The sequence below is a fragment of the Ranitomeya imitator genome, chromosome 2, assembly GCF_032444005.1.
Source record: "Ranitomeya imitator isolate aRanImi1 chromosome 2, aRanImi1.pri, whole genome shotgun sequence".
NCBI classification, from domain to species: Eukaryota; Metazoa; Chordata; class Amphibia; order Anura; family Dendrobatidae; genus Ranitomeya; species Ranitomeya imitator.
In genome coordinates, this window is record NC_091283.1 from 646,840,421 (window position 1) to 646,984,599 (window position 144,179).

Genomic DNA, 144,179 nt, shown 5'->3' on the forward strand with positions numbered 1-144,179 from the left:
ACGGATGACAACAGTGGTGGATGATCGCCGCATACTTAATTTGGTGAAGAAGAACCCGTTCACAACATCAACTGAAGTCCAGAACACTCTCAGTGAAGTAGGTGTATCTGTCTCTAAGTCAACAGTAAAGAGAAGACTCCATGACAGTAAATACAAAGGGTTCACATCTAGATGCAAACCATTCATCAATACCAAAAATAGACAGGCCAGAGTTAAATTTGCAGAAAAACACCTCAAGAAGCCAGCTCAGTTCTGGAAAAGTATTCTATGGACAGATGAGACAAAGATCAACCTGTACCAGAATGATGGGAAGAAAAAAGTTTGGAGAAGAAAGGGAACGGCACATGATTCAAGGCACACCACATCCTCTGTAAAACATGGTGGAGGCAACGTGATGGCATGGGCATGCATGGCTTTCAATGGCACTGGGTCACTTGTGTTTATTGATGACATAAGAGCAGACAAGAGTAGCCGGATGAATTCTGAAGTGTACCGGGATATACTTTCAGCCCAGATTCAGCCAAATGCTGCAAAGTTGATTGGACGGCGCTTCATAGTACAGATGGACAATGACCCCAAGCATACATCCAAAGCTACCCAGGAGTTCATGAGTGCCAAAAAGTGGAACATTCTGCAATGGCCAAGTCAATCTCCAGATCTAAACCCAATTGAGCATGCATTTCACTTGCTCAAATCCAGACTTAAGACGGAAAGACCCACAAACAAGCAAGACCTGAAGGCTGCGGCTGTAAAGGCCTGGCAAAGCATTAAGAAGGAGGAAACCCAGCGTTTGGTGATGTCCATTGTTTCCAGACTTAAGGCAGTGATTGCCTCCAAAGGATTTTCAACAAAATATTGAAAATAAAAATATTTTGTTTGGGTTATGTTTATTTGTCCAATTACTTTTGACCTCCTAAAATGTGGAGTGTTTGTAAAGAAATGTGTACAATTCCTACATTTTCTATCAGATATTTTTGTTCAACCCTTCAAATTAAATGTTACAATCTGCACTTGAATTCTGTTGTAGAGGTTTCATTTCAAATCCAATGTGGTGGCATGCAGAGCCCAACTCGCGAAAATTGTGTCACTGTCCAAATATTTCTGGCCCTAACTGTAGTCTCCTAACAAGTCTATACATTTAGTCCATCTGTTTTCTAAACTTAGAATTCCCTTAGAAAAAATTCTTGATCTTGACCCTCAAAAAAATCCCCAACAGCAGTTATCACGTCGCTATTGTCATCAAATTTCTTGTCCCGGAGGTGTTCCTTGAGCCGAGGAAAGAGAAAGAAGTCACTGGGGGCTAGATCTGGCCAATAGGGGGGGGTGTGCCACCCGTTCAAAGCCCGCTTCTTGAATGGTAGCCATGGCAACTGCAGCTTTGTGAGCCGGCGCGTTATCTTGGTGAAACAGCACTCCAGCCCGCAGTTTGCCGCGCCTTTTCTCCTTGATAGCCTCCCACAATCTTCTTATTTGTTCTGCGTAGTAGGAGCCCGTAATAGTGGCTCCCTTCTCCAAATAGTCCACCATAATAATTCCTTCAGCGTCCCAAAAAACGGACGCCATAACCTTCCCTGCTGAGCTTGACACTTTGAATTTCTTCGTCTCGTTTCCACGTCATCGATTGTTGTTTAGTTTTGGGATCAAAGTGGTGGATCCAGGTCTTGTCCATGGTCAAAAAACGTGACAAAAAATTTTCCATGTCTGCTTGGAACTTTTCGAGATTTGCTATTGAAATGTCAACTCATTTCTTCTTTTGCTTGTCGGTTAACATTTTTGGCACCCAACGCGCGGAGACCTTTCTCATATGCAATTCTTTTGCAAGGATTCGTTGAATACTGCCATATGAGATCCCTGTGACCTCAGCTACATGCCTGATAGTCACTCTTCGATCTGCCAATACAACTTCTTCAACTTTTTTCACATTTTCTTCATTGAGGGATGTGGATGGGCGTCCTTCACGATGTTCATCTTCCGTCGATGTTCTTCCCAGCTTAAATTCCTTGGCCCAGAATGCAACTGTGGAATATGGAGAAGAGTCCCCCAATGTTTCCACCAAGTCGCTGTGTATGTCTTTGGTAGTCATTTTTTTCAAGCAGAGGTATTTGATGACAGCTCTGAGCTCTTTTTTTCCATTTTGATGTTCACTCCTCGGCAGTTCATATTCAAATGAATGTAGCTCCCGGGAATCGTGGTCTATTTAAGTGATTTTTTTTTCCTGGACTAGTGGGTACCTAAGAGAGAAGAAAACATTTTATTCTAATTTCTGTGTGCAATAGAAATAACCGATTATCATTACTTTTGGATCGCCCCTCGTACTTTCTTCGGAAGCTCAGGTCATTCAATGTGTGCAGTAAAATGCTGGAAATGTTCTATCAGTCCGTTGTGGCAAGCACCATTTTTTCTGCTATCATATGCTAGGGCAGTAGTGTGTGGGCATCTGACGCTAATAAGCTCAACAAACTTATGAAGAAGGCAAGCGCGGTTGTTGGCCTCCATCTCGACTCTTTTGAGGAGGTATTGGAGGATAGGATTCAGCAGAAGTGTAGGGCTATAACGATCAATAATACACACCCACTATACGAGCTGTTCTTGAAGCAGAAGAGCACATTCAGCAGCTGCCTAATCCTACTAAGGTGCAAGAAGAAATTCAGAAAATCGTTTGTACCTACTGCTATGGGGGATGTATAATAATTTCCCAAGGGTGGTAGACAACAATGACTGATTGCAGGTGTACTAATGTCTATTAAAGGGACACTGTCACCTGAATTTGGAGGGAACAATCTTCAGCCATGGAGGCGGGGTTTGGGGGTTTTTGATTCACCCTTTCCTTGCATGCTGGCTGCAATATTGGATTGAAGTTCATCTTGCCTTGCGCAGGCGTGTACTATGGAGGACAGAGAATGAACTTCAATCCAATATTGCAGCCAGCGGGTAAGGAAAGGGTGAATCAAACACCCGAAAACCCCGCCTCCATGGCTGAAGATTGTTCCCTCCAAATTCAGGTGACAGTGTCCCTTTAAGCCTACTTTCACACATCAGGTTTTTTTGTTTCAGGCAGAATCCGGGTAATGTTCCAAAAAACGGATCCGTTGTGATAGAGAGAGAAAAAACATCAGTTACTTATTCAAATCTGTAAAATTGGGCTGTTTGCCCACTTTTATGCCAGTTCTGAAGCCCAGAACCTATTTGGGCCAGGCTGAAGAGACCTGGTTTTGATGTGGGGCTCCCTGTTCAATCTGTATACACTGTGATATCAGTGGCCCAAAGGCATTTAACCCCTTAAAAAATCAGTTACTTATTTAAATATGTGAAAATGGGCTGTTTGACCACTTTGATGCTTATTCTGGTGCCCAGAACCCATTTTGGCCAGGCTGCAGGGACCTTGGTTTGATATGAGGCATAACTGTGTATTCGAAGTGTGAGATCAGTGGCCTAAAGTCACTTACCCCCTTAAAGACATCAGTTATTTATTCAGATCTGTGGAAATCAGCTGTTTGCCCACTTTGATGCCAGTTCTGATGCCCAGAACCTATTTGGGCCAGGCTGGAGAGACCTGGGTTTCATGTGGGGCTCCCTGTTCCATATGTCTGCAGTGTGATATCAGTGGCCCAAAGTCATTTAACCCCGTAAAAACATCAGTTACTTATTCAAATCTGTCCACTTTGATGCCAATTCCAATGCCAGGGCCAGGCTAGAGAGACCTGGGTTTGATGCGGGCATCACTACCTCTGTATTCTTAGTGTGAGGTCAGTGGCCCAAAGTCATTTAACCCCTTTAAAACACCAGTTATTCAAATGGCCAAGATCGACTGTCCACTTTGATGCCAGCTCTGATGCCCAAAACCTATTTGGGCCAGGCTGAAGAGACCTGGTTTTGATTTGGGGCTCCCTGTTCTATATGTTTGCACTGTCATATCAGTGGCCCAAAGTCATTTAACCCCTTAAAAACATCAGTTACTTATTCAAATCTGAGAAAGTGGGCTGTTTGCCCACTTTGATGCCAGTTCTGATGCCCAGAACCCATTTGGCCCAGGCTGGAGAGACCTGGTTTTGATGTGGGGCTCCGTGTTCTATATGTCTGCACTGTGAAATCATTGGACCAGAGTCATTCTTCAATGCTCTTTGGTGCCCACGTTGATGCCCATTTTTGTGTCAGTTTTTTTTTTTTATAGTTGTTTTTAAGTGTATTCACATCAGGGCACATCGTTGCATTGTTTTATTATTGTGATGCTTATTTTTTGTTGTTAAACCTATAAAATACAGAAAAGAATAAATTGCTGAATAAGAAACTGAACCAATGAGAAACCAACTTCAGCCTCGTCCATGGTGCAGCCCCTCAGTCCTCTCCTCTCAGAGCTCCATGGTGCAGCCCCTCAGTCCTCTCCTGTCAGAGCTCCATGGTGCAGCCCCTCAGTCCTCTCAGAGCTCCATGGTGCAGCCCCTCAGTCCTCTCCTGTCAGAGCTCCATGGTGCAACCCCTCAGTCCTCCCCTGTCAGAGCTCCATGGTGCAGCCCCTCAGTTCTCTCCTGTCAGAGCTCCATAGTGCAGCCCCTCAGTCCTCCCCTGTCAGAGCTCCATAGTGCAGCCCCTCAGTCCTCTCCTGTCAGAGCTCCATAGTGCAGCCCCTCAGTCCTCTCCTGTCAGAGCTCCATGATGCAGCCCCTCAGTCCTCCCCTGTCAGAGCTCCATGGTGCAGCCCCTCAGTCCTCTCCTGTCAGAGCTCCATGGTGCAGCCCCTCAGTCCTCTCCTGTCAGAGCTTCATGGTGCAGCCCCTCAATCCTCTCCTGTCAGAGCTCCATGATGCAGCCCCTCAGTCCTCCCCTGTCAGAGCTCCATGGTGCAGCCCCTCAGTCCTCTCCTGTCAGAGCTCCATGGTGCAGCTCCTCAGTCCTCTCCTGTCAGAGCTCCATGGTGCAGCCCCTCAGTCCTCTCCTGTCAGAGCTCCACGGTGCAGCCCCTCAGTCCTCTCCTGTCAGAGCTCCATAGTGCAGCCCCTCAGTCCTCTCCGAGCTCCATAGTGCAGCCCCTCAGTCCTCTCCGAGCTCCATGGTGCAGCCCCTCAGTCCTCTCCTGTCAGAGCTCCATGGTGCAGCTCCTCAGTCCTCTCCTGTCAGAGCTCCATGGTGCAGCCCCTCAGTCCTCTCCTCTCAGAGCTCCATGGTGCAGCCCCTCAGTCCTCTCCTGTCAGAGCTCCATGGTGCAGCCCCTCAGTCCTCTCCTGTCAGAGCTCCATAGTGCAGCCCCTCAGTCCTCTCCGAGCTCCATGGGGCAGCCCCTCAGTCCTCTCCTCTCAGAGCTCCATGGTGCAGCCCCTCAGTCCTCTCCTGTCAGAGCTCCATGGTGCAGCTCCTCAGTCCTCTCCTGTCAGAGCTCCATCCATGGTGCAGCCCCTCAGTCCTCTCCTGTCAGAGCTCCATAGTGCAGCCCCTCAGTCCTCTCCGAGCTCCATGGGGCAGCCCCTCAGTCCTCTCCTCTCAGAGCTCCATAGTGATGTGCAGCCCCTCATCTCCCGTGTCTCTTCCACAGCAGCCTCAGCACAGAGCAACTTCCTGCTATCAGGACTTCACTGGATGAAGGAGGCCCCACCCCTTCCGGTGACAACATTACCTCAAGAAACCAACTCCATTCTATTCTAGTCGGTACCTTCGCTCAGGGGTAAGGAGCGCGGCTGTGGCGGACTGGCAGGCTTTATTACCCTTTTCTTGCTCGGCCTTAAAGGAGAACGCCACCTTTTGTACCCCGTATGTGATTTCTCTGCAGGCTGCTGTGGGCGCAGGATGTTCTTGTCAGTGCTGCCTGTCACCAGTACGTCCATAGCTAGAAATGGCCGGTGTAGGCACAGCGCCTGCCCTAGCTGCCCGGCTCCTGTGTATACAGCTGCGGGGCCTGTGGAGAGCGTGTAGTGGGTGCGCAGGGCATGGCCGCCTGTGTTCTGCTGCCGGACTGTCCTGTGCTTGCAGTTGGGAATGGAGCTACGTCAGGAGACGTGTACTGGGCTCCCAGTATAGGCCTCTTTCACATTTTCGTCAGTGCGGGGCTGTCGCAAACCATGGGCCCCACGTACCGACAGACGTTGTGCACATTGTGGGCAGCGGATGCAGTTTTCAGACACATCCGCTGCCCATTGTGAGTGACGGGGAGGAGGGGGCGGAGTCCCGGCCGCGCATACGCGGTCGGAAATGGTGGTTTCGATGGACAAAAAAAGTTACATTGAACGGTTTTTCGTAACGACGGGCCGCCAAATACCGACACATCCAGTGCACGACGTATGGAACGGGTGTCCATACGTCACGATGCGTCGGTAATACAAGTCTATGTGGAAGAAACGCATCCTGCGGGTGACTTTGCAGGATGCGTTTTTTCACAGAACGACGCATTGCGACGTTCACATTCCGACAGAAGTGTGAGAGAGGCCCATAGAATACTATGGGTAACTTATATCTGGGACTGGCCTTACCTAACACTTGCATCTCCTTATGGTGACTGTGGAGATACCACGCTGGTAGTACCGGTGGCTCGTAGCCAGCTAAGTAGTGTCCCCCTTTTTTTTCCCATCCAACCACACATGATGTTTATTTGACACAACAGGATCCTTGCTATTTTGATCAAGATCTTTAATGCGTCTCTATATATTGACTTTTTTCCTTTTTCATCACTTTACCATACCCCTTTGTACTGTACTCATTTTATTGTTGTCCTATTAACCCCTTCATGACCTTGGGATTTTCTGTTTTTCCGTGTTAATTTTTCGCTCTCCTCCTTCCCAGAGCCATAGCTTTTTTATTTTTCCGTCAATATGGCCATGTGAGGGCTTATTTTTTGCGGGACAAGTTGCACTTTTGAACAACATTATTGGTTTTACCATGTCGTGTACTAGAAAATTGGAAAAAAAATTCCAAGTGCGGTGAAATTGCAAAAAAAAAGTGCAATCCCATGCGTGTTTTTTGTTTGGCTTTTTTGCTAGATTCACTAAATGCTAAAACTGACCTGTCATTATGACTCTACAGACCATTACGAGTTCATAGACACCAAACATGTCTAGGTTATTTTTTTAAAGGGAACCTGTCACCCCGTTTTTTGAGATTGAGCTATAAATACTGTTAAATAGGGCCTGCGCTGTGTGTTCCTATAGTGTATGTAGTGTACCCCGATTCCCCACCTATGCTGAGATATAACTTACCAAAGTCGCCGTTTTCGCCTGTCAATCAGGCTGGTCAGGTCGGGAGGGCGTGGTGACATCGCTGGTTCTTCCTCAGCTTTACGTTGGTGGCGTAGTGGCGTAATGGTGAACAAGCAGCGCGCGATCTGCGCTGTAATCCCTTGCATCGGTGGGGGCGGCCATCTTCCTGGGGCCGCGCGTGCGCAGATCGAGTGCTCTGCTGCACGGGGCTTCAGGAAAATGGCCGCGGGATGCCGCGCGTGCGCATTAGAGATCGCGGCGGCCATTTTCCCAAAGCCGAGTTTGCATCTCGGCTTTGGGAAAATGGCCGCCGCGATCTCTAATGCGCACGCGCGGCATGCCGCGGCCATTTTCCTGAAGCCCCGTGCAGCAGAGCACTCGATCTGCGCACGCGCGGCCCCAGGAAGATGGCCGCCCCCACCGATGCAAGGGATTACAGCGCAGATCGCGCGCTGCTTGTTCACCATTACGCCACTACGCCACCAACGTAAAGCTGAGGAAGAACCAGCGATGTCACCACGCCCTCCCGACCTGACCAGCCTGATTGACAGGCGAAAACGGCGACTTTGGTAAGTTATATCTCAGCATAGGTGGGGAATCAGGGTACACTACATACACTATAGGAACACACAGCGCAGGCCCTATTTAACAGTATTTATAGCTCAATCTCAAAAAACGGGGTGACAGGTTCCCTTTAAGTGGTGAAAAAAATTAAAAACTTTTCTATAAAAAAAAAAAAAAAAATTGCGCAATTTTCCGATACTCGTATCGTCTCCAAATTTTCATGATCTGGGGTCGGGTGAGGGCTTTTTTTTTTTGCGTGCCAAGATGACATTTTTAGTGATACCATTTTGGTGCAGATACGTTCTTTTGATCGCCCGATATTGCATTTTAATGCAATGTCGCGGCGACCAAAAACATTTTTTCTCACTACGCCGTTTAGCGATGAGGTTAATCCTTTTTTTCTTATTGATAGACCAGGCAATTCTGAACGCGGCAATACCAAATATTTATATATTTGATTTTATTTTTATTGTTTTATTTTGAATGGGGCGATTTAAACTTTTATATATTTTTATTTTATTTTATTTATTTCATATTTTTTTTAAACTTCTTTTTTTTTTTTTTTTTTTTTTTTTACTTTTGACAAGCTTCAATAGCTTCAGGGAAGCTAGAAGCTAGCATAGCCTGATCGGCTCTGCTACATAGCAGCGATCATCAGATCGCTCCTATGTAGCTTAATTACAGGCTTGCTATGAGCGCCGACCATAGGGTGGCGCTCACAGCAAGCCAGCATCAGGAACCATAGAGGTCTCAAGCAGACCTCTGGTTACTATGCCGATGCATCGCTGACCCCCCGATCATGTGAAGGGGTCAGCGATGCCCTCATTTCTGGCCGCGCAGCCGAAAGCGGTAGTTAAATGCCACTGTCAGCGTTTGACAGCGGCATTTAACTAGTTAATAACGGCGGATGAATCGCGATTCCACTCGCTGCTATTGCGCGCACATTTCAGCTGTTCAAAACAGCTGACATGTCGCGGCTTTGATGTGGGCTCACCGCCAGAGCCCACATCAAAGCGAGGGATCTGATCTCAGACGTACTATCCCGTCCGAGATCAGAAAGGGGTTATCCAGGCTCTTATGAATGACAGCCTATCCATAGCTGATCAGCGGGGGTACAGAAAAGCAGACCTCAGAAAATATATTGATAAAGGGAATGTATCATCAGAAAATTACCATTCCATGAATTTACAGGAGTTTTCTGCAGACTCATTATCAGCAGAGGCAAGATTATAATAGGTTGCTAACAACTGTAATCATATATCATAACAGGATCCACCATTCACAATCAGTGATATCATACATGACTCTGTTCCCCCTCACTTCAAAAGGACCTTTGCACATGCTAGTTAGATGCTTCTATACTAATGAGCCAGACTATTGTTGCTAATATACATGTGCATTTCCTTAAGGCCGGTTTCACACGTCAGTGGCTCAGGTACGTGAGGTGACAGTTTCCTCACATACCAGAGACACTGACTCACGTAGACACATTGAAATCAATGTGTCTCTCCACATGTCAGCGTGTTTTCACGGACCGTGTTTCCGTGTGCAAAACACGGAGACATGTCAGTGTTCGTGGGAGCGCACGGATTACACGGACCCATTAAAGTCAATGGGTCTGTGTAAAACACGTACCGCACCCGGACGTTGTCCGTGTGCCGTGCAGGAGACAGCGCTACAGTAAGCGCTGTCACCCCCCACATGGTGCTGAAGCCGCCATTCATATCTTCTCTGCAGCAGCGTTTGCTGTAGAGAAGATATGAAAAATCCTTTTTCTTTTTTTGTTTTTCGTGTTTAAAATAAAGATCCCTGTCCCCACCCCCCTCCCACCCCCTGTGCGCCCGCCCGCTGTGCAGGAGACAGCGCTACAGTAAGCGCTGTCACCCCCCACATGGTGCTGAAGCCGCCATTCATATCTTCTCTGCAGCAGCGTTTGCTGTAGAGAAGATATGAAAAATCCTTTTTTTTTTTTTTGTTTCTCGTGTTTAAAATAAAGATTCCTGTCCCCACCCCCCTCCCACCCCCTGTGCGCCCGCCCGCTGTTATTAAAATACTCACCCGGCTCCCTAGCAGTGTGGGGCCGCCCATTACAGAAATGAATATGCGGCTCCACCCCTATCAGCAAACGCTGCTGCAGAGAAGATATGAATCGCGGCTTCAGCACGAGATGCAGGGGACAGCGCTTATCTCTAGCGCTGTCTCCTGCACGGTGCGTGTGGTACCCAGTGGGCACACGTGTGCCACAGAAACAGGCCACAGGGGGACACGGATAACTCCGGTACCGTTTTTTCCAGTACCGGAATTATCTGGACGTGTGGGACTGCCCTAAAGGACAGGGAGAGTCTAAAATAGCTCCAGCGGGAAAAGTACAAAATTTCTCATTTTTAATACAAATTATGATATTGAGAAAAAATTACCATTTAAAAAAAAAATACATTTATCACAAAAACATGATTTAACCCCTTTCTGCCAGCTGACGGAATAGTACGTCAGCTGGCAGATCCCCTACTTTGAGGTGGGCTCCGGCGGTGAGCCCACCTCAAAGCCGCGACATGTCAGCTGTTTTGTACAGCTGACATGTGCGCGCAATGAGCGCGAGCGGAATCGCGATCCGCCCGCGCTCATTAACTAGTTAAATGCCGCCGTCAAGCGCTGACAGCGGCATTTAACTAGCGCTCCCAGCCGGGAGTGCTCGCACCGCTGACCCCGTCACATGATCGGGGGTCAGCGGTGCATTGCCATAACAACCAGAGGTCTCCTTGAGACCTCTATGGTTGTTGATGGCTGATTGCTTTGAGCGCCACCCTGTGGTCGGCGTTCAAAGTACACCTGCATTTCTGCTACATAGAGGTGATATGTACTTCACCTCTATGTAGCAGGGGAGATCGAGTTGTGCATGCTTCTAGCCTCCTATGAAGGCTATTGAAGCATGCCAAAATAAAAAAAAAAAGTGTTTAAAAATATTAAAAAAATATATAAAAGTTCAAATCACCCCCCTTTCGCCCCAATCAAAATAAAACAATTAAAAAAAAATCAAACATGCACATATTTGGTATCGCCGCGTTCAGAATCACCCGATCTATCAATAAAAACAAAGGATTAACCTGACCGCTAAATGGCGTAGCGAGAAAAAAAAAAATCAAAACGCCAAAATTATGTTTTTTTGGTCGCCGTGACATTGCATTAAAATACAATATCGGGCGATCAATAGAACGTATCTACACCAAAATGGTATCACTAAAAACGCCAGCACGGCACGCAAAAAATAAGCCCTCACCTGACCCCAGGTCACAAAAATTGGAGACGCTACGGTATCGTAAAATCGCTCAATTTTTTTTTTCTTTTAGCAAACTTTGGAATTTTTTTCACCACTTAGATAAAAATAACCTAGACATGTTTGGTGTCTATGAACTTGTAATGACCTGGAGAATCATAATGTCAGGTCAGTTTTAGCATTTGGTGAACCTAGCAAAAAAGCCAAACAAAAAACAAGTGTGAGATTGCACTTTTTTTGCAATTTCATCACACTTGGAATTTTTTTTCCGTTTTCTGTTACATGGCATGGTAAAACCAATGGTATCGTGCAAAAGTACATCTCGTCCCGCAAAAAATAAGCCCTCACATGGCCATATTGACGGAAAAATAAAAAAGTTATGGCTCTGGGAAGGAGGGGAGCGAAAAACAAAAATGAATAAACGGAAAAAGCTCCGGGGGTGAAGGGGTTAAGCAATAGGTCATTTTCTGATGCCACATTCCCTTTAGCACACTAAGGATACACTATCACTTTTAAAAGTCTGGATATCCTCTTTAATGTTTTTTAGTCTGACTTTTCTCTTACATGTCCTGCCAATAGCTGTTTGTAATGCTTTAACCCCTTAAAGTCTGCTGATACGCTTTTTAACGGCAGCAGTTAAAGGTACTTATTCCTCAACGCCGTTTTTTTTAACAGCGCTGAGAAATAAGTATATGGCAACCACTAGCGTTGGAAAATCTCCGTGGTCTAAGATACGAGGGCTAGCTGAGACTCCGGAGAACATGATTTGGGTCGGTTTTTATCATCCCCAGCCACGTGATCGCTGTGGCTGGCACATGCACAGTGCGCACACCAGCATCTGCCGGTCGGCAACAATTGGAGATTTTTCCTATTTGGTTCATTTTTATCACTGTGATAGATTCTATCACAGTGATCAAAATAACAAAAAATTGTACATCAATCCCCTTTATCACCCCCTTAGTTAGGTAACAATAATAAGTTTAAAAAATTGTAATTTTTCCATTTTTTGCAGCTAGGGTTACGGTTGTGTTGGGGTTACGGTTGTGTTGGGGTTAGTGTCAACACATGAAGATGGAAACTCCCTTGACTTGGTCTTCTCCCGGCTTTGCTCAGTGGATGATTTCACAAACTCCCCTCTCCCACTCTCTGATCACAACCTTCTTTCATTCTCTATCAAGAACTGCCATCCCGCTCAGATCACCCCCACTTTCCACACTTATAGAAACATACAGGCCATTAACACCCAGAAACTTATGAAGAACTTGCAGTCCTCATTGGCCCCAATCTTCTCCATCTCATGTCCTGATTCTGCTCTGAAGCATTACAATGAAACCCTGCAAAGTGCTCTGGATGAAGCTGCTCCTCCTATACATAAAACAACTCGGCACAGACGGCAACAACCGTGGCACACGCTGCAAACACGTTTCCTGCAGCGGTGCTCCAGGTGCGCAGAACGTCTGTGGAGAAAATCTAATCTACCCGAAGATTTCATCCATTATAAGTTCATGCTAAAGACATACAATTCTGCCCTTCACCTCTCCAAACAAACCTACTTCAACACCCTCATCACCTCCCTGTCCAATAACCCTAAACGTCTCTTTGACACGTTCCAGTCCCTACTCAACCCAAGAGAGCAGGCCCCAACCACGGATCTCCGTGCTGACGATCTGGCCAATTACTTCAAAGAAAAAATTGACCACATTCGACAGGAAATCATCTCCCAATCTCTTCATACCATGCACTGTCCTCCCTCCCCCACTGCATCTAGTTCACTCTCTGACTTTGAAGCAGTTACAGAAGAAGAAGTAAGCAGGCTCCTTGCATCTTCTCGCCCGACCACTTGCACCAGTGACCCCATTCCGTCACATCTCCTCCAGTCCCTTTCCCCGGCTGTCACCTCTCACCTAACAATAATATTCAACCTTTCCCTCACTTCTGGTATTTTTCCCTCCTCATTTAAGCATGCCATCATACATCCACTACTTAAAAAACCATCCCTCGATCAAAACTGTGCCGCTAATTATAGACCTGTCTCTAATCTTCCCTTCATCTCTAAACTCCTCGAACGCCTGGTCCACTCCCGTCTTACCCGCCATCTCTCAGATAACTCTCTTCTCGACCCTCTTCAATCTGGCTTCCGCTCTTTACACTCTACTGATACTGCCCTCACTAAAGTCTCTAATGACCTACTAACAGCTAAATCTAATGGTCACTACTCCATGCTAATTCTCTTGGATCTCTCTGCAGCATTCGATACTGTGGATCATCAGCTCCTCCTCACTATGCTCCGCTCCATCGGCCTCAAGGACACCGTTCTCTCCTGGTTCTCCTCCTATCTCTCTGACCGATCCTTCACTGTATGTTTTGCTGGTTCCTCCTCCTCTCACCTTCCCCTTACTGTTGGGGTTCCTCAAGGATCAGTCCTAGGCCCCCTCCTCTTCTCGTTGTATACTGCCCCTATTGGACAAACAATCAGTAGATTTGGTTTCCAGTACCATCTCTATGCTGACGACACCCAATTATACACCTCTTCTCCTGTTGTCACGCCGACCTTTTTAGAAAACACCAGTGATTGTCTTACTGCTGTCTCTAACATCATGTCCTCCCTCTATCTGAAACTAAACCTGTCAAAAACTGAACTCCTCGTGTTATCTCCCTCTACTAACCTACCTTTGCCTGACATTGCCATCTCCGTGTGCGGTTCCACCATTACTCCAAAGCAACATGCCCGCTGCCTTGGGGTCATCCTTGATTCTGACCTTTCATTCACCCCCCACATTCGATCACTGGCTCGCTCTTCTTACCTGCATCTCAAAAACATTTCTAGAATTCGCCCTTTTCTTACTTTCGACTCTGCAAAAACTCTTACTGTTTCACTTATTCATTCTCATCTGGACTATTGCAACTCTCTACTAATCGGCCTCCCTCTTACCAAACTTTCCCCACTCCAATCTGTCCTGAATGCTGCTGCCAGGATCATATTCCTCACCAACCGTTACACCGATGCCTCTACCTTGTGCCAGTCATTACACTGGCTACCCATCCACTCCAGAATCCAGTACAAAACTACTACCCTCATCCACAAAGCACTCCATGGCTCTGCACCACCCTACATCTCCTCTCTGGTCTCAGTCTACCACCCTTCCCGTGCCCTCCGCTCCGCTAATGACCTCAGGTTAGCATCCTCAATTATCAGAACCTCCCACTCCCGTCTCCAAGACTTTACACGTGCTGCGCCGATTCTTTGGAATGCACTACCTAGGTTAATACGATTAATCCCCAATCCCCACAGTTTTAAGCGTACCCTAAAAACTCACTTGTTCAGACTGGCCTACCGCCTCAATGTATTAACCTAACGATCCCTGTGTGGCCTATTTTTGTATATATGTATATGTATATATATATATATATATATATATATATATATATATATATATATATATATATATATATATATATATATATATATATATATATATATAAAAACAGGTTCCTCGCATCATGTTCTAATTCACTTTATGCAGTTAATAGCCCTCTGTGTCTGTACTGCTACATACTTAGGCAGTTAACTTGTTCATGCAGCTTTACATGAACACCCGAGCCTTACAGTATGGCCGGTCCGAATAACTAAAGCAATTGTTACCATCCACCTCTCGTGTCTCCCCTTTTCCTCATAGTCTGTAAGCTTGCGAGCAGGGCCCTCATTCCTCCTGGTATCTGTTTTGAACTGTATTTCTGTTATGCTGTAATGTCTATTGTCTGTACAAGTCCCCTCTATAATTTGTAAAGCGCTGCGGAATATGTTGGCGCTATATAAATAAAAATTATTATTATTATTATTATTAGTGTTATGGTTAGGGTTGGGATTAGGGTTAGGGCTGTGTTAGGGTTGGAGTTAGAATTGGGGGGTTTCCACTGTTTAGGTACATTAGGGGGTCTCCAAATGTGACATGGTGCCTGCCATCGATTCCGGCCAATTTTGCATTCAAAAAATCGTACGGCGCTCCTTCTTTTCTGAGCTCTGCCATTTGCCCAAACAGTGGCTTTCCTCATTGTACGGGGCATCAGCATACTCTGGAGAAATAGCACAACAAATTTTGTGGTCCATTTTCTCCTGATACCCTTGTGAAAATAAAAAAATTTAGGTCTAAAGTAAATTTTTTGTGAAAAAAATTTAAATATTATTTTTGTCTTTCCACATTGCTTTAGATCTCGTGAAGCACCTGAAGGGTTAATAAACTTCTTAAATGTGGTTTTGCACACCATGAGGGGTGCAGTTTTTAGAATGGTGTCAATTTGGGTATTTTCTGACATATTGACCCCCCAAAGTCGCTTTAAGTGTGATGTCCATAAAAAAAAAAATGGTTTTGTAAATTTTGTTGGAAAAATGAGAAATCGCTGGTCAACTTTTAACCCTTATAACTTCCTAAGAAAAAAAATTATGTTTCCTAAATTGTGCTGATGTAAAGTAGACATGTGGGAAATGTTAACTATTTTGTGTGATATGACGCTCTGATTTAAGGGCACAAAAAGTAAAAGTTTGAAAATTGTAAAATTTTCAAAATTTTTGTCAAATTTTCATTAGTAAACGCAAGTCATATTGAATTTTACCACTTAGGCTACATTCACTCTAGCGTTTGGCAGGGTTGCGGATGGCAGCTTTCTTCCTCCGTGAAGCCCTGCCCACTGCTGCACCTCTTTCTTCAGCTCCGCCTATGTCTGCATGCATCCTGCATACCCTATCTTTAACATTGGGTAGGCAGGCCATGCGGATGCCTCCGCATGCATCGTTTTTTAAGCTGCGCCAACCGCAACAAAATGCAACCCGTTGTGTTTGATGCATGTCAGCACAGCATCAAGATGACGCTTGCGGAGGCATCTGCATACATCTGCATGGCCTGCGTTCTCTATGTTAAAGATAGGGTACGCAGGACGCATGCAGATGTAGGCAGAGCTGAAGGAAGAGGCGCGGCAGTGAGCGGGGCTTCACGGAGGAAGAAAGCTGCCATCCGCTGCCCTGCCGAATGCTACAGTGAAACCAGCCTTACATGAAGTACAATATGTCACAAAAAAACAGAATCACAATCAGTGGAATCCATTGAAGCGTTCCAGAGTTACAGTGGGTACCGAAAGCCTTCAGACCCCTTAAGGGTATGTGCACACGTTGCGGATTTGGCTGCAGATTTTTCTGCGCAGAAAACGCAAGGCAAAATGGTTGCGGAATTGATGCAGATTTCTTGTGGGTTACATGCGGATTTGTTTATGCGGATTGTCTTGCGTTTTTTTTTGATGTACGGATTTGCCTTACTCAATATATAGTCAATGGATGCAGAAACGCTGCGTTTTCACACAAAGAATTGACATGCTGCGGAAAATAAACTGCTGCGTTTTGGCGCAGAATTTTCCTTGGCATGTGCACAGCGGTTTTTGTTTTCCATGGGTTTACATGGTACTGTATACCGCCAAATCCACAACATGTGCACATACCCTTACATTTTTCACTCTTTGTTTCATTGCAGCCATTTGGTAAATTCAATAAAGTTAATTTTTTTTCTCATTAATGTACAGTGGGGAAAAAAAGTATTTAGTCAGCCACCAATTGTGCAAGTTTTCCCACTTAAAAAGATGAGAGAGGCCTGTAATTGATATCATAGGTGGACCACAGAGAGTCAAAATGTGAAAACAAATCCAAAAAACCACCTTGTCTAGTAATTTGGCAAGATTTATTTTGCAAAATATGGTGGAAATTAAGTATTTGGTCATTAACAAAAGTTCATCTCAATCTTTTGTTATATATCCTTTGTGGCAATGACAGGTCAAACGTTTTCTTTAAGTCTTCACGAGGTTGGCACACATTGTTGGTGGTATGTTGGCCCATTCCTCCATGCAGATCTTCTCTAAAGTAGTGATGTTTTGGGCCTGTCGCTAGGCAATACGGACTTTCAAATCTCTCCAAAGGTTTTCTGTGGGGTTGAGATCGGAAGACTGGCTATGCCACTCCATGACCTTCATATGCGTCTTAGGAAGCTACTCCTTCATTGCTCTGGCGGTGTACTTGGGATCATTATCATGCCGAAAGGCCCATCCACGTTTCATCTTCAATGACCTTGCTGATGGCAGGAGATTTGCACTCAAAATCTCACGATACATGTCCCCATTCATTTTTTTTCATGTACACGGATCAGTCGTCCTGGTTCCTTTGCAGAGAAATAGCCCCAAAGCATGAAATTGCCTCCCCCATGCTTCACAATAGGTATGGTGTTCTTTGGATGCAACTCAGCATTCTGTCTCCTCCAAACACGACGAGTTTTGTTTCTACCAAACAGTTCTACCATATGACATTTTCCCAATACTCTTCTGGATAATCCAAATGCTCTGTAGCAAACTTCAGATGGGCCCGGACATGTACTATCTTAAGGTACCTTCACACATAACGATATTGTTAACGATATCGTTGCTATTTGTGACGTAGCAACGATATCGTTAATGAAATCGCTATGTGTGACAGCGACCAACGATCAGGCCCCTGCTGGGAGATCGTTGGTCGCTGAATAAAGTCCAGAACTTTATTTCGTCGCTGGACTCCTGCTGACATCGCTGGATCGGCGTGTGTGACACCGATCCAGCGATGTCTTCACTGGTAACCAGGGTAAACATCGGGTAACTAAGCGCAGGGCCGCGCTTAGTAACCCGATGTTTACCCTGGTTACCATGCTAAAAGTAAAAAAAAACAAACACTACATACTTACCTACCGCTGTCTGTCCTCCAGCGCTGTGCTCTGCTCTCCTCCTGTACTGTCTGTGAGCCGGAAAGCAGAGCGGTGACGTCACCGCTCTGCTTTCCGGCTCACAGACAGTACAGGAGGAGAGCAGAGAAGCAGAGAGCGCAGCGCTGGAGGACAGACGGCTGTAGGTAAGTATGTAGTGTTTGTTTTTTTTTACTTTTAGCATGGTAACCAGGGTAAACATCGGGTTACTAAGCGCGGCCCTGCGCTTAGTTACCCGATGTTTACCCTGGTTACCGGCATCGTTGGTCGCTGGGGAGCGGTCTGTGTGACAGCTCTCCAGCGACCAAACAGCGACGCTGCAGCGATCCGGATCGTTGTCGGTATCGCTGCAGCGTCGCTTAATGTGAAGGGGCCTTTAAACAGGGGGACACGTCTAGCACTGTAGGATCTGAGTCCCTGGCAGCGTAGTGTGTTACTGATGTAGCCTTTGTTACTGTGGTTTTAGCTCTATGCAGGTCATTCACTAGGTCTCACCTGTGTCGTTCTTGGATTTTTGCTCACCATTCTTGTGATCATTTTGACCCCACGGTGTGAGATCTTGCGTGGAGCCCCAGATCGAGGGAGATTATCAGTGGTCTTGTTTGTCTTCCATTTTCTTATAATTGCTCCCACAGTTGATTTCATCCCACCAAGCTGCTTGCCTATTGCAGATTCAGTCTTCCCAGCCTGTTGCAGGGCTACAATTTTGTTTCTGGTGTCCTTTGACAGCTCTTTTGTCTTCATAGTGGAGTTTAGAGTGTGACTGTTTGAGGTTGTGGACAGGTGTCTTTTATACTGATAACAAGTTCAAACAGGTGCCATTACTACAGCTAATGAGCGGAGGACAGAGGAGCCTCTTAATGAAGTTACAGGTCTGTGAGAGCCAGAAATCTTGCATGTTTTTAGGTGACCAAATACTTATTTTCCACCATAATTTGCAAAATAAATCTTGCAAATCAGATAAGGTGATTTTCTGGATTTGTTTTCTCATTTTGACTCTTAGTTGTGGTTTACTTATGATGTCAATTACAGGCCTTTCTCATCTTTTTAAGTGGGACATCTTGCACAATTGGTGGCTGACTAAATACTTTTTTTCCCCCACTGTACACTCTGCACCCCATCTTGACTGAAAAAAAGAGAAATGTAGTAATTCTTGCAGATTTATTAACCCCTTTCTGTCATTGGACGTACTATTCCGTCCATGTGGGGTGGGCCCTAATTCCCAAGGACGGAATAGTACGTCCAGTGCGATAGGCCGCACTCACGGGGCCAGCGCGGCCGATCGCGGCCGGGTGTCAGCTGACTATCGCAGCCCCCGGCACATTAACCCCCCGGCACACCGCAATCAAACATGATCGCGGTATTCCGGCGGTATAGGGAAGCATCGCGCAGGGATGGGGCTCCCTGCGGACTTCCCTGAGACCCCCGGAGCAACGCGATGTAATCGTAAGGGTCTCTTACCTCCTCCTCCCTGCAGCAGGCCCGAATCCAAGATGGCCGCGGCATCCGGGTCCTGCAGGGAGGTGGCTTCACTGCGCCTGTTCAGAGCAGGAGTCGGGAATCCTCCAGGAGTGCATGTCAGATCGCTGATCTGACACAGTGCACAGCAAAGTGTCAGATAAGCGATCTTACACTATAACATGATGCCCCCCCCTGGGGCAATGTTGTAGTGTAAAAAAAATATATATATATATACATTTCTTTATCTAAATAAAAAAAACAATAAAAGTACACATATTTAGTATCGCCGCGTCCGTAACGACCCCACCTATAAAACTATATCACTAGTTAACCCCTTCAGTGAACACCGTAAAAAAAAAAAGGAAAAAAACAACGCTTTATTCTCATACCGCTAAACAAAAAGTGGAATAACACGCGATCAAAAAGACTGATATAAATAACCATGGTACCGCTGAAAACGTCATCGTGTCCCGCAAAACACGAGCCGCCATACAGCATCATCAGCGAAAAAATAAAAAAGTTATAGTCCTCAGAATAAAGCAATGCAAAAATAATTATTTTTTCTATAAAATAGTTTTTATCGTATAAAAGCGCCAAAACATAAAAAAAATGATATAAATGAGGTATCGCTGTAATCGTACTAACCCGAAGAATAAAACTGCTTTATCAATTTTACCAAACGCGGAACGGTATAAACGTCTCCCCCAAAAGAAATTCATGAATAGCTGGTTTTTGGTCATTCTGCTACTCAAAAATCGGAATAAAAAGCGATCAAAAAATGTCACGTGCCTGAAAATGTTACCAATAAAAACGTCAACTCGTCCCGCAAAAAACAAGACCTCACATGACTCTGTGGACCCAAATCTGGAAAAATTATAGCTCTCAAAATGTGGTAACGCAAAAAATATTTTTTGCAATAAAAAGAGTCTTTCAGTGTGTGACGGCTGCCAATCATAAAAATCCGCTAAAAACCCCGCTATAAATGTAAATCAAACCCCCCTTCATCACCCCCTTAGTTAGGGAAAAATTAAAACATTAAAAAAAAGTATTTATTTCTATTTTCCCATTAGGGTTAGGGTTGGGGCTACGTTTAAGGCTACAGTTAGGGTTGGGGCTAAACTTAGGGTTGGGGCTAAAGTTAGGGTTAGGGTTTGGATTACATTTGCGGTTGGGATTAGGGTTAGGGGTGTGTCTGGTTTAGGGGTGTGGTTAGGGTTACCGTCGCGATTAGGGTTAGGGGTGTTTTTGGATTAGGGTTTCAGTTATAATTGGGGGGTTTCCACTGTTTAGGCACATCAGGGGCTCTCCAAACGCGACATGGCGTCCGATCTCAATTCCAGCCAATTCTGCGTTGAAAAAGTAAAACGGTGCTCCTTCCCTTCCGAGCCCTCCCGTGCGCCCAAACAGGGGTTTACCCCAACATATGGGGTATCAGCGTACTCAGGACAAATAGGACAACACCTTTTGGGGTCCAATTTCTCCTGTTACCCTTGGGAAAATACAAAACTGGGGGCTAAAAAATAATGTTGTGGGAAATTTTTTTTTTTTTCACGGCTCTGCGTTATAAACTGTAGTGAAACACTTGGGGGTTCAAAGTTCTCACCACACATCTAGATAAGTTCCTTGGGGGGTCTAGTTTCCAATATGGGGTCACTTGTGGGGGGTTTCTACTGTTTAGGTACATTAGGGGCTCTGCAAATGCAATGTGACGCCTGCAGACCAATCCATCTAAGTCTGCATTCCAAATGGCGCTCCTTCCCTTCCGAGCCCTCCCATGCGCTCAAACGGTGGTTCCCCCCCACATATGGGGTATCAGCATACTCACGACAAATTCGACAACAACTTTTAGGGTCCAATTTCAACTGTTACCCTTGGAAAAATACAAAAACTGTGGGCTAAAAAATAATTTCTGTGGAAAAAAAAAAAAAGATTTTTTTATTTGCACGGCTCTGCATTATAAACTTCTGTGAAGCACTTGGTGGGTCAAAGTGCTCACCACACATCTAGATAAGTTCATTAGGGGGTCTACTTTCCAAAATGGTGTCACTTGTGGAGGGTTTCAATGTTTAGGCACATCAGTGGCTCTTGAAACGCAACATGGCGTCCCATCTCAATTCCTGTCAGTTTTGCATTGAAAAATCAAACGGCGCTCCTTCCCTTCCGAGCTCTCCCATGCACCCAAACAGTGGATTACCCCCACAAATGGGGTATGAGCGTACTCAGGACAAATTGTACAACAACTTTTGGGGTCCAATTTCTTCTCTTACCCTTGGGAAAATAAAAAATTGGCGGCGAAAAGATCATTTTTGTGAAAAAATATGATTTTTTATTTTTACGGCTCTGCATTATACACTTCTGTGAAGCACTTGGTGGGTCAAAGTGCTCACCACACATCCAGATAAGTTCCTTAGGGGGTCTACTTTCCAAAATGGTGTCACTTGTGGGGGGTTTCAATGTTTAGGCACATCAGTGGCTCTCCAAACGCAACATGGCGTCCCATCTCAATTCCTGTCAATTTTGCATTGAAAAGTCAAATGGCGCTCCTTCGCTTCCGAGCTCTGTCATGCGCCCAAACAGTGGTTTACCCCCACATATGGGGTATCAGTGTACTCAGGACAAATTGTACAACAACTTTTGTGGTCCATTTTCTCCTGTTACCTTGGTAAAATAAAACAAATTGGAGCTGAAGTAATTTTTTTGTGAAAAAGGTTAAATGTTCATTTTTATTTAAACATTCCAAAAATTCCTGTGAAACACCTAAAGGGTTAATAAACTTCTTGAATGTGGTTTTGAGCACCTTGAGGGGTGCAGTTTTTAGAATGGTGTCACACTTGGGTATTTTCTATCATATAGACCCCTCAAAATGACTTCAAATGAGATGTGGTCCCTAAAAAAAATGGTGTTGTAAAAATGAGAAATTGCTGGTCAACTTTTAACCCTTATAACTCCCTAACAAAAAACAATTTTGGTTCCAAAATTGTGCTGATGTAAAGTAGACATGTGGGAAATGTTACTTATTAAGTATTTTGTGTGACATATCTCTGTGATATAATTGCATAAAAATTCTAAGTTGGAAAATTGCGAAATTTTCACCAAATTTCCATTTTTTTCCACAAATAAACACAGGTAATATAAAAGAAATTTTACCAATATCATGAAGTACAATATGTCACGAGAAAACAGTGTCAGAATCATCAGGATCCGTTGAAGCGTTCCAGAGTTATAACCCCATAAAGGGACAGTGGTCAGAATTGTAAAAATTGGCCCGGTCATTAATGTGCAAACCACCCTTGGGGGTAAAGGGGTTAAAAAAGAAAAACTGAACTATCATATGGTCATAAGTAAGAGCAAAGTACGGCAGTGCGCAGGCGCCGGGAAACGTCAGAGGCCCAGCCCCTGCGCACTGCAGTACTTTGCTCTGCCCTCAACATGGCAGACAAAGTACGCCTGCGCCGGAACCGCAGCGTGAAGACAAGAAGAGGACGTCATCCTAAGAAGATGGGAGGTCCCGGACCGCGAAGCCCATCGGACCAGAACCGGACCGGGACCGCCACTGGGTGAGTATAATCTAACCTTTTTCTCATCTTTCAGGATACATCGGGGGCTTATCTACAGCATTACAGAATGCTGTAGATAAGCCCCTGATGCCAGTGGCCGCAGCTCATCTTCGATTTTTCGGGTGACAGATTCCCTTTAATTAAACACAGCTGGTCTCCAATGAAGGAGTAGAACCACCTCATGGAGGATCACAAGGAAATGGACAGCATGCGACTTAAATATAAGTGTCTGAGCAAAGGATCTGAATACTTATGACCATGTGATATTTCGGTTTTTATTTTTTATTAAATTTGCAAAAATTACTACATTTCTGGTTTTTTTTTTCAGTCAAGATGGGGTGCAGAGTGTACATTAATGCAAAAAAAAATCACTTTTTTTAATTTACCAAATGGCTGCAATGAAGCAAAGAGTTAAAAATTTAAAGGGGTCTGAATATTTTCCATACCCCTAACCGCATAATGTGACAGTGGTCAGAATTGTAAAAATTGGCCTGGTCATTAAGGTCAAAATTGGCTTGGTCACTAAGGTCACAAAGTCCACATCCCAATAAGAACAAGGAAAACTATTCTGTGGACAGGTGTGCCCTAACTTTTGACCATTACTGCATGCCCAAAACCAGAGTCATAAAGGAGGGTCTGTTTCTATGTCTGAGTAATAGTACTCTATGTGAGTGCAGTCATTAGCCCACTATGTAACGTATCACATCTCTTCATGTTTCAGGCTTCATTCTGTAGACGCTGCTCATCTGATGGAAAGGCGATAAGTGGACATTAAGTAGACGATTGGTGTGCCATTATAGAGATGGACAGGAGTCACATGACTGGGGAGATCTTAAGTCTCACACTGAAGATCATCTATCTACTGACTGGAGAGGTGAGATGGTCACTTGACATCTGTTACTAATAATAGGTCTTTTACCAATGAAATAACGCCTGTTAGTTCTGTGGGATGCCATATGGCGCCGTTACATCTGATAACGCTTCAATTTAAGCACCACTTTGGCATTTCTTTAACTTCACCGCTGGAGTGGTATCACTATGGTAAGTTCTCTGTCCCTAGTAAAACACCTGCTGTCTTCTGCTCCTCCCGACGCTGCTACAGTCCTGCTCTGCCATCTTGTGACCACAGCTCCTGAGTGATTGGAAGTCAGAGGTAACGGTCACAAGCTCTCAATGTAAGTCTATGGTAGTCTCGCTCTGGCCTCATTCTTCTCATAGGCTTACATTTAGAAGTGACTTCCAGATCTGGTCACACCCTGCTGAAGACCGTCAGGAGACGTGTCAAGAGCCGCAGAAGACGGCAACTCGTAAGTATTTTACTATGGGCAGGGAACTTACATTAATGATTCAAGAAAACTTTTATTGAAACAACAGACATTACAGCTTTAATAACAGCAAACAGTTACAGATGCATAATGAGCCATATCAACCTAGACATTGCCACCATGTATAACCACAGACCATGAGGATAATTCCCAACACCCTTTATACCCCACCATCCCACTGTTTCCTTGGTATACCTTGTATATAAAACAGTTCAAATAATACAATCTGAATCTACATACCGAAAAACTAATATTAATATCCCTATATGTAGTTAATATTTTTTTAACCCAGTAGTAATAATTAAGAGATCACATCTGATGCCAGCTCCATGGACACAACTGCAGGTCATCTGATCCAATCTCCCCATTTTTTTCCGAATTTACTGGTCGCTCCTTTTTAGTATATACCCTTTTCTCCATTAGGATTGTATTATTTAAGTAATGAACTTCATCTATTGAGGGAGGACCACTTACCAACCAGTGTTTTGCAATATTTTTGCTGGCCTGGTAAAATACTTTGGCTACAGCCAAGTGTACTGGTGAGGAACCTCCAATGTCCCCCATAAGATCCAGTACACATACCATAGGGCTGAGGGGAACTTGAATGCTAAAGACCTCTAAAATTAGTCTGCTGACTTTCTCCCACAGCACCCCCGCCCACCTTCCCAATTGAGAACATGAACAGAACATGTGGATCAAATCAGCTCCCTCTTCCACACAAAGGTGACAATGCACTAGAAAGGTGTACCTGTTAGCCACACATACGAGAGATGCCTTAATGTGGCTACCAGGAACACATGAATTGGCCAATTTATGTGCTAAACGCTCTAATTTTTTCATATTTCTAGTGCAGTAATGCAGTTCAATTTTCACGTTTGCATGTTTCAGCGCCGCAGTGTGCGGCCTTATTTTTTTGACAGTCATTAGATCAGTCATGTGGTTGAGGGGGTCACATGATCTGGGCTTAAATGGCTGAAGGAAAGAGCTTTCAGTGTTCAGTGTGTGGGCCTGGAGAAGTAGCATTCCAGGAAAGTGTTGCATGGACTTGTCAAGCTGAACAGTGTGTGTTCTGTCAGCTGTGAGCGGGAAGAACCCCGCTCACAGAAGGATTGTATTTGTTCTGCCACCATTTTGTTTTGTTTTCTTGTTTTGCCCAGAGGGATGTATTTTCTTTTCTACACCTTGGTTTATGCTGCCTACGATAAACCAAAGAAATTTTTTAAAGCTGCAGTGTACCCGTGTCTACCTTCCTATACAGGCAAGTGTGCCGCTGTACCACAGGCTATATGGCCCTCGTCTCTGACTCTCTCCCCCCTTATTTTGACTTCAGCCATAGTGTGACCCAGGAGTCTTGGTAACAGAGAGTTATACATCAAAAAGATAATACTCTTCGTAGTTTTACCCCACACCACATAGTCTAGTATCCCATTGTCTTAAATGGAGATATCCGAAATGTTTTCCTGTGCTCTTACTGCATTGTTAGTATTTGAAGAGTGCAGAATCGCTCAAGTTGAATTCCTGTTTTAAATTATCAAAAAAGCAAAAGTGTCCATCTACATACAAATTAGTACACCCAACGCAATCCATGTTGTTTCCAACTCCACAAACCCTTCCAAATGTTGTGTTCCCTGAAGCAAGGGTTATTCCAAATTGGAGTATGTTTCGAATAATAGCCCATTCCCACTAACTTCTTCCAGGCCTCCACCGTGTTTTATGCTTCCAAAGTAGGGTAGGGAAACCTCCTGAGGTGTCCTTAAATTTGTGAGACTCTTCAATGTTCCAATAAATTTGCACCCCGTCACCCCATCCTCAAGTATTTCAGTACTACTCTCCCCGCCTCTTGAGTCCCAACTAAGGCCCAAATAATCAATTGTTTGCTAAATGTCTCATTTTGAAATACAGTTAGAAATTAATATGTGCATATGCACTTTATGTATTGCGTTCTGACGATAAGCAGCCCTGCTTCTCCTTTTTTTTATTTTGACATTGGTTTGTGGCTGACCACCACTGTTGCCGGTCACGCTGGGTTACGCACGCCATTCTTTCTGGGTTCATTGTGATTGATCTCGGCTGCTGTACACCCATACAGCAGCCCTGCCCTGCCCTAGGCTCTGCTTGATTGTGCACCTGTGTCTGGGCCTGTCTCACCCTTTATCTGTGGTGCTGGTTGGGGAGTGTGGAGGTCAAACTTGAAATATCTATGTCCGGACCTGGTTAACCTTTATCTGCGCTTGCCCTTTCTGGCACCATGGGAGTGATTCAGAAACGCTTCAGGTTTGCAGTTTGAATTTAATGTGGTCTTGCTTTTAATACATTTAGGAGGCCGTAATGGCACAGCGAATATAAAAAAGGCAGAGTAGGACTGCCCCATTATGAGAATGCCTTGGCGTGGCGGGATGGCTCAAAAAATTGATCAACTGTTTGCTAAGGCTACTTTCACACGTGCGTTTTTTTAAATCCGTCACAATCCGTCGTTTTTTGAGAATGCAGGATCCTGCAAAAAAATTTGCAGAATCCTGCATTTTCCCATAGACTTGTATTAGCGACGGATTGTGACAGATGGCCATCCGTCGCGTCCGTCGTGCACTGGATCCGTCGTGAAATAGCGGTCCGTCGTGCAAAGAAAACGTTCATAGGAACGTTTTTTCTGCACGTCGTAAAATCGGTCAGCGGCGCATCCTGCGCTGTTCGTAGTGGGCTATAATGTAAGCCTATCCGTCGCTGACTGTCACACACTGGAATCCAGTGACGGATCCAGTTTTTCAACTCTGAGCATGCTCGGAAGGATTTTCATTTCCGGAAAATGTCCCCGGACACTTAATTCCCAGAATTTGTGTATGACGCATCCGTCATTACACTGGATCTGTCGCACACGTTTTTCCCGATTTTCGTAACGTCCGTCGATACGTCATTTTGCTGCACCACGACGGACAGCAAAAAAACGCAAGTGTGAAAGTAGCCTTACTGTCTCATTTTGAAATACAGTTAGAAATTAATATGTGCATGTGCACTTTATGTATTGCGTTCTGACCATAAGGAGCGCTGGCTTCTCCCCTTTTTTATTCCAACTAAGGCCCACCCTGTAAAATATTGGAATTGGGATGCTAAAAAGAATCCCCAGGTAAAAGGGAGTGCTAAGCCTCCTTGATCTTTTGATAGCTGGAGCTGTTCAAGTTTTTTTCTTGAATCCCCCCTTTCCAGACCAAGTCTCTGAAGACGTTTTGCATTTTCCTAAACCAAGACTTGGATATCCAGACCGGGGAGTTGTGAAGGGCATAAATGATGAGACACACATTTTGATGAGATTAGGTCTGTCCAGGGCCGATATGGAAGTTTCCCCCATGCGCTAACTCTATTTCTTGATTTGATCACCAGGGGGTTCAAATAAGAGATACAATCATTAGTCTCTTTTGTAATATATACCCAGGTATTTACATTTCTTCACTATTGCTATATTTGAAGCTCTATACAACTGCATCCTATCTCTCGTATTCAGAGGAAGTAATACAGAGTTTGACCAGTTTATAGTTAGTCTCGAGAAAAACCAAATCTTCCTATTATTTACATTACATTGGGATGGGAAATGCTAGAGTTATTGATAAAGAATAACAAGTCATCTGCTTATGGGTCAATCCTTTCTTATTGCCATATTTATAGCCTCTAGCCCAGGGTGCAAGCCAAAGGTTCTATTGCAAGGGCAAAAAGTAATGGAGACATCGAACATCCCTGTCTCGTTCCCCTATAAAGATCACAGCTACCAGATATGTCCCCATTAGATATCATGCTAGCGGACAGAGCTTTATGTAACAGCATAACCCACTTATTAAACTTGAGGCCAAAGTCCACCTCTTTTTGCACAGCCCAAATGTATCCCCACGCCATGCTGTTAAAGGCCTTGTTGGCATCTAGAGAAAGGACAGCCTTATGTCTGGTGTCTGTTCCTGCTGCTTGTAAGTTAAGGAACAGTCTACGTAAATTAATGGCACATACAGTAATCAATAAGCATGTAATATAAATGGCCGAGAGCATATTTAGTACTCAAGACAGCTCTCCCAATATTAATGACAATATAAAACTACAGGAGTGTCACTCCTAATACAAAATATAGTATACTAGCGAAAAAGGGAGCATGGACACCAAACATTATAAAAAATATATGTAAAGATTTTATTGATTTACAAATATCAAAAAAGTACCATACAAACAATTACATATATGACAGAATATACATAAAAAAAATTCCAACATGTGGAGAGGAGGAAAACCAGCCAGTACACTAGAAGGTAGGACACACATCCATAATGTGACCTGGGTAAGTATCAGAAGTCTAAAAAATAACCCATACTCCTACAATGAGGAATCATCTCTAAAGGACCAACGCCCCATATTAGATTATAAACCAATATGTCCTTTATTCAACGTATCTTAGAGGCAGTGCAAACTTACCCATGGTAGGTCAGGACTCGTGTGTGGCCTTCCCATATCACTCCCCCTTTGAGAAAGCGATTACGCGAAACGCGCATCAGGGGTTGTGGGAAGGCCACACACGAGTCCTGACCTACCATGGGTAAGTTTGCACTGCCTCTAAGATATGTTGAATAAAGGATATATTGGTTTATAGTAGGAGTATGGGTTATTTTTTGGACTTCTGATACTTACAAGTATCACAAAGTATTACAGTTTGTAAACTTTTTTTGTAGTCAGACAAGAGTCTTTCAGTTCTTGTTTGAGGGATTTCATCCATTCCGCCTTAAAAAATTCTTCCAGTTCTGTGAGATTCCTGGGTTATCTTGCATGCTTTCCTATTTTGGGGTCTAGCCACAGATTTTCAATGATGGTCAGATCAGGGGACTGTGAGGGCCATTGTAAAACCTTCAGCTTGCGCCTTTTGAGGTTCTCTAGTGCGGAATTTGGCGTGTGTTTATAATTATTATCCATTTGCAGAAGCCATCTTTTCAGATTTTTTACAGATGGTGTTATGTTTGCATCAATAATTTGTTGAAATTTCTTTGATCCATTCATCCCTCTACCCATTTTAATACAGGAAAGATATATATATTGGTACGGTGTTAGCCAGTGGATAGAAAAATATTTAGAATTGAGAGTGTTGTGAATTCTGTGGCAGAGCTCCCTCCTGTGGTCACAAGTGGTACTTCGGCTGATTCTCTCTGTGAGCTTCTGTTGGTGGAGGGAAGTGGTACTGCAGCTTCTGAGTTTCCTCCCTCAGGTGATCTGGTGAGGTCGTTAGGTGCTTCTCTACTTAACTCCACCTAATGCTTTGATCCTGGCTTCCTGTCAATGTTCCAGTGTTGGACTTGCTTTTCCCTGGATCATTCCTGTGGCCTGCTGCTCTGCATAGCTAAGTTCTTCTTTGCTATTTGTTTGCTATTTTTTCTGTCCAGCTTGTCTAATTTGTTGCTGGAAGCTCTGGGACGCAAAGGGTGTACCTCCGTGCCGTTAGTTCGGTACGGAGGGTCTTTTTGCCCCCTTTGCGTGGTTTTCTTTAGGGTTTTGTGTAGACCGCAAAGTTACCTTTTCTATCCTCGATCTGTTAAGAAAGTCGGGCCTCACTTTGCTGAATCTATTTCATCTCTACGTTTGTCTTTTCATCTTAACTCACAGTCATTATATGTGGGGGGCTGCCTTTTCCTTTGGGGTATTTCTCTGAGGCAAGGTAGGCTTATTTTCTATCTTCAGGCTAGTTAGTTTCTCAGGCTGTGCCGAGTTGCCTAGGCAGAGTTAGGCTGTTACGAACGCTGCGCATACTTACCCGGCTTCTCCCATCCCTCGGCGCACTCGCGATCCTGTCCAGCGCCGCTCTGCTTCCTCCTTCGCCGGCTCACGGCGTCCGGTCCCTCTGCGCATGCGCGGTCGCGTCTCCTCCATCGCAGAGCCTTCTGGGAGGTCGCGACCCGGTGGCTCCGCCCCAACATGGCGGCGCCCATCGGGCATTTCTTCCCGGCGTCTCCCTAGGTAAGACGCCTTTGCTTTGTAGGTGCACTGTCTGCCGTCAGTGTCCCTATGCCCTAGGCTCCCCTGTACCAGTGTCTTCTCTCAGCCCAGTCTTTACTTTGTCTGTGTCCTGCCAGCCCGTGTTCCTGCTGTGTCTTGCCTGTCCGTGTTCCTGCTGTGTCCTGCCTGTCCGTGTTCCTGCTGTATCCAGCCAGTCCGTGTTCCTGTTGTATCCTGCCAGTCCGTGTTCCTGCTGTATCCTGCCAGTCCGTGTTCCTGCTGTATCCCGCCAGTCCGTGTTCCTCCAGTATCCTGCCGGTTCGTGTTCCTGCTGTATCCTGCTAGTCCGTGTTCCTGCTGTGTTCTGCCAGCCCGTGTTCCTGCTGTGTCCTGCCTGTCCGTGTTCCTGCTGAGTCCTTCCGGATCGTGTTCCTGCTGTGTTCTGCCGTTCCGTTTTCCAGTCATTTTCAGTTAAGTCTTGTTTTCCTATTATTCCCTGCCATCCTTATAGCCTGTGGTTTCCTTCTTTATCTTGGGTCGCCCCTTTGGCTCTAGCTGTTGTGTCTCCATTCCCCTGAGGTCCTGCTCCTAACACTCCCTGTATAGGGGGTGATTCCATCTGGTCCGCTCGACCCCGGGGGCTCTAGAGTCACGACCCAGAGGGTCCACTCCCGGATTTCTGCCCGAGTACTTACAGTAAGCAAAGGCCATGGACCCCGCTGGGGCCTCTGCTGCGCAGAAAGAGCTACTCTTTTTGCGAGAGAATCAGTCCCGCATGATGTCTTTTATGAAAGCTATGGATTCTCGTTTGTCCACGCTCCAGTCCTCCGATCCTGGCAACGCCGCTCTACTCGTTGGCTTACAGCAAGAGTTAGCTCAGCAGCGTGACACCCAGGCCCATATACTTAGTTATATGTCTTCTATTGACGATCGGCTGCTTTCCATCCAGACAGCCGCTTCTACGTCTGCTCCTGCGTCCCACCCTCCACCCCGCTTGGCTAAACCGCCTCGGTACAATGGGGATCCTAAGTCCTGCCGAGGATTTCTAAACCAATGCCGTCTTCACTTTGAGCTTCTGCCCCAGCATTACCCGACGGATCGGTCCAAAGTTGCGTTTTTGATTTCCCATCTGGAGGGTGACGCCTTGGCATGGGTTAATCCACTCTGGGAGCGAGACGATCCCCTAGTCTCCCGGTTGTCTGAATTTTTGGAGACTTTCCGTCTTGTCTTTGACGAACCTGGACGTCTGGCCTCTACAACTGAAGCTCTATTTTCTCCATCAGGGATCGTTATCCGTAGGCCAGTACGCTATTCAGTTCCGCACACTCTCCTCTGACTTGGGCTGGAACAATGAGGCGTTGGTGGGTGCTTTTTTGGCGGGGTCTCTCTGGGCGCATAAAAGATGAGTTAGCCGGTCGGGACACCCCTACTGTTTTGGAGGAATTAATTTCCTTAGCTACCCGTATTGACCTTCGGTTCCAAGAACGCGTCCGCGAGCGGAGGTCTCTTCGTCCTTCTTCTGCCACCCGTAAGCCACTCAGTCCTCAGCCTAGAACCTCCTCTCAGGCGTCCGCACCGGAACCTATGCAAGTGGACCGTCTTAAGATGTCCGAACAACGTCGTAAAGAGAGGCGCACTCAGGGGTTATGCTTTTACTGCGGGAGTGCTGCTCATTTATTACGCTTTTGCCCTGAACGTCCGGAAAACTCCTCCGCCTAGGTCAGGTAAGAGAGGCCTCCCTAGGTGTGTGTGATCCCTCTCAACCCCTTACTTTGTCCGTTCTTTTGCATATTGCGGGCAAAGGCATTTCTCTGGATGCGTATGTGGATTCGGGCGCAGCAGGGAATTTTATTAGGTTGGAGGAGGTTTTGAAATTCTCCGTTCCAGTCAAAACCTTAGAGGCTCCTGTGATTCTTGCATCTGTGGATGGTAAACCGTTACACGAGACCATTACTCAAGTAACACTTGAGGTGGAACTTCAGGTTGGGGCTCTGCACAAGGAGAGAATTGCATTTTATGTTTTAGCGGGTCTGTCTCATCCTATGCTCTTAGGTCTTCCTTGGTTACAGAACCACAAGCCCATTTTAGATTGGCGCAATGGTAATATCTTGCGCTGGGGTGAGCTTTGTCGGGAACGTTGTCTGCTGCCGGTGCGTCCTGTGGGATCTTCCTCTAATTCTTCTCCTTCCTCTTCTTTTCCCGCCTTACCCTGTGTCTACAGCGCCTATTCTGATGTCTTCAACAAGAAGGAGGCTGAGGGACTTCCGCCGCACCGGCTCTGATTGTCCCATAGATCTCGTGCCTGGAACTAACCCGCCCAGGGGCAGGATCTATCCTCTCTCTCCTGCTGAGACTCAAGCTATGTCTGAGTACATTCAAGAAAATCTTGCCAAAGGATTCATTCGCAAGTCTTCTTCTCCGGCCGGAGCAGGGTTTTTTTTCGTGAAGAAGAAAGACGGTTCTCTCCGTCCCTGCATTGATTATCGAGGCCTAAACAACATCACGGTGAAGAACAAATATCCTCTGCCACTCATTCCGGAAATCTTCGACCGTCTTCGGGGTGCGCAAATTTTTACCAAATTAGATCTACGTGGCGCATATAATTTGGTTCGTATTCGTGCAGGCGATGAGTGGAACACTGCCTTCAATACTCGTGACGGTCACTACGAGTACTTGGTTATGCCGTTTGGTCTCTGCAACGCTAACGCGGTTTTCCAGGAATTTGTGAACGATGTATTTCGGGATCTTCTCTACTCCTCGGTCGTGGTTTACCTTGACGACATTCTCATCTTTTCTCCGGATCTCTCCACTCACAGGCGAGATGTCCGTCGTGTTCTGCAAAGGCTAATAGAGAATCATCTGTTCGCTAAGATTGAGAAGTGCGTCTTTGAACAATCTTCTCTTCCCTTCCTAGGATATATTGTCTCAAGATCTGGCTTAGAGATGGATCCAGAGAAGGTTTCTGCTGTCCTGAATTGGCCTCGTCCTCTTGGAACAAAAGCAATCCAACGTTTTCTTGGCTTTGCCAACTACTATAGACAATTTATTCCTCATTTTTCTTCCATGACCAAGCCTATCTCTGCTCTAGTTCGCAAGGGAGTCAACTCCAGTTTTTGGACCCCTGAGGCTGAAGAGTCCTTTCTGTCTCTTAAACAAAGCTTCGCTACGGCCCCTGTGCTTCATCGTCCTGATGCTAATAGACCGTTTGTCCTTGAGGTCGACGCATCCTCTATTGGAGCTGGTGCTGTACTTTTGCAAAGATCCTCGTCCGGACGTTTGGTGACCTGTGGTTTTTTTTCTAAAACCTTTTCCGCTCCTGAGCGTAACTACTCTATTGGAGATAAAGAACTTTTGGCTATCAAGCTAGCCTTGGAGGAATGGCGTTATCTCCTTGAGGGGGCTCTTCATCCATTCATCATTTACACAGACCACAAGAATATGGCCTATATTCAGTCTGCCCAAAGACTAAATCCACGACAAGCCAGATGGTCTTTATTCTTCGGACGATTTGAATTTGAACTTCATTTCCGACCCGGAAATAAGAATGTCAAAGCAGATGCTCTTTCAATATCCTTTCAGCCTCTGGACCTAGAGGATTCTCCGGCTCACATCATTGATCCTGTGAAGATCGTCACTCTTGCTCCTCTAAGAGTGATTTCAACTCCTCCTGGCAAGACTCTTGTGGCTAACCAAGACAAGGATAGAGTTTTACGTTGGGGTCACTCCTCCAAAATCGTAGGAGTCAAGAAGACACTTTCTCTTATCTCTCGGCATTACTGGTGGCCATCTCTCCGACAAGACGTCACCAAATTCATCGCTTCTTGTCCTTCTTGTGCAAAAAATAAAGTCCCTAGGCAGCTTCCTTCCGGTCTCCTGCATCCTCTGCCTGTGCCTTCCGTTCCTTGGAGTCATATAGCTATGGACTTCATCACTGATCTACCTTGTTCCTCGAATTGCTCTGTCATCTTGGTTGTTGTAGATCGGTTCTCCAAGATGGCTCATTTCATCGCATTGCCTGGTCTGCCTTCCGCTCCTGAGTTGGCAAAGATCTGTTTACACCAAGTCTTCCGTCTTCATGGTTTTCCTCATCATATCGTCTCAGACCGTGGAGTACAATTTACCTCACGTTTTTGGAGAGCTCTCTGCAGTCTATTAAAGGTTAACTTGGACTTTTCTTCCGCTTATCACCCTCAGTCCAACGGACAAGTGGAGCGAGTTAATCAAGTCCTGACTACATATCTGCGACATTTCTCCAATGCACACCACGATGACTGGGTCTCTCTTCTTCCCTGGGCCGAATTCTCATATAACAATCTTCCCAGCGAGTCTTCCTCCAAAACTCCCTTTTTTGTAGTCTATGGTCAACATCCGAACATTCCTCTTCCTGTTTCTCTTTCCTCGGGGGTACCGGCAGCGGATTTCTTGTCCCGGGAATTCTCTACGATTTGGAGTGAGACCAAAGTGGCTCTTGAGAGAGCTAGCCTTAATATGAAAAAGTTTGCTGACAAAAGGCGTTTGGATGCTCTGCCATATTCTCCGGGTGATAAAGTTTGGCTTTCCTCTCGCTATATCAAGCTTAAAATTCCCTCTTGCAAACTGGGTCCCCGCTATATTGGTCCTTTTCCTATCTTGAGTCGCATTAATGATGTTTCTTATAAATTGAAGTTGCCTGCCTCTTTGCGCATTCCCAATGCCTTCCATGTGTCTCTGCTCAAGCCTGCAGTCTTTAATCGTTTTCACTCCGCTACCTCTTCCTCTCCTCAGCTCTGTACTTCTGATGGAATCTTTAATGTTAAAGACATTCTTGCCAAAAAGGTAGTTAGGGGTAAAACTTATTTTTTGATTGATTGGGAGGGATTTGGCCCTGAGGAGAGGTCCTGGGAGCCCCGAGAGAATATCAATGCTCCTCTTATCATGAAAAGATTCCTTTCTAGCCTTAAAAAGAGGGGGACTAAGGAGGGGGGTACTGTTACGAACGCTGCGCATACTTACCCGGCTTCTCCCATCCCTCGGCGCACTCGCGATCCTGTCCAGCGCCGCTCTGCTTCCTCCCTCGCCGGCTCACGGCGTCCGGTCCCTCTGCGCATGCGCGGTCGCGTCTCCTCCATCGCAGAGCCTTCTGGGAGGTCGCGACCCAGTGGCTCCGCCCCAACATGGCGGCACCCATCGGGTATTTCTTCCCGGCGTCTCCCTAGGTAAGACGCCTTTGCTTTGTAGGTGCACTGTCTGCCGTCAGTGTCCCTATGCCCTAGGCTCCCCTGTACCAGTGTCTTCTCTCAGCCCAGTCTTTACTTTGTCTCAGTGTCCTGCCAGCCCGTGTTCCTGCTGTGTCTTGCCTGTCCGTGTTCCTGCTGTATCCAGCCAGTCCGTGTTCCTGTTGTATCCTACCAGTCCGTGTTCCTGCTGTATCCTGCCAGTCCGTGTTCCTGTTGTATCCTGCCAGTCCGTGTTCCTGCTGTATCCCGCCAGTCCGTGTTCCTCCAGTATCCTGCCGGTTCGTGTTCCTGCTGTATCCTGCTAGTCCGTGTTCCTGCTGTGTTCTGCCAGCCCGTGTTCCTGCTGTGTCCTGCCTGTCCGTGTTCCTGCTGAGTCCTTCCGGATCGTGTTCCTGCTGTGTTCTGCCGTTCCGTTTTCCAGTCATTTTCAGTTAAGTCTTGTTTTCCTATTATTCCCTGCCATCCTTATAGCCTGTGGTTTCCTTCTTTATCTTGGGTCGCCCCTTTGGCTCTAGCTGTTGTGTCTCCATTCCCCTGAGGTCCTGCTCCTAACACTCCCTGTATAGGGGGTGATTCCATCTGGTCCGCTCGACCCCGGGGGCTCTAGAGTCACGACCCAGAGGGTCCACTCCCGGATTTCTGCCCGAGTACTTACATAGGCGCAATCCACGGCTGCCTCTAGTGTTGTTTGGAGAGGATTAGGGATTGCGGTCTGCAGAGTTCCCACGTCTCAGAGCTCGTTCTATGATTTTGGGTTATTGTCAGATCACTGTATGTGCTCTGACCGCTATGTCCATTGTAGTACTGAATTGCCTTTCATAACAGTACAGGAAGCCAAAAGTACTAATGATTCTCAATAGAGGGAAAAAAGAAGTTCTGAGACCATTTTTTTTTCTTTGCACTGTGTTTTGCCTTTTTTTTCCCCTAGACATTTGGGTGGTTCAGTACACAGGTGTAGCGATGGACATTAGAAGTCTGTCTTCATTTGTGGATCAGCTCTTGGCAAGAGTACAAAAGATTCAAGACACTATTGATCTGAAAGCTATGTTGGAACCAAGAATTCCTATTCCTGATTTGTTTTTTGGAGATAGAACTAAGTTTCCGAGTTTCAAAAATAATTGTAAATTATTTCTGGCCTTGAAACCTCGCTCCTCTGGTGATCCAGTTCAACAGGTTTTGATTGTTATTTCTTTTTTGCGCGGCGACCCTCAGGACTGGGCATTTTCTCTTGCGCCAGGAGATCCTGCATTGAGTAATATCGATGCGTTTTTCCTGGCGCTCAGATTGCTGTACGATGAACCTAATTCAGTGGATCAGGCAGAGAAAAATTTGCTGGCTCTTTGTCAGGGTCAGGATGAGATAGAGGTATATTGTCAGAAATTTAGAAAGTGGTCCGTGCTCACTCAATGGAATGAATCTGCACTGGCAGCTATGTTCAGAAAGGGTCTCTCTGAAGCCCTTAAGGATGTCATGGTGGGATTTCCTATGCCTGCTGGTTTGAATGAGTCTATGTCTTTGGCCATTCAGATCGGTCGACGCTTGCGTGAGCGTAAATCTGTGCACCATTTGGCGGTATTACCTGAGCTTAAACCTGAGCCTATGCAGTGCGATAGGACTTTGACCAGAGTTAAACGGCAAGAACACAGACGTCTGAATGGGCTGTGTTTCTACTGTGGTGATTCCACTCATGCTATCTCTGATTGTCCTAAGCGCACTAAGCGGTTCGCTAGGTCTGCCACCATTGGTACGGTACAGTCAAAATTTCTTCTGTCCGTTACCTTGATCTGCTCTTTGTCATCGTATTCTGTCATGGCATTTGTGGATTCAGGCGCTGCCCTGAATTTGATGGACTTGGAGTATGCTAAGCGTTGTGGGTTACTCTTAGAGCCCTTGCAGTGTCCTATTCCATTGAGAGGAATTGATGCCACGCCTTTGGCCAAGAATAAACCTCAATACTGGACCCAGCTGACCATGTGCATGGCTCCTGCACATCAGGAGGTTATTCGCTTTCTGGTGTTGCATAATCTGCATGATGTGGTCGTGTTGGGGTTGCCATGGCTACAAGCCCATAATCCAGTATTAGATTGGAAATCCATGTCGGTGTCCAGCTGGGGTTGTCAGGGGGTACATGGTGATGTTCCATTTCTGTCAATTTCGTCATCCACCCCTTCTGAGGTTCCAGAGTTCTTGTCTGATTACCGGGATGTATTTGATGAGCCCAAGTCCGATGCCCTACCTCCGCATAGGGATTGTGATTGTGCTATCAATTTGATTCCTGGTAGTAAATTCCCAAAAGGTCGACTGTTTAATTTATCCGTGCCTGAGCATGCCGCTATGCGCAGTTATGTGAAGGAATCCCTGGAGAAGGGGCATATTCGCCCATCATCGTCACCATTAGGAGCAGGGTTCTTTTTTGTAGCCAAGAAGGATGGTTCGCTGAGACCTTGTATAGATTACCGCCTTCTAAATAAGATCACGGTTAAATTTCAGTACCCCTTGCCATTGTTATCTGATTTGTTTGCTCGGATTAAGGGGGCTAGTTGGTTCACCAAGATAGATCTTCGTGGTGCGTATAATCTGGTGCGAATCAGGCGAGGAGATGAATGGAAAACTGCATTTAATACGCCCGAGGGTCATTTTGAGTATCTAGTGATGCCATTCGGACTTGCCAATGCTCCATCAGTGTTTCAGTCCTTTATGCATGACATCTTCCGAGAGTACCTGGATAAATTCCTGATTGTGTACTTGGATGACATTTTGATCTTCTCGGATGATTGGGAGTCTCATGTGAAGCAGGTCAGAACAGTTTTTCAGGTCCTGCGTGCTAATTCTTTGTTTGTGAAGGGATCAAAGTGTCTCTTTGGTGTGCAGAAGGTTTCATTTTTGGGGTTCATCTTTTCCCCTTCTACTATCGAGATGGATCCTGTTAAGGTCCAAGCCATCCATGATTGGACTCAGCCGACATCTCTGAAAAGTCTGCAAAAGTTCCTGGGCTTTGCTAATTTTTAGCGTCGCTTCATCTGCAATTTTTCTAGTATTGCCAAACCATTGACCGATTTGACCAAGAAGGGTGCTGATTTGGTCAATTGGTCTTCTGCTGCTGTGGAAGCTTTTCAAGAGTTGAAGCGTCGTTTTTCTTCTGCCCCTGTGTTGTGTCAACCAGATGTTTCTCTTCCGTTCCAGGTCGAGGTTGATGCTTCTGAGATTGGAGCAGGGACTGTTTTGTCGCAGAGAGGTTCTGATTGCTCAGTGATGAAACCATGCACTTTTTTTTCCAGGAAGTTTTCGCCTGCTGAGCGAAATTATGATGTGGGCAACCGAGAGTTGCTGGCCATGAAGTGGGCATTCGAGGAGTGGCGTCATTGGCTTGAAGGAGCTAAGCATCGCGTGGTGGTATTGACTGATCATAAGAACTTGACTTATCTTGAGTCTGCTAAGCGGTTGAATCCTAGACAGGCTCGTTGGTCGCTGTTTTTTGCCCGTTTTGACTTTGTGATTTCGTACCTTCCGGGCTCTAAAAATGTGAAGGCGGATGCTCTGTCTAGGAGTTTTGTGCCCGACTCTCCGGGTTTGTCTGAGCCGGCGGGTATCCTCAAGGAAGGAGTAATTGTGTCTGCCATCTCCCCTGATTTGCGGCGGGTGCTGCAAAAATTTCAGGCTAATAAACCTGATCGTTGTCCAGCGGAGAGACTGTTTGTCCCTGATAGGTGAACCAATAAAGTTATCTCTGAGGTTCATTGTTCGGTGTTGGCTGGTCATCCTGGAATCTTTGGTACCAGAGAGTTGGTGGCTAGATCCTTTTGGTGGCCGTCTCTGTCGCGGGATGTGCGTGTTTTTGTGCAGTCCTGTGGGATTTGTGCTCGGGCTAAGCCCTGCTGTTCTCGTGCCAGTGGGTTGCTTTTGCCCTTGCCGGTCCCGAAGAGGCCTTGGACACATATCTCTATGGATTTTATTTCTGATCTTCCCGTTTCTCAAAAGATGTCAGTCATTTGGGTGGTCTGTGATCGCTTTTCTAAGATGGTCCATCTGGTACCCTTGTCTAAATTGCCTTCCTCCTCTGATTTGGTGCCATTGTTCTTCCAGCATGTGGTTCGTTTACATGGCATTCCAGAGAATATCGTTTCTGACAGAGGTTCCCAGTTTGTTTCAAGGTTTTGGCGAGCCTTTTGTGGTAGGATGGGCATTGACTTGTCTTTTTCCTCGGCTTTCCATCCTCAGACTAATGGCCAGACCGAACGAACCAATCAGACCTTGGAAACATATCTGAGATGCTTTGTTTCTGCCGATTAGGATGACTGGGTGTCCTTTTTGCCTTTGGCTGAGTTCGCCCTTAATAATCGGGCCAGCTCGGCTACCTTGGTTTCGCCATTTTTCTGCAATTCTGGGTTCCATCCTCGTTTCTCTTCAGGACAGGTTGAGTCTTCGGACTGTCCTGGTGTGGATACTGTGGTGGACAGGTTGCAGCAGATTTGGACTCATGTAGTGGACAATTTGACCTTGTCCCAGGAGAAGGCTCAACGTTTCGCTAATCGCAGACGCCGTGTGGGTCCCCGACTTCGTGTTGGGGATCTGGTTTGGTTATCTTCTCGTCATATTCCTATTAAGGTTTCCTCTCCTAAGTTTAAACCTCGTTTCATTGGTCCGTATAGGATTTCTGAGGTTCTTAATCCTGTGTCTTTTCGTCTGACCCTTCCAGATTCTTTTTCCATACATAACGTATTCCATAGGTCATTGTTGCGGAGATACGTGGCACCTATGGTTCCATCTGTTGATCCTCCTGCCCCGGTTTTGGTGGAGGGGGAATTGGAGTATATTGTGGAGAAGATTTTGGATTCTCGTGTTTCTAGACGGAAACTCCAGTATCTGGTTAAATGGAAGGGTTATGCTCAGGAAGATAATTCCTGGGTTTTTGCCTCTGATGTCCATGCTCCCGATCTTGTTCGTGCCTTTCATGTGGCTCATCCTGGTCGGCCTGGGGGCTCTGGTGAGGGTTCGGTGACCCCTCCTCAAGGGGGGGGTACTGTTGTGAATTCTGTGGCAGAGCTCCCTCCTGTGGTCACAAGTGGTACTTCGGCTGATTCTCTCTGTGAGCTACTGTTGGTGGAGGGAAGTGGTACTGCGGCTTCTGAGTTTCCTCCCTCAGGTGATCTGGTGAGGTCGTTAGGTGCTTCTCTACTTAACTCCACCTAATGCTTTGATCCTGGCTTCCTGTCAGTGTTCCAGTGTTGGACTTGCTTTTCCCTGGATCATTCCTGTGGCCTGCTGCTCTGCATAGCTAAGTTCTTCTTTGCTATTTGTTTGCTATTTTTTCTGTCCAGCTTGTCTAATTTGTTGCTGGAAGCTCTGGGACGCAAAGGGTGTACCTCCGTGCCGTTAGTTCGGTACGGAGGGTCTTTTTGCCCCCTTTGCGTGGTTTTCTTTAGGGTTTTGTGTAGACCGCAAAGTTACCTTTTCTATCCTCGATCTGTTAAGAAAGTCGGGCCTCACTTTACTGAATCTATTTCATCTCTACGTTTGTCTTTTCATCTTAACTCACAGTCATTATATGTGGGGGGCTGCCTTTTCCTTTGGGGTATTTCTCTGAGGCAAGGTAGGCTTATTTTCTATCTTCAGGCTAGTTAGTTTCTCAGGCTGTGCCGAGTTGCATAGGCAGAGTTAGGCGCAATCCACGGCTGCCTCTAGTGTTGTTTGGAGAGGATTAGGGATTGCGGTCTGCAGAGTTCCCACGTCTCAGAGCTCGTTCTATGATTTTGGGTTATTGTCAGATCACTGTATGTGCTCTGACCGCTATGTCCATTGTAGTACTGAATTGCCTTTCATAATATGAGAGTCCTCTGTGGTTGATACCTTTTTAATGGCAAACTGAAAAGATGGTAACAAATTGCAAGCTTCCGAGACTACGCAGGTCCCTTCATCAGGCATAGATTAATATAAATTCTGAAAAAACACATATTTATGCACACAACAGCACAGAAAAATGCCATAGATAAGACAGGTGACGTGAAGCAGAACCACCATTATATGAGAGTGCTAACTAAAATGTTTATGTCCATAAATATTGGAACAGTTCATAGATAAGGAGTGTGAATGTTTTATTGTCCTCTGATTGGGGTCTGGTTCTATGTTGTGATGGGGTTGAGGGGGCGGTCTGGTGCGGTCTGGTCTGATGGGTGTCGCAGGTCTGGGTCCAGTGCCTCCCATCCTCTTGTGATGCCGCCCTCCTGTTTCTTAATCGCTCCCCGACATCGCGCCCCTTCGCAGGCGTACTTCTCTTCCCTGTTGAGGCAGACCAAAGTACTGTAGTGCACAGGTGCTGGGAAAGATCAGAGAGGCCCAGCGCGTGCACACTGCAGTACTTTACTCTGCCCTCAACAGGGCAAATAAGTACGCCTGCACATGAGTGCGAATCGGGGAGCGATGAAGAAGCAGGAGGGAGGCGTCGGACCAGACCGCCGCACCCGGGTGAGTATAACAAAACTCATTTTTCTTACCTTTTAGGATGGACCGGGGGCTTATCTACAGCATTATTGAATGCTGTAGATAAGCCCTGAAAGGCAGATGCCGTATCTTATAGCGGCCAAAACTGCCAACAGGTCCCCTTTAATAAGTTTGACATAAAATTGGTTACGTTTCCAGCTCAAAGGCTGCCTAGTCCACATTGGGTCCACTTGTACCTGAAATGGAAGAATGATCCGATAAGGACCTAGAGGAGTAATCAATGTTAAATATAGACAAGGCCATAAGGGAGTTACCCAGCACCATATCTATACGTGAAGGGGCACAGGAGAAAACGATTTGATTAGGAGCTCTCTTCCTCCAAATATGTATCAGGCCAGTCTATTTAACCAGGCGACCAAAAGGATAAATATTATCATCCCCGGCCAGGGACTTAACCTTAAAGTGGTTACAAGTGTTATTAAAGTCACCAATAATAATAAGAGGCATATCTGGCCAGTCTGCTAGTTTCACTAGTATTTTCGTGGCTGGAATATAAGGGTAAAGAGAGGGGACATATACCATGACAATAATGGTTAATCTTTCTAATGCGCTCAACGGAGTGCTTCTTTAAAGGATTTGGTTTCCTTGGACTTGCAGATGCCTTTTATTTTGTTGAATTACTGATTTGCTGTGATGATCATTTGAAAGCTTCCTCCACATGCTGAAAGTTGACCGAGTTCATTTTATCAATATTGTTACATTTTTTTTCCTTAGGATTATGTACCAATAAAGAAATCGGATGACGACAACATTACAGAACCGTTAACTCCTGCACATGAGAAAGAGAATGATGAGAAGATCCTGGACCTCACCAACAAGATCATTGAGCTGCTGACTGCAGAGGTGACATTATATAGTAACCCCAGAGATGACCTGAATAACCATCCTTTTGTCCACCACTTACTAAGTTCCTGTGCTCTCAGCAGCATTGGCCCTTGCACAGTAGTGACCAAGCCAGTAAGCTGGGTTACCAATGTGTTATCCCTGTAGTTAAATGCTGTTTTAGTGCTGATAAAAGGACCTGTTAAGAGATAAAAATAACAGTGTAGAATAGTTGGTCAGGAGAATGGAGGTAGTCGTTAGGTAGGTACTCACCTTGTGCAACCATCAGGCATTACTAAAAGTGTTAGTAACATGATCTCAGCTGCGGCTGCCCCCAGTAACTAGCTTGAAGACAATTAAGTTAAGCAGTTAGTGCATTTGTTAAAAACCAAAGTAAAAAGATAGAACAAAAATATGAGAGCTAATATATCTCTGCTGAGATAGACTTAATTAGGTCTAACTAGTTTCACACTAGCATTTTGAGGAGCTGCGGAGGGCTGCGGACTTCATGAAGCCCCGCCGTTGGCCACACCTCCACCACTAGCTCCGCCTACTTCTGCATTCGGCCTGCGTATCTATCTTTAACATTAGGTATGCAGGTCGTACAGGGCGGGGCTTCACGGAGGAAGTCCACAGCTCCTCAAAATGCTAATGTGAAACCGGCCTAAAACTTATGTACAGTAAAAGAGGGTGACGCTTTTCTTCAGCCTGTGCCTTCATCAGGCAGACATGTGTAGTGACATTCATGGAGGTAGCCGTAAAGGGATTATCCGGGACTTTTGCTTTTTTCCTGTGGGGCTAAGAACTTACCAGCATGTAGTTACTAGCTGCTTGCCTGTTTGGCCTTGTGGTGATCTCTCCAGGCTCTGAGCGGTCACTGACCAATCCTGGCAGTGATTTTCCTGCTTCCAGTTCCTTCTTTTCTTCTCTTTTTTCACATTCATTGACAGCCGACTCAGCCTAACGCAACTGTAAACCAGCTGTCAATCAGTATGATATCGGCAGTGACTGTATAAAGAGAGCAGAATAGTGGGGGAGGAAACTGGGGCTACCTGGAAGATGGCCACACAAACACTGGGAGAACATACGCACTCTGAAGAGTGCAGCTGCCAAGGTAAACCCTACGGCCTTCTCCTCAGTGGATTTGAGGCAAATGGAAAACCTAACTTCTTCAGTGGTGGTCTGATGGCTTCCTGAGAGGACGCATCTCTCTGTGCTCCTCATCTCCCGGACCCTCCATCCTGTGATAAACCGCCGTCCTGACTGAATCTCTCACTGGAGCTTCACTTCAGGAATCCCCTGCAGCAGTTTTGGAGTGGTGCTTAGTCACAGATCAGTGTTTTCCTGCTGCGGCCTAGCCTGCCCTGGCTGCTGAGCTGTGTGGATTCTGCTCAGTCAGCTGTGACGCAGCTGCTCCTGACACCTGGTGAGTGATTGAATGTGGAAGAGACTGGTGAGGGTGAAGTCCAGGGTGCTGTGGTGAATTGGCATCGGGAATCCACAGGAAAAGCTGGGTGAAGTGACTTCATTAATGCTTCTCATGTGGAGCCCAGCATAAAGTAGCACCTGGTGCTTCTAATCCATATTGCACAGTGGTTCAACAGTGTAGGACAGCTTCCTGCCTCAGCAGTGTTCCTGACCCGTGACTGCAGATAGTACAGCTTAGTGGAAACGGCCTCCCTGACTGACCTGAGTTTACTGACATTGTCAGAGGCCATTTTCTCTGTGCTTTATTTTCTGGATTCTTGTGGAACAATGCCACCTGCTGATATTTAACAGTAGCAAAGCCTATATATTAGACCTGAAGGGTTTTTTTCCATCTCCAAGATCCTATCCTAATATGTAGCAGGTGTAATAATAATAATAATATTAGCAAATACCTCCAATTAGAAATGTAGTATAGTTTTTCTGATTTTCTGTCTCTTACCTCATGGGCAGGCATTGCAGAAACTTAGGTATCCATGATTACGACCACTAGCAACTATCTATCTTAGGCCGGGGTCACACTTGCGAGTGTACTGCGAGAATCTCGTGCGTTTCTCTCGCATCAATACCCAGCACTGTTGCCGGCACTCGGGACCGGAGTGTGCTGCTGAATGTATTTTTATGAGGCGAGATACTTGCGTGAGATACTCGCATTACACTCTCAAGTGTGACCCCGGCCTCCTGTCACTATATCCGTGGTCGTAACCATGGATACCTAAGGTCCCACAATGCCTGCATATGAGGAAAGAGACATAGAAAATCAGAAAAACTATACTGCATTTCTAATTGGTGGTATCTGCTAATATTATTATTATTATTATTATTACACCTGCTACATATTGGGATAGGATTTTGGAGATTTGAATACCCCTTTAATCTACTCACTGTGAACTAAGACTGTTTCCTGATTAACATTTACAGCTATTAATGTATTCCTGAAGTTGGTCTTTGCTTTTATCAGTTGAATCTTGGAAACCGCTGACATTGCTAAAGCAAGTAGAAAAAAAGTTAAGGGGAAGTCCTCCCAATTTGACCAGCCTTGTTCTTCAGATATTGATTCTAATGCTGGGATTTCCCTTGAACAAGTGACTGTTTCAGTGGATAACTCCTCCACTTCAATGGGAGCAATACTCCAGGATCCCGGATGCATTGCAAGGCTCCACACCAGACCTCTCTCTGCCTGTGGTGATGAAATCTTAACTCCTTACCTACCGCATTCTCCTCAAAGTTCCTCTTGCTCCTTTAGAAACAGTGGCCAAAGATTTGCCGAGATTCTGTCAGCCATCAATAACTGTCAAGCCATGTTGGTAACTAAAGTGGACGAACTCCGGCAGAACTTTATGATTGTGAAACATGACTTGCAGAACATTAGAGAGCACACATCGGAGGTGGAGAGCAGAATATCAGATGTAGAGAGAGGCCAATTGCATAATTAAAGGAATAAATAAATGCTTTTAGTAAAAGAGCTGATGATTTTGAAAATCGGCTCAGTAGAAATAACATTAGGATAGTGGGCCTGCTGGAGAAAACGTATGGGGCTGATGATGCATCCTTCATCGAAAACTGAAAGATGTGTTGGGTGCAGAAGTCCTCTCACCATTCTTTACCATCAAGCAAGCCCATAGAGTTCCCACACAACCAAGCCCTCCTTGTAGCACTCCTAGACCATTCCGACTATTGCCTTATCGGGACTGAGATGCCAACAAAGCTGTCTGCTTTCATGGTGACGTGCTGTACAACAACAGTAGGGTCTCCTTTTACGTGAATTTCTCAGTATGTCAGAAAAAAACATACTCAATTTGCTGAAATCTGTTCCAAGCTGCATGAGAAGGAGTATAAATACTATAAATAAGAGTAGTGGATGGAAAATCTACCCTATCTATCATGATGTTGGTTATAAGCCTAGGGGAATTTCTGATCCTTCCACATTAGTAGTTAAAGTGACTACAGGTCTCCTAAATGTATCTAAAATCTGGCGTATGCATCCTGCCTGGCTAGATTCCCTGGCGGTCTTATGAGTCCGTTCACTCTGCAAATGTTGATTTCTAGTCTCACAATACGGATCACCCAAACCCATTAGTCACATGGAATGTCTATACGGCAACAAGTAGGGGGATGTTTATTTCTGTTGCTGGGGAGTGACCCTTCTTAAAGATAGGGAAGATGTCTCTGACTAATGAGGTCGAAAGGGCTGAGTAGAGGGAATTACTTATTCTGACCAAGGAGCAAACACAAAAGAAAATGCTGGCGAAGGAAGATGCCATTTTTGAGGTAGAGGATAGTTATTGGATTGGTTGGCTCATTCTGAAGCCACCTCCTATATCCATTCTGTGTGTCAGGAATCCACAGTGCGAATTCCATACCGACCCACATCTGACTAATGAGATTTTTGGAGAATTTTTTATCAAGATTTGTAAACTTGTCTCCCAGATTGTAAACTCCTTTCTACCTGGTCTTCCCCTTTGATGCTTGTCTCATAAGCAATCAGAAGCACTAGATCCCCCGATTAGTGAAGTGATAGAGATGCTACTAAAGTACTACCTTCTGGGAAAACTTCTGGAACCAATGGTTTGGTAAGGGATTGGTACAAGACTAATTGTGATTTGGTTAAACATCCTTTGTTTGAGCCCTGAGAATTTTGAGATGGGAGCTTCCTGACTCAAAAGGGAGGTGCTGCCAGTGGTCTTACTGAAGCCAGGGAAGGGCCTCATGTCTCCTGATTCTTACCACACTATTTTGTTACTTAATATATTAAAACTCTAGCTAAAATTCTTGCTTTGAGATTGAGTCTGGTTCTGTCATCATTAATACATCCAGACCAAACTGGATTCATTCCAAGTAAAACCCCCAGCCCTTAACATTCAACCTTTATTCTTAAATATAGCAGCTGCCCGTGATGATCCCTCTCCCGGTTTTTTTAGACTATTTTTTAGATTTCTGTGCTAGAAAAATGATTATAATGGCATGGAAATCCATGGAAGTCCCCTGTAGGCTCCAATTGCTGCAATTACCGGTAGTCAAGAAATATTTTCCATTATATACAGTCCTCTATACTAATAGGAGATGTGCTTGTAAGTTTGGTAAGGTATAGGGATGGTGGTCAGCAATAGCAGCCTTCTGTATGTTCAGTGCTCTCATATGTCTGCATGAGCTGGTAATGAATGACATTTTGGGGGATGGGGCATGGAAATGGAGACCACTATGATTGTGTGTTGTGTATGAGGATGTATGTACAAAGTGTATGTATAGGTCTCTTTAGTTAATTATTATTTTCATTGTCTTTATAAAATGGAAAATTAAGCCTTTCAAAGAAACGAATGTGCTTGAACTTTTTTTGCAAACATGCCAATACTGGTTTATATCTGTAAAATCCTCAGAAAAGAATGCAAGTTTGGCATGAGTCTTCAGTTTGGGCTTCCGCGATGAGGGTTGGTATTGGATCCCATGTGGCTACGCTTGTTGCTCCCGATCCCCTTGTCTGAATATGCAAATACGTTTTGTCTATCTCTGCCCTTGGTTTATTGCTTTAAGATTACTGTCAACTGTTTTACTTATCATCTTTTCATTCACTCTTCTTGCCTCCATTTTTAAAATGTTCTCCTGCAATAGCCACCCTCCCATCCATCCTATAATATTTTGTGTCATCTAGGGCGAACACTTAGAGGAAGTTAAAGACGAACCCGTGACCAATACTGAAGAAGATGCTTGTGTATGGACTATACTGACGTGCAAGGAGGAAGACATCCCCATGAATATAAGTACTGGTAAGGTGCAATGCGATAGCTAGACAGTAGCATGCTTGACAAGTCCCTACAATTATGGGAGACGTTTAGGCTATGTTCTCGGAAAACGGAACAAAAATATAGAATTCTTTGGCAAAACGCACTTGTTTGCTTACTGACAGATGAAGGTAGGGGGCCTCCATTGCGGTGGCCATCTATTTTCCATTCCGTGTCAATTTTTACAACAGAAGAAAAAATGCAGCATGCAGACATTTTTTTTCTCTGTCCATTTTTGGAACAGACCAGCAGAACTCTCACATGGACATGTGAACAGAGTCTCAGGCTATGTTTCCACGGTCCGGAACGGCAGCGTTTTGGGCGCAGCAGACACCCACCCCGTCCAAAGCGCTGCCGGCATTTGTACGCACGGTGATTCCGCATATGTTTATCGAACACATGCGGAATCACCGCATCCTATATATAGGACGGTGCTATTTATCTTTCGGAGACTGAGTATCTCCACAAGATAAATATACATGCTGCGGTCTATAAAGACGTGCCGCATGTCCAGTTACACAGGTCTGCCACCTGTATCTTTGTACGCATAAAATCCCCTCCACTATGCTGTAACATCTGGACGCTGCGGATTGGATGCTGCATCCAGTCCGCAGCAAATATGCCATGTGGAAACATACCCGAATCTGCTTACCCTGTTTTTTTTGCTATTTGTGTTTTCTTGGAGAAAATAGATGGAGTTCATCATCAGAGTTTCTAAAACAGCATTTTGAGGAACGTGGGTTCCTACTTCTGTCCATACAGTGTTAGTTTATGTGCTAATATCAGCATTTCTGCTTCTCTTGGGATTACACACTATATATTTCTTCTCAGAATTCTCTCTTAAAGCACCAAGAAGGACCTGTCCGTCTTGGTGATCACACAAGCTCAGAAGCTGTGCGCATGCTGTCACATCGGACGCACAGCAGTGATTGACAGGCAGGTTCCTAATGTAACTACTGGAATCTGCCCGTTTAGCCCCCTAGATGCCACCGTCAATAGCAAACCACATCATCTAGTTGGTTAGATGAGGGGAGCTACCTGTCATTGCATCGCTGATGCATTGCTAAACATGGCCTCCATGTGTTTAGAGTGGGGCTAATGAGTGGCACCACCTTGTGGGCCGAATAAATGGAAAAAATATTGTATTTAAAAGCGTACGATACAAACCTAAATCCACAAAAGGCTCCATTTTACATCAAAACATTCTTATTTTTAAATTATGATAAATACAAAATTCATCTATTTGGTATCACTGCTTCAAATACAACCTGAATTATACAGCTCAAGCAATAGTTATCTTTCACTGTAAATAGTGTTAAAATAAAATTAAAAAAATACTAAAATTGCTGTTTTTTTGCATTCCACCACCCAAAACATCTAAATAAAAAAATCATCAAATAGACAAACCGTCATACAATCGAGTCAGCAAAAAAACAAAAAAAAAACGTTAAGGCTCTCAATATAAAAACAATATTTAGAGTTGAGAGTCCTCAGTGGTTGAGGACTCTCAACTCTAAATATTTTTAAAAACAAATAATTTTTCCTAAAAAGTGTTTTCAATGTGTAAAGCTAAATTCCCACAGTGAGGTTTTGGTGAGTTTTTCACGCTGCAGAATTTCTGCACCTATTATTTTAACTAGGTTACTTGTGGGTTTTTTATTGCTTTTTTGCATGTGTTTTCAGCTTGTTTTTGACACTGCGTCACTTTTTGTTGTGTCGGACCTTAACCCCTTAGTGACAGATCCAATTTGGTACTTAATGACCCAGCCAATTTTTACAATTCTGACCACTGTCCCTTTGAGGTTATAACTCTGGAACGCTTTAACGGATCCCGCTGATTCTGAGATTATTTTTTCGTGACATATTGTACTTCATGTTAGTGGTAACATTTCTTCAATATTACTTGCAATTATTTATGAAAAAAATGGAAATATGGCAAAAAATTTTCAAATTTTGCAATTTTCAAACTTTGAATTTGTATGCCCTTAAATCAGAGAGCTATGTCACACAAAATAGTTAATAAATAACATTTCCCACATGTCTACTTTACATCAGCACAATTTTGGAAACAAATTTTTTTTTTGTTAGGAAGTAACAAGGGTTAAAGGTTGACCAGCGATTTCTCATTTTTACAACAACATTTACAAAACCATTTTTTTAGGGACCATCTCACATTTAAAGTCACTTTGAGGGGTGTGCATGACAGAAAATACCCAAATTTGACACCATTCTAAAAACTACACCCCTCAAGGTGCTCAAAACCACATTCAAGAAGTTTATTAACCCTTTACGTGCTTCACAGGAACTGAAACAATGTGGAAGGAAAAAATGAACATTTAACTTTTTTTTTGCAAACATTTTACTTCAGAACCAATTTTTTTTATTTTCACAAAAAAAATAAAAAGAGAAAATGAACCACAAAATTTGTTGTACTATTTACCCCATATGTGGGGGTAAACCACTGTTTAGGCGCACGGCAGAGCTTGGAAGAGAAGGAGCGCCTTTTGACTTTTTCAATGCAGAATTGGCTGGAATTAAGATCAGACGCCATGTCGCGTTTGGAGAGCCCCTGATGTACCTAAACAGTAAAAAAAAAAAAAAACGCAACTGACACCATTTTGGAAATTAGACCCTTTAAGGAAACCTTTCTAGATGTGTGGTGAGCACTTTAAACCCCCAGGTGCTTCACAGAAGTTTATAACGTTGAGCTGTGAAAATAAAAATCACATTTTTTCTACAAAAATTATTTTTTCGCCCCAAAATTTTTATTTACACAAGGGTAACAGGAGAAATTAGACCACGAAAGTGGTTGAGCAATTTGTCCTGAGTACGCCGATACCTCAAATGCGGGGGTAAACCACAGTTTGGGCGCATGGCAGAGCTTGGAAGAGAAGGAGTTCCGTTTGACTTTTTCAATGCAGAATTGGCTGGAATTGAGATTGGACGCCATGTCGTGTTTGGAGAGCCCCTGATGTGCCTAAACAGTGGAACCCCCCCCCCCCACAAGTGACCCCATTATGGAAACTAGACCCATTATGGAACTTATCTAAATGTGTGGTGAGCACTTTGAACCAAGTGCTTCACAGAAATTTATAACGTAGAGCTGTGAAAATAAACAATCTTTTTTTTCCCTTAAAAATTATTTTTTAGCTCGCAATTTTTTATTTTCTCAGGGGTAACATGAGAAATTGGACCCCAAAAGTTGTTGACAAAAAGAGAAATGATCCAGCTGGAGGTGGAGGCAGTTCAGACTTTGTGAGCCTTTATTAGACAACTAAAGCGATAAAAAGTTCTTCAACAAGAAAAATCTTTACATAGCAAACACCAGGCACACCAGTGAGGAGGATCAACGCGTTTCAACTATGAAGTCTTACTCATGATCTAAGATTTTTCTTGTTGAAGAAATTTTTATCGCTTTAGTTGTCTAATAAAATCTCACAAAGTCTGAACTGCCTCCACCTCCAGCTGGATCATTTCTCTTTTTGTCTTCATTTGCTGTGGGCGCTCACCCCGAACCGTGCTGGGCGTTGGCAGGTCTGGGGATTTCGTCTAAGACCGGTAAGCTGACTACATTCCTTTTTTCTTTAGTTACCCAAAAGTTGTTGTCCAATTTGTCCTGAGTACGCTGATAACCCCATGTGTGGGGGGGACCACTGTTTGGGCACACATCGGGGCTCGGAAGGGAAGTAGTGACGTTTTAAAATGCAGACTTTGATGGAATGGTCTGCGGTCGTCATGTTGCAATTGCCGAGCCCCTGATATACCTAAACAGTAGAAACCCCCCACAAGTGACCCCATTTTGGAAACTAGACCTCCAAAGAGCTTATCTAGATGTGTGGTGAGCACTATAAACCCCCAACTGCTTCACAAAAGTTTATAATGTAGAGCCATGAAAATAAAAAATCATATTTTTCCACAAAAATGATCTTTTCACCCCCAAATTGTTACTTTCACAAGGGAAACAGGACAAATTGGACCCCCAACTTTATTGGGCAATTTATCCTGAGTACGCTGATAGCCCATATGTGGGGGGGACCACTGTTTGGGCACACGTCGGGGCTCGGAAGGGAAGGAGCGCCGTTTTGGAATGCAGACTTTGATAGAATGGTCTGCGGGCATCATGTTGCATTTGCAGAGACCCTGATGTACCTAAACAGTAGAAACCCCCTACAAGTGACCCCATTTTGGAAACTAGACCCCCAAGGAACTTATCTAGATCTGTGGTGAGTATTTTGAACGCCAAAGTGCTTTACAGAAGTTTGACGCAGAGCCGTGAAAATAAAAAATGATTTTTTTCCCACAAAAAATGATTTTTTAGCCCCCAATTTTTTTTATTTTCGCAAGGGTAACAGGAGAAACTGGACCCCAAAATTTGTTGTCCAGCTAGTACTTAGTACGCTGATTCCCCATATGTGGGGGTAAACCACTGTTTGGGCGCACAGCAGAGCTCAGAAGGGAGAGAGCACCATTTGACTTTTTGAGCGCAAAATTGGCTGTCTCGTTTGGAGACCCCATGATGTACCTAAACAGTTTAAACCCCCAATTCTAACTCCACCCCTAATCCCAACCAGATCCATAATTCTAATCACAACCCTAACCCCAAAACACCCGTAACCCTAATCCCAACCCTAACCCTAATCAAAACCCTAAACCCAACACACCCCTAATTCTAATCGCAACCCTAACCTCAAACCTAACCCTAATCCCAATACACCCCTAATCCCAACCCTAACCTTAACCCTAATCCCAAACATAACCCCAATCCCAAACGTAACCCTAATGCAAACCCTAATCCCAACCCTAATCCCAACTCTAACCCTAACTTTAGCATCAACCCTAGCCCCAACCCTAACTTTAGCCCTAACCCTAACTTTAGCCCCAATCCTAACCCTAACTTTAGCCCAATCCTAACCTTAGCCCTAACCCTAACTTTAGCCCCAACCATAGCCCTAACCCTAACTTTAGCCCCAACCCTAGCCCTAACCCTAATTGGAAAATGGAAATACATACTTTTTTTAATTTTATTATTTTTTCCTAACAAGGGGGAATGATAAGGGGGGGGGGGGTATAAACTACTTTTTTTATTTTGATCTCTGTGATAGGATCTCACACTGACCAAAATAAAACAAGAGGAAGAATCTTCCTCTGCCGGTCGTCAGATCACAGCGGGCGCACTGTGCATGCGCCCGCCATTTTCTTCCCGGAAGAAGATGCCGTCGGCCAGAAGAAGAAGCAGTTTTTTTTTTCGGTCGCCGGTAAACGGTTATTTATCAGCGATCACAAAACAGGGGTCGGTAAAAACCAACCCCGATCATGTTCTTTGGGGTCTCGGCTACCCTCGGCAGCCGAGACCCCAAAGATCTTCCGGGTGCCAGCCGGTGGGCGCACTGCGCATGCGCCCGCCATTTTTTTGCCGGAAGAAGATGTAGGTGCCCATCGGGAGCCACGAGGAGCACCGGGGGAGACGGGTGAGTATCGGGGGGCAATGGGGACCCCATTTCACTGTCCACTGATATGCGATCACATCGGAGGACAGAGAAATTAAATGGCAAATCGCCCTTTTTTTTTTTTTGCGACCGCCGGTAAACCTTTAACCCCTTCCCGACCTTTGACGCCACGTAGGCGTCATGAAAGCCGGTGCCAATCCGACCCATGACGCCTATGTGGCGTCATGGAAAGATCGCGTCCCTGCAGATCGGGTGAAAGAGTTAACTCCAATTACACCCGATCTGCAGGGACAGGGGGAGTGGTAGTACAGCCCAGGGGTGGTGGCTTCACCCCCCCGTGGCTACGATCGCTCTGATTGGCAGTTTCACTTTCAACAGCCAATCAGAGCGATTTGTAATATTTCACCTATTAAAACTGGTGAAATATTACAATCCAGCCATGGCCGATGCTGCAATATCATCGGCCATGGCTGGAAACACTGATGTGCCCCCACCCCACAAATCGCCCCCCCCAGTCCTCCGATCAGTCTTATGCACCGCTCCACCCGTGCTCCAATCACCCCCCCGTGCTCAGATCCAACCCCCCTGCACTCCGATCCACCCCACCCCCCATGCTCCGATCCACCCCCCCCGCTCCGATCCACACCCCATGCTCCGATCCCCCCCCCCCGTGCTCCCCCCCACCCCATCATACTTACCGATCCTCCCGGGGTCCGTCCGTCTTCTCCATGGGCGCCGCCATCTTCCAAAATGGCGGGCGCATGCGCAGTGCGCCCGCCGAATCTGCCGGCCGGCAGATTCGTTCCAAAGTGCATTTTGACCACTGTGATATAACCTATCACAGTGGTCAAAATAAAAAAAATAGTAAATGCCCCCCCCCCCCCTTTGTCACCCCCATAGGTAGGGACAATAATAAAATGAAGAATTTTTTTTTTCCACTAAGGTTAGAATAGGGTTAGGGTTTCGATATGTGCACACGTATTCTGGTCCTCTGCGGATTTTTCCGCTGCGGATTTATGGCGAATTTACCGCGGTTTTTCTGCGCATTTCACTGCAGTTTTACAACTGCGATTTTCTATTGGTGCAGTTGTAAAACCGCTGCGGAGTCCGCAGAAAGAAGTGACATGCTGCGGAATGTAAACCGCTGCGTTTCCGTGCAGTTTTTCTGCAGCATGTGTACAGCGATTTTTGTTTCCCATAGGTTTACATTGAACTGTAAACTCATGGGAAACTGCTGCGGATCCGCAGCGTGTGCACATACCTTTAGAATTAGGCTATGTGCACACGGTGCGGATTTGGCTGCGGATCCGCAGCGGATTGGCTGCAGTGTTCCATCAGGTTTACAGTACCATGTAAACCTATGGAAAACCAAATCCGCTGTGCCCATGGTGCGTAAAATACCACGCGGAAACGCTGCGTTGTATTTTCCGCAGCATGTCAATTCTTTGTGCGGATTCCGCAGCGTTTTACACCTGTTCCTCAATAGGAATCCACAGGTGAAATCCGCACAAAAAACACTGGAAATCCGCGGTAAATCCGCAGGTAAAACGCAGCGCCTTTTACCCACGGATTTTTCAAAAATGATGCTGAAAAATCTCACACGAATCCGCAACGTGGGCACATAGCCTTAGGGTTAGGGTTGGAATTAGGGTTGTGGTTAGGATTGTGATTAGGGTTATGGCTACAGTTGGGATTAGGGTTAGGGGTGTGGGGGGGATAGTGTTGGAGGTAGAATTGAGGGGTTTCCACTCTTACGGCACATCAGGGGTCTCCAAACGCAACATGGCACCACCATTGATTCCAGCCAATCTTGTATTCAAAAAGTCAAATGATGCTCCCTCACTTCCGAGCCCCGACGTGCGCCCAAACAGTGGTTTACCCCCACATATGGGGTACCAGCATACTCAGGACAAACTGCGCAACAATTATTGGGGTCCAATTTCTCCTGTTACCCTTGTGAATATAAAAAATGCTTGCTAAAACATCATTTTTGAGGAAAGAAAAATTATTTTTTATTTTCACGGCTCTGCGTTGTAAACGTCTGTGAAGCACTTGGGGGTTCAAAGTGCTCACCACATATCTAGATAAGTTCCTTGGGGGGTCTAGTTTCTAAAATGGGGTCACTTGTGGGGGGTTTCTACTGTTTAGGCACACCAGGGGCTCTGCAAACGCAACGTGACGCCCACAGACCATTCCATCAAAGTCTGCATTTCAAAAGTCACTACTTCACTTCCGAGCCCCGGCATGTGCCCAAACAGTGGTTTACCCCCACGTATGGGGTATCAGCGTACTCAGGAGAAACTGGACAACAACTTTTGGGGTCAAATTTCTCCTGTTACCCTTGGGAATATAAAAAATTGCAGGCTAAAAGATCATTTTTGAGAAAATAATTTTTTTTTTATTTTCATGGCTCTGCGTTATAAACTTCTGTGAAGCACTTGGGGGTTCAAAGTCCTCACCACACATCTAGATTAGTTCCTTTGGGGGTCTAGTTTCCAAAATGGGGTCATTTGTGGGGGATCTCCAATGTTTAGGCACACAGGGGCTCTCCAAACGTGACATGGTGTCCGCTAATGATTGGAGCTAATTTTCCATTTATAAAGCCAAATGGCGTGCCTTCCCTTCCGAGCCCTGCCGTGCGCCCAAACAGTGGTTTACCTCCACATATGGGGTATCAGCGTACTCAGGACAAACTGGACAACAACATTTGGGGTCCAATTTCTCCTATTACCCTTGGCAAAATAGGAAAATCCAGGCTAAAAAATAATTTTTGAGGAAAGAAAAATAATTTTTTATTTTCATGGCTCTGCGTTATAAACTTCTGTGAAGCACCTGGGGGTTTAAAGTGCTCAACATGCATCTAGATAAGTTCCTTGGGGGGTCTAGTTTCCAAAATGGGGTCACTTGTGTGGGAGCTCCAATGTTTAGGCACACAGGGGCTCTCCAAACGCGACATGGTGTCCGCTAACGATGGAGATAATTTTTCATTCAAAAAGTCAAATGGCGCTCCTTCCCTTCCGAGCCTTACCATGTGCCCAAACAGTGGTTTACCCCCACATGTGAGGTATCGGTGTACTCAGGAGAAATTGCCCAACAAATTTTAGGATCCATTTTATCCTGTTGCCCATGTGAAAATGAAAAAATTGAGGCTAAAAGAATTTTTTCGTGAAAAAAAAAAAGTACTTTTTCATTTTTACGGATCAATTTGTGAAGCACCTGGGGGTTCAAAGTGCTCACTATGCATCTAGATAAGTTCCTTGGGGCGTCTAGTTTCCAAAATGGGGTCACTTGTGGGGGAGCTCCAATTTTTAGGCACACGGGGGCTCTCCAAACGTGACATGGTGTCCGCTAAAGAGTGGAGCCAATTTTTCATTCAAAAAGTCAAATGGCGCTCCTTCCCTTCCAAGCCCTGTCGTGCGCCCAAACAGTGGTTTACCCCCACATATGAGGTATCAGCGTACTCAGGACAAATTGGACAACAACTTTCATGGTTCAGTTTCTCCTTTTACCATTGGGAAATAAAAAAAATTGTTGCTAAAAGATCATTTTTGTGACTAAAAAGTTAAATGTTCATTTTTTCCTTCCATATTGCTTCTGCTGCTGTGAAGCACCTGAAGGGTTAATAAACTTCTTGAATGTGGTTTTGTGCACCTTGAGGGGTGCAGTTTTTAGAATGGTGTCACTTTTGGGTATTTTCAGCCATATAGACCCTTCAAACTGACTTCAAATGTGAGGTGGTCCCTAAAAAAAATGGTTTTGTAAATTTCGTTGTAAAAATGAGAAATCGCTGGTCAAATTTTAACCCTTATAACTTCCTAGCAAAAAAAAATTTTGTTTCCAAAATTGTGTTGATGTAAAGTATACATGTGGGAAATGTTATTTATTAACTATTTTGTGTCACATAACTCTCTGGTTTAACAGAATAAAAATTCAAAATGTGAAAATTGTGAAATTTTCAAAATTTTCGCCAAATTTCCGTTTTTATTACAAATAAACGCAGAATTTATTGACCTAAATTTACCACTAACATGAAGCCCAATATGTCACGAAAAAACAATCTCAGAACCGCTAGGATCCGTTGAAGCGTTCCTGAGTTATTACCTCATAAAGGGACACTGGTCAGAATTGCAAAAAACGGCCAGGTCATTAAGGTCAAAATAGGCTTGGTCATGAAGGGGTTAATTACTGGCGATCGCAACCCGGGGTTCGGTAAAAACCGACCCAAATCATGTTCTCTGGTGTCTCGGCTACGCCCGGCAACCGAGACCCCAGAGAAAATCCGACTCTGGGGGGCGCTATACACTTTTTCCACAGCACCGTTAATTAACGGGGCTGTGGCTTAAGTACCTTTAACTGCCGCCATTAAAAGGCGTATCGGCGGTCGTTAAGGGGTTAAATAAAGCTGCTTTGTTTTGATAACTCCTGGTATTTAGTATTTAACTTCAAAACCTTTATTGATATATTGGATGCAGAATACATGCGCTTATGATTGGGTTTCTGCAGTGGAAATGCACAAAAAACACTTGTAGAGTTTTTTCTGCAGATTTTCTGCACCTAATGCTAGTGTATGGGGAAAATCCGCACAAAAAACTCAGCGTATCCTCAAGAGAAATTGACATGTTACGGATTTTAAACATGCACCCAGGTGAGGTTACGCTGAGTTAAAAATGAGCACGGTGGGCATGAGATTTCTATAAATCCCATCCACTTTGCTGAAACTGTAAGACGCTGCATTTCTGACACAGCAAAAATACGGAGCATCAAAAACACATGAAAAGCTCACGTGGGAACATAGCCTAAAAGTAAGAAAAAGATAGCAGGTTATTACTACCTTAATCTTACTGACCAGCTGAATAAAGTTAACATATTAACTATGCCACTCGGTAAATGCTTTAAAAAACATCCGTGAGTTTTGGGTCTCCTAGCCCATACTCGACAGCCTCATGCCAGTTCGTGCATTGCAGTCTGTACTCAGACTGCAAAATACAGATGTGGGAAAAAGGCCTCATACTGCCTGGTAGCCTATAAGATCCTACCTCCAGCAGGGCCATTGTTAGGCTTCCGGTTGTCACCCTGCAATTTTTTATATTGAACTGACTGGGGACAGAGGGAGCCAGGGACAGGACGCCTGTTAATAGACTAATGAGAACTGACACGTTCCATTAGTACCTGAAACAGCATGAAAGTGACAGACAAACGGTTCAAGATAATGTTTCTTTTAAGATGGACAACCCCTTTACGTGGCTGTTTCCATATTTTATACAGATCAGTCCTGTCAAGACTGCCCACAAGAAAATGTCACTGGAATTCAGTGTGGGGAGGAAATTGCTACAAGCATAAGTTCAGGTAATCAAAGCGATTCCTTCAAAATCAGCCTACAGTAGTTACATTTGTTGTAGTTAAAGGTCCACCACCCTCAATAAAGGCACCCCGATGAGTGGTGTAGGCTGGAGAGGATGTATCAGACATTTCTAGACACCTGGTCCATCATGTTATAGTCCCTGTAGTACTCGTAAAACATCTCTTTCCATTTTCCTATTCAGGTGAATCAAAAGTCAGTCATATGCTTCAAAGACCGGTGGATGCAGCAGACAACATTGCTGATTTCCCAGATGGACGCAGAATGGATTCCTTTGAGACAATGGTACATGATGATTTTATTGTTTGTGTAAAGCAAGATAAAACAGGTTTTGACTGACATGTATAAATGAGTGCGATGGTTAAAAAATGGCTGCTCTCCTGAGATGGGATCTCGTAACTGCTTTCAGATCCCCCAACCTCTTTAAAAAGCAGGCTGGTCTACATATGAGTCTACAAGGACGTTCTGCAGGAGTGGGGAGCCAGCTGTCAGACACAGCTGAATAGGGAAGGCAGAAATGGTTTATTACCACGTCTGCTTACTGACCAGGGTGTACACAGTGCTGAACAAGCTGATAGATGATCAACAGGAGAGGGAAGCTCTGAGTGCGGGGAGGGAGCAAAAGCTGTTTGGTCTCAGAAGACAGAAAAACAAGTATTTGAAGCAAAAAAGTATTTTAATGTTCAAGTGCTTTCAACAGTATTTTATGACTTTATGGAAGAATGGAATGTGAACTAATATTAATGGGAGTCTGTCATGTCCCAAAACTGATATGAAACTATTTAACCTCTATAAAACTCATACTTGCACTGTAGATGTTTGTAAATGTGTTGTATAGAAAAACAGTTTTACTACATGTGTAAATGAAGGTGCTTAGGTACACCCTTGGTGTGGTGAAGAGTTTGGTTCGTTCGCTGCACAGAGGAGTCTACAGCTGCTATACAGAAGAGGAAGATTAGCGTGCACTGCACACACTAACATGGTGCACATTCTCATCCCTCTCATGTCATCATCAGCCTCCACTGCTTTATGATCCTGTGTGCAGTGAGCGGCCACTATACACAGGGGAGTGGGATGAGAACTCTGCCCTTGCACACAATGACACTGTGTATGCAGGTGATCGGCCGCTCCAGCGCCTATTTATGTAGGGCTGGGGAGTTAGATCAGGCAGCGTTCAAGAGCTTGTGCTGCCAATGTCCATGATTTTAGGGGAGGAGTAGTGTAATCAAGAGGGTGGAACATTGCACCGAAGTCCACTTACATATGTTTTAAACTTTTATAAAATGCAATTACTACTATCTACATTACCAGTATATTTTTTTATAGGAACTAAATCCCCTATGTGAAGATATAAATAGTTACATTTCAGTTTTGGGTATGACAGGATTGCTTTAAAAATTAATAAAGAAAAAAAAGTTATATATAAAAATATAAAGTCCAAAACTTGTTCTTAAGGCTACTTTCACACATCAGGGTTTTTTGCATCAGGCACAATCCGGCGAATGTTGGAAAAACCGGATCCGGCGCAGATTGTGAAAAACTGATGCGACGGATCCGTTTTTTTTTTCAACGAATACGGCTAGCATATCTAGATTATTGGATGAAAAAAAATTTGGAGCATGCTCAGTTTAAAAAAACGGAATCCGGCGCCGGAATCCATCATTTTCCGGATATGGCACTTTCCGGCGCCCATAGGCTTCCATTCTAGCAAACAGCCGGAAGCCCCAGATCCGGCGCTTACAGCTTTTTTGTCGGAGACAAAAAAACGTTGCTATGGACGTGTTTTCCATAAACTGGAAACAGCAGATTTGCTGGATCCCGCGAAAACCGGATGAAACGCAATGTCATCCGGCGCAATCCAGCACTAATACAAGTCTATGGGGAAAAAAACTGATCCGGCGGCAACATTCGCCTGATCCGTTTTTTTGAAATTTAGCCAGATTTAGCCTGACAGCGAAAACCTGATGTGTGAAAGTAGCCTAACCCTATGTGCAAGTGAGGGGACTGCGGTACACCCTTGGTGTGCCAGCCAAGAACTCAGTTCACTTTTCTGCTCCCTTAGTTGCAATACTCCTCCCTCTCCTTATGGTAACTCCCCAGCCCTTCACGTACGGACACTGGAGCAGCCGAGCCCCTGCATACAGTGTCAATGTGCAGGAGCTAAATTTTTATTCCCCTCTTCTGTGTATAGCGGCTGCCTGCCGCATTCAGGATTACAAAATGGCATCGGCCGATGTTAAAAGGAGAGGAAGATGAGAATATGCACAATGTCAGTGTGTGCTCTCTCATCTCCTCTGCTGTATAGCAACTGTGTTCTCCTTTGTGCAGCAAATGGCCGCTATACACAGGAAAAGGAGATGAGAGCATGTATACGCTCACATACACCATTGCCGTGAAGAAGTTTTTTGTCCGGAGTAAAAATAAATTTTTTTTAGACTAATTAAGAACAAAGTATTTATTAATTTCCTTTATTTCTACATTTATTATATAGTACCACTCTTTAATGTACTGATTGCATTTTTTCTGTATAATCTAGAATGCCAGTCTGAATATTGTAGTAATTGATGGTGGTGAAGGCGAACAGCAGTTTAAAGAAGAGGAGGATGAAATTCCTATGGGTGCTAGATCAGGTGAGGCATTCAATAGAGCTGGTTTTGAATGTATAAATCCATACTTATTTAACCCCTTCATGACATTTAACTTCATAGTTGGGAAGGAGTACAGGTTAGTCTTGGTGATCATGCAGGCACGACTTAACTGACAGCCCGTTCTCTTGCAGCAACAGCAAGGGTTGGTGCCAGCACCATTCCTGGCTGTTTAACCCTCCAGATGCACGTGGTCAGTAGTGACCGTGGATCTAGATGGTTGTGAGAGAGATAAGGCTTCCTCTCTCACCCGATTGCCCCCTCCTTGTCCCTCCATTAAGTGATTGTGGGGTGCTTTGACAAGGGTCAGGATAAGCAATGCCCTCTGGGTCTGCCAGTTTCGGTGGCCATGAGTAGGGTCTAACATGCTTTATGTCATTATGAAACTGACAAGTATAAAGCACTGCAATGCATAAGTATTGCAGTGTATTAAACCAGAAATCAAAGTGTTAAGTGTCCAAGTCAAAAACTAAATAAAAATCCTAAAAAATTTGTTAAAAAATAAACATGAAAAATCCTGAAAAAATTATTTGGCATTCAAAATGCGTTTTTCATACAGAAGCAATACAACCAAAATTACCCAATTATATAAAACTGTCACATTATCTTTTTTTATGGTGTTCCCAATATGGATTAAATGAACATGGGAAAAAAAAACGGTTTTTTTTTTAAATTATATTGAGACAAAAAAAAATAGAATGAAAAGCGATCAAAACGGCATCACTGAAAACAGCATCTTGTCCCACAAAAAAGAAACTCTCATAACAGCTTTGTCAGCAAAAAAATAAAACTGTTATAGTTCTCAGAATATGGAGGGGCAAAACTAGATTAGTAAAAAGTCGTTTTTAATGTGCAAAAGTATCAAAGTATGAACAAAAGATATAAATCTGGTACCACTGTAATCGCAGTGACCAGAAGAATAAATCTGTCTTATCACCTATATCTCACGGTGAATTGCATAAAAATAATAAAAATAGTTCCAGAATTGAAGCCGTCATACAGCACTGCCAGCAGAAAAAATAATAGGTATAGCTCTGAAAAAGTGGCAGTGAATTTTTTGTTATGTAAAAGTACCAAGCATTAAAAAAAATCTATATAAATCTGGTATCCCTGTAATTCTATTAAACTGAAGAACACATTTGTTTTTTTACTTTTAGCAAACAGTGAACAATGTAAGAGCAATTCTTAAACTGCTGTTTCTTTGTTCATTCTGCCTCCCAAAAATCAATATAAGGCTCGGCTCACATTTATCCTGTGCTTGACGCTGAGCGCTTACACCGAGGTTTCAAACTAAATGCACAAAAAATGTTGCCGAATCCAAAGGAACTATTCACTGTAATTGAGACAGATGTAGTCACTTTGAACTCTGCCTCAACTCTTTTCTAGCATTCTCTGTCTTTTTATTGGTTTTTGATCATGCCTTAAAAGTGGGGATACAGGTGGGACAGAGGTCACATGGAGTGTAAAGTGATTCCATCTGCCTCATAATTAATGTTTCTGTAAAGCTGCTCTGTCTGAATCATGTTTTTCAAGGATTTAGACAAAAACCCTGGCGAGAAAAGTTATAAAAATGTGACATTGTCCCCCGTGACCCCCAAAAAAGTCCAACAAAATCCTTGCTCCCAAAGCAAAATGCCCCTGCCAAGACCCCCCACCCCCCACAAACATTCTGAGTCAGTGTGCCCAAACCACTGTTGATGTCCTCAAGTTTGGTATTTTGCTGTATCAGGAAGAACTTGCTTAATAAAATAGGGGGTGCATGTCTCCAGAAGCACAAGCTGGGCACAAAGTTTCTTGCTGGGCAGAACAATATTTGCAGTTTTCTCTTTGCAACCCCAACTGGATGCTTAGTTATGGAGAACACCTGTGGCTAAATATGGTCACTACACCTGTAGATGAATTCCAAGAGAGGTGTAACTTCCAAAATGGGGTCTCTTTTGTTTTTTTCTATTCTGGCAGCGTAGGAGTCCTGCAAATTACACCCACATTTCCAGGAGAAATTTTGAACCACAAAAGTCAAATGGTCTTGCTTTCCTTCCGAGCTCTGCTGTGTGCAGTAGTTTCCCACCGTATATAGGGTATTGTATAGCAAATTGCTTTCCAAATTGAGAGAAAATTTGGAGTAATTACATAAAAAATGTTTAGGTCCATTTTCTATTATTACACCTTAATGAGAAATCTGGCACTAAAATAACATTTTAGTGCAATAAACATAATTTTTCATTTTCATGTCCCAATGGTACAAAATTCTATGAAGCACCTGTGGGTTCAAAATTCTCCTTACATCCCTAGATGAATTCCTTGCAGGGTGATCTTATGTTTTGGCACATCAGGGGCTCTGTAAATAGAACATCCCATCCACAATCCATTTCAGCCAAATTTGTGCTCCAAAAGTGGGTGGTTCTCCATCCATGCCAAGTATTGGCAAGCTTGGGAGAAATTGCATAACAAATACCTTCAATCATTCTTGGATATGTTTTTTATCAAAAGAATGAGGGGAAATAGTATTTAAAAGAATAAAAAATTTTAAAAAATACTTTTTGCAGCCGTTTTACTAGTCCAGTTTGACAACCACACACTCCACAACTATACTGTAAGCTGTTGCCACATTTGCATGCAGTGTACCTACCCCCTGGCATTTGTGGTTATGTTGTTCTTTTTGGGCAGGAGGAATTAATCTGCTTAACCAAAAATCTGGGGAAATGGCTGCGGAAAAGATAAAAGGGCTATGGGGTGTTGGGTACAAGGTGGTACTGATCACCTGATGTGGTTGCGTAAGACTCATCACTTTGAGCGTTTGAGGCAAGGATTCTAGCTGCTGCACAGCTCAGTTGATCCAAAGTGTTGTTGAAAGTTTTGGGGTTAGCGGGTAACCTGCGCTGCCGGCATAGTATCAATAACAGAGTCAAATTCAATGGAGGGTACAATGCAGTTTAATCTCGAGGCTTTTTTGAAGTATTCTTAGTTCTTCTTCAGGAGAACATTGGAAAGGTTATGAAGCTACTTTATTCCTGAATAAATTGTATTCCTCCCGGCAGCCTCCAGCTTTCAGTCATGGAGGCGCGGCTTCAGCTACCACTCAGTACATAGTGAACAGTGGCTGTAACCACAGAGTGCCAAGTATTTGTACGTCGCAGCTGATGGATTTGGTTATCCTACTTGTGCACAACCAGAATTCCAGAAGTGCCATGTTTTCCTAATTACTTCAATACCGTACATTTGCACTCTGGGTAATGTCTTCTTCTACCTTCTCATACATTGTTGAACAGGCCACCAATATCATCTCACAATCTAATCTCTCGACCGATTTCCTGTGATTTTACCCAAATGAAGCACGGGGGCTTGAATTAGAAAGAGAATCCAGGCATCTAGTTAACGTGGAACTTCATTGCGCCACACTCACAGAATACCTTAAGGTCCAACGCATCCGCAGGGGCCTCAGGGTCCCACTACAACCTACTATCTTCAACGACCAACCGGAATTTTGCTAAAAATTTGAACACATTCTCAATAAGTGTTCATTTGATTTGATGACACTAACTCTGGAGCATCGCCAGAAGTTGATTATTGCCACCGAAGGACGAGTTAATAACATCAAGACTCAACTTGACTCTTCCAGGACACCAGACGAGCTGACTTCCTTGAAAAATAGGATTAAGAACAACATTGATCAACATCGTAAGGACACAGAGGACAAGAAAAGAATTATGTTCCAGCGAGACGTCGACGATTATCTCCTTGATCGTGTCTACAAATGGCGAGACAACTGCGGCTATCAGTGGGATTCCTTCCGGCAACCGCGTTCATCCATGGATTACGCAGCGTCCGGTTCAGTGAAAACACCACGTCATCGTCTCTTTTTTTTTTTTTGGTCTGCGCAGGAAAACTTTACACCGAAAAAGACAAGGAGGTCAGTACCACAGGAGTACAAGAGTCGATGAGCGTCACACACTCCCAGGTTTTCCATCATCCATCGTAGTTAATATTTCCTCAAAATTCCTGAGTATAGCCCAGATTGACTTACTTGAATGTGGCCTCTCTTTCTGCCCCTCTGTTCCATATGGCTAGTTTAGACTAGACATGGATTTACAGCGTTTTTTAGATTTAGTTTTTAGATTAGTTTAGATTTAGATTTTTAGTTTAGATTTAGTTTTTTGCACCTTAAGACTTTTTTTTGCAGGATCTCCGCCAATCTTTCCAACTAATGTGACAACATCACCATGCATAACTGCTAGAGAATTAGGTCTAAGAGGTACTAGTAGTTTCCGTCCTCCTCGGAGCAGTGCAGTGCTAGAACCATTGATTGATTGTGTCAACAGTGACTACCATTCCTTAAGAGCTGACTCTGAACAGGGACTACTACGTTTTCAAAATAACCTATCATCATTGGATAGACAGGCATTAAGATCTCTGCTCGACTAAAGGGACATTATAGTAAAACCAGCAGGTAAGGGCTGTGCCATTGTGGTTATGGATAAAACGGATTATATAGCAGAAGTATACAGAAACTGGGGGACACTACGGTATACAAGAAACTCACATATGATCCCACATTTGCACTAGCCAAAAAAATTCACGACACACTCATGTGACATCTATCGGAAGGGGTTATAAATCAAAAGACCTTTGACTACCTATATAGTAAAAATCCAAGAATACCAGTGTTATACATCCTGCCTAAATCCATAAATGTTTACACAATCCACCAGGTCGCCCGATAGTTGCCTCCACCAATTCACTGCTCTCTCTCTGTTGTCCATTTTCCTAGAGAAACTCATTAATCCTCTCATTAAGAAAACTCAGTCCTGTCTATTGGATACAGGATCCTTCATGAGTGCCAAGTATTTCTACATCGTAACCACACCATGGCACTGACTGACAGCTGGTTGTACAGTGCATCAGTGCTGAGCTGGCTGTCAGTCAGTGCCGAGGTGTCGTCACAGCCACTGCTCACTATGTACTGAGCAGTGACTGAAGCGCGCCGGCCACACCTCTATAATTGAAAGTCGGAAGCTTCCTGGAGGCATCAAGTTAATTTCCTCTCGTTAGCTGGACTTTCAGTGCAGCAGCCGCATGGCTTTCAAACGCTATTACACTGCAGATTAACCCCATAACTGCAGGTAATAGCATTTGGGAACAGGACAGGTTCCCTTTAAGGTTAACTGTAAAGAAGAATAGTGTTGGTTCTGGTATTTTATTAAAAATATGTGTATAAATGTATATAGAGTGTTGTAAAGACCCATAATAACAATCCTCTACTGAGTAGCACTTCGTATTAGTAACTTTTTTACATGTAGCAGTGCCCAATACTAAGGCTAGGGTCACATTGCGTTAGTGCAATCCGTTTAGCGCTAGCGGATTGCGCTAACGCAATGTTTTCTATGGGGCTGCGGTCGGGGTCGCGGTAACGTCCCCGCTCTCGCAGATCCCCGATCTGCGAGAGCGGGGAACGGACTGCGGGCGCGCCTCGGACGCTGCAAGCAGCGTCCGCGGCGCGCCAGGAATCACCGGCGTGTCGCTAGCGCGTGCCGAACATGGCACGCGCTAGTGAAGCGCGTTCCCATTAGCGTGAATGGGCGCGTTAACGGCCGCGTTGCACGGTGTTAATTTCGCCGTGCAACGCTGTCCGTTTAACGCGGTCCCATAACGCAATGGGAACCCAGCCTAACCCCTTCTCTGTTGTGCAAGATACACAAAACGCTGTGAGGCTCATCTTGTGCACTTTAGTTTACTACGTTTCACTGATAAAAATGTTCATTGGGCTCCCTACTAACAGACCCAACGGTCTTATCTACAGTAAAGGACGAGCTGAACCTATATTTCCAAACTAACAATACCACTGACGTGTCCCCGGGAACTGTGTGGATGGCACACAAAAAATTTATAACAGGGACCCTGATCAAAATTGCCTCTAACAAGAAAAAGCAAAGGTCTGAGCTACAATTGCAATTAGAAAATAAACTCTCAAAATTAGAACAGGCAAACCAAAACCTCCCTTCACTTTATCTAATCAAGAAAATTCGGGATATTAAATTACAACTCAATACCATTTTAACAAATAGATCAGAAAAGGCCCTGACATGGACTAAATCTACTTTTCACAAATATGCTAACAAACCAAGCAGCATGTTGGCCCGTAAACTTAGGAGTAGAGAGCTCCTGAATAATATTGCCTCTATTAAAGATCCTACAGGTCGTATTACTGCCCACCCAGATGTAATATATAAAATGTTTCAGCAATATTATCAAAACCTATACTCCCTCCCGCAGCCCCCTTCCCCGATCCGCATTCAGAACTTCCTCAAAGATCTGACACTACCTAAAGTCCCAGACACAGACACAGCTTATCTCCAAGCACCAATCAACTCTGACGAAATAAAAGCAACGATAAAAAATTTGAAAAAAAACAAGGCTCCTGGGCCTGATGGACTCACAGCACAGTACTACAAAAAATTTGACAGCTTACTCATACCTCACATACAGAGCTTCTGTAATGCTCTACTAAACGGAACTCAAATGCCACCTGAATTTTATATTGCCCACGTAACTGTAATTCCAAAACCGAAGAAAGATCACCTTTACCCCAAGAACTATAGGCCTATTTCATTGCTAAACATAGATTTAAAAATTTTTACATCCATAATCACGGCCAGAATCAATAAAATACTACCCATCCTGGTTCATCGAGATCAGGTAGGGTTCATCCCCAAGAGACAGGGCCCTGACAATATTAGGAGGAACCTTAACTTAATACATTCAGCTAATCACTCCAAGCAATCCTTACTCTTGTTAGCACTCGATATAGAGAAGGCCTTTGACTCGGTATCATGGTCATACTTATTCGAAGTCCTCACTAAGTTTGGCTTCCCAAGAGGTATTACCTCTTGCCTTAAACTGCTATATGATCGCCCCACGGCCTATCTGAAATTACCTTCAAACCAGCCTACCCCTATTAACATACAACGTGGTACCAGGCAGGGATGTCCGCTTTCTCCGGCCTTATTCGCATTAGCCATGGAACCCCTAGCGGAAGCTATCAGAGCCAACCCCAACATTAATGGACCTATAATTAGAGACGATCAATACAAGGCTAGCCTTTTTGCAGATGATCTACTATTATCCATAGTCAACCCCGCTATTACACTCCCAAATCTCTTTGTCGCTCTCCATGAGTTTGAACTGGTTTCTGGTCTCAAAATTAACGTTGACAAATCTGAAGCCCTATTTATTAACACCCCCAGAGACATACAAAACAACATAACAACACAATTTAAGTTTACCAGAAATGAGCAGTACTTAACCTATCTCGGCATCAATCTAACGCCCCATAGGTCGACTTTATTTAAATGGAACTATGCCCCCTTAATTAAAAATCTCAAATCGGATCTTACCAGATGGTCATCTATGCCCTTATCCTGGTTAGGTAGGCTACACGCCATTAAGATGGTTTCCTTACCACGATTTCTGTATGTTTTCCGATCTTTGCACATCCCTGTCCCTGCCAAAACGTTACTAGATATTCATAGCACGATCTCAAAATTTTTATGGCAGGGAAAAAGACCTAGGATAAGACTTAAAACCATGTTTATTAGTAGAAGACAAGGAGGTATGTCTCTGCCCAACTTCACTTTATACCATAGAGCGGCCCAACTAGCCCAGCTAATAAGTGCTAATGCGGACAACCATAGCGCACCCAGATGGGTGAATCTCGAATCTCACTTCCTGACCCCATTCACTCTACCAGGCCTCATGTGGTCGTTGCAAAGACTTCCAAAAGGGATCCATGTATCAGCTCCATTCACAGCACATTCCCTGATGTTATGGAGGAAGGAAAGATTTAAACACTCCCTACAATCCAAAACTTCCTTAATGACGCATATTTTTCATAATCCAGCTTTTCCACCAGGGTTGGAGCCCCGCCCTTTCCATTGGTGGGTGTCTAGAGGTCTAAATACCCTTAAACATCTTACTTCTCCATTTAATATTCTACTCACCAAACAAGAGTTCATCCAAAAGTACTCTCCACCTAGCTCTGAAATATTGCGTATCATTCAAATTTTTCACTTTGCTGAACAGATCCTGGGACATGGTGTCACCCACCGCCCATCGGGTTACGAGCAAATATGTTTAAATGACCCACTGGGCAGGGGAGCCATCTCTTTGATTTACTCAAACCTAAACGCAATATCAGAGGATGTAAAACTCACATATATGATACAATGGGAAAGAGACCTTAATAAGATAATGTCCCCATTGGAGTGGCAAAAGTGCTGCTGCACCCTCTCTAAGGGAAGTCTTCAAACCTCTTTAGTTAAAACATCCATCAAGCTCCTACATAGGACATATTTAGTTCCGAGCAAATTACATGCCATCTACCCAAATCTATCAGATCGGTGTTTCAGGGGGTGTGGAGCTCTGGGAGATCTAAAGCATACGTGGTGGGATTGTCCGGTCGTTTCCACACTCTGGTCAAAGATCAAATCTATTGTAGAGGAGCTTTATGGTGGAACGATTCAGTTAGACGCAACGGTGTTCCTGCTGGGAGCTAGATACCCGGGCTTCTCCAACAAACTCCATATTCTAGTCAATCAGCTGTTCCTCGCCGCTAAGCTACACATTGCAACAAAATGGAAAACAACTACCCTATCTCTTTCCTCAGTAATTGACAAGATGAACACTATCATGTTATGTGAACGAATACAAGCTACAAGAGAGGACTCATGGGAGCCTTACTATCAAATATGGAGACCGTGGATTGAAAGGAACTCTAGCAGTAATCTTGACCAAGTCCTAACACTATCTCTATGAGGCCAATCTGGTGTTAAATTGCCTTCCTTTGATTGGGTCCTTATACCCGACCATTGATAGTACTCTGACGCAGTAATGGATCTCTTACCCCCTTCCCCCCCCCCCCCTTGTCTTTTTCAACCACCTGTCTTTGTCTCCGTGTTTAACTGTATTGTTTAATTACCATCAAGGTTAATTTAGAATTTGATAATATTCATATATACTCCCCTGCGAGGGATTTTGTTGTGAAACTTTCTTGGTTTTTTGTTGAAAAATAAAAACTTGTTGAAACTAAAAATGTTCATTGGGCATCTTCCTTTCAGAGTCTGTTTTTGGGGCTCGGCTCGATTGACTTTCTTTCCATATATGCAAATATGAAGAGATCTGTTATTGAAACCAAGCCAGGCTTTCTATTTTTCTTTGGATGCTAAATTAAGAACTGGAAACCATCAAGTGTGACGTTAGTTTAATTTTTACTGTATTTCTTTGTATCTGACCCAGAGCAGGCCTCTGCATTTGAGCTTTTGCACTTTAACTTTCTCCATGTTTTGGTCGGTTTGTCTCACTTCTTTGTGTGTTCATTTGCAGATAAGGCACCTGGGTTGCTCAGACCTAGATGAGCAGCAAGTCTATACTTTTACTGTGGTTTTAGGTGAAATGATAGGTACACTTTACTAAAACATAATACAATAATAGAAAAAATAAATGATAGAGCGGTAATCCTAACAACCAGCTGAAAAAGATAACATTTTTTTTAAAACTGCATTGTATATGGTATGTAAAAAAAAAAATCATTAACATTAATAAAACAAACAAAAATGTCCATATTTGAAGAACACTGTTTGTATGATGTAATGTATTATGTTATCTTAGAACACATGTAATTAGTGATGAGCGAGTATACTCATTGCTCGGGGGGTGATCTCCAAGTATTTGTTAGTGCTCGGAGATTTAGTTTTTGTTATCTCAGCTGCATGATTTATGGCTGTTGGACAGCCTGAATACATGAGGTTGCCAGGTTGCTAGGGAATCCTCACATGTATTCAGCCTTTCTAGCAGCCGTAAATCATGCACCTGCGTGGACAAAAACTAAATCTCCGAGCACTAACAAATACTCGGAGACTACCTGAGCAATGAGTATACTCGCTCATCACTACAGGTAATCTGTCAGCAGGTGTTTGCTATGTAGTCCAAGAGCATTTTAGTGTAGGAGGCTGAGAGCCTGATTTGTCACTTATTAGGTTGTGTGTTGCTGTTTCAATAAAATCAGTGTTTTATTAGAAGGAGAATATCACTAGAGGACTAGGTGTCTTGTGCCTCCTAGTCCAACCACACCACCACCACAGATTAGCAGCTTTCTGTCAATATACAATTTACACATGAAGCTGTATCAGCATCGAGGGCAGGGTTATACACAGAAAGAAGCCAATCAGTGGTGTAGGTGGGGTTATACACAGCTCAACATTTCAAGCTCTGCTAGATCTGCAGCAGAGACAACTGTGATTTTATTACAGCTACTGGAATCGGGTTCTCTGTCCCTACACCATGCTACTGTCAGATTACATAGCAAAAACATGCTGACAGTTTCCCTTTAAAGAATGCACAAAAGTATAAACATAATCAAAACAATTTTGTAAATTGTATTCTTTAATATAAAAGATGATTTATAAATTGAAATGTTTGTTTTTTCTGTTGTACAGATGGTTCAAGGATCAAATTACAGGAGCCACCTCTTATCTATATTGAAGATGAGGAAAGTGATGACTCTGAAATGGAGGAAGACGAGGTACTAAGTGGTTCAATTGAGTTTTGAGTTGGCTATGTTAGGTTGAACTTTAGCAGTTTCAAGTTGCTATTTGTATAAATAATCGTCCCCATAGTGTGTATATTTCCTTTAAATCTTGCTGAAGTAGGTGTCAATCCATATTTATGAAGAGGCATACACAACTTAAAGAATTGGCGCCTCTTCCAAGTGGCATGCGCCTCGTTGCACCGTGCCACAAATTTTACTCCAGTCAGTTGTACACAATGTTTACTGTGCAAAGTAGTTACCGACTTTTCAATACACTTCGTGCAGAATTATTAGGCAAGTTGTATTTTGATCACATGATACTTTTTATACATGTTGTCCTACTCCAAGCTGTTCAGGCTTGAGAGCCAACTACCAATTAAGTAAATCAGGTGATGTGCATCTCTGTAATGAGGAGGGGTGTTGTCTAATGACATCAAAACCCTATATATGGTGTGCTTAATTAGGCAACTTTCTTTCCTTTGGCAAAATGGGTCAGAAGAGAGATTTGACGGGCTCTGAAAAGTCCAAAATTGTGAGATGTCTTGCAGAGGGATGCAGCAATGTTGAAATTGCCAAATGTTTGAAGCGTGATCACTGAACAATCAAGCGTTTCATGGCAAATAGCCAACAGGGTCACAAGAAGCGTATTGGGCAAAAAAAGGCGCAAAATAACTGCCCATGAATTGAGGAAAATCAAGCGTGAAGCTGCAAAGATGCCATTTGCCACCAGTTGTGCCATATTTCAGAGCTGCAACGTTACTGGAGTAACAAAAAGCACAAGGTGTGCGATACTCAGGGACATGGCCACGGTAAGCAAGGCTGAAAAATGACCACCTTTGAACAAGAAGCATAAGATAAAACGTCAAGACTGGGCCAAGAAATATCTTAAGACTGACTTTTCAAAGGTTTTATGGACTGATGAAATGAGAGTGACTCTTGATGGGCCAGATAGATGGGACAGAGGCTGGATCAGTAAAGGGCAGAGAGCTCCACTCCGACAGACGCCAGCAAGGTGGAGGTGGGGTACTGGTATGGGCTGGTATTATCAAAGAATAACTTGTGGGACCTTTTAGGGTTGAGGGTGGAGTGAAGCTCAACTCCCAGACCTACTGCCAGTTTTTGGAAGACAACTTCTTCAAGCAGTGGTACAGGAAGACGTCAGATCGTTCCAAGAAAAACATGATTTTCATCAGGACAATGCTCCATCACATGCCTCCAACTACTCCACAGCGTGGCTGGCCAGTAATGGTCTCAAAGAAGAAAAAATAATGACATGGCCCCCTTGTTCACCTTATCTGAACATAGAGAACTTGTGGCCCCTCATAAAATGTGAGATCTACAGGGAGGGAAAACAGTCCACCTCTCGGAACAGTGTCTGGGAGGCTGTGGTGGCTTCTGCACGCAATGTTGATTGTAAACAGATCAAGCAACTGACAGAATCTATGGATGGAGGCTGCTGATTGTCATCATAAAGAAAGGTGGCTATATTGGTCACTAATTTTTTTGTTTTTGCTTGTCAGAAATGTTTATTTCTAAATTTTGTGCAGTGATATTGGTTTACCTGGTGAAAATAAACAAGTGAGATGGGAATATATTTGGTTTTTATTAAGTTGCCTAATAATTCTGCACAGTAATAGTTACCTGCACAAACAGATATCTGTTGTGAATTCTGCTCTTGGGCTCCCTCCGGTGGTTATGAGTGGTAGTGCTGCGGTCTGTGGATCGCAGCATTCATCAGGTGTGTTCAATTTGGACTCAGCTATTTAGTCCTGCTTGATCCTTTATTCTGTGCCAGTTGTCCATTGTTTTTGGAGGATTCACTTCCCTTCTGGTCTCTCCTGTTTGCTGTGCTTTTCTACAAAGATAAGTCCTGGCTTTGTTTTTGCTGTCCACCTGCTGTGGACCTTATAGTTCTGTGCATTTTCATGTTTGTCTTCTCCAGCTTTGTCTGTGAAGGATTTTTTGCAGCCAAGCTGTGTCTCTGGAGATGCAGATATAGCCTCCACGTCTTTAGTCTGATGTGGTGATTTGTATTTTCTGTGGTGGATATTTTCTAATGTTTTAATACTGACCGCATAGTACTCTGTTCTATTCTTTCTTTTTAGCTAGTATGGCCTCCTATGCTAAATCCTGATTTCATGTCTGCGTACGTTATTTCCCTCTCCTCTCACCGTCAATATTTGTGGGGGGCTATCTATCCTTTGGGGATTTTCTCTGAGGCAAGATAGGTTTCCTGTTTCTGTCCTTAGGGGTAGTTAGTTCTTAGGCTGTGTCGAGGGGTCTAGGGAGTGTTAGGTACCCCCCACGGCTACTTCTAGTTGCGCTGCTAGGTTCAGGGTTTGCGGTCAGTACAGGGACCACCTTCTCCAGAGTCCGTCTCATGCTGCTCCTAGGCCACCAGATCATAACAGATATCCTCCTAAGATAGCCAAATCTAAAAAACCCCACTCCAACTTCCAAAAATATTAAGCTTTGATATTTGAGTCTTTTGGGTTGATTGAGAACATAGTTGTTGATCAATAATAAAAATAATCCTCTGAAATACAACTTGCCTAATAATTCTGCACACAGTGTAAACTTTGACATATCCAATGGCCAATGCAATGGTTAACAAATGTGCTTAACACTTTTTTTACCTTTTTACTTTTTTTAAGTGAAATTTTCACCCCGAAAAGTTACTCCAAGGTGTCTCCTTCCTAACATGCTATCTACAGACTGTCACGTGTAATCCATCTGTAGCTTCAGAGATGCTATAAAGAACCCCACCTCACAGCCTCCCCTGATGTCACTAATACGTCTGGGGTCACACGTTATGGTCTCTCCACTTTCACCATTGTGACGTTCCGCACCCCGTTGGGATATGTAATGTCAGCCTGGCATAGGTTTACACGGACACCTCCTGTCTACACAGGCACAGGGATGCATGGGGAATGAGAGAGGGTGGTCCACACGAATACCGGCTTGGCACAACAATGGATATTCATATACAGTTATATGAAAAAGTTTGGGCACCCCTATTAATCTTAAGCTTAATGTTTTATAAAAATTGTTGGTTTTTTTTGCAACACCTATTTCAGTTTCATATATCTAATAACTGTTGGACACAGTAATGTTTCGGCCTTGAAATGAGGTTTATTGTACTAACAGAAAATGTGCAATCTGCATTCAAACTAAATTTGACAGGTGCATAAGTATGGGCACCCTTATCATTTTCTTGTTTTAAATACGCCTACCTACTTTTTACTGACTTAATAAAGCACTTTTTTGGGTTTTCTAACCTCATTGAGCTTTGAACTTCGTAGCCAGGTGTATGCCATCATGAGAAAAGCTACTTAAAGTGGCCACTTGCAAGTTGTTCTCCTGTTTGAATCTCCTCTGAAGAGTGGCATCATGGGCTCCTCAAAACAACTATCTAATGATGTGAAAACAAAGATTATTCAACATAGTTGTTTAGGGGAAGGATACAAAAAGCTGTCTCAGAGATTTAACCTGTCAATTTCCACTGTGAGGAACATAGTAAGGAAATGGAAGAACACAGGTACAGTTCTTGTTAAGGCCAGAAGTGGCAGGCCAAGAAAAACATCAGAAAGGCAGAGAAGAAGAATGGTGAGATCAGTCAAGGACAATCCTCAGACCACCTCCAGAGAGCTGCAGCATCAACTTGCTGCAGATGGTGTCACTGTACATCGGTCAACTATACAATGCACTTTGCACAAGGAGAAGCTGTATGGGAGATTGATGCGAAAGAAGCCGTTTCTGCAAGCATGCCACAAACAGAGTCGGCTGAGGTATGCAAAAGCACATTTGGAGAAGCCAATTTCTTTTTGGAAGAAGGTCCTGTGGACTGATGAAACCAAGATTGAGTTGTTTGGTCATACAAAAAGGCGTTATGCATGGCGGCTAAAAAACACAGCATTCCAAGAAAAACACTTGCTACCCACAGTAAAATTTGGTGGAGGTTCCATCATGCTTTGGGGCTGTGTGGCTAATGCCGGCACCAAGAATCTTTTTAAAGTTGAGGGACGCATGGATTCCTCTCAGTATCAGCAGATTCTTGACAATAATGTTCATGAATCAGTGACAAGGTTGAAGTTACGCAGGGGATGGATGTTTCAGCAAGACAATGATCCAAAACACTGCTCCAAATCTACTCAGGCATTCATGCAGAGGAACAATTACACTGTTCTGGAATGGCCATCCCAGTCCCCAGACCTGAATATCATTGAACATCTGTGGGATCATTTGAAGAGGGCTGTCCATGCTCGGCGACCATCAAACTTAACTGAACAGGAATTGTTTTGTAAAGAGGAATGGTCAAAAATACCTTCATCCAGGATCCAGGAACTCATTAAAAGCTACAGGAAGCGACTAGAGGCTGTTATCTTTGCAAAAGGAGGATCTACTAAATATTAATGTCACTTTTCTGGTGGGGTGCCCATACTTATGCACCTGTCAAATTTTGTTTGAATGCAGATTGCACATTTTCTGTTAGTACAATAAACCTCATTTCAAGGCAGAAACATTACTGTGTCCAACAGTTATTAGATATATGAAACTGAAATAGCTGTTGCAAAAAAAACAATTTTTATAAAACATTAAGCTTAAGATTAATAGGGGTGCCCAAACTTTTTCATATAACCCATCTCTTCAAATAAGCCTATCACATCAACTACTCGGTAAACTAACTTTGTCCTGTTCCCTCCTTCCAAATATTATCTGCATGTGAATCTGCACCCTACTATTCATCTGTCTCCACACCCTCCATGCACGCGATAACTGCACTTGATACTTGACTATTGCACTTAAACACACGGGCTGATGACCGGATCATGCAGCTTTATATAAAAATCACTTTTTATTATAATTGCCGGACCTGAAATAACACGCACTTTTCACTTATTGTGTCCCCCCCATTTCCTTGTAGATTGTAAGCTTGCGAGCAGGGACCTCACCTTTAATGTCACTGTTTAAATTGTCTTAACTTGTACTGAATTTATTGTCTGTACATGTCCCCGCTTAATTGTAAAGTGCTGGGGAATATGTTGGCGCTATGTAAATAAAAATTATTTATTATTATATAACTGTATGATGGTCAAATATACAAATATATAGTTGGTAGTACATTAAGTATAAGCGGATGATACAAAAGTCATTTACCAGATTGATGTTAGAGCTTGGTGCTGCACAGCTACATGGGAGGTGCCAGCATTTTCCGCTTTGTTTCAACACGATATTTACAAAATAACCTCCCTTAGAAGTGAACCCGGGCCTATTAACCCCTTGGTCGATCACTTCCTTTCCCGCCCCCGGGATGGTCTTAGTTTCCCTCCCATTGGGTCTGGTAGTTGAAACTCAAAAACCTATGATTGATGATAACTTCTCATCGGAAAGTCATAGGGAGACGCTTTTCGCGCCATCGGATCCAGCTGGGCCTCTGTTATCCTTTGAGAGAAAACACGGCTACCTGGCTTCTCCTAGCCATTCTATGTATCCCCATCCTGGGGTACTAGAATGGGTCGAGACCCCAGCGGATGTTCTTCCTGTTCCTGAGATCTAAAAAATGTACCCAGCATAAGGCTAGAACGCACAATAACTCGATAAATCCTTATGAAATTACGGCTTCCGTCTGTCTGGGGGGTTCTTTGAAGCAGTTATGCAGCTTGGGCTCCCATCAGGGGTTCATCCTGCCAGAAAGGCTTTGGTCCCAGCTAGAGTTTTGGGTGAGGTTTTTCCACTTGGAGCTTTTGAAGTTGGACCACCTGGTAAGCCAGGTGTCCTGTCTCCGCTTCACATGTTGAAGGAGAGCTATAGTTTCAGAATGGATATGATAGTTGATTGGCATGAAACTATATCCCCCATATTCTTCACAGATGCTGACATAGATTGGTGGAATTGTTGTGGTTTCCCATTCCTAGCCAATGAAATGGATAAAATGAGCCAATAAATTATGTACTCCTTTATTAGCACAAAATGGTGTTAATAACCAAAGCAATTGGTCCCGAAGAGACAGCGCATGATTACGCAGCTGTCCACGGAAAAATAATGATGAGTTGCAGAGTCCTGAAGTCTCAAAATTGGGCAGACGATATAAGGAATATTGAAATTTCTAAATTTAACTGTGTGGCCAAGAAAGATTATATATTTTTCGGACTATAGGAAGCACCCAAGATTAAACAAAAAAAAAATGGAAAAAAATATTTCATTATTAAGTTTTAATGATGATCGAATAAGTAGGAATAGGCTCTTGGCAGAAAAAATGCTGCATAAAATACTCAGTTTTTACTTGCATTTTTCCCCATTCACTTGAATGTGTGAAAAACATTACTAAACCGTTGAAAGGAAAAAAAATAGATTTTTCAGATTTGCAAGGAAAAAATAAGCATGTGCTTGAGATTTCAGAAATCTCATTCACTTTGCTGGTGCTGTAAAACGCTGCATTTTTTCTGCGGTTGAAATGCAGCAAAGAATGCATTGTGTGAATAAGCCCTAAATGACTTTAGAAAAACAGTCAGTTTTGCATTTCAATTTGCAGTGCATGAATGGAGGTTTAAAAAAGAAGTTTAGGGGTCAATGTAACTGCTCAAACACTACTTGAGGTCTCCTCTACTGCTATATGTCTAGATGATTAGGTAAAATCTCATGAAAGATTGGATACAGGTCTTTCACATGCTAGCTGTGTCCCCTATATGGCATATGGAAGAACATGCTCTGGTCAGATGAGACCAAAGTATAACTTTTGGGGCTAAATTCAAAATGCTATGTGAAGCTGAAAATGAACACTGCACATCATCTTAAAAACACCATCCCCAAGATCAATCATAGTGGTGACATGTTGTGGGGACGCTTTTCTTCAGAAGTGATAGGGAAGTTGCTCAGAGTTGATGGGAAGACGGACTGAGTGACACACAGGGCAACCTGCAGGATATCCTATTACTTGAGACTGGGAAGTCTTACCAGCAGGACAACGATCCTAAACATACTGTCAGAGCTACAATGTGGTTTAGATCAAAGCATATTCATGTGTTTGAATGGCAAAGCTGTTAGCGACCAACATCAAAAGATTTGAAGCAGTAATTGTAGCAAAAGCTGGTCCTACAAAGTATTGACTCGGGGGCTTTAGAAAATCATGAATCATTTCTTCTACACTTCACAAATACTTGCTACTTTGTGTTGGTATATCACATAACATCACAATAAAAAAATTCAAGTTTGTGGGTTTAACATGAAAAAATGTGGAAAAGTTCACGGGGTATGAATACTTTTTCAAGGCACTGTATATAATATCTCATAAATAAATACATTAAATTACCATATTTTACGGACTATAAGATGCACTTTTCCCCTCCAAACATTGGGGGGGAAACAGAGGGTGCGTCTTATAGTCGGAATGTACTTACAGTTAGCGTGGTGGCAGCAGGAGTCGGTTGATTCTTCCAGTGGTCCGATGCTGCAGGGCGATGATCTCGCTCCCATCCCAGCCTGGTGCGGCAGGTTCAGCGGTGCTCGATGGTGTGGGGGGCTCCGGCGACATTTTGTGAAAGCCCAGAGCCCCTGAACTTCTATTGCCTCGATGCTGTGGCCTCCGGGAAAATGGCCGACAGAGGCGGCATTGGCAGATTGAGATCTCGGTTCCCGAGATCTCGTTTCCGATATCTTAATCTGCGCATGCGCCACCTCCAGCGGCCATTTTCCCGGAGGCCAGAGAATTGAGGCAATAGAAGTGCGGGGGCTTCGGGCTTTCGCAAAATGTCGCCTTAGCACCCTCACCACTGAGCACCGCCGAACCTGCAGCACCAGGCTGGGATGGGAGCGAGATCATCGCCCTGCAGCACCAGACTGGGATGGGATTTCCCGGAGACATCCGCATCACAGCAATGGATGTGCAGGGGCTTTGGGCTTTCACAAATCTCCATAGCCCCCTGCACCGCCGAACCTGTGCACCAGTCTGGGTCATATCATCGCTGGACCACCAAACACCCCCTGTTACTCTGCTGCCGATTTTCCCTGGGAAAGTTGAATTCAGGACTGTAAGGCGGACCCCCATTTCACGCATTAATTATTTTTTCCCATTTTCCTTCTGAATATTTGGGGTGCGTCTTATAGTCCGAATAATACAGAACATGTATATTCCATATTTCCTGTAGGTAGAATGAATGCCTTGCTCACGGCAGTGTGATTTTGATGATGACTTTGTTGTTTTGTTTTTTAAATAATGACATACTGTAATGACATTGTACCATAAAATGTTGCAGTTCCATTGTAAGTTCCTATCAAAAGAAGATAAGATCTTCCATCATGATCATGCTTATTCTGTGTCTCCTAGGACAATGATGTTAGTGGTGTGAAAATTATTAATTCAGAAGAAATTAAATCCTGCATCAAAATTAATGAAGAAGAGGTTGCATCAAACATCAGTTCAGGTGTGTGGTAAATTTTGCTTTGTTTTCCTGCTTCATCATCTAGTATGGAGAATCTCTGTCTACTTTATTGCTAAAGGCAGCCTCATGGAGTCCAGCAGAATGGGAGATAGTCTTTAGTGGCTTTTCTGCCCTGTCTTATTAATGGAGGTCCAAGGAGACAGAATCCTCTTACCTAAAAAGTCTCAAGTATAGGGGTTGTTCACCCCGCAAAACAAAAGCCTTGACCTCACACCTATCAGAGTTGTTTAATAGAAAAACTATACCACTGCCATGGAGGAATTGTCCTTAACCCCTTCCCGACCTGTGACACAGCGTATGCGTCATGAAAGTCGGTGCCAATCCGACCTGTGATGCATATGCTGTGTCACAGAATGATCGCGTCCCTGCAGATCGGATGAAAGGGTTAACTCCAATTTCACCCGATCTGCAGGGACAGGGGGAGTGGTACTTTAGCCCAGGGGAAAAACCTCAGTCCATCTTACCCAAACAGACTGCATAAAAAAACTTCATACAATCCCAAAAGCTACTTGCTTTTTATCTTCCTACTCCTGCTGATATCAGGAGACATCTCCCCAAACCCCGGTCCACCATCTACCAACCTCAACCTCTACCCTACCTCACATCGAAACCTTAATAATCTTACTAATATTAATTGCACTCCTTCATCTCCTCCTTCTTTTAATTGTGCCCTTTGGAATCCACGGTCTGTATGTAACAAGCTTCCTTTCCTACACAATTACTTTCTGAAAAACTCTCTGAATCTGCTGGCCCTCACGGAAACCTGGATTCAGGATTCTGACACTGTCTCTCCTGCTGCCATTACCCATGGTGGCTTACAATTCTCCCATTCCCCGAGACCCACAAACAGACCTGGTGGTGGAGTTGGCATACTCCTGTCCCCACAATGCACTTTCCAGGTCATCCCCTCAGTTCCATCACTCTCCTTCCCTTCTTTTGAGGTCCACACAATCAGGCTCTTTCGTCCCCTCTCCCTCAGAGTAGCGGTCATATACTGGCCCCCAGGCTCACCCACCCGCTTCCTGGACCATTTCTCTGCCTGGCTGCCGCACTTCATGTCCTCAGAACTACCAACCCTTATCCTGGGAGACTTCAACATCCCCATTAACAGCCCCACTTCCACATCTGCATCCCAGCTTCTGTCACTAACCACTTCTCTCGGCCTCTCACAGCTCTCAACCTCTGAAACACACAAAGACGGTAACACCCTGGACCTGGTTTTTGCCCGACTCTGCTCAATCTCCTACCTAGATAACTCACCGCTTCCCCTCTCTGACCACAACATTCTCTCCTTCACACTCACATATCCTCGCTCACCCCAGCACCCTCCTACACACCATTCAGTCAGAAATCTACAAGCCATTAACCCTCTTACACTTTCAGACTCCCTACGCTCATCATTGTCCCCAATCTCTTCCTTTTCCTGTCCTGATCTGGCTGTACATCACTTCAATGACACTCTTAGAAGCACCCTTGACTAAGTAGCTCCCCTCACCCTCAGAACCTCCAAACACAGAATAAAACAGCCCTGGCTTACATCGCAAACCCGATTTCTCCAGCGATGCTCTAGGTGTGCTGAACGCTTATGGAGGAAAACACGCACACCAGAAGACTTCATACACTTCAAATTTATGTTAAGGACCTATAACTTTGCCCTTCACTTCACTTCGCTAAACAGACCTACTTCACCACCCTGATCTCCTCACTATCCAGCAACCCCAAGAAACTTTTTGGCACCTTTCACTCCCTCCTCAGGCCAAAAGCACAAGCCCCTATCACAGATATTTGTGCTGGTGACCTGGCCTCCCACTTTATAGAGAAAATAGACAATATCCGTCAGGAAATCCGCTCCCAACAACTAAGTTCAGTGACTCCCATCCCTCCCCTCATTGCCCCTGGCTCACTCTCCACATTCGATCCCATCACAGAAGAAGAAGTCTCCAAGCTCCTCTCCTCTTCTCGTCCGACTACATGCACTACCGACCCCATTCCCTCACATCTCCTCCAGTCTCTCTCTCCAGTTGTCACAAGTCACCTAACTACAATCTTTAATCTCTCCCTCTCCTCTGTCATTTTCCCCTCCTCCTTCAAACACTCTATCATTACTCCATTACTAAAGAAACCCACCCTCGACCCATCCTGCACAAACAACTACAGACCGGTCTCCAATCTCCCCTTCATCTCTAAACTCTTGGAGCGCCTGATATACTCCCGCCTAACCCGTTACCTCTCCACTCACTCCCTCCTAGACCCTTCACAGTCCGGTTTCCGCCCCCTACATTCGACAGAAACTGCACTCATCAAAGTGACCAATGACCTTCTGACAGCAAAACGTAATGGTGACCACTCTCTGCTCATTCTTCTCGATCTTTCTGCAGCTTTTGACACTGTTGACCACCCTCTCCTTCTCTCTAGGCTCCAGTCACTAGGCATTAAGGACACTGCTCTCTCCTGGTTCTCCTCCTACCTTTCTGACCGCTCCTTCAGTGTTCTGTTCTCTGGCTCCACTTCATCTCCTCTTCCTCTCACTGTTGGGGTACCTCAGGGCTCAGTCCTTGGCCCCCTTCTGTTCTCTCTCTACACGGCCCCAATTGGACAGACCATCAGCAGATTTGGCTTTCAGTACCATCTTTATGCCGACGACACACAACTATATACGTCATCCCCTGACCTTACCCCCGCTGTACTACAGAACGCCACTGACTGTCTGTCCGCAGTCTCCAACATCATGTCCGCTCTCTATCTGAAACTCAACCTCTCCAAAACTGAACTTCTTCTGCTCCCACCATCTACTAACCTCCCTAAATCTGACATTTCCCTCTCCGTGGGTGGCACCATAATAACACCCCGGCAGCAGGCGCGCTGTCTGGGTGTTATGTTTGACTCCGATCTCTCCTTCACCTCCCATATACAATCTCTTGCCCGCTCGTGCCGCTTACACCTAAAGAACATCTCTAGAATCCGCCCTTTTCTCACCATGGAGACAGCTAAAACCCTCACTGTCGCCCTGATCCACTCCCGCCTGGACTACTGCAACGCTCTATTAATTGGCCTCCCCCTCACTCGACTTTCCCCTCTCCAGTCCATCCTTAATGCAGCAGCCAGGGTCGTCCATCTGGCTAATCGTTACTCAGACGCGTCCGCTCTTCGCCAGTCGTTACACTGGCTACCCATTCATTACAGGATACAATTCAAAGTACTTGTTCTCACCCACAAAGCTCTCCAAAGTGCGGCACCCCCTTACATCTCCTCCCTCATTTCTGTCTATCAGCCTAACAGACCACTGCGCTCTGCAAATGACTTTCGATTAACCTCTGCACTAATCCGTACCTCCCACTCCCGACTCCAAGACTTCTCCCGTGCTGCGCCAATCCTCTGGAATGCTCTACCCCAAGATATTAGGACCATCCATAATTTGCATAGTTTTAGGCGCTCGCTCAAAACACATTTGTTCAGAGCAGCCTATCACGTTCACTAATGAAAGTTATGTTATGTTTGTGTGTGTGTAGCCCATTCACTATCCCCATCTATTCCCCAACCCCTGAAGATGGCTGGACCATCATTGTAAATACATCATTGTAAATACACACCTGTACTGTGCATCTCCCCACCTCATTGTAGATTGTAAGCTCTCACGAGCAGGGTCGTCTTATTTTGCTTTATTTATTGTATTGTTAACGTTGTTACTTATGACTTTTGTGTTTGAAACTGGTAAACTGTAAAGCGCTGCGGAATATGTTGGCGCTGTATAAATAAAGATTATTATTATTCACCCCCCCCCGAACAACCCCGCCCGGTGGCTACGATCGCTCTGATTGGCTATTGAAAGTGAAACTGGTGAGATATTACAATCCAGCCATGGCCGATGCTGCAATAACATCAGCCATGGCTGGAAACACTGGTCCGCACCCCCCCCCACCGCCACCGATTTCCCCCCATCCCCCAGTCCTCCGATAAGTCCGGTACACAGCTCCGCTCCCCTCCGTCCTCCTGTCCGCTCCCACGTGCTCTTGTCCGCTCACCCCCGTGCTCCAATCCCACCCCCGTGCTCCAATCCACCCCCCGGTGCTCCGATCCAAATCCGCTGTGCCCATCGTGCGGAAAATACCGCGCGGAAATGCTGCGTTGTATTTTCTGCAGCATGTCAATTCTTTGTGCAGATTCCGCAGCGTTTTACACCTGTTCCTCAATAGGAATCCACAGGTGAAATCCGCACAAAAAACACTGGTAAATCCACAGGTAAAACGCAGTGCCTTTTACCCGCGGATTTTTCAAAAATGATGCTGAAAAGTCTCACACGAATCCGCAACGTGGGCACATAGCCTTAGGGTTAGGGTTGGAATTAGGGTTGTGGTTAGGGTTGTGATTAGGGTTATGGCTACAGTTGGGATTAGGGTTAGGGGTGTGTTGGGGTTAGTGTTGGAGGTAGAATTGAGGGGTTTCCACTGTTTAGGCACATCAGGGGTCTCCAAACGCAACATGGCGCCACCATTGATTCCAGCCAATCTTATATTCAAAAAGTCAAATGGTGCTCCCTCACTTCCGAGCCCCGACGTGTGCCCAAACAGTGGTTTACCCCCACATATGAGGTACCAGCATACTCAGGACAAACTGAGCAACAATTACTGGGGTCCAATTTCTCCTGTTACCCTTGTTAAAATAAAAAATTGCTTGCTAAAACATCATTTTTGAGGAAAGAAAAATGATTTTTTTATTTTCACGGCTCTGCGTTGTAAACGTCTGTGAAGCACTTGGGGGTTCAAAGTGCTCACCACATATCTAGATAAGTTCCTTGGGGGGTCTAGTTTCCAAAATGGGGTCACTTGTGGGGGGTTTCTACTGTTTAGGCACACCAGGGGCTCTGCAAACGCAACATGACGCCCGCAGACCATTCCATCAAAGTCTGCATTTCAAAAGTCACTACTTCCCTTCTGAGCCCCGACGTGTGCCTAAACAGTGGTTTACCCCCACACATGGGGTATCTGCATACTCAGGAGAAACTGGACAACAACTTTTGGGGTCCAATTTCTCCTGTAACCCTTGGGAAAATAAAAAATTCTGGGCTAAAAAATTATTTTTGAGGAACGAAAACGTATTTATTATTTTCACGGCTCTGCGTTATAAACTTCTGTGAAGCACATGGGGGTTCAAAGTCCTCACCACACATCTAGATAAGTTCCTTTGGGGGTCTAGTTTCCAAAACGGGGTCACTTGTCGGGAGTTTCTACTGTTTAGGCACATCAGGGGCTCTGCAAACGCAACGTGACACCCGCAGAGCATTCCATCAAAGTCTGCATTTCAAAACATCACTACTTCCCTTCCAAACCCCGACGTGTGCCCAAACAGTGGTTTACCCCCACATATGGGGTATCAGCGTACTCAGGAGAAACCGGACAACAACTTTTGGGGTCAAATTTCTCCTGTTACCCTTGGGAAAATAAAAAATTGTGGGCTAAAAAATCATTTTTGAGAAAATAAAAAATTTTTCCCGTCATATCACACTTTAGTATTCTGATATATTAGTCTAGAACTAGATTTCTTATTATTATCCAGATAATTTTTCCTATATGTGGCATCCATCAGGATTTCTATTTTTCACAGTAAAGGCCTTTTTATTTTACAGGTGGTAAAGACACTGCTACATCCACAGCCGATGTGGAAATCCTTCCCTTCAACCGAAAAATGGTGACTTCAGACAAACCGTTTTATTGTGCCGACTGTGGCGGCTTCTTTAAGAACAAGTCCAGTTTGATCCTCCACCGTAGAATTCACTCTGGGGAGAACCCATTTACCTGTTCACAATGTGGAGAAGAGTTTATACAGAAGGAAAATTATATTCGACACCAGAGACTTCACATGGCTGAGAAGCCGTATAAGTGTGCTGAGTGCGGGAAGATTTATGCACAGAGGAAGAGTCTGATCATGCATCAAAAGTTTCATGCTGAAAATGAACCTTTGTCGTGCCCTTTGTCTGGGCAAAATTTCATCCGGCAGTCTCATCTGGTCACTCATAAGAAAACCCACAAAGGTTTAAAACGCTACCCATGCCCTGACTGTGGAGATGTCTTCATGTTGCGTTCCAGTCTAGTCATTCATCAAAGGGTTCATAGTGCCGAAAGGCCGTTTTCTAGCTAAATTGATCGAAGCATATCGACCTGAGAAACTCGGACTCTGTAAGCTGCCCTATGTGTATACCTGTATAGTCAGCTGATGTGTTTTCAGGAATTAAGCAGCGTAAAATATGCACGTTTTTGTCGTGGCTTTTACATGCGTTTTTGTTGCAGATTTTTCCCCATTCATTATTAAGGGTAAAAATTTCAGCAAAATTGCTGCAAGAACTGACATGCGGCAGATTTAAATCTGCTGCAAATGTGTAAGGAAAAAATAACGTGTGCATGAGACTTCAGGGATCTCTTTGCTGGTATCAGGAAATCCTACAAATCTGCAAAACAAAATTGCAACATGTGCACAGACTTTAAGTGTGTGTGTGTGTGTGTGTGTGTGTGTGTGTGTGTGTGTGTGTGTGTGTGTATATATATATATATATATATATATATATATATATTAATACAAATGAAGGCAGGATCACGTAATGTCGGAAGAATACTAGAGACAATGATTTATTTCAGCTTTTATGTTTTTCATCACATTCCCAGTGTCTCGGAAGGTTACATTCCTTGGGTTTGTCCAACTTGGGTCAAATGTTTCAAGTACTGTAGGTTTCCAGGGGCTTCTCACCTTAAGTTGCTAGAATATTGGTCCATTCCTCTGGAGATAACTTATGTAATGAGGTCAGGTTTCTAGGCCTCTTTGCTCGAACATGCTTTTTCAGTTCTGGATTTACTTTTTCTGTGGGATTGAGGTCAGGGGTTTGAGATGACCACTTTGTTGACTTTAAAGTGAACCTGCCACCTGATTCTTGCTGTCTGACATACGGGCAGCAGGAATCAGACACCTGCTGTTTTAGTTCAGCCACTTACAGTATGAATTACATACATTTATATATGTTTTAAGCATACATGTAAAAACAGGCCTAGGACCATGTCACTCAGGTGCCTAGTCTAAGAGGCGGGTCCCCGGGTGCTTCTCTCCACCCCGTTCTGCTACACACACATGTAGTTGAAGATCTGTCTCTCAATGGGTGAGGAGCAGGGAGAATCTGCTAAAGACCAGACTTTTAGACTAATCCCTGGTCATCTTTTAAATGGATTTTTTATCTGAAATGTTATGGCGTTTCAGAGTAAAACACACTGACTCTGATTCATGGTGCTCCTTGTCTCAGGCAGTATGAATCAGCTGACAGATTCCCTTTAAACGGTTTTGCCAAGACCCTGGAAGTATGCTCGTGGTCATTGTCCATTTAAAAGACCCATTTGTGCCCAAGTTGTAACATCTTGACTGATGTTGAGCAATACTGGCTGATGTTGAGCCACTCATGCAGCAGAGCACCCCCCACAACATGATGCTGCCACCGCCAGACTTCTAGCTTTTAAACCTTCCCAGTTTTTCTCAATTCTTATCAATAGCTATTGTCACGATTCACACCGTGACTGCCAACACTATGTCACGGATTCCAGCAGTATGTCAGGTATCCTGGGGAGGATATCTTTATCGTCCCCACTACTCACACCAATTTGTCACGAACCGGGGTTGTTTGGTTCGCAGCAAGCGCTGCAGGGCCCAGACTATGGCCAGGCACTCCATCTTGAAGGTGGAATAGGCCACTTCCCTCGGCAGAAGTTTACGGCTCAGGTACAATGCGGAGTGCTCTTGGTTCCCCAAGTTGACCTGGCTGAGCACAGCACCGAGGCCAAACTCGCTGGCGTGGGTCTGCACCAAGAACGGTCGACTCTTGTCGACTGCTTTCAACACAGGGACGTTGCACCGCTGCCACCATTATGTCACGATTCACACCGTGACTGCCAACACTGTCACGGATCCCAGTAGTATGTCAGGGATCCAGGAGAGGATATCTTTATCGTCCCCACTGCTCACACCAATTTGTCACAAACCGGAGTTGTTTGGTTGCCCTGGTTCCTTCTGAAGGGGATTTATCTATATCCCAGTTCCAGTTGGGAACTTGCAGCTCTTTGGCGCCCCCCTTACCCTCAGGTCAGAAACTCTCCAGAAAGGCTGTGCAGTATGTACTAGCTATTGGGCTCACTACATCGAGGGCGATTAACTACTCCCACTCAGGCAGGAACAATAATTAACAATGACGCCGTCACTATGCAGTTTCCCAAACGCACAGAATAAAGTATGCTGCCACCAGCTCCGATTAAACGGGTCTGAAGCCAACCCAAATCAGTAACGCAATTCACTTCAGAGGACACACTGTTCGTAATAGAGCAGTAGAGACAAGCTAGCAAGTAAATATTTTACTCCATTAAAAATTAGGCAGTGTTTATAAAGTACTAGATGGTGGCCCGATTCTAACGGATTGGGTATTCTAGAATATGCATGTCCACGTAGTATATTGCACAGCACACGTAATATATTGCCCAGCCACGTAGTATATTGCCCAGCCACGTAGTATATTGCCCAGCCACGTAGTATATTGCCCAGCTACGTAGTATATTGCCCAGCTACGTAGTATATTGCCCAGTTATGTAGTATATTGCCCAGTGACGTAGTACACAGCACAGAGCCACGTAGTATATTGCCCAGCCATGTAGTATACTGCCCAGTCACGTAGTATATTGCCCAGCTACGTAGTATACTGCCCAGTCACGTAGTATATTGCCCAGCTACGTAGTATATTGCCCAGCCACGTATGTCACAGGTTAAAAAATAAACATATACTCACCTTCCGAGGGAGCCCTTGTAGTCATGTCGCCTGTGTGTGCAGTGCACTCGGCAGCTTCCGGTCCCAGGGTTGGTAGCGCAGGACCTGTTATGACGTCGCGGTCACATGACCGTGACGTCAAGGGAGGTCCTTCTCGCGCAGGCGCGCAGGACCTGTGATGAGGTCGCGGTCACATGACCGTGACGTCATGGCAGGTCCTTGTCGCATGCCATCCTTGCCACCGGAACCTGCCGCTTGCATGGAGCGGTTCCCGGAGCGTGGCGAGGTTCGGGAAAGGCGGTGGAAGGTGAGTATATAATGATTTTTTTTTATTATTATTATTTTTAACATTAGATCCTTTTACTATTGACGCTGCATAGGCAGCATCAATAGTAAAAACTTGGTCACACAGGGTTAAAAGCGGCGGTAACGGAGTGAGTTACACGCAGCATTACGCGGTCCGTTACCACTGGCATTAACCCTGTGTGAGCGGTGACTGCGGGGAGTATGGAGCGGGCGCCGGGCACTGACTGCAGGGGAGTAGGGAGGGACTAATCGGACTGTGGCCGTCGCTGATTGGTCGCGGCAGCCATGACAGGCAGCTGGCAAGACCAATCAGCGACTTGTATTCCATGACAGACAGAGGCCGCGACCAATAAATATCCGTGACAGAAGGACGGAAGTGACAATTATATAGTAGATAAAAAGACATTAGAAAGGAGACTATTTGTATATACATTACAGATTACAAAATAAAATAAGGATTAAAATAGAAGATTACACTCACATTTTGCTTAAGTCATTGCGGGCTAACCATGCTGGTTGAGGATCCAGACATCACAGTGCATGACAAAGACTCTTCATGGATTAAGCTCCCAGGCAAAAATGAAAGCCGGGCTCAGTGCAGGAACCTATACCTCTGAGCTTGTGACATCACTAAAGGGCTGGTTAATGATATGCACTGGTCTCAGAGATATTTATGTTCTCCAAGGTCTGAGACAAAATAAATTCCTGAGTGAGAATGGAGGGACAACAGGTGGCTTTGCAGGATTGATCACCTGCAGTTTGAAGCCACACCCTGCTCACACAGTAGCTTCAAGTTACCCAGTGTCTTGGCCATATGGATTGTTTGTTGTATTCAGGGGGGAGAGAGAGGGCGGGGTGTCAAAGCTGCCTTGTGCTTTCAGGACCATGGTCACATGTGCAAAAATCCCTCTGCTATGGTATTCTACATTATCGTGACAGCTATTATGGCCAAATATTTCAATTTTTGTTTCTTCAGACCACGAAAAGTAACATGATTAGTGCCGTAGCCATTCAGATACAGCTTACTATAGTATTGTACCAAAAAGTCAGCCCATCAAATGGCACTTCCAATCAATAAATCCCTACAAAAACAACGGAAGCATGTACCAAAAAATAGAAAAAAGTAATATTTTATTAAACATACATAGTTACAATACATTTAAAAAGGATAAAATATGAATAAAGGGGATACAATACAAAGTAGCTGCACACACCAGGCCTGCAATCCAGACAGAATCAATATCAGATATAATTAAATTGAAACTAGATAGTATGGAGATAACAATTTTTTAATACGATATTAAGATATTATTCCTTGGGAAAATATATGCAAGATAATACTTATTGTTCACAAGATCATAAGCCCATAGGAAGTATAAATGAATGCCAGCCCACCCTCAGCTCACATCATTATAGCAAACAACTTGTTCATATTGAACTCCACACTAAATTATGTAACTAATTGAAGATTTGCTGAAAAGTGCAGAAATTTATAGATAAATCCATATAGCAAAATTGCCGAGAAAGCCCAGTGGCTCATAGCAGCAAAAATTATTTAGTGCATAATCATAACAAGTAAAAGTGAAGAGCAAAAAAATGCAAGACCTCACAAAGGGACTTTTCTACACAAAGTGCAAAGAATAATTTAGCTAAAGTGCCAAGTAGCTGGTAGCAGCAAGTAAAGGAAAAAGTAATACTTATAGTACTGGATGCATAGTAGTATAAAGAGTTATATAGAAAGTGACAGAGACAAAGGAGGCTGGGAATGGAGGCAATACATGACCTGGGGTGGCATCGCTGAGCCCCGACGCGCATTTCCTGAAAGAGAAGAAAAACAGGTTATATTATACTCACCCAGGGGCGGTCCCAGTTCATTTCGGGTCCAATGGGCGTCACGGTCCTGATCGGCGCTTCCTATCTTCATACGATGACGTCCTCTTCTTGTCTTCCTGCCGCGGCTCTGGCGCAGGGATACTTTGTCTGCCCTGTTGAGGGCAGAGCAAAGTACTGCAGTGCGCAGGCGCCGAGCCTCTCTGACCTTTCCCAGTGCCTGCGCACTGCAGTACTTTGATCTGCCCTCAACAGGGCAGACAAAGTACACCTGCGCCAGAGCCACGGCAGGAAGACAAGAAGAGATCGTCATCGTATGAAGATAGGAAGCGCCGTTCCGGACCACGACGCCCATCGGACTGTACTGCAGAGTTACCGCCCCTGGGTGAGTATAATATAACCGTTTTTTTTTTCCCGTATCTTTCAGGTTACATCGGGGGCTTATCTACAGCATTATAGAATTCTGTAGATAAGCCCCTGATACCGGTGGCCTTAGCTCATATACGATTTTTGGGGTGACAGATTCCCTTTAACCCCTTAGTGACCAAGCTAATTTTGACGTTGACCCCCAGAGCTTTTTTCGGTTTTCGTTTACCATGTCGTGTACTAAAAAACGGGAAAAAAAATCCAAGTGCGGTGAAATTGCAAAAAAAAGTGCAATCCCACACTGGTTTTTTGTTTCTTTTTTACTAGATTCACTAAATGCTAAAACTGACCTGCCATTATGATTCTCTAGGTCATTACAAGTTCATAAACACCAAACTTGTCTAGGTTATTTTTTTATCTACGGTAATTAGTGAAAACAAATTCAAAACTTTGTTAAAAGCAAGATTTTTTTTTAAATTGCGCAGTATTCCGATACTTGTAGTGTCTCTATTTTTCGTGGGTTGGGTTAAGGTTTATTTTTTGCATGCTGAGCTGATGTTTTTAATGATACCATTTTGATGCAGATACGATCTTTTGATCGTCTGTTATTGCATTTTAATGCAATGTCACGGTGACGAAAAAAAACTTAATTCTGGTGTTTTGACTTTTTTTTTTCTCGCTACGCTGTGTAGCTATCAGGTTAATCCTTTTATTTTTATTGATAGATCGGGCGATTCTGAACGTGGTGATACCAAATATGTATATGTTTGATTTTACTTTTATTGTTTTATTTTGAATGGGGCGAAAAGAGGGTGATTTGAACTTTTCATATTTTTTAAAAAAAATTTTTAGATTTTCAAAAACATTTTTTTTTAAATACTTTTGGCATGCTTCAATAGTGTACACAGGAGACTAGAAGCTGCCATAGCCCGATCGGCTCAGCTACATATAGGCGATGTTCAGATCACCTCTATATAGCAGATTTACTCACTTGAAATGAGTGCCAACCACTGGGTGGCACTCACAGTAAGCTGGCACTGACAACCATAGAGGTCTCCAGGAGACCTCAGGTTGTCATGCCAACACATCGGTGATCCACATTCACGTGACTGGATCACCGGTGTGCATGTTTTTGGCGCGATTCCCGGAAGCGCGATTTAAATGCCGATACCAATTTGACAGCGCCATTTATCTGGTTAATAGGCGTGGGTGGATCGCAATTCCACCCGCGGCTATTGCCGGCAAAAGTCAGCTGTTCAAAACAGCTGATATGTCTCCGGAAAGATGTGGGCTCACCTCCAGAGCCCACATCAAAGTGAGGGAGTCCGACATCGGCGTACTATTACGCCCGATGTCAGTAAGGGGTTAATGACCAAGCCAAATTTTTTAAATCTGACCATTGCCACTTTGAGGTAATAACTCTGGAACACTTTAACGGATCCCACTGATTCTGAGATTTTTTTTGTCACATATTCTACCTCATGCCAGTGGTATATTTTGTTCGATATAATTTACTTATTTATGAAAATATCTAAAATTTGACAAAAAATTTGAAAATTTTGCAACTTTCAAACTTTAAATTTTTATACCCTTAAATAAGATAATTATACCACACTAAATAATGAATAAATAACATTTCCCACATGTCTACTTTACATCAGCACAATTTTTGAAACATTTTTTTGTTAGGAAGTTATAAAGGTTAAAAGTTGACCAGCGATTTCTACATTTTCCAACAAAATTTACAAAACTTTTTTTTTTTTTAGGGATCACACCATATTTGAAGTGACTTTGAGTGTCCTGTATAACAGAAAATACCCCAAAGTGACCCCATTGTAAAGCCTGCACCCCTCAAAGTCCTCAAAACCACATTCAAGAAGTTCATTAACGTTTCTGATTCTTCACAGGAATTGTGTTCTTCACATTGTGGAAGGAAAAAAAATAACATTTTACTCTTTTTCACAGCCCAAAATTTGTTGTGCAATTTCTCCTGAGTATGCCGATACTCCATATATGGGGTAAAACTACTATTTGGGTACACGGCAGGGCTCGGAAGGGAAGCAACACCTTTTGACTTTTTTTTTTAACGCAAAAATGCCTGGAATCAATAGCAGACACCATTTCGCGTTTTGAGAGCCCCTGATATGCTGAAACAGTGAAAGTGGAGTGTGACATGTTCTCTTTCGAGGGAATCTGTCAGCAGGATTTTAGCCCCCAAACTATATGCTCATGCAACTGTTTCATAGACAAGGCCAGCAATACCTTTACATGGCCAGTCTGTTCCTCTGTTACTGAGAAATCAACATTTGGATTGATATGCAAATGAGGCTAAAGAGCTATGGAAGAGCTGATGCCCCTGTCACTCCAGCATTTCCTGCCCAGTGCCACCGCCACCTCCTGCTAGACTGATGGGTTCTATGCTCTGTGATTTCAGGCAAAGGCGCTGTCAGTCAAGCAGTAGTCGGCAGTGCAGGACAAGGTATAGAGCTGGGGTGATAGACACATCTGCATATCAATTCAAACTCGGATTAAGGAATTTCTGAACTTCTCTTTTAAAGAGCTACATGTACATATAAATAGTTTGGGGGGAGAGTGAAGTCCTGCTGCCATATTTTCGTTAAATAAAAAGGGCAGCCTCAGACTGGTAGTCTTGAAAATAATGTATATCATATTCCATATCTAAATAATTAAGAAAAGTAAAGTTGCAGGAGATTTTATATTGTACAATTCCCAATGTGTATGCTTAGCAGGTTACCATGTCCGGTCTATTTAGAATTGTCATTGTTTTCATCCACATGTCGGTGTAGGGCATGTTTCTTATGAAGGGACTAATATCATTAAAGGGGTTTTCCTGTTTTTGAAAACTCCTCTTACCTGGTTGCAGTTTGATTTAAACAAAACCCCTCCCCAGGTCCAGACCTGAGTCTCCGACGCTGCTCCAGGGTCTTATTGGCTGTTGCATGGATGTTGAAAGTGTAGCCAATCGGTAAGCTGAGCGATTCGTGCCTTACACTCCAGCAGAGCTGCTGACCTCCGTTACTGGCTGCAGCGACATGATTTCAGTGCTGCTGAAAATAACAGACACTGGGACCAGTGACAGAGACTCAGCACTGGCCTTGGAGAGTATTGGATAATTTGTTTTTCAAAGCAGTCTGCAGCCAGGGGAGAGGGGTTTTCTGAAACCTGGAAATCCCCTTTAACCTTTTCATTAAAATAATGGTGTGCTTTGTTTGTCACGCTGCTGCAATGCAGGTAGGTGCAAGCGCCACTAGATGGCAGTAGAGTTGAAGGAGGACTGCACCTAGACAAATAGCCCTGCTGTGCAGCAGCGAGGCTACCACCAGGAGGCACCAGAGTAGTCAAACAAGCCGGGTCAAGCAACAACCTGTAGCGCGGTACCATACGGAATAAACTAACTCAGAGTCAGAGCCAAGCCGAGAAGATCAGAAGACCGAAGCAGGTCAGGATATGTGTCAAGTCAAAACCAGGGAGTCAACACATTAAAGGGAAACAGAGTCAAGACGGGAATAGGGGAAAACAGACACGGGTTCAGGCAACTAACGTAGCAGGATAAATCAGAACAATCAGCTACAGCAGCCGTAGGCAAAAACTATAACTGATATCACCTGCAGGAAGCAGCGGTGATAAATAGCCAACATGAACCCAAACTGAGGCTGAGAAAGGTTAACCCCTGGCATAACCAGACCAGGAAAACAGGACCCAAAACCCGATCTGGATCAAGACAGTACCCTCCTCTCAAGGGGGGGGCTACGTTTCCCAGGAAACCGCATGAACGCCCGAACCAGTCGATCAGCATGAACCAATCGCCCCGGGACCCAGGATCAATCCTCAGGACTGTAACCTCTTCAGTGGACCAAACACTGCAGTGAACTGCGAAACATGCGCGAATCCACAATCTGCTCCACCTCGTACTCAATCTGACCACCCACAGAGACCGGAGGAGATGGAGACCTAGCAGAGGAAGGTACAAATGACTTCAGGAGAGACTTATGTAGCACATTGGGGATCCGAAGCGACAGAAGTAGGTGTAAGTGAAAGGCCAATGTCTTGACAACCTCTATAATTTCATAAGGACCTATAAACCCGTGACCTAGCTTAGCAGAAGGAACTTTCAGCTGAATGTTCTTGGTAGACGACCATACTTGATCTCCCACCAGGAAAATAGGTCCTGTAGATCGTTGCTTATCAGCAAAATGTTTATATTTGCCCTGAGCCTCCCCATTGTTCCCCTGGGCCTCCCTCCACCCCTCCCTCAGCCGCTGAATCAGCCCCTTGACACCCCAAGTCCATCCTGGAAAACTCATCAAAATGAGGGTGAAAGCTGTAATTACAAAAGAACGGAGAATTGCCCATGGACTGATTAATACAATTATTGAAGGCAAACTCAGCCACTGGCAATGAAGAATACCAATCATCCTGCCGGGATGTGGCAAGACACCGCAAAATTTGTTCAAGAGACTGATTGGTCCTCTCCGTCTGACTGTTGGTTTCGGGATGATAGGCTGTGGAGAAGGCCAAACTAATACCTAACCTTTTACAAAAAGCCCTCCAGAATTTGGACACAAATTGTACCCCATTATCCGAAACCACACCACACATGCAATTGCACCATGTGTTCAACAAGCAACTTAGAAAATGTTTCAGCATTAGGCAATCCTGATAAAGGTACAAAATGCGCCTGTTTACTGAATCTGTCCACCACGACCCAGACCACAGTTTTGCCATTGGAAGGAGAGAGATCAGTGATAAAGTCCATGGACAAATGAGTCCAAGCTCTATTCGCAATGGCACCAATTCCCCGGCCGGCCGGTTATGGGAAGCTTTAGCACGGGCACACGTTTCACAGGAAGACACAAACACGGTGATATCAGAGGCCATAGAGGATCACCAAAACAGCCTTGCAATAGCTCTATGAGTGGCGGAGATTCCAGGATGTCCACTAAGAGCAGAATCATGGAACTCTTGGAGCACCCTCAACCGGTACTGAATAGGGACAAAGAGCTTGTTGTCAGGCAATGACGGAGGAGCAAAGAGAATGAGCCTCACAAATCTCCCGATCCATTTCTGAGGATATCACTGCCACAACCACCCCGTGCGGAAGAATGGAGGAAAGAGGTTCAGGAGGTGATATCGGATCCAAGCTGTGAGATAAGGCATCCACCTTGACATTCTTGGAACCTGATCGAAAGGTGATGGAAAAATTAAAGTGACCACCTTGCCTGTCTGGGAGTCAAATGTTTGGCAGACTCAATATAAGACAGATTCTTGTGGTCCGTAATCACCGTGATCCGATGAACAGCCTCCTCCAAAAAGTGTCTCCATTCTTCGAAGGCCAACTTAATGGCTAAAAGCTCCCGATTCCCAACATCGTAATTTCTCTCAGCAGGAGAGAATTTTTTTGAGAAGAAGGCACAGGTTCTCAGATTAGTCAAAGGGGCGGGTCCTTGGGACAACACCCCCACCTCCGATGCATCCACCTCAATAATGAACGGTTCTGATGGATCGGGCTGGACCAAAACAGGCAGACATAAAGCATTTTCTTTAAGGCCGGAGTAACACTAGACCGTAATACGGACGAGTGCTATGCGATAAAAAATCTATTCACCGGTAGGCGGGGCCGACTACCGCTGACGTCACCGAGCATGCACAGACTCCCCAGCTGACCCACGGTGAACTGTCAGCGTAGGAAAATGTTCAAAACATTTCCCATGCTACAGAGTTCATTTCTGGTCAGACGGGGAGGCTGCACAGGTGGCTTTTATAATAATAATAATTTTTATTTATGAAAGCAAGGAAAAAGAGGGAGTATAACGGGTATATAAATTTATTAAAGTGTACAAAGTGATAATACACACATGACAGAAGTACAACCATAATATATTACATGGATAAAAAGTGCCTTAAGGATGGTAAAAAGGATCAGAAATCCACCGGTGTGCAATGCCCAAGAAATGAAGCAGTCTGAAGAAATCAGCTCATTAGTAACACATAGAAGCCGCAAGCAGCCGCCGAAATAATGAATGCAATAAGGTGACACAGAGTCACCAATAGTAAGCATATATAATGCGACGCTTACCGCAAGTAAGAAGGGCAGAGAAACACACCGGACTGGGACCAGGATCAGGACAGAAACCCCCAAGCGGCAGGTCGTAACACGCGTTTTGCTCTTGTTGTTACCGCTTTCTCAAGGGGAAGTTGCCTGTATGCCGAAAAGGACCTAGATATGGGCCGGGTTTGGGACATGTGACTAGTCACATGCTCGAGATCGGCCAATGCAGTGTGGCAAGAGCTGCGCATGCGCCAGTCGGCCGGCGGGTCCTGTGCCAGGGAACGGCGTCAGGCATCACAACGTGCGAGCGGGGAGGAACCCCCGGTCACACGTGGGAGACCACAAAGACGCCGCCCGGGAGCAGGAAACCGGACGGAACCGGCGCATGCGCACTGCCACCAATGCAGGAGATATAGTGTCTGCGCATACACCAATAAATAGCAATGGGGGAGGATCTAGACGTATGGCCACAGGTATAAATGAATAAGTTTTAAAGGGGCATGACGCCGCAGAGTATAAATAGCCAACAATATACCTGGGGAGATAAAAAAAACATCCATAGAATAACAATACCACAAGAGGAGAAATAATTATAAAACATGTATAGCATATTCTTTGATGTTCATGGGACAAACAGTCTGTCTCCTCTTGTGGACTTGATGTCAGATCCTCCACTGGAACAAGTTACCATAAATGACCATCCCGACATGACAACAGAATAGGACAAAAACTATAAAAAGAAAAACACAAATAAGACATACAAATGGTATAATAGAAATAAGACAAAACCAAAATAAAAACAGGAACCAGAAAATGAAAGTCTGTTCCCATTAAGAAGGGAGTGGAACGAGGGAGAGGAATGCAGGGGAGTGTACATTAAAAACAGGATATTAATATTACAGAACAACAAAGTTCAAAGAAATGAGGCAAAACTAAGCGATTCGTTCAGGCCGCTTGGTGCGACTGTGTTGAGTCTGACAATCCAACTGGCTTCACGTTGTGCCGGTATCTTATAGTTACCCCCTCGTGTACCCAGATGGACACAGTCGATGCCCCTGACCCGGAGCGACCCCGCGTCACAGTCATGATGTAATTTGAAGTGACGGGGTATCGTCTTCAGCTCAGGCATCGGCTACGCTCCTTGCTGCCCGGATGTCACGTACATGCTCCCTAGTACATATGCGGAGCTCCCTTGACGTTAGGCCCACATAAATTAGAGAGCACCCACATGTGGCTTAGTATATAACATTCGTGGTGCCACAGGATATGTGGTGCCTAATGGAAAATGTCCTGGATCCGTCAGATGATGTAAAGGAAGCTGTCCGTATAATATTGGCGCAGGCCAAACAATGGCCGCACTGAAAACATCCGAGTGAAGGACCTCGAGTGCCAAAGGGGTTACTGGCTGGAAGAACATAATGGCTCCGGACAAGCATATTGTTTAATTTGGGAGACCTCCTTGCTGTCATGGAGGAAAAGTCGCCCAGGGCAGGAACCAGGGATGGCTCCGTTGTTAAGATTGGCCAGTGCCGGGCAAGGATATCCCTCACATTTCCCCATTCATGGTTATATGTTGTAATAAACCTTATTTTTGAGTCCTTTAGCCCGGCATTGGCTTTGACACCTGTCGTGTAAAGTAAATCCCTACGGTGTGTCCTCCTGGCTCTATCATAGCCACGCCTGACGCACCTCCGGCTGTAGCCGCGTGCCTCAAAGCGTGCCTTAAGGGCAACAGCCTGGGCCTGAAACCTGTCCTCTGTCGAGCAAATTCGCTTCATCCTCAAGAACTGTCCGACCGGGATGGCCCTCACAGTGGCTGGATTATGTGCCGAGTCAGCATGAAGTAAAGAATTAACCGCAGTTGGTTTTCTAAAGACATCAGTCTGGACGTCACGTGTGTTGTCAATCTCCAGACATGTCAAGAAAATCAATATGACTCATATCATATTGGTAAGTTAAAGAGATGTTAAACGGATTATCATTCAGCTGACTCATGAAATCCTCGAGCTGCTGCGCCGTTCCCCCCCCCCCCCACAAAAATAGAATATCATCTATATATCTAAGCCAGCACAGCACATGGTCGGCGGCCTGGGCCCCCCCATCGCCAAACAAAGATCTCTCCCAGAAACCCAGGAAGAGATTGGCGTACGAGGGCACACAGGGCGCACCCATGGCTGTGCCGCGTTTCTGAAGATAATACGAGTCTTTCAATACAAATAAATTGTGGGTAAGGATAAAGCGCAACAGCTCGAGGATAAGGTCGCACCGAGGGCTGCCCAGATCGGAGGCTCCCAGGAAGAGGCGAACGGCTTCCAGGCCGTGCTCATGGTCTATGCAGGTATACAATGTTTGTATATCTGCAGTAACCAGGAGAACCCCAGGATCCACAAGGACCCCGTCCACCCTAGTAAGGACGTCTGTCGTGTCCCTGACACGACGGTAGGATCTTGACCAACGGTTTAAGGTAAAAGTATGAACTTACAAATCGGGTCACAGAGACCGTCGATGCCTGACACGATCGGACGTCCCGGGGGGTTGACTGCGTCCTTGTGGACCTTTGGTAAAAGATAAAAAGTGGGTACCTTGGGGGACCTGACCGATAATCCCTCCCACACCTTTTTGTCAATTATGCCCTCATCCAAAGCACGAATAAGTATCACTTGTAGCTGAGACGAAAAAGAGCATTGGGTTATGGGTGAGTTTGGTATATGTGATGGTATCCTTGACCACATGGCCAGATCACGATGTTTCCCCCCTTGTCAGCTGGTTTATAAACTACAATAGTGTAAGATTGAAGTTCCTTAATGGCTGACCGTTGGTTATGCGTCAAGTTGTCAAATTAACGTTTTCACGAAAGTTTTTTTAAATCTGCACTTACCAACTTGGTAAACAGGTCAATCGCTGAACAAAGTGACAAGAGGGGAAACCTCGTTGATCTGGGCATGATGGCAGGTGGAAACCTACCTTGAGGTGTCGGGGATTGCTCGTCCAACAATTCCTCCAAAATCCGCAATGTTTCTCTTTCCGTCTCAGTCAAGGAGGCAATAGGATCGTGATTCTTGTGGTGCAATTTCCGCAAAATTAATTTTCTAGAAAAAAGGTGAAGGTCCTTCAACGCTGTAAAAAAATCAAAAGGGTGGGTAGGTGAAAACGTCAGGCCTTTACTTAACACTGCTATTTGTGTACTGGTGAACGTTCTCATAGATAAATTGAGTACCTGGAGGCCACCCTGGGTACCCATGCCCTGCCGTCTCCCAGCTGAACCTTTGTTCTTAGATGTCTGTCTGGTGGTAATTCTATTCTGTGAAGTGGTGGGTCCTACTGTATCTTCTGGCGTCTGAGTCTGTTGTGCATCCAGAGAGATATTTGAAGCTGCAGATCGCGACCTCGACCTGGAACTTGACAAATTCCTATAGCGGGAACGTGAACGATCACCCTGACCACGCCATCTATAAACATTAGCAGTCTGTTTGTCACGCACATCACGCCTGAACTTTCTCGCTTTATTATTCTGTATTTCAGTTGCTCATTTCTGCAGATCAACGTCAATAGTATCATTCAGTTTTTTGAGTGCGTCGGTAGACATCTCCCTTTTTAGAATTAGTTGAATGGACTCAATTTCAATTTCTATGCTGTTCAATGTCTGTGAGTCCATCTTCTTAAGGAGCGTCATATAGCCTAAAGAGCATGTATTAGAGAGCTCCTCCCATTTATCTTTAAAGTCACCCTCAGGAATGGGGAAGGATGGGAACATATGTATTCTCAAGCCACGGGGGATTAATTTCCCTTCCAGATATTTCTCAAAATAGGCATGGTTCCACCAAACTCTAGTCCTCTTACGGAGGAGCTCCTTAAACTGGGCTATAGACTCCTGTAAATCCCCTCCCAATCCGTCCAAGCCCCCATCCAAACCATCCTTGAAAGCATCATCGATTTGAGCCCGCCAAGTGGAGTCCCGGGCGCTAAAGTCCATGGTAAATCTGGAAAAAACTGTGATGAACACAGAAACAATTACTACAACAAAACCAGAACGCATGTTTTAAAGAGGGAAAAGGAGCTATTCACGCTAAATAGTAGTGAAAGACCCATAGCCTAGAGCAAAGGCAACCCACTCCATAATCATAATGAAAGCAAGGAGAAAGAGGGAGTATAACGGGTATATAAATTTATTGAAGTGTACAAAGTGATAATACACACATGACAGAAGTACAACCATAATATATTACATGGATAAAAAGTGCCTTAAGGATGGTAAAAAGGATCAGAAATCCTCCGGTGTGCAATGCCCAAGAAATGAAGCAGTCTGAAGAAATCAGCTCATTAGTAACACATAGAAGCCGCAAGCAGCCGCCGAAATAATGAATGCAATAAGGTGACACAGAGTCACCAATAGTAAGCATATATAATGCGACACTTACCGCAAGTAAGAAGGGCAGAGAAACACACCGGACTGGGACCAGGATCAGGACAGAAACCATTGTTGGAAGACCATTCCTGGTGACTACCTCTTGAAGCTCATCAAGAGAATGCGAAGAGTGTGCAAAGCAGTCATCAAAGCAAAAGGTGGCTACTTTGAAGAACCTCAAATATAATACATAATTTCAGTTGTTTCACACTTTTTTGTTAAGTATATAATTCCACATGTGTTCATTCATAGTTTTGATGCCTTCAGTGTGAATGTACAGTTTTCATAGTCATGAAAATACAGAAAAATCTTTAAATGAGGTGTGTCCAAACTTTTGGTCTGTACTGTGTGTATATATATATATATATATATATATATATATATATATATATAGACTGTATATATGTTTTCAAGAATATTTGAAGCCATGGATCTATTATATGTCCATTTTGCAAGCCGGCGAGAAAATCTCGACATATGGATGTCACACGGATGCTTACATGCCAGAAAATCGCATCCTCACACTGCACACGGATTACATACGTATCAGTGTTCATGAAACATTTGTGCGATTCTCGTCCGTGAAAAACGGACCGATATTTTTTATACATTGTGTGTGACGCCGGCCTAATAAAGCAAACGGCGCCACTGCTGGAGCTGACCCGATAATTGGTTGTACAAATCAGGGACGAGCGGGAGGCGATAGGTATTTCTCACAGTGATCTTATGCTACCACGAGTGTGAAAGCACAACCAACATTCAAAAGTGACCAAAACATCAGCCAGAAAGCATTGGTACTGAGATGTGGTCTGTGGTCCCCACCTGCAGAACCACTCCGTTATTGAGTGTGTCTTGATAATTGCCAATAATTTCCATCTGTTGTCCATTCCATTTGCACAACAGCATGTGAAACTGATTGTCAAACAGTGTTGCTTCTTAAGTGGACAGTTTGATTTACTTGCGAGTTATATTCTGTTGTTTAAGTGTTCCCTTAATTTTTTGAGCAGTATATATATATATATATATATATATATACATATATATATATAATTTTTATTTATATAGCGCCAACATATTCCGCAGCGCTTTACAACTTATAGAGGGGGCTTGTACAGACAATAGACATTACAGCATAACAGAGATCACAGTTCAAAACGGATACCAGGAGGAACGAGGGCCCTGCTCGCAAGCTTACAAACTATGAGGAAAAGGGGAGACACGAGAGGTGGATGGTAACAATTGCTTTAGTTATATAGTACTTTGGTGTTAACTGGAGCCTCTAGTAGTGAGGTCAGGCTAGTGCGGCAGGTAGCTGCCAAGTGCCACTCCAGGGCGGCGGCCAGTAGCAGCTGACCACAAAGTTCTTAACCAGTAAGTCCAGATTCCTGGGCAGGACAGCCACTAGGAACAGGTTCATACTGTGCAGACAGGATGGCCACTTGGGACAGGTTCAGACTGTGCAGGCAGGACAGCCACTTGGGACAGGTTTAGACATACAGGTCTGGGGTAACAGTTCAGGTATAGCTGATGTGGCCATGGGGTACAGATATCACAATTGCATTTTCAAGATACGGACACCACCAAAGCGGTCACAGGAAACAAGAACAACTGAACTAACGAGACACCGGATATGGGAATATCTTTAAGGCCGGTTATTCATCACTGTAATGAGCGGTACCATATGACCGCTCACACAGGACCTGCTGCCGGCGCTGAGAGCATACATCGCAGGAGCTGGGTGAGTATTTCTCAGCAAGCGGGTGGGCGCACAGGGGATGGGAGGCGGGAGGTGACCCCCAAGCTTTATTTTTAACACAAACAAAAAAAAACCTTGATTTTTCATTCCTTCTCTCCAGCGAACGCTGCTGGGGAGAAGGAATGAATGCTGGCTTCAGCACCACACGCAGTGGGGACAGCGCTTACTGTAGCGCCGTCTCTCCTGCGGGCGGTACGTGCACACAGAGGAGAGTGCACACTGTTCTCCGTGTGCATGTGTGCCGGACGTATTGCGGTACGTGCTGCCGGAGGAAAGCGGACATGTCTCCGTGTTTTGCACACGGACATACGCTCCGTGAAAACACGGAAACATGTGCATAGACCCATTCATTTGAATGGGTCTACGTGTGTCAGTGTCTCCGGTACATGAGAAAACTGTCAGTAAACGTACCGGAGACACTGACGTGTGAAAGAAGCCTAAGAGACTAGGGATGGGGGACCTGGCAGTATACAGTTGCACACACCAAATCACCCCCGTAACTATAGGTACTCAGGCACCTCCCTATTGGGGAGGGTGCCTTTTATACAAGATGCCTCCCAGAGTCCCAGCTATTGGCTGGGAGACACCTTGCATGTGCATACATCAACTAAATGCCTCCCACCAGACAGCTGGGAGTATTTCACTATGTGCGCACGCTGCCCCTTTAAAAGCAGGGGAGTGCACACGTGTGAATTAGGCACACCGCAGGACCACAGTGAGGCATGCATGAAGGTAGACAGGCAGTATGACGGGACCAATCCGGAAGGTCGGGGCAGTGAGTAAGCTGATGTCACTGCATGGAGGGAGAAGGGAACACTATGCTTGGGCGCCGGCCATAGCACTACACCTAGTAGTGAAAACAGCCATGGTCTTGTCCATCAATTGAGTAACTGTCCTTTAGATTGGAGGCAGTGGAGTGTGTTCTAATGACAAATTGGCAGCAGTGGTGGGGGATCTGCTTGATTCCTCAGGTGGTTTCCTCACAAATTGGAGGCAAGCAGTGGGATATAGAGCATAAGTGTCAAGAATGTGTGCAACTGTAATAGGGCACCAGGTAGTCAAGCCTCAAAAGGTTGTGAGTGACAGAGCTCACACCTTGAGCCAGCTAAGTTCAGAACAAAAGGCTTGCTTGCCATGTGGTCCAACTTCTTTGTTCTGACAGCTATGATTTCAAAAGGCGAATATGGACTTATTGTAATTCCTGGTTCAATACTGGTTACATTTTCGAGATCTCTGGACCGGACAGAATGTCTTCCAGAATCTTAATCCGTTCCAGCACCACAGTGTGAGGAGATAAGTAGAATGGCTAGTAGGAACCAGATAGCAAACATGTGTTTAGTCTCGATGCGTAGCAGGTCCCTGGCCAGATCTGATGGCGCCAAAACAGTTTTCCTAGGACTGTCCATTAAGGAATTATGATCCATCTTAAGTTTTGGAGTTTTAAGCTGCTAGAGGCAAAGGGAGCTGATTTACGGTTCAGCCCAAAGGGTAGAAAGGGAGTGACTCAAAGGTAATAAAGGCCAGTGTAAGGCCATGTGGCCTCTCTGTTATGCATGCAGTCCACTTCGAAAGGATGGTTACGTCAAGTAACGTGCTGTGAAGGACCTACGAACCATCTGGCAGCTCATGCCCCCTGCGGCCCAGTGCACAACATCAACCCGGTAATTGACACAATCCATCTGCTTATATCTTTTGTCCTACCACTATCTGTCTTTGCATATCTGACCATTGTATATGTATAACCATCGTATATACAGTGTATTGTCTAGTATACCCTTTAGGTCAGGGGTGTCAAATTGCATTCCTCGAGGGCTGCAAACAGGTCATGTTTTCAGGATTTCCTTGTACTGCACAGGTGATAATTTAATCACCTACACAAATAATGAGTTGGTGATTAAATTATCACCTGTGCAGTACAAGGAAATCCTGAAAACATGACCTGTTTGCAGCCCTCGAGGAATGCAGTTTGACACCCCTGCTTTAGGTGATTAAATACATAATGTAACCTTGGCCTGCTCTTTTATCTCAATCCACGAATCCACACGTTCATTTCTTGACTTAACTTTCCATGCTATCAGGGATGGTTTCTGGCCCACTATAATCCCGTTAATGGACCGGGCCTATATCTAATGAGGAACTAGTGGCAATCCTAGGGTTAGGGTTGTTTCACTGGTGCTAGTGAAAGAGGCCTCTCAGTCTCTGTCAAGGTTGTGAGTGAGTGCGCTACCAAGTCAGTGACTGTATGGGCCACATCCTCTCACTCCCCGTGCCTCCTTGGGCCCATGTGGACAAGGGGAGTCTTTGCAAAACTGTACCAAGCTGACCTTACGTGTCCCCAGGGGGTGTGGAACATCACGTTGGTGAAAATGAGGAAACCGCATTACATGATCCTTCTGACATAATACTGTAGTGACGTCAGGCGGGGAGGCGAGGTGCTGGTTTATCACATGTGGTGGCAGCAGAGGGATTCTGTGTGATCTCTCCAGTGCCATCCTGCGCAATAAGTGATCTGGTTCGAGCAATCAATCCTGTCACAAAAACTTGCACAGTCCCTGTGAGTATTCTGTTCAGAAATTTGAGGCTCTCCTCTCTTGTTTTCTGTCTTATCTTTTGTTTGGCAATCATGGCTGCAGTTGGGGAGGCCTGGTAAAAACAGCAGAAGAAGGAGGCTCTTGTTGCCATCTGTATGATGAGACAAATTGATACCACTGGCAAAATCGGGCAGCAAATGATCACTGAGCTGTTGCAACGGGACATGGAACACGTCTATTACTCGAGCCCTGATGCAGGGATTGTGAGACAAGACCTGGATGGTGGTGCTGCAGAGGTCCCACCTACGGATGCAAGACACATCAGCAACTAGGGTATCGTGAACCTTCACCTGCAGTTGGCCCTACTGCAACTCAACGCAGATGATTGTGAGCGACTCATTCAGCAATTCCAAGAGTGAGAGGCTGCCAAACAACAAACTGTGCTAGAGGCTGTGAAGTGACAGACCCAAGCCAAGCAAGGGGCTGTAGCATGAGAGCAAGAAGCTAAGTGAGAGCACCAGCTGAAGGTAGCTCAACTCCAGAGGGAGCAATCTATCCCACAGAGCAGTGAATTCAGTAATGCCAAAACCTTTAAACACCGTACTGAGCATTTTCCTATAATGTAAAAGGAAGGAGACCTGGATACATTTTTGAGAGGAAGTGAAAAGGCCTGCAGACAGTACCACTTGCCCAATGACCAGTGGGCTTGATTCTTAACGCCAGTACTACGAGGCAAAGCACTGGAGACATTTGCTGCTCCCCTTTGAGAATGAGATGGAGACTATGAGGCCATCAAACAGATCCTGATAAAAAAATAACAGCTTACTCCAGAAGTGTACTGGAGAAGGTTCTGGACCATCAAACGTAGACGACAGCTACGGTAATGTGGTGGATGGGCTCTGAACCAACTTAAAGCAGTGGGTCCAGGGACTATCGATTGCCATTTTCAATGAGTTGAAGGACCTTATGGTAAAAGACCAATTTCTTCATCTTTGCCGTCTGGAGGTGCAGCATGATGATATGATGGACCGAGAGCCAAAGGAGGCCGTCACGGCAGCCCTGACCTCTGATACCTACGAAGCCAACCATACACCGGAGGTGTGGAAGTCATCCATCATCAGCTGGAAAGGGGATAAGCCGACAACCACCACCAATGCCCCTGCCAGTTGATCATCAGGAGATCTCACTCCATCTTTCATTATCCGACCTCCATCTGATTCTCGCCGGTGTTTTACCTTCAACCAACCTGTACATATTAGTACCGCTTTCCCAGAGAAGCAGAAGACGAACCCCACTTCCAAGGCCCATGGGCCCAATGTAGCTGTTGTCTTGTGGGTTCAGCAGTTGGGAGGGCCTTTGGCAACTTCAAGCCAGTTACTGTGGGTTACATTGTCACTGTGGGTCTCAAGGACACTGTTGCAGAATTAACACCATCTGCCTAAATTGGTGTCCCATGGGAAGACTCTGACTGTCACCAGGATTGGGGCGTTCACGGACCTTTGCCGATGGCCCAAACTTTCCTGCACTTGGATGCCAGGAGGGGGTATAGGAAAGTAGAGATGTCCAAGAACCTTCCCTCAAAAGTTTTATTGGGGTCCAATCAAAGATAGTTGGTCACTATATACATTCCTGACAACCCTCTCAGATCTGTGATTCAGATGTGTGACGGCAGAGGGTTGGCACTGGTCAGGCTTACCTTGGTGAAGCGTAAGTAAACAACTACCTGGTTTTCACTAGAGTTTCTGATGGTGGTGATAGGATTGGGGATTTAGGGTAATCTCAAGTGTCAAACCAGGATAGTTCCTGGCCCTGCAGCAGCTGGCCTACGGATCAGAGGCAGAACACGAAACACAAAGGGCACAAATAGAGACGTAGTCAGACAGTCCGAGGTCAAGTAAGGCAGCACAGGATTAAAATACCAACTGGGGTCAGGAGCAGAGAGGTCAAACAAAATGAGATAACTAGACTCGTTGATAGCAGGAGAGACAAGACAATAATGCACCTAGACAGTGTACTAGGAGAGAACTGCAGCTAGAAACCTAAGTTCAGGCAAGGTGTGGAGGGAGGAGCTGCCTAATATATCCCCTGCTGGCAAGGGATAGGCCAGGGAAGCAAAGCTCTACTGAACACAGCGGGTTAAATTCCTTTAGAGTCTGGCCGCGACTCTTATGACTGAGCCATAACACTCGTACAGGAATGAACAAACCAGGGTAGATGTTAAACCTGTACATCACAAGTTCCTATGCAGATTAGGCAAATCCCTAACTTGACTCTGATTTGTCCCTGCCTGACCGCAGAAGTTGGCACCCTAAAATAACGCAATGGAACCCCCACTCAATGTCAGCTGACCCTGAGTGTCCTTAACAGCACCCTCGACTATACACAGAGTTTATAACAATAGATGGGTGAGACACGAAGCTAAGGACATGTTCACACAGTCATACATAAAAGACAAAAGTAAAAAAAAGGGTCCAAAAAGACCTTTGATATATGACAAAGCCCTCAGATCCTAAATGCAGCAAAATGGGAAGCATGCTGGGAAGGAGAACATGAAAACAAACCGCAGGAGAAGCAATAGAGAAAACCTCAGCAATATAATCCTTGACTGGGGAGCTGGGACTCCAAACATCTATCTAACTTGGAATATAGCCAGCAAAGATGGCATGTACATGGTGACTATAAGAAGACCATGCCAAGATGTGATAGGACAAACCAAACGAGGAAGTGAAAACAGCTGTATAGAACAACTAGGGATGAGTGGACCGGTGGATGTTTGGATTTGACGGATTCGGTCAAACTTTAGTTCAATTATAGAACCAAAAACACATGGGCTACTTGCAAAGTGAACAAGTCTGTAGAAACCTGTTTACACCACCAAAGAACTTGAAGACACAAAAACGCACAGAGAGGTAAAAAATACTCTGTTGTAGAAAAGTCACAGTAAATAAGCAGGTGCTAGTAAAAAAATGAAAAAAAAAATACAGGGTATTTAGTTAATACGTTTTTTTGCAAAAAAATGTATGTTAAGCTGCTCCACCAATCGCCAAGGTATACCCATAATAGAGCAGTCCTATCTAATGTATATAATCCCTATCTGATGTATTTAAAAACCTGATCATCTGTATAGTACCTGTATAAGCAGGGTTCAGAGAGAAACAATATACATGTGGACATGCAGGATGGAACAGCTACAATGCAAATGACCCACAGAGGAGTGGTGGACTCCCCAGTCTTGTAGAAACAAGAGAACAATTATAGAACCAAAAACACATGGGCTACTTGCAAAGTGAACAAGTCTGTAGAAACCTGTTCACACCACCAAAGAACTTGAAGACACAAAAACGCACAGAGAGGTCAAAAATACTCTGTTGTAGAAAAGTCACAGAAAATAAGCAAGTGCTAGTCAAAAAATGAAAAAAAATACAGGGTATTTAGTTAATACGTTTTTTTGCAAAAAAAATGTATGTTAAGCTGCTCCACCAATCGCAAAGGTATACCCATAATAGAGCAGTCCTATCTAATGTATATAATCCCTATGTGATGTATTTAAAAACCTGATCATCTGTATAGTACCTGTATAAGCAGGGTTCAGAGAGAAAAAATATACATGTGGACATGCAGGATGGAACAGCTACAATGCAAATGACCCACAGAGGAGTGGTGGACTCCCCAGTCTTGTAGAAACAAGAGAACAATTATAAAACCAAAAACACATGGGCTACTTGCAAAGTGAACAAGCCGCCCTGTTTTACCTTAACCCTGTGTTGTCTGTGTAGTGTATTGCCCACTGGGAGATAGAGCGGGCGTTCAGTGGTATGAGCCGTGGTCCATGCAGTCTTGCTAAAGACAGCCGGGCCAGCGGACAAGAGCACCCACTGACCCCGCATCTCCGTAACAGTAGCCAACACTGGTTTTGTGTTGTTGTTTTTTTTTTTGTGTGGGAACTTTCAAAATAGGTTTTGTAGGGGCAGTGTGCATACAGGCAATGTAATAATCTGCTGGTCAGTCTCTCTTTGTACACGGGGCGTGTAAAATGCTGCACTTTTTGGAGTGCAAAGAATGAGTAGAGCATCAAATAAGTAACTTTGCTGCTGGTGGTGGTGAGAGAGAGGATATGATCGATCTCTGCCTGCTACACGCCCAAATGAAACACCTTCCTCTAGTGCACAAAGGTGACAAGACGTTCTGTGCAATTTCTTAGGTGTGAGTACCACTGGACGAATGGATGACTGAGAGTGCCTTCAGTTCCTTTACATTGTCTTCAAACCGGTCCCCTGTTGAAAGCGCTAAGTTAGCACCTGCATCCCATGGGCATCTGTCTTCCACCTCATCCCCTTGCAAATCAGGCAAGCAGTCTGAGCCCTAAGACATGTAGCAGTCACTACTGCTTTTTGATGACTCCACTAGCTGTGGTTCTGTGGGCCAACTACCTGGCCCTGCCCCATAAGTGGAAAAGATTGAGCACACTGATGCCCAACTATTTGTTCTGTTTGAGGATGAGTGCGTGGGAGGGGTAATGCAAATGGTCAGTGGACCACCGCAGCGCATCTCTGATGATGCTGACGAAAACACAGGTGCCAACTACTTCGGCTTTCTAATGTGTGCAGACCAGCAAGGAGGGCAGGGGTGAGGACTGGGTGGAACATCATGAGGGAGATTAAAAATATTATTTATATTTAGAGCACCATTGGGTTACATACAAAACACAAACAGAAATTACAATGAGCAAACTACTAGAGACAGGTACAGATGGGAAAGGACTCTATTATTGCAGCCTTACATTCTACAGGATAATGGGGAAGGAGACTGTAGGTTTGGGGTTGCAGCAAGCAGCTCCGGTGTTGGTGAGGGGGCACCTCTGGTAGTGGGAGGTGGCAGCAGGGTCATTGCAGGCTTTAAACTGTTCTGAAGAGATGGGTTTTCAAATTCTGCTTAAAAGTTCTGAATGTAGGTGATAATTGGACATGTTGGGCCACAGAATTCTAGAGGGGGATACTCGGCAAATGGGTGAGGAATGTATGATTGTGGAGAGAAGGAGGTCCTGGGAGGACTGGAGATTATGTGGTGGGAGATTATTTCAGAGATATATGGGGGAGACAGATTATGGACAGCTTTGTGAGTGTTATTAGCTTGAAGTGGATATTGTCACGTCTGCTCTTACTGCCGCCGCGCCTGTCGCACCTTCTTCCGGTCCCCGGCATACATACCTGTCCCGGCGCACTCCCGGAGTGAGCGCGCGTCACCCGATCTCCTCACTTCCTGTTTCCCCGCCGGTTCCTGGGTCTCATCGGGTGCGCGCGCACACCTCACATTCCAGCCTCAGCAGCGCACACGCACTTCCTTGGGCTTGTCTACGGTCTCTCCGTTCCTCCACTCTATGACCCAGGAGGACCCTGACCCGGAAGTCCTGCAGCACGCACCCTATTCCAGGTAGCCTCACCTCCTGCTCTGTGCCTGGCTGTCAATTGTGTTCCGCGCTTGATCCAGGCTCCACGCTTCCCTGCGCTCTCCTGTCTACCCACATGTCTGAACTGCCTTGCGCTCTGCCTTGTATCCTGTGCCACCCTACCTTGTGACCTCTCTCTGTTTTCTCCTAGTGCCGTCCGTCCCAGCCTGCTCCTTGTCTTTCCCGTGTCTCCAGTCCCTCCTGAGTGTTCCTCCTCCGTCGTCCTCTTTCGGATATTTGGCAGCTTTCCCTGTGGTTCCTAGTCTCCGCTACCTGTTTCCAGTCTGTATTTCGCTTGTGTCTCCTACCTCCTCCCCTGGACCTGCCCCTGACGCTCCCTGTATAGGGGGTGGTCCACTAGGTCAGCTCACCCTTGGGAGGTTCGTTGTCGCGGTTGTGCAGGTTTACCTTAGGAATTCCACAAGTCTCATAGTACAGTCAGGTCATGGACCCCTCTGGTACCCCGTCCCCAACCCAAAAGGAACTGCTGTTCCTACGGGAAAATCAGACGAGGATTATGTCCTTCCTGAAAACCATGGAGTCCCGTATCTCGGCCTTTCAGGCTTCCGACCCGGGGAGTGCTTCTCAGGTGGCTGGTCTCCAACAGGAACTCGCCCAGCAGTGTGATACTCAGGCCCACATCCTTAATTTTATGGCATCTGTAGATGATCATCTTCATGCTCTTCAGTCCGCCGCCTCTGTCCCTGCCTAGGCCTCAGTCCCTCACCCGCTGCCCCACTTGGCAAAACCTCTGTGGTACAATGGGGATCCCAAATTGTGTAGAGGGTTTCTAAACCAATGCCAACTACACTTTGAGCTTCTGCCAATGCAGTACCCCACTGACCGAGCTAAGGTGGCCTTTGTGGTGTCCCATTTAGAGGGAGAGGCATTAGCCTGGGTAAACCCACTCTGGGAACGTGATGACCCTCTTGTCTCTCAACTCTCAACTTTTCTTGACACTTTCGTAAGGTATTCGATGAACCTGGTTGCTTGGCTTCTACTACCGAGTCACTTTTTAACCTCCACCAGGGTACGCTCTCTGTGGGTCAATACGCCATCCGGTTCCGTACTCTGTTGTCTGAGTTAGGTTGGAACAATGTAGCCTTGGTTGGAGCCTTTTGGCGAGGGCTCTCGGCCCGAATCAAGGACGAACTGGCGGGTCGGGACACTCCGACCTCTTTGGAGGATCTGATGTCCCTGGCAAGCCGCACTGATTTGCGCTTCCAGGAGCGTTTCCGAGAGGCCGCTAGATTTCTCCTTCTCACCTCGGCTACCCGTAGCCCATCCTATTCGTGCCCTGTGACAACTTCTGCTGTCCCTGCTCCGGAACCTATGCAGGTGGACTGACTCAAGCCGGTAGAGCAGCGCCGGAAAGAGAGACTCACACAAGGCATCTGCTTCTACTGTGGGAGTGCATCCCATTTTTTGCGTTCCTGTCCTCTGAGGCCGGGAAACACCTCCACCTAGGACAGGTAAGAGAGGTCTCCCTAGGTGTCTGTGATTCCTCTCAACCCCTAACTCTTTCTGTTCCTTTGCATCTGGGCTCTAAGTGTTTTTTTGAATTAGCTTATATAGATTCTGGTGTAGCCGGAAACTTCATCCAGCTCGAGGCGGTTAGGAGACTGCAAATTCCTGTCAGATCCCTGGAGACTCCTCGGCAGATAGCTTCGGTTGACGGCCAACCCCTGCGGGAGTCCGTTACTCAGGTCACCGAAGAGCTGGAATTACAGATCGGAGTCCTGCACCGAGAGAGGATAGTCTTCTACATGCTGCCCTGGTTGTCTCACACAATTCTTCTTGGACTTCCTTGGTTGAGAACTCACAAGCCTATTCTTGACTGTCGGTCTGGTGACATACTGCGTTGGGGACAGTCCTGCCAGAATAAGTGCTTGCTTCCCGCCCAGCCGAAGAATTCTTCTCGGCCAACTTCGGTGTCTCCAGATTTACCATCTACCTATGGTATCAGCTTCCATGGCAATAGTCTCCCCTGGGCCTGCCCTTGACGCTCCCTGTATAGGGGGTGGTCCACTAAGCCAGCTCACCCTTGGCAGGTTCGTTGTTGCTGTCCTGCGGGTTCACATTAGGAGTTCCACAAGTTTCACAGATATATTGGAGATTTGGAGCCAATAAAGGGATTTGGAGAGGAGAGAAGCAGAGGACTAGCGAGGACAGAGGAGGATTGGTAGAGCAGCAGAGTTATGGACAGACTGGAGAGGTGTGATGATGCAATGGTGCAATTGGGGATGACAAGGTCCTAGGCCCTACATGGAGTCAAGGCCATCAAAGTGATGTGGGCTAGTGATGGGCGAGCACTAAAATGCTCAGGAGCTCATTGCTCGAGTCGAGCATATTGAAATGCTTGGGTGCTTGACCCGAGCAACGAGCCCAATATAAGTCTATGGGAAACTCAAGCATTTTTGCCGCTGCCCCCCTGGGGGTCTTTTTAGGGTCTAAAAATGGCAGAAATCGATGGAAACAGTGCTCAAGTGACATGGGAACATCATGGGAAAGACCCCTGGAAGCATTTCTGACTCCCAGGTCACTGCTGTGAACAATGTTGTCAGAGTTTTACGCCACTTTTACAGGCGCACAATATAACATACAAAAACTAAACCAAAATACATTTTCTTGGGAAATATGTTAAGGAACATCCTTTCTGGGATAATAATTTGTATATAAGGCAAAATAAATAACCCAAAACAAAAATGCTCCTCCACCACTTGTGCTATGTTCACACATAGCGCTTTTGATGCGTTTTTCAACTTTAGCATTGCTTTCAACCAAGACAAATGCATTCACTGGGAAATGTCATTTTAACATTTTACAACCTTATCTGGCCATGTGGTGTGTGACCCATCATCTGACACATCCTGTTTCATTTATGAAGGACGGACTCTGAAAGTCACAAAGTTTATTTTTTTTTTAGGGCCATCAGGTGGCCTTTACTATTCATCCATCAGCTGGCTATGCTTTGTTGTTCCCATTATTAAACAGTGGGTCTCCTACAGTTATTGCCTATGCATTGAATGCAAGGCCTGCCCCAAATTTGGATGCACCCCAATAACCCTTTGAACAGACGTCATGGATGGTCACATGAAACCAAAGTTCCCATTATAATGCACCCCAATAACCATTGAACAGACGTCATGGATGGTCACATGAAACCAAAGTTCCCATTATAACTCATTTGGTACTCCCATACTGTTTGCCTATGCAGTGAATTGCAGTGTTGAGGATGTCAGTGTTGATGCTGAAAAACCTGCAGTGGAGAATTTCAGTGTTGAGGCTGAAGAAACTGCAGTGGAGAATTGAAGTGTTGAGGCTGAAGAACCTGCATTGTTGAATTGCAGTGGTGAGCCTGAAGAACCTGCAGTGGACAATTGGAGTGTTGAGGCTGAAGACACGGTAGTGGAACATTGCCGTGTTGAGGCTGAACACCCAGCAGTGGAGCATTGCAGTGTTGAGGCTTAACACCCTGCAGTGGACAATTGCAGTGTTGAGGCTGAAGACACGGAAGTGGAGCACTGCAATGTTAAGGCTGAACACCCGGCAGAGGAGCATTGCAGTGTTGAGGCTGAACACCAGGCAACAGCCAGCAGTTGAGCATTTCAGTGTTGAGCCTGAAGAACCTGCAGTGGACAATTGCAGTGTTGAGGCTGAAGACACGGAAGTGGAGCACTGCAATGTAAAGGCTGAACACCCGGCAGTGGAGCATTTCAGTGTTGAGCCTGAAGAACCTGCATTGGAGATTTGCAGTGTTGAGGATGAAGACCCGGCAGTGGAGAATAGGATTGTTGAGGCTGAAGAACCTGCATTGGTGAATTGCAGTGGTGAGCATGAAGAGCATGCAGTGGACAATAGAAGTGTTGAGGCTGAAGACACGGCAGTGGAGCATTGCAGTGTTGAGGCTGAACACCCGGCAGTGGAGCAATTCAGTGTTGAGCCTGAAGAACCTGCATTGGAGAAATACAGTGTAGTGAAAAAGACCCAGCAGTGGAGAATTGCATTGTTGAGGCTGGAAAACCTGCAGTGGAGAATTTCAGTGTTGAGGCTGAAGAAACTGCAGTGGAGAAATGCAATGTTGAGGCTGAAGAACCTGCAATGGTGAATTGCAGTGGTGAGCATGAAGTCCCTGCAGTGGACAATTGCAGTGTTGAGGCAGAAGACATGGCACTGGGGCATTGCAGTGTTGAGGCTCAATACCCAGCAGTGGAGCAATTCAGTGTTGAGCCTGAAGAACCTGGCAGTGGAGAATTGCATTGTTGAGGCTGAAGAACCTGCAATGGTGAATTGCAGTGGTGAGCATGAAGAACCTGCAGTGGACAATTGCAGTGTTGAGGCTGAAGACATGGCAGTGGAGCATTGTAGTGTTGAGGCTCAACACCCGGCAGTGGAGCAATTCAGTGTTGAGCCTGAAGAACTTGCATTGGAGAAATGCAGTGTTGAGGATAAAGACCCGGCAGTGGAGAATTGCATTATTGAGGCTGAAAAACCTGCAGTGGAGAATTTCAGTGTTGAGGCTGAAGAAACTGCAGTGGAGAATTGCAGTGTTGAGGATGAAGACTCGGCAGTGGAGAATTGCATTATCGAGGCAGAAAAACCTGCAGTGGAGAATTTCAGTGTTGAAGCTGGAGAAAAAGCAGTGGACAATTGCAGTGTTGAGGCTGAAGACACGGCAGTGGAGCATTGCAGTGTTGAGCCTGAAGAAACTGCATTGGATAATGTCAGTGTTGAGGCTGAAGACCCGGCAGTGAAGAATTGCATTGTTGAAGCTGACCAACCACTACAGTTCCCATTAATGGGTCTCCCATACTGTTCGCCTATGCAGTGAATGCAAGGCTTGCCCCAAATTTGGATGCACCCCAATAACCCTTAGAAGAGATGTGGAGGAGGGCCTCCTAAAAATCTGTTCCAATAACAAAGGAGCGGGTCTCCTATACTTGTAATGCCCATGCAGTAAGTGTATGAGCTGACAAACATTTCCCCCTGGGGGGTATACATCAACATACTGCACAAAAAATTTGTTTACATCATAAACACCCTTTACAACACTAATTTGGGTGTTGAATCATGGAGCACGATCACCATGTTGATCTAGTGGTGGTGGATGATGAGGAGGAGGAGGAGGACAACAGCAAATAGCAAAACTCAGGAAGCGTATACCTATGTGTGAGGGTTAATAGGTGCATGGGTATAGACCTTCCAAAAAAAGACACTAGATTTGAGTTTGTTACGCTGCTATCATTCGGTGGGGTAGAGAACTCTGGCCCAATCCAGCCCTTGTTCATTTTTATAAGAGTAATTATCAGTTATAATTCCACCAGTGGCACTAAAATCCCGCTGTAACAAAACGCTAGCGGTAGGGCAGGACAGGACCTCCAAGGCGTTGAGAGCCAGTTCACGCCACGTGTCCAGCTTGGATATCCAATAATTATAAGGCACAAAGGAATCACTGAGGACATTGGTACGGTCAGCTTGGTACTCCCTCAGCATCTTCCAAAACTTTGCACTGGCCCTGAGAGTACCCCACATCTCAGGGCCAGTGCGATGGGAGGGTTTGATAAAATTTGAATTTTATGGATTGGAATTGTGTATCTCTCGCCTGTACTCCTTGGTTTTCCAATAAGTGTGACCTCTGCCACCAGAATTATTAATAATTCCGCAACAAGGGCCCTCTGGTACTGCAACATTTTAGTACACCTGTCTGCCTCTGGAACGAGAGATAGAAAGTTCTCCTTATAGCGTGGATCTAGAAGTGTCACCAACCAGTAATGACTGTCACGCAAAATTTTGATAACCCGAGGATGAGGCAGCGAAATATAAACTCAGCCATGTGTGCCAGACTGCTAACAGGCAAGATTTCCGTGTCCTCACCAACAGGACGACTTACCATGCGCTCCTCCTCCCTGTCCTCAGGTCATCCACGCTAAACACACAGTATGACAGTTGTGCTTGTAGTACTGTCTATAGTGCATGAAACTGCTCCTGTTCTTCCTCCTCCTCCTCTTCCTCATTGTCACCCAATACAAATTGGGATGAGATGAGGCTGGGCTGTGTGTAATCATCCTGTATGGTTCCTTGCTCCGTCTCATCATGATCCGCCTGCAATGCATCCTCTTTGATTGTGAGCGGAGAGTGTTTTAGAACACAGAGAAGCGGGATGGTGATGCTAATTATGGCATCAGCGCCACTCATCATCTTGGTGGAGTCCTCAAAGTTTTGAAGGATGGTACATATGTCTGACATCCATGTCCACTCCTGAGGCCTTATGTGTGGAGTCTGAACTGAATACCGACAGCCTTGTTGATGCTGGTAGTCAACAACTGCCCTCTTCTGCTCACAAATCCTTTCCAACATATGCAGTGTAGAGTTCCGACGCATGGGGACATCACACAACAGTCAGTGAACTGGAAGCTGCAAACACTGCTGAAGCACGGCAAGGGCGGCTGAAGCTGTAGCTGACTTTCTAAAATGGGAACACAGGTGGCATACTTTCACAAGCAGATCTGGCAGCTCTCGATAACTTTTGATAAACCGTTGAACAACGAGGTTAAGCACATGGGCCAGGCATGGCACGTGTGTGAGCTTGCCTCGCTTCAAAGCCACCACAATGTTCCGGCCATTGTCACACACGACCATGCCTGGCTGTAGGTTCAGCGGTGTCAGCCACAGATCGGCCTGCTCTTTCAGAGCTGTCCACAACTCTTCAGCATTGTGCGGTTTGTCACCTAAGCATATTAGCTTCAGTACAACCTGCTGCCGCATGACTGAGGCAGTGCTGCAGTGCTTCCAGCTTGTGACTGATGTGGTCATTTCGGAGAGGGAGGCTGAAGAGGAGGAGGTGCAGGAGCTGTAGACTATGGGGGCAACCCTGATTGACGCAGGGCCCGCAATCCTCGGCGTTGGGAGGATGTGTTCCATCCCAAGGTCCGGCTGGGTCCCGGCTTCCACTATGTTAACTCAGTGTGCCATCAGCGAGATGTACCATCCCTGCCCACAAGCACTTGTCCACGTGTCTGTAGTTAGGTGGACTTTCCCAGTAACTGCATTGTTGAGGGCACGGCTAATGTTGTGGGACACGTGCTTGTGTGATGCGGGGACGGCACACCAGGAGAACTAGTGGCGGCTGGGAACCGAGTACTGAGAGATGGCCGCCACCATCAGGTTGCAGAAAGCTTCCGTCTCCACGTGCCTAAACGGCAGCATTTCGAGCGCAAGCAGATGAGAAATGTGTGAATTTAGTAATGTGGCCTGTGGGGCATTGGCTGCATATTTGCGCTTGTGTTTCAAGGACTGGGGTATGGACACTTGAACGCTGAGTTTGGACAAGGACGTGGACGTGCTTGATGATGGTGCCAGTTGAGTGTGTGCAACGACAGGTGGAGGGCAGGAGGCATCTTCGCATGCACCATGGACAGGGGATTAGCTTTCATGCACAACAGCAGAAGAAGCAGTGGTGTCACCCGCAGACAGTGTTCCTGGACCCTGAGGTTCGGCCCACAAAGTCGGGTGCTTTACTGCCATATGCCTGATCATGCTGGTGGTGGTGAGGCTGGTAGTTTTGCTACCCCTGCTGATGCTGGCATGGCAGGTGGTGCAAATGGCCTTTTTGAGGTTGTTGGCAGAGTCTTTAACCCCTTCATGACCGTGGGATTTTTCGTTTTTCCGTGTTCGTTTTTCACTCCCCTTCTTCCCAGAGCCATAACTTTTTTATTTTTCCGTCAATTTGGCTATGTGAGGGCTTATTTTTTGCGGGACGAGTTGTACTTTTGAACGACATCATTGGTTTTACCATGTCGTATACTAGAAAACGGGAAAAAAATTCCAAGTGCGGTGAAATTGCAAAAAAAAGTGCAATCCCACACTTGCTTTTTGCTTGGCTTTTTTGCTAGGTTCACTAAATGCTAAAACTGACCTGCCATTATGATTCTCCAGGTCATTACAAGTTCATAGACACCTAACATGACTAGGTTATTTTTTACCTAAGTGGTGAAAAAAAAATTCCAAACTTTGCTAAAAAATAAATAAAAATAAAAAAATTGCGCCATTTTCCGATACTCGTAGCGTCTCCATTTTTCATGATCTGGGGTCGGTTGAGGGCTTATTTTTTACGTGCCAAGCTGGCACTTTTAATGATTCCAATTTGGTGCAGATACGTGCTTTTGATCGCCCGTTATTGCATTTTAATGCAATGTCGCGGCGACCAAAAAAACGTAATTCTGGCACTTCAATTTGTTTTCTCGTTACGCTGTTTAGCGATCAGGTTAATGCTTTTTTTTATTGATAGATTGGGCGATTCTGAAAGTGGCAATACCAAATATGTGTAGATTTGATTTTTTTTATTGATTTATTTTGATTGGGGCGAAGGGGGGGTGATTTAAACTTTTATATTTTTTTATTTTTTTCACATTTTTTTTAACTTTTTTTTTTTACTTTTGCCATGCTTCAATAGCCTCCATGGGAGGCTAGAAGCAGGCACAGCACGATCGCCTCTGCTACATAGCAGCGATCTGATGTTCGCTGCTATGTAGTAGAAAATCAGGTGTGCTGTGAGCGTCGACCACAGAGTGGCGCTCACAGCTACCGGCGATCAGTAACCATAGAGTGACGGGGGTCGGCGATGACGTCATTTCCGGCCGCCTGGCCGGATGCGGTAGTTAAATGCCGTTCTCTGCGTTGCGGGCACATGTCAGCTGTTCAAAACAGCTGACATGTCCCGGCTTTGATGCGGGCTCACCGCGGAGCCCTGCATCAAAGCAGGGGAGCTAACATCGGACGTACTATACCGTCCGATGTCAGTAAGGGGTTAAAAAACAACCAGACTCGGGAAGACGTAACAGTTGGACTGGCAACTTCCATTGTGTTGGTGTTATGGAGAACAGTTGCCCTCCTTCTGTTTGCGGCCACCACACTGCTTCTTTCTGCCCATTGGGGTGCTATGCCTCCAAGTGTGCTCCTGTCATTGCTCTGCATGTCCTCCTGCCAGCTTCGGTCAGTTATTATATCATCCACCACCTCGTCCTCCACTTCCACACCCTGTTCCTCCTCCTGACTTTCTGGCAATTGTTTCTCATCATCGTCCACCTCTTCTGACACTTTCCCACCGTCGCCTTCGTGTGACTGTGGCTCCTCAAATATTTGGGCATCGCTACATGCTATCTCCTCTTGCCCCGCTTGAAGTGGACCAGGCGAGTGTCCAGAATCTATAAATGGAAAAGTGAATACTCTTCGGAGTGTCCAAGTGTGGGATCAGTTGTCTCCGGGCGCGCTGCATGGTGGGAGGAAAGAGAATCAGGGTGAGGAATATACGGTCCAGACTTACGGCTACTCAGTGGCAAAGTGACTGGAAGCATTATCTGCTATCCAAGCAACAACCTTTTGACACTGCTCTGGGTTCAATAGTGGTGTGCTGCTGCGGTCCCCTAGTAATTGGGACAGGAAGGTCGGGTGAGAAGATGTGGGTGTTTGTTATGGTACAATTTCAGCTTGCCCATAGCCTCGGCATGCACCATCACCGTCATGTCCACTTCCCCATCCCTTGCCATGCGCCTTGCCCATTTTAGATGGAGTACAATATTTTCCACGTTCAGTACAAATGGCTGAATTTGGAGCAAACGTATACTGTATGTGATCTGTGTGCGAGAAAACCACAGTTTAAAATATCTGGCCTATAAGTAACAATTTTTTTTTTGCAGCAAACGGGTGTCAATAACTAGGCTACATTACATGCATCTGCATATTTCCCATAAGGGATGGGGGCAGTGTTCTGGAATCACTGCGTTGAGAAACACGTGATGGTGTCTCCGCGGTGTTGGATATTTTGGTCTCCCCGAGGCCAATCATCTGTGCCTTTATAGCCTTTTTACTAGGCACTGCTCCTAATAGCCAGATTCCTACTCCACACTGATGAGGGGCAAAAACCCCGAAACAGCTGTCTGTGGATGGATACCATGCTTGGCATAGGTGGCTTTCCTTCATAGGAGGCTGCCCTTCCTGTGGTTGTTCCTTCCCGGGGAAAGGCCTGGCTATTCACTGCTTGCGTCGAGAAACACGTGATGGTGTCTCCGCAGCTTCTTTACATGCATCTGCATATTTCCCATAAGGGATGGGGGCAGTGTTCTGGAATCACTGCGTTGAGAAACACGTGATGGTGTCTACGCGGTGTTGGATGTTTTGGTCTCCCCGAGGCCAATCATCTGTGCCTTTATAGCCTTTTTACTAGGCACTGCTCCTAATAGCCAGATTCCTACTCCACACTGATGAGGGGCAAAAACCCCGAAACAGCTGTCTGTGGATGGATACCATGCTTGGCATAGGTGGCTTTCCTTCATAGGAGGCTGCCCTTCCCGTGGTTGTTCCTTCCCGGGGAAAGGCCTGGCTATTCACTGCTTGCGTCGAGAAACATGTGATGGTGTCTCCGCAGCTTCTTTACATGCATCTGCATATTTCCCATAAGGGATGGGGGCAGTGTTCTGGAATCACTGCATTGAGAAACACGTGATGGTGTCTCCGCGGTGTTGGATGTTTTGGTCTCCCCGAGGCCAATCATCTGTGCCTTTATAGCCTTTTTACTAGGCACTGCTCCTAATAGCCAGATTCCTACTCCACACTGATGAGGGGCAAAACCCCCGAGACAGCTGTCTGTGGATGGATACCATGCTTGGCATAGGTGGCTTTCCCGTGGTTGTTCCTTCCCGGGGAAAGGCCTGGCTATTCACTGCTTGCGTCGAGAAACACGTGATGGTGTCTCCGCAGCTTCTTTACATGCATCTGCATATTTCCCATAAGGGATGGGGGCAGTGTTCTGGAATCACTGCGTTGAGAAACACGTGATGGTGTCTCCGCGGTGTTGGATGTTTTGGTCTCCCCGAGGCCAATCATCTGTGCCTTTATAGCCTTTTTACTAGGCACTGCTCCTAATAGCCAGATTCCTACTCCACACTGATGAGGGGCAAAAACCCCGAAACAGCTGTCTGTGGATGGATACCATGCTTGGCATAGGTGGCTTTCCTTCATAGGAGGCTGCCCTTCCCGTGGTTGTTCCTTCCCGGGGAAAGGCCTGGCTATTCACTGCTTGCGTCGAGAAACATGTGATGGTGTCTCCGCAGCTTCTTTACATGCATCTGCATATTTCCCATAAGGGATGGGGGCAGTGTTCTGGAATCACTGCGTTGAGAAACACGTGATGGTGTCTCCGCGGTGTTGGATGTTTTGGTCTCCCCGAGGCCAATCATCTGTGCCTTTATAGCCTTTTTACTAGGCACTGCTCCTAATAGCCAGATTCCTACTCCACACTGATGAGGGGCAAAACCCCCGAAACAGCTGTCTGTGGATGGATACCATGCTTGGCATAGGTGGCTTTCCCGTGGTTGTTCCTTCCCGGGGAAAGGCCTGGCTATTCACTGCTTGCGTCGAGAAACACGTGATGGTGTCTCCGCAGCTTCTTTACATGCATCTGCATATTTCCCATAAGGGATGGGGGCAGTGTTCTGGAATCACTGCGTTGAGAAACACGTGATGGTGTCTACGCGGTGTTGGATGTTTTGGTCTCCCCGAGGCCAATCATCTGTGCCTTTATAGCCTTTTTACTAGGCACTGCTCCTAATAGCCAGATTCCTACTCCACACTGATGAGGGGCAAAAACCCCGAAACAGCTGTCTGTGGATGGATACCATGCTTGGCATAGGTGGCTTTCCTTCATAGGAGGCTGCCCTTCCTGTGGTTGTTCCTTCCCGGGGAAAGGCCTGGCTATTCACTGCTTGCGTCGAGAAACACGTGATGGTGTCTCCGCAGCTTCTTTACATGCATCTGCATATTTCCCATAAGGGATGGGGGCAGTGTTCTGGAATCACTGCGTTGAGAAACACGTGATGGTGTCTCCGCGGTGTTGGATGTTTTGGTCTCCCCGAGGCCAATCATCTGTGCCTTAATATCTAGGCTAAGACACAGCAAAAAAAAAGCAATGGAGGAATGAAATGGCACAATTTTGAGCGCACTGATATGCGAGGCCTGTGACGGAGATACCCCACTTTCAAATATCTGTCCTGTATTTTTTTGTTGTTGCAGAAAATGGGTGTCAGTAACTAGGCCTTAGCACAGCAAACAAATATGCAATAGAGGCCTGAAATGGCACAATTTTTAGCACACTGATATGCGGCCTGTGTGGCAGACAATACCCAGTGCAAAATATCTGCCCTGTAGGTAACTATATTTTTTCCAGCAAACTGGTGTCAAGAAATTGTATCACACACTCAACAAAATTTTACAGTAGCACAGAAATGGCAGAATTTTCTGATCACTCAGATATGATCGCTGTGATGGCCAAACCCCTGTATAAAATAGCTGGATTTTCATGCTGTACTATGGAAAGGATCTGGCTGTATTCTGCAGTGCCAACAAGCAAATGGAGAAAATAAACCGTGTGCTCTGGATTCATTTTGAAGAAAATAATCAGGATTAGGGCTCATACTCACCTGCGAGAAACTCAGATGAGTCTCGCAGGTCAATCTGGCACTGCACCCGGCACTCAGATCGGAGCATGCGGCCGCATAGCAATACATGCAGCCTTACGCTCCGCTACTGAGTGCCAGGTGCAGTGCTGGGTATTGACGTGTGAGACTCATCTGACTTTCTCGCAGGTGAGTATGAGCCCTTAAGATGCAAAAAAAGTTTTCCTGGCCACTGCTACCTGGGGCTATGTACAGTATATACTGTAAATATCTGTAATAGGCAGCAGCAGACAGTAATGGAATTGACCCTCTTGCTGTATGCAATGAAGTATGCTACATACACTGCCTGCCTATCACTGATATCTACACTACTGTTCAAGATTTTAGGGTCACCCAGACAATTTTGTGTTTTCCATGAAAACTCATACTTTTAATCAAATGAGTTGCCCAATTAATGGAAAATCTAGTCTAGACATTGACAAGGTTCGAAAAAAAGATTTGTATTTGAAATAATAATTTTCTCCTTCAAACTTTTCTTTCGTCAAAGAATGCTCCAATTGCAGCAATTACAGTGTTACACCTCGCTATACTTACCTGTCCAGCCGGCGCGCTCCCGACGCTCCTCCTCGCTCCTCTCCGTCTGGATTCCCCGGCGTTCGTCCCTTCGGTGGTCCGCGCATGCGCAGACGTGCTCCTCTCACCGCCGGGGCTCCTGGGAGGTTGTGACCCGCTGGCTCCGCTCCCAATATGGCGGCACCCATCGGGTATATCTCCCCTGCATCTGCCTAGGTTAGACGCCTTTGCGTCTATCGCGTTTGCTGGTTATTACCAGCATCCCTTTAGGTTTCTAGGCTCCGTGTTTCTCTTGCTTCGTTTCCAGATCCTGCTGTGCCATCCTGTTCCGTTATCCTGCCTTGCCATCCTGTTTCGTGTTCCTGCTGTGCCATCCTGTTCCGTTATCCTGCCGTGCCATCTTGTTCCATGATCCTGCTGTGCCATCCTGTTCCGTGATCCTGCTGTGCCATCCAGTCCTGTGTTCCAGCTATACCCGCCAGTCCTGTGTTCCAGCTGTGCCTGCCAGTCCTTGTTCCCGTTGCCTTCGTCCACGTGTGTCTTCCGGTCAGTACTCTGTCCTTTACTACCTCCAGTTGTTCAGTGCCTCCGCCATTCCAGTCTCATCCGTAGTTCCTTCTCTCCTCCGTCCTCAGTTCTCTCAGCGCTACCTCAGTCGTCCCTTTGGCTTCGGCAGTCACGGCTACACCCTCCTTGGGTCTGTCCCTAACACTCCCTGTACAGGGGGTGGCACCATCTGGTACACTCGCCCTCGGGGGCTCTGTAGTCGTGACCCAGAGGGTCCACTTCTTAGTCCTGACAGTAAGCAAAGGCCATGGATCCCGCTGGAGCTGCGGCTGCTCAGAAAGAGCTTGTTTTCCTGCGGGAGAACCAGACGCGGATGATGTCTTTTATGAAGTCTATGGACTCCCGTCTCTCTGCTCTCCAGTCCTCTGATCCGGGGAATGCCTCCCAGCTGGCCAGTTTACAACAAGAACTAGCACAGCAGCGTGACGCTCAGTCCCATATTCTAGGGTATATGGCTTCTGTAGATAACCGTCTACTTTCTCTCCAGGCAGCAGAGTCCGGTCCTTCTCCCGCTCAAGCTTCCCATCCCACTCCTCGTTTGGCTAAACCTCCTCGCTTCAATGGGGACCCCAAACTATGTCGCGGGTTTCTCAATCAGTGCCACCTTCATTTTGAGCTCCTTCTCATGCAGTATCCTATGGATCGGGCCAAGGTAGCCTTTATTGTTTCTCATTTGGACGGGGATGCTTTGGCATGGGTTAATCCTCTTTGGGAGCGGGATGATCCAGTGGTTCTCCAGCTCGCTCCTTTTCTTGAGACGTTTCGTCAGGTTTTTGATGAACCGGGTCATTTGGCCTCAACCACTGAGGCATTGTTAAATTTACTGCAGGGGTCTTTAACTGTTGGGCAATACGCCATCCAGTTTCGGACCTTATCTTCTGACCTAGGCTGGAATAATGAGGCATTAGTAGGGGCTTTCTGGCGGGGGCTTTCTAGTCGGGTGAAAGATGAATTAGCTGGTCGTGACACCCCAACTAATTTGGAGGACTTAATTGCTTTGGCAACACGAATTGATCTTCGCTTTCAGGAACGAGCTCGGGAGAGAAAATTTCCTCGTTCCTCTATGACTTCCCGTAGGCCTCCCAGCCCGCGTCCCAGGGGTTCAACTTCTGTTTCCGCTCCTGAGCCTATGCAAGTTGATCGTGTTAAACTCTCCGAACAACGTCGCAGGAAGAGACGCTCCCAGGGCCTTTGTTTTTACTGTGGAAGTTCCTCACATCTCCTCCGAGCCTGCCCCGACCGTCCGGAAAACTCCTCCGCCTACGTCAGGTAAGAGAGGCCTCCCTAGGTGCATCTGAAACCTCTCAACCCCTCACTCTACCCGTTTTGTTACATATTTCTGGTAAACGTTTTTCTCTTGAGGCTTATTTGGACTCTGGTGCTGCCGGGAATTTTATTAGGTTGGAGGAGGTAATTAAATTTTCCGTTCCTGTAAGGCCCTTAGAGAATACTCTTCTTCTCGCTTCTGTAGATGGAAGACCCTTACAAGAAACCATTACTCAAGTTACGCACTCGGTGGAGCTCCAGGTAGGGGCTCTTCATAGGGAGAAAATCTCGTTCTTTGTTTTAGCCAACATTTCTCATCCTATTCTCCTCGGTCTTCCTTGGCTGCGAGTCCACAAACCTTTTCTTGATTGGCATAAGGGCAACATTCTTCATTGGGGAGATTCCTGTCGGTCTCGTTGTCTGCTGCCGGTGCGTCCTGTGTGTGTTCCCAGTCCCTCTCCCATTCCCTCCGGGTTGCCTTCTGCTTTTTCTTCTTTTTCAGATGTTTTTGATAAGAAGGAGGCGGAGTCTCTTCCTCCGCATCGACCCTACGATTGTCCTATAGATCTCATTCCCGGTGCCACGCCTCCTAGGGTTAGAATCTATCCTCTCTCGCCTGCAGAGACTCAAGCTATGTCGGACTATGTTCAGGAGAATCTCTCTAGAGGTTTTATTAGGAAATCTTCTCCAGCTGGAGCAGGTTTCTTTTTTTGTGAAGAAGAAGGATGGTTCTCTTCGCCCGTGTATCGATTACAGGGGATTAAACAGCATCACTGTGAAGAACAAATACCCGTTACCTCTAATCTCCGAACTTTTTGACCGTCTAAGAGGAGCACGAATCTTTACCAAGCTTGATCTTCGGGGAGCCTACAACTTGGTTCGCATACGTGCGGGAGACGAGTGGAAGACTGCGTTCAATACTCGGGATGGACATTACGAGTATTTGGTAATGCCTTTTGGGCTTTGTAATGCGCCCGCAGTGTTCCAAGAGTTCGTTAATGACATTTTTCGAGACTGTCTCTATACCAGTGTTGTGGTCTACTTGGATGACATTCTTGTCTTCTCCCCTGATCTATCCACCCATCGACGGGACGTTCACCGAGTCTTACTTCATCTAAGAGAGAATCATCTTTTCGCTAAGATTGAAAAATGCATCTTCGAACAGTCTTCCGTGCCTTTCCTGGGTTATATCGTCTCCGAGGATGGTCTGAGAATGGATCCTGAGAAGGTGTCTGCTGTTTTGAATTGGCCCCGTCCATCGGGAGTAAAAGCTATTCAGCAGTTTCTTGGCTTTGCCAATTACTACAGGCAATTCATTCCTCACTTGTCTTCTCTATCTAAGCCAATCTCTGCTTTGGTCCGTAAGGGGGTCGATCCCAATCTTTGGCCATCGGAGGCTGAGACTGCCTTTCAGACTCTGAAGCAAGAATTTGCTTCTGAATCTGTGCTTCATCGACCGGATTCCAACAGGCCATTCATTCTGGAGGTGGATGCATCCTCTATCGGAGCTGGAGCTGTACTTCTCCAGAGGTCTAACTCAGGTCGGCTAGTTTCCTGTGGCTTTTTCTCCAAGGCTTTTTCTCCTCCGGAACGAAATTATTCCATCGGTGACAAAGAATTGCTTGCCATCAAATTGGCATTGGAGGAGTGGCGGTATCTTCTTGAGGGGGCTGTTCATCCTTTCGTTATTTTTACCGACCACAAGAATTTAGCCTATCTCCAGTCAGCCCAAAGGCTAAATCCTCGACAAGCCAGGTGGTCTTTGTTCTTTGGACATTTCGATTTCGAGTTACATTTCCGACCTGGAGATAAGAACATCGGAGCTGACGCCCTGTATTGGTCTTTTCAACCGTCAGATGTAGAAGAGAGACCTATGCATATTCTTGATCCAGCTAAGATCGTTTCTTTGGCTCCACTAGATGTGATCACGCCGCCTCCGGGAAAGACCTTAGTTTCTAATCGTGACAAATTGAAGGTGTTACGTTGGGGTCATTCCTCCGAGTTCGCTGGACATGTCGGAGGTAAGAAGACTCTATCTCTGATTTCCCGTCATTATTGGTGGCCGTCTCTCCGCCAGGATGTGTTGGACTTCGTTGCTTCCTGTTCTTCATGTGCTCGGAACAAAGTTCCTCGACAGCTACCTTCTGGTTCTCTGCTTCCACTTCCTGTGCCATCTGTTCCCTGGACTCATATTGCTATGGACTTTGTCACCGATTTACCGAGGTCCTCTAATTGCACTGCAATTTTGGTGGTGGTAGACAGATTTTCCAAGATGGCCCACTTTATCTCTCTACCAGGACTTCCATCTGCTCCTGACCTAGCGAAGATCTTTTTACTTCAAGTTTTTCGACTCCATGGATTTCCTCAGCATATCGTCTCCGACCGAGGAGTCCAGTTTACCTCCTGTTTTTGGAGAGCGCTTTGTGGTCTCATGAAGGTATCTCTAGATTTTTCTTCTGCCTATCATCCCCAGTCCAACGGTCAGGTGGAGCGTGTTAATCAAATCCTCGTATCTTATCTTCGTCACTTTACCAATGCTCATTATGATGACTGGGTGTCTCTTCTTCCCTGGGCGGAATTCGCCTACAATAACCACACCAGCGAATCTTCATCTAAGTCTCCTTTTTTTATTGCTTTTGGGCAACATCCCGGCATTCCTCTCCCTGTTCTCCCCACCTCAGGCGTACCGGCGGCGGATTTCGTGTCCCAGGAGTTTTCCAAAATTAGGCAGGAGACTAAAGAGGCCCTTAAAAAGGCTAGTAGCAGGATGAAAAAGTATGCTGACAAAAAGCGTTTGGATGTCCCTCCTTATCAACCTGGTGATAAGGTCTGGCTTTCCTCTCGTTATATCCGACTCAAAGTTCCCTCTCAGAAGTTAGGGCCACGTTACTTAGGTCCTTTTGAGGTTTCTAGTCGAATTAATAACGTAGCATACAAATTGAAATTGCCAGCTTCCCTACGCATTCCTAATGCTTTTCATGTATCACTTCTCAAACCCGCAATTTTCAATCATTTTCATTCTGTCCCATCACGTTCTCACCAACCTATTTCTTCTGATGCCTCTTTTGAAGTTAAGGATATTCTTGCTAAAAAATCGGTTAAGGGCAAAACGTTTTTTTTGATTGATTGGAAGGGATTTGGACCCGAGGAGAGGTCTTGGGAGCCTCTTGAGAATATCAATGCCCCTCTAGTCTTAAAGAGGTTCCTTTCTAATTCTAAAGGGAGGGAGGTAAGAGAGGGGGTACTGTTACACCTCGCTATACTTACCTGTCCGGCCGGCGCGCTCCCGACGCTCCTCCTCGCTCCTCTCCGTCTGGATTCCCCAGCGTTCGTCCCTTCGGCGGTCCGCGCATGCGCAGACGTGCTCCTCTCACCGCCGGGGCTCTTGGAAGGTCGTGACCCGCTGGCTCCGCCCCCAATATGGCGGCGCCCATCGGGTATATCTCCCCTGCATCTGCCTAGGTTAGACGCCTTTGCGTCTATCGCGTTTGCTGGTTATTACCAGCATCCTTTTAGGTTTCTAGGCTCCGTGTTTCTCTTGCTTCGTTTCCAGATCCTGCTGTGCCATCCTGTTCCGTTATCCTGCCGTGCCATCCTGTTCCGTGTTCCTGCTGTGCCATCCTGTTCCATTATCCTGCCGTGCCATCCTGTTCCGTGTTCCTGCTGTGCCATCTTGTTCCGTCATCCTGCCGTGCCTGTTATGGACCTGGTGGTTAGGAGCACCCGGAACGACCTGATGGTTAAACTCACACAGGACAAGCTCTGGGAAGTGGGAGCTCTGCTGACCGCAACCCCTAATCCTATCACACAACTAGAAATAGCCGTGGAGCGTACCTAACACGACCTAGACGCCTCTTCACAGCCTAAGAGCTAACTAGCCCTAAAGATAGAAAATAAAGCCTACCTTGCCTCAGAGAAATTCCCCAAAGGAAAAGGCAGCCCCCCACATATATTGACTGTGAGTTAAGATGAAAGTCACAAATACAGAAATGAAACAGGTTTCAGCAAAGGGAGGCCAGACTTACTAAACAGACTGAGGATAGGAAAGGTATCTTTGCGGTCAGCACAAAAAACTACAAAAGACCACGCAGAGTGTGCAAAAAGACCTCCACACCGACTCACGGTGCGGAGGTGCCACTCTGCATCCCAGAGCTTCCAGCTAGCAAGGCAAAATCATGATAGCCAACTGGACAAGGAAACAATGAACAAATAATTAACTAGCAGGGACTTAGCTTCTGCTGGAGTAGACAGGTCACCAGAAAGATCCAAGAGCGAACTGAACCAGTACAAGAACATTGACAGCTGGCATGGAGTAACGATCTGAGTGGAGTTAAATAGAACAGCCAGCCAAAGAATAAACTACGTCACCTGTGGAAGGAACCTCAGAAGCAGCAGCTCCACTCACAGCCACCAGAGGGAGTCCATGGACAGAACTCGCCGAAGTACCATTCATGACCACAGGAGGGAGTTCGAAAACAGAATTCACAACACGTGCCATCCTGTTCCGTGATCCTGCTGTGCCATCCTGTTCCGTGTTCCTGCTGTGCCATCCTGTTCTGTTATCCTGCTGTGCCATCCTGTTCCGTGTTCCTGCTGTGCCATCCTCTTCCGTCATCCTGCCGTGCCATCCTGTTCCGTGATCCTGCTGTGCCATCCTGTTCCATCATCCTGCTGTGCCATCCTGTTCCGTGTTCCTGCTGTGCCATCCTGTTCCGTGATCCTGCTGTGCCATCCTGTTCCGTGATCCTGCCTTGTCATCCTGTTCCATTATCCTGCTGTGCCATCCTGTTCCGTGATCCTGCTGTGCCATCCTGTTCCGTGATCCTGCCTTGTCATCCCGTTCCGTGATCCTGCTGTGCCATCCAGTTCCTTGTTCCTGCTATACCCGCCAGTCCTGTGTTCCAACTATACCCGCCAGTCCTGTGTTCCAGCTGTGCCTGCCAGTCCTTGTTCCCGTTGCCTTCGTCCACGTGTGTCTTCCGGTCAGTACTCTGTCCTTTACTACCTCCAGTTGTTCAGTACCTCCGCCATTCCAGTCTCCTCCGTAGTTCCTTCTCTCCTCCGTCCTCAGTTCTCTCAGCGCTACCTCAGTCGTCTCTTTGGCTTCGGCAGTCACGGCTACACCCTCCTTAGGTCTGTCCCTAACACTCCCTGTACAGGGGGTGGCACCATCTGGTTCACTCGCCCTCGGGGGCTCTGTAGTCGTGACCCAGAGGGTCCACTTCTTAGTCCTGACATACAGCATTGCAGACCATTGGCCTTCTAGCAGTTAATTTGCTGAGGTAATCTGGAGAATTTTCACCCCATGCTTCCAGAAGCCCCTCCCACAAGTTGGTTTGGCTTGATGGGCACTTTTTGTGTACCATATGGTCAAGCTGCTCCCACAGCAGCTCAATGGGGTTGAGATCTGGTGACTGCGCTGGTCACTCCATTATAGATAGAATACCAGCAGCTTGCTTGTTCCCTAAATATTTCTTGCATAATTTGGAGGTGTGCTGTGGGTTATTGTCCTGTTATAGCATGAAATTGGCTCCAATCAAGCGCTGTCCACAGGGTATGGCATGGCGTTGCAAAATGGAGTGATAGCCTTCCTTATTCAAAATCCCTTTTACCTTGCACAAATCTCCCACTTTACCAGCACCAAAGCAAACCCAAACTATCACATTACCTCCACTATGCTTTACAGATGGTGTCAAGCACTCTTCCAGCATCTTTTCAGTTGTTCTGCGTCTCACAAATGTTCTTCTGTGTAATCCAAACACCTCAAACTTGGATTCTTTTGTCCATAACACTTTTTTCCCATCTTCCTCTGTCCAATGTCTGTGTTCTTTTGCCCAAATTAATCTTTTCCTTTTATTAGCGAGTCTCAGATATGGCTTTTTCTTTGCCACTCTGCCCTGAAGGCCAACATCCAGGAATCGCCTCTTCTCTGTAGACGTTGACACTGGCGTTTTGCGTGTACTATTTAAGGAAGCTGCCGGCTGAGGACCTGTGAGGCGTCGATTTCTCAAACTACACACTCTGATGTACTTGTCTTGATGCTCAGTTGTGCAGCGGGGCCTCCCACTTCTCTTTCTACTCTGGTTATAACCTGTTTGTGCTCTCCTCTGAAGGGAGTAGTACACACCGTTGTAGGAAATCTTCAGTTTCTTGGCAATATCTCGTATGGAATAGCCTTCATTTCTAAGAACAAGAATAGACTGTCGAGTTTCACATAAAAGTTCTTTTTCTCTGGCCATTTTGAGAGTTTAACCCATTTTCTGTCATTGGACATACTATTCCGTCCATGTGGGGTGGGCCTAAATTCCCAAGGACGGAATATTACGTCCAGGGCGATCGGCCGCGCTTACGGGGGGAGCGCGGCCGATCGTGGCCGGGTGTCAGCTGCCTATCACAGCTGACATCCGGCGCTATGTGCCAGGAGCGGTCACGGACTGCCCCCGGCACATTAACCCCTGGCACACTGCGATCAAACATGATCGCGGTGTGCCGGCGGTGCAGGGAAGCATGGCGCAGGGAGGGGGCTCCCTGCGTGCTTCCCTGAGACCCCCGCAGCAACGCGATGCGATCGCGTTGCTGTGAGGGTCTCCTTACCTCCCTCCCTGTAGCAGGCCCGGAACCAAGATGGCCGCGGCATCCGGGTCCTGCAGGGAGGGAGGTGGCTTACCAAGTGCCTGCTCAGAGCTTGGTAAGCCAACTGTGCTCTAAGTCAGATCGCTGATCTGACAGAGTGCTGTGCAAACTGTCAGATCAGCGATCTGTGATGTCCCCCCTGGGACAAAGTAAAAAAGTTAAAAAAAATATTTCCACATGTGTAAAAAAAAAAAAAAAATTCCTAATGAAAAAAAAAATTATAATTCCCATAAATACATTTCTTTATCTAAATAAAAAAACAAACAAACAATAAAAGTACACATATTTAGTATCGCCACGTCTGTAACGACCCAATCTATAAAACTGTCCCACTAGTTAACCCCTTCAGTAAACACCGTAAGAAAAAAAAAACGAGGCAAAAAACAACGCTTTATTATCATACCGCCGAACAAAAAGTGGAATAACACGCGATCAAAAAGACAGATATAAATAACCATGGTACCGCTGAAAGCATCATCTTGTCCCGCAAAAACCGAGCCGCCATACAGCATCATCAGCAAAAAAATTAAAACGTTATAGTCCTCAGAATAAAGCGATGCAAAAATAATAATTTTTTCTATAAAATAGTTTTTATCGTATAAAAGCGCCAAAACATAAAAAAATGATATAAACGAGGTATCGCTGTAATCGTACTGACCCGAAGAATAAAACTGCTTTATCAATTTTACCAAACGCAGAACTTTATAAACGCCCCCCCCCCCCCAAAAAAAAAAATAATTTAATGAATAGCTGGTTTTTAGTCATTCTGCCTCACAAAAATCGGAATAAAAGGTGATCAAAAACTGTCACGTGCCCGAAAATTTTAACAATAAAAACGTCAACTCGTCCCGCAATAAACAAGACCTCACATGATTCTGTGTACTCAAATATGGAAAAATTATAGCTTTCAAAATGTGGTAACGCAAAAAATATTTTTTGCAATAAAAAGCGTCTTTCAGTGTGTGACGGCTGCCAATCATAAAAATCCGCTAAAACACCCGCTATAAAAGTAAATCAAACCCCCCTGCATCATCCCCTTAGTTAGGGAAAAATTAAAAATTTAAAAAATGTATTTATTTCCATTTTCCCATTAGGGTTAGGGTTAGGGCTAGGGTTAGGGCTAGGGTTAGGGCTAGGGTTAGGGTTGGGGCTAGGGTTGAGGCTACAGTTAGGGTTGGGGCTAAAGTTAGGGTTTGGATTACATTTACGGTTGGGAATAGGGTTGGGATTAGGGTTAGGGGTGTGTCTGGGTTAGAGGTGTGGTTAGGGTTACCTTTGGGATTAGGGTTAGGGGTGTGTTTGGATTAGGGTTTCAGTTATAATTGGGGGGTTTCCACTGTTTAGGCACATCAGGGGCTCTCCAAACGCGACATGGCGTCCGATCTCAATTCCAGCCAATTCTGCGTTGAAAAAGTAAAACAGTGCTCCTTCCCTTCCGAGCTCTCCCGTGTGGCCAAACAGGAGTTTACCCCAACATATGGGGTATCAGTGTACTCAGGACAAATTGGACAACAACTTTTGGGGTCCAATTTCTCCTGTTACTCTTGGGAAAATACAAAACTGGGGGCTAAAAAATAATTTTTGTGGGGGAAAAAAGATTTTTTATTTTCACGGCTCTGCGTTATAAACTGTAGTGAAACACTTGGGGGCTCAAAGTTCTCACAACACATCTAGATAAGTTCCTTGGGGGGTCTAGTTTCCAATATGGGGTCACTTGTGGAGGGTTTCTACTGTTTAGGTACATTAGGGGCTCTGCAAACGCAATGTGACGCCTGCAGACCATTCCATCTAAGTCTGCATTCCAAATGGCGCTCCTTCCCTTCCGAGCCCTCCCATGTGCCCAAACGGTGGTTCCCCCCACATATGGGGTATCAGCGCACTCAGGACAAATTGGACAATAACTTTTGGGGTCGAATTTCTCCTGTTACCCTCGGGAAAATACAAAACTGGGGGCTAAAAAATAATTTTGGGGGGAAAATTTTTATTTTTATTTTCACGGCTCTGCGTTATAAACTGTAGTGAAACACTTTGGGGCTCAAAGGTCTCACAACACATCTAGATAAGTTCCTTGGGGGGTCTGTTGTGAATTCTGTGGCAGAGCTCCCTCCTGTAGTCACGAGTGGTACTTCGGCTGATTCTCTCTGTGAGCTTCTGTTGGTGGAGGGAAGTGGTACTGCGGCTTCTGAGTTTCCTCCCTCAGGTGATCTGGTGAGGTCGTTAGGTGCTTCTCTACTTAACTCCACCTAATTCTTTGATCCTGGCTTCCTGTCAATGTTCCAGTGTTGGACTTGCTTTTCCCTGGATCATTCCTGTGGCCTGCTGCTCTGCATAGCTAAGTTCTTCTTTGCTATTTGTTTGCTATTTTTTCTGTCCAGCTTGTCTAATTTGTTGCTGGAAGCTCTGGGACGCAAAGGGTGTACCTCCGTGCCGTTAGTTCGGTACGGAGGGTCTTTTTGCCCCCTTTGCGTGGTTTTCTTTAGGGTTTTGTGTAGACCGCAAAGTTACCTTTTCTATCTTCGATCTGTTAAGAAAGTCGGGCCTCACTTTGCTGAATCTATTTCATCTCTACGTTTGTCTTTTCATCTTAACTCACAGTCATTATATGTGGGGGGCTGCCTTTTCCTTTGGGGTATTTCTCTGAGGCAAGGTAGGCTTATTTTCTATCTTCAGGCTAGTTAGTTTCTCAGGCTGTGCCGAGTTGCAAAGGCAGAGTTAGGCGCAATCCACGGCTGCCTCTAGTGTTGTTTGGAGAGGATTAGGGATTGCGGTCTGCAGAGTTCCCACGTCTCAGAGCTCGTTCTATGATTTTGGGTTATTGTCAGATCACTGTATGTGCTCTGACCGCTATGTCCATTGTAGTACTGAATTGCCTTTCATAACAGGGGTCTAGTTTGCAATATGGGGTCACTTATGGGGGGTTTCTACTGTTTAGGTACATTAGGGGCTCTGCAAACACAGTGTGATGCCTGCAGACCATTCCATCTAAGTGTGCTTTCTAAACGGCGCTCCTTCCCTTCTGAGCCCGCCCATGCACCCAAATGGTGGTTGCCCCCCACATATGGTGTATCAGCGCACTCAGGACAAATTGGACAACAACTTTTGGGGTCCAATTTCTCCTGTTACCCTCGGAAAAATACAAAACTGGAGGCTTAAAAATAATTTTTGTGGGAAAAATTTTTTGTTTTATTTTTATGGCTCTGCATTATAAACTTCTGTGAAGCACTTGGTGGGTCAAAGTGCTCACCACACCTCTAGATAAGTTCCTTAGGGGGTCTACTTTCCAAAATGGTGTCACTTGTGGGAGGTTTCAATGTTTAGGCACATGTTATGATCTGGTGGCCTAGCAGCAGCATGTGACGTACTCTGGAGAAGGTGGTACCTGTACTGACCGCAGACCCTGAACTTAGCACCGCAACTAGAAGTAGCCGTGGGATGTACCTAACACTCCCTAGACACCTCGACACAGCCTAAGGACTAACTTCCCCTAAAGATAGAAACGGGAAAACTATCTTGCCTCAGAGAAAATCCCCAAAGGATAGACAGCCCCCCACAAATATTGACTGTGAGAGGAGAGGGAAATGACATACGCAGACTGAAATCAGGATTTAGCAAAGGAGGCCTTTCTAGCTAAAAATAAAGAATAGAACAGAGTACTATGCGGTCAGTATTAAAACACTAGAAAATATCCACCACAGAAAATACAAATCTCCACATCTGACTAAAGACATGGAGGGTATATCTGCATCTCCAGAGATACAGCTTGGCTGCAAAAAATCCTTACACAGACAAAACTGGACAAGACAAAACATGAAAATGCACAGAACTATAAGGCCCACAGCATGTGGACAGCAAAAACAAAGCCAGAACTTATCTTTGATGAAAAGAACAGCAAAACAGGAGAGACCAGTCAGGGATGTGAATCCTCCAAAAACAATGGACAACTGGCACTGACTAAAGGATCAAGCAAGGCTAAATAGCCCAGTCCATATTGCAATAAGTGGACACACCTGATAAATGCTGCGATCCAAAGACAGCAGCACTACCACTCATAACCACCGGAGGGAGCCCAAGAGCAGAATTCACAACAGTACCGCCCCCCCTTGAGGAGGGGTCACCGAACCCTCACCAGAGCCCCCAGGCCGATCAGGACGAGCCAAATTAAAGGCACGAACCAAATCGTCAGCATGAACATCGGAGGCAACAACCCAAGAATTATCCTCCTGGCCATAACCCTTCCATTTGACAAGATACTGAAGCTTCCCAAACACCACCAAAAAAAACACTGTGAAAAAAAGCTAGTGAGGACAACTAGGAATACCCTAATAATCATCTACGTTGTGGTCTGCCTGGCGGTGGGGGTTGGCACCCTAGGGGATAACGTTATGGCGCCCCCGCTCCACGTCGGCTCGCCCTAGGGTCCCTAGAAGGCCCTCAAAATACTTTGGGCCCCTCTACCCACACAATCGTGTACTAAAGGACCCCTACGGACTATACATAGACCAACCTACGTCTAGGGAATCCTATACCCCCCAGCGTGATTTAAAAACAGAATAGAACACATGTGAAAAAGGCATATGGCAGAAAATATTTTACAATTCAGCCCGCTACTTGGTACTTGTATAATTGCGTGGCTTTCTAAAAAGATCAAGATAATCTGTAGGGGCTACTTGTTTTTAATGAGATAACAGCCACTCCCATACATGTCGGCAGATACCAAGCTTGGTTATTAATAATTCATTAGATAATATCAAAAGACCCAGCATATGGAGTTGATTATTGGCTTATCAATCTCTGATTAAATCCCCTTTGGGATGTATATCATCATCAGCACCCCTGGTTATACCAGATCAAATAATACACTCCATTTCATACCCTTAGAGTCACAAACAGCGTAACCGTCAAGTTCCATAAGGAATATCATACAATACTATGACGTCGCATTAGGTACTCATCGTGGGGTTAGAATGCCATCCGCCTTGTCCCTGTGTAGCCTCAACGCGTTTCACCCCTCTGGCTCATCAGGAGGCTCGATCCCATGTGTCTAGATGGTTGATAATTCTAAGGAACACTGATGTATTTACCTCATTTTTAAACCGGACCGCCAGAGCGTCCTGCGCGTGTACTTCCTGTTTCGGGACCGGAAGTTACGTCACGTATGCTGACTCCCATACGGCAACAGGGATATCTGAGTGCGCTTGCTCGGTATGGAACGCTGAAAATATCCCTGCGTTCCACCGGGAACAAGCGGCGTCTGCCCACCAATGCTCAAGGGGTGTTATTTAGACACCCTCTATCTACGTATTTCCTGTTCTCAGACCAGATTCTGGAACGCACGGGATATTCTCCTTCTGTCCCCGATGTCTAGTGCGCCTGCTCGCGGTGGAGCGCTATATTCCTCTCTGCGTTCCACCTCGTATTAATTGCGCATGCCCATACCATATACCATAAATTGGTTGGAGGATCGTTAACATGGTGACATTTGCCTACACATTAACTGCATGCCCTCCGATATTAAGAGCTGGGGATCTACGTGATATCCCTCTTACTTATTTTAACACTTTATTCTCCCTATTGCGCTCAATTCTTATGGCGCCAAATTCAAGAGGTACTTCTAGTACACGCCATCATATATTTCTCGGACCATGCCGTCACCTGATTCAGCATCTTATCACGGTCAATCGGAGAACACACCAAAGGTTTATAGATGAACCTGGTAGATCTAATAGACCTTTAGCCCGTACGGGGTCATAAGTTATATGTATAAAATATATTATATAGGACAGCTCATATTGCGGCCACAGGTCAATGAGGATTTTTATCATTTCAGATTTGTGCATACTTATCTATGCGTCCCCCTATAAATAGAGGGCCAGTATCAGTTGAGAGCAGGTCCAGGTCCCTATGATTAGGTACCTATATATATATATATATATATATCTCAATTCAATTCTGATGGACACATTTCAAGGGCCAAGGAACTACAGAAAGCAAGTGAATGACTGTTGTTCGTTTAGTCCCTTTGGGGACATAGTATCCATTCTAAACGTCCATTCACATTCCCTCTGCAGAATCACCTTATCCAGATCTCCCCCTCTGGGGTTAGGTTTAACTATTTCAATGATGGCAAATTTTATGTTCAACGGATCATCGGTGTGTTGTAGTCTCATGTGTCGTGCCAGGGACGTATCCCTCCCATTTCTGATGTCTCCTAGGTGTTCCCCTACCCTCCTGCGAAATTCCCTTTTAGTTTTTCCGATGTAGTCCTTGGGGCAGGGGCATGTGGCCATATAGACTACACCTACGGATTTACAGTTCGAGAAATCACGCTGATAGAAGGTTTTATGTGTTGAAGAACTCGTGAAAGATTTATTAGGTCTCATCCACCTACACATCTGGCACCCCCCGCACCGATAGAAGCCACACGGTTTCCTCCCCAACCAAGAGCCCTCAGCGGTTGGCCTTATGTAGTGGCTATGGACTAAACTGTCCTTTAGGGATTTTCCCTTCCTAAAGGTGATGTCAGGGTGTGTCTTTAAGATATCCCTGAGGTCTGGGTCCATCATGAGTATATCCCAGTGTTTATTGATGGCCTCTCTTACCCTTTGATGTTGATGGTCATATGTGCCTATGATCCTAATGACCTCCTCGTTATTCCCTCGGGTTTCTTGTTTGTGTAGGAGCTGTTGTCTGTCCGTATTGGCCGCAAATTGATATGCTCTATTTATCACATGTGACGGATAGTTTTTTTCCTTAAATCTAAACCTTATGTCGGCGGCCTGGCTGTGAAAAGTACCAGTTTCAGAGCAATTCCGCCTCAGCCTCAAGAACTGGCCCTTTGGAATTCCTCTTTTTAAGGGACTAAAGGACAGTTTAGTCCATAGCCACTACATAAGGCCAACCGCTGAGGGCTCTTGGTTGGGGAGGAAACCGTGTGGCTTCTATCGGTGCGGGGGGTGCCAGATGTGTAGGTGGATGAGACCTAATAAATCTTTCACGAGTTCTTCAACACATAAAACCTTCTATCAGCGTGATTTCTCGAACTGTAAATCCGTAGGTGTAGTCTATATGGCCACATGCCCCTGCCCCAAGGACTACATCGGAAAAACTAAAAGGGAATTTCGCAGGAGGGTAGGGGAACACCTAGGAGACATCAGAAATGGGAGGGATACGTCCCTGACATGACACATGAGACTACAACACACCGATGATCCGTTGAACATAAAATTTGCCATCATTGAAATAGTTAAACCTAACCCCAGAGGGGGAGATCTGGATAAGGTGATTCTGCAGAGGGAATGTGAATGGACGTTTAGAATGGATACTATGTCCCCAAAGGGACTAAACGAACAACAGTCATTCACTTGCTTTCTGTAGTTCCTTGGCCCTTGAAATGTGTCCATCAGAATTGAATTGAGATATATATATATATATAGGTACCTAATCATAGGGACCTGGACCTGCTCTCAACTGATACTGGCCCTCTATTTATAGGGGGACGCATAGATAAGTATGCACAAATCTGAAATGATAAAAATCCTCATTGACCTGTGGCCGCAATATGAGCTGTCCTATATAATATATTTTATACATATAACTTATGACCCCGTACGGGCTAAAGGTCTATTAGATCTACCAGGTTCATCTATAAACCTTTGGTGTGTTCTCCGATTGACCGTGATAAGATGCTGAATCAGGTGACGGCATGGTCCGAGAAATATATGATGGCGTGTACTAGAAGTACCTCTTGAATTTGGCGCCATAAGAATTGAGCGCAATAGGGAGAATAAAGTGTTAAAATAAGTAAGAGGGATATCACGTAGATCCCCAGCTCTTAATATCGGAGGGCATGCAGTTAATGTGTAGGCAAATGTCACCATGTTAACGATCCTCCAACAAATTTATGGTATATGGTATGGGCATGCGCAATTAATACGAGGTGGAACGCAGAGAGGAATATAGCGCTCCACCGCGAGCAGGCGCACTAGACATCGGGGACAGAAGGAGAATATTATTATTATTATTATTATTATTATTTATTATTATAGCGCCATTTATTCCATGGCGCTTTACATGTGAGGAGGGGTATACATAATAAAACAAGTACAATAATCTTGAAAAATACAAGTCACAACTGGTACAGGAGGAGAGAGGACCCTGCCCGCGAGGGCTCACAATCTACAAGGGATGGGTGAGGATACAGTAGGTGAGGGTAGAGCTGGCCGTGCAGCGGTTTGGTCAATCGGTGGTTACTGCAGGTTGTAGTATATCCCGTGCGTTCCAGAATCTGGTCTGAGAACAGGAAATACGTAGATAGAGGGTGTCTAAATAACACCCCTTGAGCATTGGTGGGCAGACGCCGCTTGTTCCCGGTGGAACGCAGGGATATTTTCAGCGTTCCATACCGAGCAAGCGCACTCAGATATCCCTGTTGCCGTATGGGAGTCAGCATACGTGACGTAACTTCCGGTCCCGAAACAGGAAGTACACGCGCAGGACGCTCTGGCGGTCCGGTTTAAAAATGAGGTAAATACATCAGTGTTCCTTAGAATTATCAACCATCTAGACACATGGGATCGAGCCTCCTGATGAGCCAGAGGGGCGAAACGCGTTGAGGCTACACAGGGACAAGGCGGATGGCATTCTAACCCCACGATGAGTACCTAATGCGACGTCATAGTATTGTATGATATTCCTTATGGAACTTGACGGTTACACTGTTTGTGACTCTAAGGGTATGAAATGGAGTGTATTATTTGATCTGGTATAACCAGGGGTGCTGATGATGATATACATCCCAAAGGGGATTTAATCAGAGATTGATAAGCCAATAATCAACTCCATACGCTGGGTCTTTTGATATTATCTAATGAATTATTAATAACCAAGCTTGGTATCTGCCGACATGTATGGGAGTGGCTGTTATCTCATTAAAAACAAGTAGCCCCTACAGATTATCTTGATCTTTTTAGAAAGCCACGCAATTATACAAGTACCAAGTAGCGGGCTGAATTGTCAAATATTTTCTGCCATATGCCTTTGTCCACATGTGTTCTATTCTGTTTTTAAATCACGCTGGGGGGTATAGGATTCCCTAGACGTAGGTTGGTCTATGTATAGTCCGTAGGGGTCCTTTAGTACACGATTGTGTGGGTAGAGGGGCCCAAAGTATTTTGAGGGCCTTCTAGGGACCCTAGGGCGAGCCGACGTGGAGCGGGGGCGCCATAACGTTATCCCCTAGGGTGCCAACCCCCGCCGCCAGGCAGACCACAACGTAGATGATTATTAGGGTATTCCTAGTTGTCCTCACTAGCTTTTTTTCACAGTGTTTTTTTTGGTGGTGTTTGGTATAGCCACAGGTTGGTGGCCTTTTAAAAAATATATTTAATAAAATTTTGTTTTTTTTTGAGTAATTTATGATTTTCAAGAACGCCTACTCTAAAAATATTTATTGATTTAAATTTTGCAATATTCTAAATTCAGAGAGAGTATGGCCAGTTTCCTTTCTGGTCCAATTAATCAAGATTTTTGGCTGGAAGACGCTATCCAGGCCTTTAATGTTGATGGTACACAAGATAAGGGTACAGGGCCCCTTACATTAAAGAACGTGTTCAATGAGGTCTATATAGGCTATAAAGCATTCCTGAAAGCATGGTGGGAAATAAGAACTCTGGAAAATTATATTAAAAACAGAATCATTCCCAGAGGCCTGAGGATAAATATTACCCCCTCCCCGAGAACTGCAGCAACAGAACTTCTAGATCTGTGGCTCAAAGAGTCAATCGACTCATCAATACGCTTCATGCAGCTATTATTGACTGAAGAGAAAAAATTACTTGAGAAAGCCACAAACAATCTGAACGAATTAATAGAAAAAGTACTAAAATTGAAATCAGATCCCGATTTTAATCGAAGGGAGGGGCTATTGCAGACCTCTGTAGAGAAATACCAGGCCTTACTAAAGGAAAGAAAACAGATACAATTCCAAAAAGACCTTAAAAATTTTGCTGATAACCAGGCATTTAACTTCCAGAGAGACAGGGCTGAGGTGTCCTCCTCGGATGCGGATACTTCAGACACCGAAGGTAGAGGAACTTTCACGAGTGGCAGTCAGCCATTTAGACAGTACAGATGGCAACACCCACGAGGAGGACGTGGAAAGAGGGGGAAAGGTTCAGGCAGAAATGGTGGGGTAAGTGGACCACAAAAAATACCATTTCCCACTCCAAGGGAGAACTCAGGACCTACCTCTTCTGCTTCATCCTCATCCTCTTTTTTAGAGCAAGGAATGAAGACAGGTTACTTCCTGAGAACCAAGCTCAATTAGACAGGGGCCAAATTATTAATTTATCCACCCACACTCTTACGAGAGACGAATATGGTGTCCTGAAAAAGGGCATCAATTTTGTGCCAACCAACACCTACAACTGTTTTGAATGGGTCAAAGACCTGCACCTATTCTGAAGGAAACTAAAATGGAAAAAATTCTTCCTCCATAATAACAAGGAGGAGTGTCTCCAACAGGGCCTCCAGGAGGAAGATCTAGAGAGTTTCCAAGCCCTGGTAGGATTACTCAGGGAAAATGAACAAGGAGCAGATACGGGGAAAGGCCCTTTCACTAAGCTAAAGAATAGAAGTGCCAGGATGCCACCATCGGGTGACACAAACAATATCGATATATTTTTACAGCTAGTAGAGAGGGACCTAAGAAAAATTAAAAGCTATGACCCAATGACTGAGCATAATCTTACTGCGGGTGAAAGAGAAGCTCTGGAGGCTCTAAAAAAGAATGATCAGTTGGTATTAAAGGCATCCGATAAGGGTGGAAATTTGGTCATCATGGACCACCA

General features: G+C 45.2%; 1 protein-coding gene across 1 annotated transcript; it reads left to right on the forward strand.

Moving 5' to 3' along the window:
* The first annotated feature begins 5,576 nt into the window (after nucleotides 1-5,576).
* LOC138665410 (gastrula zinc finger protein XlCGF48.2-like) lies at nucleotides 5,577-86,615 on the forward strand. The gene is made up of 10 exons (XM_069752862.1): nucleotides 5,577-5,656; nucleotides 23,526-23,678; nucleotides 42,510-42,638; nucleotides 47,752-47,866; nucleotides 58,594-58,674; nucleotides 58,872-58,972; nucleotides 61,224-61,317; nucleotides 71,820-71,905; nucleotides 80,235-80,331; nucleotides 85,973-86,615. Exons 2-10 carry the CDS (start codon nucleotides 23,607-23,609, stop codon nucleotides 86,482-86,484), a joined length of 1,287 nt encoding a protein of 428 aa, XP_069608963.1. The 5' UTR covers nucleotides 5,577-5,656; nucleotides 23,526-23,606; the 3' UTR covers nucleotides 86,485-86,615.
* The last annotated feature ends 57,564 nt before the right edge of the window (nucleotides 86,616-144,179 follow it).

Bases quoted from the DNA above. Each gene is read 5' to 3' on its own strand.
- LOC138665410 (XM_069752862.1), top strand. From the start codon at position 23,607: ATGGACAGGAGTCACATGACTGGGGAGATCTTAAGTCTCACACTGAAG. The intron at 58,675-58,871 runs GTAATCAAAGCG...TTTCCTATTCAG, and splicing joins TGCTACAAGCATAAGTTCAG to GTGAATCAAAAGTCAGTCAT. The intron at 58,973-61,223 runs GTACATGATGAT...TGTATAATCTAG, and splicing joins TGGATTCCTTTGAGACAATG to AATGCCAGTCTGAATATTGT.